The sequence below is a fragment of the Hibiscus syriacus genome, unplaced genomic scaffold, assembly GCF_006381635.1.
Source record: "Hibiscus syriacus cultivar Baekdansim isolate YM2019G1 unplaced genomic scaffold, ASM638163v2 tig00000340_pilon, whole genome shotgun sequence".
NCBI lineage: Eukaryota > Viridiplantae > Streptophyta > Magnoliopsida > Malvales > Malvaceae > Hibiscus > Hibiscus syriacus.
Genome location: NW_024061783.1, coordinates 3,745,389 through 3,889,567, shown reverse-complemented (window position 1 = coordinate 3,889,567; position 144,179 = coordinate 3,745,389). Strand labels below are relative to the sequence as shown.

Here is a 144,179-nt window from a genome sequence, read left to right as displayed (position 1 = left end):
TATAGAGAAAGCCAAATGCAATCACATTGAGCCAAAAATCAAGTCAACTTTCTCCAATATTCTTTTTGCTTTCAAAGAACACTTTTGTACTTATTTATTTCATTTGTTTAGTTTTCTTCTTTGTTCTTGAATTATGCAAACATATTCTTAGTGAGGTTTTCTAAGCTTTCTGTTTGTAATTTCTTTTTAGGAGAGTTGTACACTTGAAACATGGGATATAAGTCTAAGTGTGTTGTAGGTTATACCTTGTCCTAAAAGTTTTGAACAAATTATTGAATTTGTTGAAATCCTAGTGTGGAAGCTAAGGTAGTGAATGTAGACTTCATTGAAGAAGTTGAACCACTTTAAAATTATTCGTGTCAAATTTTCATTCTCTTGAAAAAAGCTTCCATCAATGTTTTAATTGTCAATTCACCATTCTCGACTATTTCATTGATTCGACTGACTCAATAAAATGATATCTTTAACTTTTTTTTATCTTATTGTAATGTCAATTCTTTTAGTAAATATCTATAATTTTTAATCACTATCAAACTTTTTAAGTACACAATTTTCAACAAATAATAAAAATTTAAACATACATTTAAAATTACTATATAATAAGTATCTAAAATTTCTAATGGTTTATCAAAGTTTCTAAGTAATTTTTCGAGTACTTTTTATGTTTTTCAAATGGTTGAAAGTATTCATTAATCGTACATTTTCTTGTTGTACGTTAACATTTTGAAAACGAGTGTGAAAGTCGGATTCGATCAACTCCAACTCCGGCAGCGGGCGGCGGCGAAAATGAAGCCTCGTGGTCCGCTACTAAACCATAGTAGTAGAATTTGAGCTGTTGCATCAGTTTTCAGTTCTCATACCCATGTATCCGCTCCACCATGAATTTCCCCTCCAAAATTAGAAACACTACATGCAAACATAACAATTCATGGAGCTTGAATCGGTAAAAGAAAAACCAAATCCTTTTCTCATTTTCTCCTATTTCTTTCATCATTCCACTTTGGTACTTCCCAAAAACTGATAGTTTAAAATGACGGTGGTTGATATACTTTTCCGAATCGACGAAATCTGCAAGAAATACGAAAAGTACGATCCCGAGAACCATCGCGAAGCCAGTGCCTCTTCCGATGATGCCTTTTCTCGCCTCTACGCTACCGTCGACGCCGATATCGATAGGACTATCGAGGTTCGTTTCCTTTTTCCTAATCTCTTCTATTGTTTTCTTTTCAAACGGTGATTTGTTTTAAAGAAAGAACATGCTATTGAAATGAAACATGCAGAAAGCTGAGAAGGTTTCTACGGAGAAGAGTAGAGCAACGGCGGTGGCATTGAACGCTGAGGTTCGTCGGACAAAGGCTAAATTGATGGAAGAAGTCCCTAAGCTTCAAAAATTGGCTAAAAAGAAGGTATAATTCTATTTATTTTTTCAGCCTTTTGAGTAATCAAAATCATTGGATTTCTCTGTTGCAATTCAAATTCAATGATATGAATCAGCTAGTGGGTCATGCTGCTCCCGTGAAAAAAATTCTTGGATTACTAGTAAAAGAAAGCTTAGGCATTGGATTTGCCAATGTTAAATAATGTTAAGCATTGTCTTGAATTCCTGACTGATTATGGTAACTCAAGTCTACATAAGGTTGACAATGGACTTCTATTGAATATGCTATTGGTTTCTAATTATAGGTCAAGGGACTTTCCAAAGAGGAGCTAGAAACTCGCTTCGAACTGGTACTAGCGATTATTGAACGGATTAAAGCCATTCCAGATGGATCTACACCTTCTATGAACCAGATCGGTGGATGGGGGACTTCATCATTGAACCAAAATATCAAATTTGACTCGTCAGGTAATTTAGGGTAATGCTTATCCCTCAAGTTAAAGTTACCTTAAGTGCATTCTAAAATTGATCTTTGGTTACTTTCCATTATCGGACTTTCAGAGGAGTGTTTCTCTAGTGATTTTTATGAACAATCGGAAGAATCGGACCAATTTAGAAACGAATATGAAATGAGGAAAATGAAACAGGCATGTAAGATTGTTGTTATTTCATCTTTAATATCCACTCTGCAATCCAGAGTAGTCTCTGATATCTTTATGCATTAACATGAATGCAGGATGAAGGACTTGATGCGATATCAGAAGGTTTGAATGCACTGAAAAATATAGCTCTTGACATGAATGAGGTTTGTTAGTATGTGTATAGTTTTTGGTTTGGTCATGATATTTAGGAGCAAGAATAGATTAAATCATTTATTTTTCGATATGTTCAGGAATTAGACAGACAAGTTCCTCTGATGGATGAGATAGATACAAAGGTGAGAGATTTTGTTTTAATTTCCATGTCTCATTAGTTTAGCCTTAGAATCAGTTAATCAAACATCATGGAGAGGATTCATAAAATGTATCACTTAATGTTAATATGGTTATTTTACAGGTTGACCAGACGGCATTGGAGCTTCGAAAGAATAATGTCAGACTGAAGCAAGCCATTACCGAGGTAATCATACAAATGATTGTTTCATCTGTCAAATTCCTCCCATCTAAATTTCCAGGATAAATTAGACATTCTTTTTTGGCAGATAAGATCCAGTCGGAATTTCTGCATTGACATTATTCTGCTGTGTATAATTCTGGGTATTGCTTTCTATTTATACGAGTAAGCTCCCTTTTGTACCCTCTTTCCTTTATGATATTATATCACTGCATGTATATATATATATGTGTGTGTGTGTGTGTGTGTGTGATTCATTTCTTTTAGTTTGCAATGCCTTTGATTCAATTTTGTAACGAGGTCTTTCATTGTTGCAGTGCACTGAAATGATTAGAGGCTTTCAACGGCTACTCTGATCACGACGGTCTATGGTACAAAATTCTTCCATTACTTGAAGGGTTTCCATTTATGTCCATTTACCTTGCAATCTGAATCGTTTTACTGTAACAGGACATGATATTTTGTTCTGAAATAAAATGTCTTTGCTTTGTAGTATTGCTTGGTATACCAATAAAATATCTATATCCATTCAGCTTGTGGAGCTTCAAGTTTAATTTGTTGAGCAGTAAAACATAGTTAAAAGAAATGGATTTGCAATAAGTGTCGAAAGAATCATGCAGTTCAGGCTGATTGGAACTAGAGAGTTTCGATGCTGAAACGATTTAGGATTTTATGTTATAGGGTGCGACTTTTGTTTCACATACCTACTTTTCCGATTTTAAGATAAATGGGGAAATTAACCAGTTTAGGGCCATGGTTCCCATCTTCACCCATGCACGCTTGAAGTCTTGAACCATCCTCACTCAAAAGCTCCACGCCCTTCTCCTTAGCCTTCTGATACGCCGACCAAGATCTCAGGTAACTAAAATACTCCTCCAAACTCATGGTTCTCTCATTCACGAACTCAAATGGTCCGGTGTTTGCCGTTCCATCAACGGCCTCGAACGGAAAATCGATCGATTTATACTTATCGTCCACCATATTCCGTGGCGAGTCCCAGTACGAGTTCTCGTAAAATGATTCAAGGAGCTTGTCCATGGACTCGTTGACTTGTGGGGTGGTGTAGCACCATGCAGCGATGACCCCATGAGGTTTCTTGAGTATCCATTTCACCTGTTGGTAAAACACAGGGAGGTCGAACCAGTGCATGGCTTGAGCCACGGTCACCAAATCCACACTCGATTCTGCTCCCACTTTTTGCTCGAGCTCCGAATACGACATCGTTGGAGAGGTTTCCTGGTATCGGATGTTGGGGAGTTTCGGTGCGAATTCGAGCTGTTTGGGGCTCATATCAGTCGCTATGACATTCTTGTATATCTCGGCCAATGATCGAGCGGCCTGGCCGGTGCCGGTGCCGACATCCCAGGCAAGATCGTGGTCGGGAGTCTTGGAGGCAATGAACTGGAATAGTTGTGGTGGGTAGCTTGGGCGACCTTGTGCATACTGCTTTGCCTGGTAGCTTGGTGGAGCTCCTGCATATTGCTTGATGAACGAATTTGCCATCGTTTTTCGTTTTCCTTATCTCTTTGCTTTGGTTTGATGAATGAGGAGTGACCACTTGTCTGTTTTCTTAGTTATTTATAGGTTCAGAAAAGCAGAAGCAAATGGTACGGTGGGTTAATTCATTGAACCATAAGAAAGAATATTGTGTACCCCATCTACCCAAAACCAAAAGGCACATCTAGTGAAGCTTCAGCTGCCCATTGCCAAGTTTGACCCGTTTAACACCCTTTTTCAGAGTCTAAACCATTTGTTAAGAGTTCAATAATATATTTAAAACTTATGTAGTGTGGAGTGTTTTTTTCTTTTAAGTTTTAAATTCGATTATTTACGTATATAAGGTTATTTTTTAAAAAATTTAAAAATTATAAACATATATCATATTATAAATATTAATTATTAAAAAAAATTTATTTAAATATAGTGCCACGTGGAATGAAATGGTACGGATCATTACCAACCTTGTCAAATCTTACATATTTAATTAATTTTTTAGAATATTAGGTACGTTTGGTTTTAAAAAAATATAGGTTATTTTGGTTTTATTTTTACAGAAAATAGAAAATGTTCAAGAAAAATTGTAAAATTAGAAAATAAAAAAAAAAGTAAGTGAAAATATGAAAACATAAAAAAGTTAATTTTAGTATTTTTATTAAAATTGTTTTGAAAATTCAAACAATAAGGAAACATTATATCTAGATTTTTAACTTAACTTACCCATATTTAAATCATTATAATATTAATTTTTTTGATTTAATAGTATCTGAAACCCTCAAACTTTTGAAAAAAAATCAATATGGTCCCTAAACTTTTTTACACTCAATGTAATCCTTAAATTAATTTTTTAATAATTTAATTCTATAATATTTTTATATTTATTTTATTGAATATCTTAATAATTGTTTATATTTTATATTTTTAATTTAAATAAAATTTTCTTTTTTTTAAATTGATAAGTTTTCAAACTTTCTAAAATAATCAATTAAGTTCATCTACCAAATCATCTTCTATCGAGTATTATCAAAACAATATCATAAACTTTCACAACAGTATTGTAGATTGCCATGTAAGTTTATGAAATGTCATATAAACGTTGTGACAATCAATATTTGATTTGATTGTTCAAAAGGTTAGATTATTTTTTTCTAAGTTTAACGGCCACAATTGGTGCAAAAGAACAGTTCAGGGATTACACTAATTATTTTTCCCAGAAGTTTGAGGGTCTTAAACATATTTTTTTTATGTTAATGACACTTTTGTGTGCTATTACTTATAACAATACTTTTGTGTATTTTTAAAACTTAATTAATGTCTAATATTCATTAACATTATATTCTTATTATAAACTAAAATAAAGTTTGTGTTATGAAATTTCTTACCAACTTTATTGTTTTATATTTGTATAACTCATATATTAAATTTGTGTAATGATTGATAATCATTATAATATAATTTAATTATTTAATAACTATTCTTTTTATTTCTATTTTAAAAAAATTAGATATCAAATATAGTTTTAATATTTTAGTTTTGATTTCAAGTTTTTATTTATATTAACCAAACATGATTTTTAATTTTCAAAAAATTAAAAATAAAAACTATTTTCTAAAAATAGAAACAAAAAATAAAAATATAAAATATTTTCTAAAACCAAACGAACGCTTAATGTCCTACTAAAATACTACTCCATAAAAGAAAAAATAGTGGAGATAAAATGAACGTAGACATCTAAATATAATACGGAAGAATAAGTATTGTGTCATCACTTACGTCAGCCAAAGTAATTCTCAATTTCATAACAAACATGGCTGGTATAGGAATTTTGTAACTCGAGGTTTGATTCTCATTAGCTGAAATGTTTTATTGAGATTTTTACTTGTCTAAGATACGGTGAATATTTGATCGAGTTAAAATAAAAAATTTCAAGTTAATCGAATTAATGAGTCATATTTTATGATTTGAATTTTTTTGGACTTGATTTTTTGAGGTTTTATTTAAAATTAATTACAATTCTTTTATAATATTAGTATATAGTTTTAATTTAAATGACTTTCGCTTATCACATAAGATATATTTTCTTCATATTCTTTTTCAACGTGTAATTAAGATTTGTAATGTTATTTAATAAATCAAATAACATCTCAAATTATAAAATGTATTTATAATGTTATTTTTAAATAAGATAATTTTGAGAAAAAATATTGATGAGAGTATAAAGGAATCAAATGAATTGTTGGACGAAAAGTCAAACAATTGATCAAAATATGACTAAATTAAAAAAAATAATACAATTGTTACTAATAATAGGAACTGAAGTTACATAGGTATTCTATAGTGTCATTAGAGCATGTGATTTATTTTTTGTCGAAAATGGGCTTATTACGAAAGAGTAATTAAAGAAATCATGCAAAGTTAAAAGACTAAATTGAAAAATAAGAATTTTGGATTTAAAAAAGAGGAATTGAAGATGCATACATATTCTAAAATAATTTAGAAGTACATGTTTTAAATTTGGTAAAAAATATACTTAAAATGAAGGAGGAATTGAAGATTAACTAAATGGTAAACTGTCAAATTCAATTTTTTGGGTTTTCAAATTGGTAAATTCGAATCGAAGTCAAAACCAAAATTAAAATCCAATTTGACTCGAATAGCTCAACACAAATAACTCGAAATTAAAGAAAATCAGTTTGTTCAAGTCGAAAAGAGTTTTGCCCATCCCTAATTTAAGATTAAAATAAAATATTTTAAACTTTAGTGATTAATATAAAATGAAATTATAATTTGGAGAACTCTTAAATAATTAACTCTTTTTAACAACTTATATTAGAATTAAAAATAAGTAACTAAAATATTCCTTTTTTTCTTTAGGTAATTAAACTAATTTTCGGTCAAATTAGGAATTTAAACTATTTATTTAATTATTTTGAGTCCTGATATTTTTTCTGTTAGAAAATATTTTTAACCAATAAGATATTGACACGTAATATAAAATTAGGTACTTATTCCGACAAAAAATTTTAAGGGCTTAAAACAGAAAAATATAGTTTAGAGACTTGTTTTGACAAAAAAAATAATTAAGATACTTAAAATGGTTACATATAATAATTTAAGTATCTAATAACCACAAAATTATTTAGATACTAACGTAGTTTAAGTATTATTTTTAATTTAATCCTTAGAATTGTGCAAAAGTTATAATGATAGAGATGGATTATATATAAGATTTGAAGTTGAATAGGTCAAACTTGGCAAGCCCAAGTTACCGCTTCACCAGTTGTTCCGTGTTTTCTTTTTCTACGGTCCTTCCTTCTTCCCTTGGAGATCAAGTACAGTCCAAACATATATAAGAAAAGAGAGGATCGGTCCCTCATCATTTATCAATAGAAAGAGTAAACAACAATGGCAAATTGTTCATCAAGCAGGCAAAGCAATATGCACAAGCTCGCCCAAGCTACCCACCGCAATTATTCCAGTTCATTGCCTCCAAGACTCCCCACCATGATCTCGTCTGGGACGTCGGCACCGGCAGCGGTCAGGCCGCCCGATCTTTGGCCGAGATTTACAGGTCCGTCATCGCAACAGATACGAGCTCCAAACAGCTCGAATTCGCAACGAAACTCCCCAACATCCGATACCATGACACCTCTCCGACGATGTCGTATTCGGAGCTCGAGCAAAAAGTGGGTGCTGAATCGAGTGTGGATTTAGTGACGGTGGCTCAAGCCTTGCACTGGTTCGACCTCCCGGTGTTTTACCAACAGGTGAAATGGGTACTCAAGAAACCACATGGGATCATCGCCGCGTGGTGCTACACCACACCTGAAGTCGACGAGTCCGTCGACAAGGTTTTGAAAGGGTTTTACGAGAACCCGTACTGGGATCCGCAGCGGAAGCTGGTGGATGATAAGTACAAATCGATTGATTTTCCGTTTGAGGGCGTGGATGGGGATGGTAACACGGGACCGTTTGAGTTGGGGAATGAGAGGACGATGGGGTTGGAGGAGTATTTATTTACTTGAGATCGTGGTCGGCGTACCAGAAGGCCAAGGAGGAGGGGGTGGAGCTTTTGAGCGAGGATGTGGTTGAGGACTTCAAGCGTGCTTGGGGTGACGATGGTGGACCTAAACTGGTTAATTTTCCTGTTTATCTTAGAATCGGAAAAGCGGGTCTGTGAAGCAAAACTATTGGATTCCAAAGAAACGGGGATAAATAGCCAAAGTCCAATTATTATTTGCTGATGAAAATAATATATGAAATAAAACTAAGTCGAATTTTCATGAAACTTTTAAAATAAATTTTATTGGTAAAATTATAGTTTGTGGGACAATAACAACTTACAATAACTAACCATAAAAATAGTCAAATCATTTAGTTAATTCAATTGAATGTCAAAAATCTATATGATTAATTAATTTCTTTTTAAAGGCATTAAATTAGGAATCATAATTTAATTTAAAATCAATAATTTTAATCCGATCTAATTTGATAGAATTTTTTTAGTTAAGTTTGAGTTCAAGTTATAAATAGAATGAGATCATGTCGGATTTAGGTGAAAGGTTAAAATTTTCGACACGACTTAAGGGTAATAAGATAATTTTATGTTTGAGTTTGGATGAAGGGTATATAAATTTTTGAATTGAATTGCATTAAGATGAAGAGTTAAAATAGGAAATAATCTTCTGCGCCCATGGAATCTTTGTATCCACTTTGAGGGATTCGAAAACAAACCCCTTCCCATCCCAGAACCCAAGCGACATCGAATCGTCATCTTCTTAAAAAAAATTACAATTTTTGCATACCCATTATTTTTAAGATAAGAAAATTAAAATTTTGGATCCTCATTCTTAAATTTTTGGATCCGTCACAGATCGAAAGCCGTGAACTTTTGATTCTGTGTTTGTTTTGAATTGTTCCTTGTTGATGTTAAAGGATTCAACGGAGGAAATCTCAATGCATTTCCATGGTTATAGTACAAATTTTTTCATTCATACAGACACTGCAACTCTATTCAAAGGCTAAATATGGAGGAGAAGAAGATAACGCTAGTTAAGGGTCACCTCAGTAAAACTTAACGGGAAGAAATGAGAGGATCTTATTGAAAAATAATTGAATGTTCTATAATTGTATTGTAAGTTTTAAAAGTTGAATGATCAAAATGTAAACACCTAAAATTTGAGGACTATTTATATACTTTACTCTAAATATAATCATCCTAACTAGGGATGGCAATGGGTCGGGTCAGATCGGGTTTTTGGGTCACCCGACCCGAGAAGAAAGGGTCCTCCACTCGTGACCCGACCCGAATATATGACTTAGAAACCCGACCCGACCCGAAATAATTAAAAAATATTTTTTTATTCAATAAAAACAGTGATTTAATTGAAAAAAAAATTATATATAGATGGGTAATATAGTAATTATCCCTAAATATATATGTAAAATCATATATATTTTTCGGGTCGGGTCGGGTCGGGTTTTTTTTCACCCTAAACTCAACCCAAACAGTGCATTTAAAAAAAACCAGACCCGACCTCAAAATTTTTTAAAAAAATCCGACCTGATCGGGTCGGAACCATCGGGTTCGGGTTGAATTGCCTTCCCTAATCCTAACAGCCCATTATCATTGTAGGCTGGGATTGTTTTAAAGTGAAAACTAACGGCCCAGTTATTATTGCAGGCTGAGATTTGGAAAAGTTTTCCATGAAATATAGAGTTACTGGGTTTAGGACAAAAGACCCATTACTTTTTGTATATCTGAATAATTCGAAATTGAGATTTTATTGATTTATATTTGATTCGATTATCTAATTTTTAATCAGATATTTAAAATTTTTTGAATCAGATAATTGAATATTTAAATCGTATCATCATATTATCGAATTAGATTATTCGGATACGGGGAAATCTCACGTGCGACAGTATAATATACGGCTAAAGAAAGACGATATTGGAAATGTTATTATTTTTTTAACATTTCCGGTAAAAAATAACTTAAAACATTATTTTTTCTACCGAAAATGTTATTATTGGGCTTTTACCGAAAATGTTTAACATATCCGGTAAAGCGTTACCTAAAACATTATTTTTTTTTCTACCGAAAAATGTTAATATTTGACATTTTATTACCGGAAATGTTGAAAAAAAATTAATGTTTTAGGTAAAAAAAACTAATGTTTTAGATAATTTTTTATTGAAAATGTTAAAAAATAATAATATAACTATATATTAAAGTTATATTACGGTAAAACTAATCAGATAAGATATTTTTTTTATACCCTACATCTGATAATCTCTTTGGAGGGTCTCCTCTCCATTTGCCCTTCGTGTTTTGTCTTCGTCGACTCACTTCTCACGGGCCCCAACCTTGTCTCTCTAAAAAATTTTCACCTTTTTATTTATTTATATTTTCTTGTAGTCTAATCTATTATTTTGAATCTGATTCTGGAAAGAGGAGGGTTATTCCCTTAGTCTAATTTATTTTATTCGTAAACGTTAAGATTTAATTTTTAATCTTATTTAAAAAATTAATGTCTTATCTTATTAAATTAATTTATTATCGATATTTAATTATTTATATTTTAAATCCAATAAGAAAACCTCGCAGCTGATCATTGTCGCTACACTTGTAACATAATCATTTTTCTCTGAAACATCAATCTTCAATCAGAATGCTTTGGCTGTAAAGGCAACTTACTTTTCATTCAATAATTCCCTCTCCAGATCAATTTGATTCCATCATTGTCAAACTTTTTCTTCCATATTTAAGTTAATACCTAAATTATAAGATATCAGTAATATATTTATTCATTTTTTATTAATTTAATACTAATGTAAAATTAACTTAAATAAAAATATTTGTCTAAATTATACTCAAAATAAGTTTTCGTTGTTTAAAGAACTTGTTAAAAATAGGTGTCTAATGTTTTTTCGTTATACTTTCAGTTGTCTACCGTTAAAAATCGTTAAGTGACAAATATCATGTTTATATTTTTTGAAAAATAAAATATTATTTTAAAAAATCTTTTTTAAATATGACGTGATACATTTCATTTAACAGTGTTTTTTTTTGCTCTGCAAAATAAAGTTTTTTATTAAAAAAAACTTGAGTCAAGAGTCTCGTTAAAAATCTCCCTAAACTTAAGTGGAGGAAAAAAGTACTCTTGACTAGGAGCAAAATACAACTCCAAACGATACAAACGAAACAAAACACAAAACACACGAAGATACCCCTTCAAATTTGAAGCCCATAGACCAAAGACAAGGATGAGAACATTTCAACGCTACAACAAACAATAGCCTTGTGCAACAGCAGCACCTTCAATGACACTCTAAAAAACTTAATGCAAACATCATCTCTAGAACCAACACAGACAAACCGAGCAGAAAAAAACAAAGCTAACATCATCTAGATGAAGCAACAAAATACAGTTGCTTGACTCAACTAAAAACACTCCATACCATACCTCAAAATTTTGATTGGTTATCGACATAACCGACAATGACAAGGCCAACATAACAAGCAGAGCAACTAACGAAGACTCCATCAACTGTAGAGGTCGTCCAGATCGATTAGCACCATCACAACACTTCCCCCTCTAGATACGAAAAAATCAGCACCGTAAGCATGCACAACATTAACCAACATCAGAAATAATCCGAAAGTAATCGGTTCTACGCACCCCATCAAGTGCAATGCAATGTGCCACTCCATTTCGATCACAAGGCACATAACAACATTGAACTACTTTGAGCAACCAAACAACCAATCAAATTGAAGGAAGAACAATTGGATACTCTTCGGGGAATACCACTTTGACCAACAACTCCTATCACAGCAAAAAGGTTGTTCATCTCCCTCACAAAAGCTAAACAACCAGCAATAGACGAAAAAGAATGGCCGAGACAACCAGCACTAGCAAGACATTAGACCATTTTCCTTATGATTCCGACCAATCATGATTACTGATAAAGAAAAATCCACCCAAAATTGACAAAAGTCAGAGTCAACTAAAATCTCATCTTCACACTCATACGACAACAACATTTCAACTCTAAACTCCTACAAAAATAAGAAACAAACAAAAGACATTGCTCCCTCCTAAAAACGTCTAACAAACCTATAGAGAATTATCATCACAACACTACTAACTGCCATCGGACCCTAACACGATTCAGTGCAACTTAATTCATTTCTAACAATGTTAATTCCTTCACCACCTCCTGCTCCTCGCAAGATATTTGGTTACCAAGGCTTTTACCCAACTCCAAAGTTTTCTCGACTTCTTTATATGCAACCAACCATCTACCTTTAAAATCTGAATCAGATAATGACATTCTTGATAAATATGAGGACTCCAAATCTTTTATCTTCAATTTGAGCTTCTTAAACGCTTGATCTCTTTTCTTCTACTTGGAACCGATATAACTTGATTTTGTAGTTTCAGAAGATATCCATACCTTTTTGATTTTTTGTTTTTTCTCAAATGCTCAATTTTTGGAAAGAAATTGTCCAAATCATCAGTCACAAAATCTTCCTGACCCTTTATGTCCTTAAGAGTCCTCCGCAAATGATACAGGTCTACCTTAGTTGCAGAGAAACAGAATCGCTACCCATATTGAAACCATCATCTCTATTCAAGGTACTACTCTCGATATTCTTGTCAGCATCTCGATTAATTTCAACATGCTCCTCAAGTGAAGCTTTAACCTTCCCTATTAACCTTTAACTCTGTTAGCATCAACTTCAAAAAGGACATCAGTCCGAGAAGGATCATGAACCGCCATAATATCTCCTCCACCACTCAATCTGATTCATTCAGAAGGCTTGATTTCTCGTGTAATTGCTTCTGAATTCATTCCAAAGCAACACACAGTTAATTCAGTATCCTTCCTCTTCAGTTCTCTCAAACTTAGCCGAAGACTCGCCAGAATATCCTCTTCCGTTGAACTCATATGGAATCTCCTTATGATCATTCGAACCTCCCTTCAATTTTTGTTTGATTCCCATTGAGTCGATATTCCAACATCATCCGAAATGCGATCTCCAATACTCGAACCAAGTGAATATTGTTTCCAATTTTTATCTCCCTGTTTCATCGATCATATTATCTTGGTTTGTAGTTATCAGAATGTTATATTCTCACAATGGAATGGTCTGCATTCTCACCTAAGATTCAAAATTTCCCCATAACGCCACCCTTTTAAGGGTAATGTGATTCCAACATTACAATGGGACACCCGAGACCTAAATCCAGGTCGCCCTCTCTGAATCATCTTAAAAGCTTAATAGAAATGATTTACCTCCAATACGTTGGACTTTGATGCTCTTCAATCCCCATTTATGTAAACGAAAACTAATCTCCCTCACGCTACAAACCGTTGACATCTTGCCTACCAGTCATCTTTTCAATTTCATCAAGACCTCATTCTCTACAAAAGCCTTTTATTCATTTCACTGAACTCACCTCATTTCTACCCAATCTTCCCTCTTCTTTATTTTTAGCCTAAAAATTACTAATTTGTTCCTGCTCTTGGTTCAAGTTCCTTAGAAAGGCCTCCTTAGATGATTCAGCTTGAATGAAACCCCCGCATCTCCTTGTCTCCATATCAGCGTTTCTATGACCTCCCACTCTTGATAGTCCTCTAGACTTTTCAAAATGAACCGATAATTTGAAACCATTTAGAACAAAACCATTTAGCTTCTCCTTATCACGTTCTGCATCTACCTTGCTTCCAAACCTAACAAATCCAAATCGCTTACCTTTTCTACTTAGCTTATTTACAATGAACGCACCAACGATATTCCCATATCGAGCGAATAAGAACCATAGACCCTTCCAATGAAATGCCCTTGGGATATTTTCCACAAACAACGAAACTACCTGAGTTACTGATGAACGATATCTTCTTTATTTTATGGAAATTTTCCCAACACATAAACACAAACAGGTGAAGTGCAACTAAAAACAACCTTATAAACATAAAACTTTACTCAAGTCAAACATCAAACACAACAAGTGCATGAAACCAGAGAAACGAATCGTAATGACTTAGCTTGAAAATGAAACATCACCACTTGTTGGGGTTGCTCCATCAGACGGAATTTTCACCACTTGTTTATAGCTTGGATTTTCATTTTACAGAGATGGACGAAAGTGTCACTTAGGGGAAAGGGTTTTTTTTCCCGAGTTCATACTTTATTAACTTTTGCTAAACATTTCCTATGTTTCCGAGGGAACTTCCTTTCCCTAGGCCAAAGAAGTTAATTATGTTATTTTTAACTCAATGGCTATTAAGTATATTTGGAGAAGGCTTACAACTTAGTATGTATTTTAACATTTTTTTAACTGTAAGCATTAAAAAGTGTTGAACAGAAAACATTATACACCTATTTAATGAAAATTCTTTGGACATCAAAAGTAATTTTAAGTATAATTTAGACATTATTTTTATTTAAACCTTTAAAATTATATGAGTTTAAATCCTTTAAAAAAAGATATGTATTTTTAATTTATAATAAAAAATGATTATTCAATTATTAATGTAGGTTATCCAAGTAACACAAATATAATGTCACATTTTAGGTAGTTTATATAAAAAAATTGCACATTTTTCTGATAACATAACCATCAAATGCATGCTCTTTTTTCATGTTTTATTTCTTCAGCTTAAATTTTCATATGACTAACTCTAAATACACATTCTTTCCAAGCTCAAATTGTGTGGATTGAGGAAGCTCCTCTTGAAGTTGAAGCAGTGGTTGCTCGTGACAGGTGGTGGGTAGATCCTCCTGATTAGGCTCGACTTTGAGCTCTAACACTTGTCGGAGTACATATTCAGGCTCCTTTTCGACTGTGTTTTGTTTTCATCTGCATGCATGATTACCTTGGCTTATTATGTTAGGAGCTCATAACCCTTTTATATAATTGATTTAAGAATAATTATTGTCTACTTATAACTCTGCCCTCATCGAATTATAAATATAACTTTAATAATATCTACACTTTTATTTCCATGACATTCTAATACCTTATGACTTTATAACATAATTGGTCACTTAATTATTCATATTTACGATAACAATATACATTATAATATGTGCTCATATTTATGGATTTTAATCTAACAATCTCCCACTTGGGCAACATATGTATAACCTTATGAGCTCAAAGCTTATTATCATACAATAGGTATTCTATAACAATTTTGTCCATCAATTATATCCATATAGTATCAAAATGACCTTTGTCATATCAATCATGACTAGACCCATCAATGGTCACGTATACAAACACAGTCAAATGGTATAGATCAATCATGGAGCCTAGCATGGAAATTACATGCAATGTGAATCATACATGTCTATTTCCAACTGATCATTTTTAATATTAGTGAGATCAAATTTTACCAAAACCAGAGTGTGGATAAACTAAAACAAATTTTATTTCTGCAGAAAATAACCTTAAAATAAATATCATTAAACTGAAGTAACTAAAATTGTGTTTAAAACAACAAGCATTAAATACAAACTCCCACTAAAATTGAATATCCTTAAATGATATTACACCACATGAGTCGTATGCTCATGAAAGACTTGGGTGACAATTCCTTAGTAAGCGCTCAATTATGAGTTTGTACAAATATGCTCTATAAACACATAATCACTTTAAATTTTTTTAAAAACTAGATACACAATGCCTATGTGCTTAAAACTTAAGGTGTTTCTGTTATATATGGAATAAAGGATTGCAACTTAGTTGTCATAAAATAACTCAAGTGGTCTCATCAATCCATAGTTAGCAGTTCATGTGAAAAAAATTCACATCCATATTCCAAAAACGGAGTTCATAAACATGATGATCTTATTAGTAGACCTTCGATATGCGAGCATGAATATTTTTTGTTAAATGTATCGTATGCATCAATTGGTTGCTATCCAATGATTCATACCCAAATTGTTTAAATATCTGCTTAATTTCATAAAATCATACGTTGTATCTGAATATGTATAAACCTGAGAATACATTAAATACTTATTTATTTTGAAGTAAAAGGAACATTTTTGCATTTCCTTAGTTCCAAAATCATCTTAGGGCACTGATCAAGACTATTTTTTTCTTTAGAAATAAGGGATATTATTCGGTTTATTGCCACTGAACTTATAATATACAATTTATCAACCAAATCCATCTCAAAGCCAAACGAGATAATCACTTGGTGGAATTTTTTATACAATTAATGGAGTCATACTTAAACTTATAAATGGATTTTCTTAATTTGCATATCATTAATTTTGTTTATCAGACACAATTTTCTAATTGCACCATATAATATTTCATCAATGTTACCATTGAGAAACACAATTTTGAAATCCAACTTAGTGACTCAAAATCAAATATGAGCAAGTATCATGATTATCTTAAAAGAGTCTTTTAATGAAATCAAAGAGAAAGTCTACAAATTAATGCCTACTTTATGAGTATATCCTTTGTATGCAAACATCCATTATACTTTTCACATTACCATTTACATTCATCTTGATTACAATATTCATTATAACCAATCAGCTTTGCACCTTCAGGTAATGGGATAATTTCTCTAACTTATTATCTTGTATAGAACTTGCTCTTCTCATGACATTAATCCATTATAAGAGTCAATTTTATGACATGAAGAAAGTTGTTTAGATCATCTTTCATCATTCTATTCTCATCCTTATTTCTTGTAGAAACATAATAATATAAAATATATTTTTCTCATCTTTTGGATCTTCCTAATGACACTTTTTCTTTGAGGTTGTTGAGTTTGTTCTTTTACCTATAATTGCTTTGGTTAAAACGATGCCTATTACTGCAAACTACCATGAAAAATATAAAAGAATGATGACGCCAATTACTTATACATATGGGTATGCTACTTTTTTCAATTTGATTTCTTAATCATTTCATTTTATTTTTTCTAGTTCACACTAACTAGTACATATGCTTAAGTTATGAACTCTTACCTCAAAGGTTTGAGTTTATGCTTCAAGAGTTGCGAGGAAAAAATGAGCAATGATACAATTACATCAGAGCCATCAATAAAGAAATGTGGAGAAAATACAATGGTTGATATCGATATGGTCATATGACAACCAACTTGATTGAGGCTATCAATTCAATCTTAAAGGGGGCAGCGCATCATTTACTTGTAATTTAAAATTAAAATTTTTACTTGTAATTGCTTTGGTTAAAACGAGATATTGTTTGGGTAAACTTTTCGCCAACTCGGGAGATAAACTTTAGTTGGATGTAAAATGGTCTTTTTATCACCCAAGATTAGTAGTAGATCTACAGAAAAAATTCGCAACATCAAATGGAATGTTGGTAACAAATTTTCCTAGCACCCATGAATTTTCATGTGATAGAAATGCTTCGACCTCTTCAAGGGAATGAATCTAACTCTTTTAGAGTTAATCTACAAGAAAGATTATGTGATTATGGCTTTTTTACAAGCTCTAAAGTATCCATGCTCCCTGTTGCAACCGTCTTTCGGTTGGGCCCCAGAATGGGCTTCGACTTAGGAAAATGGATTAGGAGTCGCCACCGATCATTTATAGAAAATTGTAAGTTAAATTAAAAGATAAAATGACGATCCAAATTACTCACCTCTAAGGTTTGGAAAATGAACCCTTAAATAATCAAGAAAAGTGTTAGGAAAAAAAAACGATGAGATAAATTGAAAATAAAGAAAAAATAAAGAATAGATAAAAAAATACTAACAAATATGGACGAAAAGTAAACAACACAGTTGATATGGAGATTATGAAAATAAAAGGAATATATATAAAAAAATAGAGACAATGGAATAAGATAAATAAATAATAAATAGGAAAAATGAATCAATGAATAAAGAAATAAAAATAAAATAATAAACAAAACGAAGAGAAAAAAGGTAAAAAAGGAAATACATACTATTATCTTGTAAACTAAAAAATATATAAAGAAAAAATATTAAGAAATAACGTAAATATATATATATATATATAATATAACATAAATAAAATAAGTAAATAATAAAATAATAATGATACATGTATATACATAACACAAAAGGAAATAAATAAAATAATATACATGAGTAATACAAATATATACTATAATGTAATATTAAATAAAATAAGAAGAAAATTGAAATTCAATCTAAAAATGGACTAGAATGTAAAAATAGAAAATCGAATGACAAATTTGGAGCACTTTGAGGATGAATTGGATTTCAGGGTGGAATTAAATCCTTTATAAATGAGGGACCAAGAGTGAGATTACCCTTTTTTCACACCCATTCCGAAAATCAAAGTATTTTCTCAAGAAAAGAAGCCTCGGGGGCATGATCTATAAAAATAGATCCCGAAAAATGCCCCTGTTCATCGGCAAAAAATCGTTTTCTTTGGTGTTTTTCGAATACAAAATGTAATGAGACACAAGCATGCAAGCGTAAACTCGAAAAAGGTACTATATTTACCTTGTATTTCTCTTCGAAAACTTACAGGAAAAAAACTCTGATTTCGCTCTAAGATTGGTCGTAATTTCTACTTGTATTTCGTATCTCATTCGTGTGTTATAATGATATGGATTACATGTATTTATAATGGAAAAAGCATACTATTTTTAGAATCCTATACAAAATAGACTTCTAACGCTATTTGGTTGTTATGAAAATTGGCTGCAGGAGGAGTCTTCGGGGATGAGACATGTGGCGCTGGAAAATTAGTGTCTACAGCTGCCCCTCTTTGTCCTTTTTTGTGGAACAGAAAATGTAACACCCCCAACCCGTACCCGACCCGGATACGAGTCAGAGATACTACATTGACTTTAAAATACAACTCTTGACAAATAATAGCAAAATATTTGAACTTATATTAAGAAAATACAATAATATACATATTGTAATATAAGTTTATCAAAATGTTCAGAGCATACACAACTTAACCCTTTAATTACATGCCAACTGCCATTTACATAACAAAATGACCTACTGATTAAGTTGCTTCTGATCTGGTGGTTGCAGGAGTAATGCTGTCAAGCTGCTTCACCTGTCTCGTCTATTTTCTCGGATCTACGTGGAAACACTCACACGCTAAGTCATCGACTTAGTGAGGCAATAATAATAACAAGGCAATGTAATGAAAATGTCATGATCATATGAGATGTAAACATGTACTTAATCAATGTAGTATACATCATCAATATCCATACCTGTAAGCGTATGACTGTAACATTCATGAATCTGTATTAATAAGTTTATTGGCCCATGATAGCATATTGAGAACCTAGGTATCTGAGTAATGTGAGGTTGTGCACTATGTGTCACCACAGCTCGTATAATTGCACCGAAGTGCCGCGTAGAATTGCACCGTGTGCCATATAATGATGTCCATAAAGACCACATATAATTACTTAAGAATCATATACATATACTAGGGATCAAGTATGTGTCTTTCCAAGACTTCACACATGTTCCACAGAATATATATATATCCCGAAGGACCGCGTAGAATTGCACCGTAGTGCCATATAATGATGTCCATAAGGACCACATAGAATTCCTTAAGAATCATATACATATACTAAGGATAAGTATGTCTTTCAAGACCTCACATGTTCCAAAGAATATACTATGTCCCGAAGGACCGCGTAGACCCTCTACCCTTGGCATGCCAACTATACCTAGTTCTCATCTACATAACATGGGCTTTTACATTTCAGTAGTATATATCCGTAGACATGTAATTCTACTTTTCACATAGCTCATAACTTTTCCCACATATTCATGTCATATAATGCATTTTATATGAACTCATGTCATGTCTCATAATACAGAATACGCTCATGTACCAAGATATAAAATCTAGACTTATCACAAGTCTAGAATGAAGTATATTTCTATAATCTTGCTATGCATATGCACTCACCTATACTTCTTGCCTTTTCCTCGGTCGATTCTACTTGTAGATTGTTCCCGAACTCGTGTAGGCCGGTATCTACATAAACATAATTTTCAAGATGATCATCAATGTCTATGTCTGAATTTAAGCTTTAATAGCTTCCTTTTAAGAAATAATAGCTTAGTCTTTCTTCTTTTCTTCTTTTTTTTTCATGGGGAATCGGTCCCCCCCTGGGGGTATCGATTCCCCTCCAGCATTCTGGAAATTCATATTCGTTGAGGGGGTATCGGTTCCCCTTGAATGGGTACCGATTCCCCTAACCCGAAAATCCTATTTTGAGCTCGAAAATCCTTTCCTTTCAGCTCAAATATACATATTTCACTCCCTTTAATACTCTTAGCTCTCATACACTTACTTAAACTAATTATTATCCATTCCATACCTCTAAAGCTAAAGAAACTAATCATCCATATAGAATTGAAGAATCTTACTCAAATTCCAACTTGTTCTAATTTCAATTCTATTACCTCATACTTCTTAATTAACTTATTGACAAGTCAAAATCTTATTCAAACTTCAAAAACTCATCCATATCAAAATTCCATCTAAAAACTCATTTCCCAAATCTATCTCTAAAACACTTATCTTGTTGTTTTAATGTCATATAAGCTTTCCTTTAGCTTATATAACATCCAAACTTTCATTTCCAATCTTAAAAATCAAAGAAACTACCAAGGTTCAGATTCTTACCTTTACTTGCAAGCTCCACGTTTGGAGAAGGAAAAGAAGAAGATAAGAAAGGAGGAAGAAGAAATGAGAGAATTCTGGAAACCTAATGCTCCACGTGGGTTCATATATCCCATAACATTTTTTTAATTATAATTTTCTTCCTTACAAATGACCATTTGGTCCTTACATCCATTTCATATTTACTAACCATTCTTTTAAACTATATAATTATTCTACTTCAATCACCAAATGTTGAAACTTTGCAAATTAATCACTAACCCGGCATGGAGGATGTACAAATCTCTCCTCTTAAGAAAATTCGTCCTCGAATTTTCATTGCACGAACAAATGAGGGTATGATGTCGCATATCTTCTTCACGTTCCCATGTTGCTCTTCTACTTTGTGATTTCTCCACAACACTTTGACCAAAGGATAGTCTTGTTCCTCAATTGCTTAACTTCATGTGCTAAAATTTGAATCGGTTCTTCCTCATAAGTCATATCCGGTTGTACCTCGATCTCTTCTGGATTTACGATATGGGAGGGATCAGATCTATATCTTCGAAGCATTGAAACATGAAAGACATCATGTATCTTTTCCATTTCAGGTGGTAAAGCTAGCTGATATGATACAGGTCCTACTCTCTTTACAATCTCATATGGTCCAATAAACCGAGGACTCAATTTCCTTTCGACCAAATCTCAACACCTTCTTCCATGGAGACACTTTTAAAAACACTTTATCTCCAACTTGAAATTCAATTTCTTTCCTTTTAAGATCAGAATATGACTTTTGCCGATCAGAGGCCACTTTGAGGTTATGCTGAATTTCTCGAACTTTCTGTTCTACATCTTGAATTAAATCCGGACCAAGAACACTTCGGTCTTTGAGTTCATACCAATTTAATGGAGTACGACATTTCTTCCATAAATGCTTCATATGGGGCCATTTATACTAGACTGATAACTATTGTTGTAAGCGAACTCTGCCAGCGGTAAATACTTTTCTCATGATCCTTTAAATTCCATTACGCATGCTCTCAACATATCTTCCAATATCTGAATAGTTCTCTCTGATTGCTCATCAGTATGAGGATGAAAAGCCGTACTAAAGTTTAAACGAGTTCTCAACGCTCCATGTAAAGATTTCCAGAATCTAGAAGTAAATCGAGGGTCTCGATCAGAGATTATGGAAACAGGTACTCCATGTAATCTAATAACTTCTCTAATATACAGCTCTGCATACTTTTCCATAGAGAAATCCGTTCTCACCGGAAGGAAATGCGCTGACTTAGTTAATCGATCAACAATTACCCAGATTGATTCTCTTTTGTTCGGGGTCAAGGGTAACCCCGAAACAAAATCCATCGTAACATTTTCCCATTTCCATTGCGAAATGAAAAGCGGTTGCAATAATCCTGATGGAACTTGATGCTCGGCTTTGACTTGTTGACATATCAAACACTTAGACACAAATTCTGTGATGCTTCGCTTAATCCCTGACCACCAAAATCGATCCTTCAAATCCATATACATCTTGGTTCCACCTGGGTGCATCGTTAACGGACTGCAATGAGCCTCTGATAAAATTTCTTTCTTCAAGTCGTCATTGTCGGGTATTACAATTCTTCCTTTACAATATAGATTTCCATCTGACTTAATCTCAAAGTTTTTAATCTCTTTGTTCTTTACTTGATCAATCTTTTCAAACACATCATCTTTACTTTGCAATTCTCCTATCCGCTCCAACCATACTGGTTTAAGGGTTAATTCTGCACAAAGACCACGTCTCCCGTTAAAGATAATCTTGCATCCATAGCTCGTAAAGCTGCAACGTCTTTCTACTCAGAGCATCTGCTACACATTAGCCTTTCCGGGATGATAGTCAATTATCACATCATAATCCTTTAAAAACTCTACCCATCTACGTGCCTCAAATTCAATTCTTTTTGAGTCATCAGGTACTTCAGACTCTTATGATCCGTATATAGTAACAACGCTCCCCATAAAGATAATGACGCCAATCCTGAGAGCGAATACTACAGCAGCCATTTCTAAATCATGAGTGGGGTAATTCCTTTCATGTGGTTTCAACTGTCTCGACGCATACGCTACCACCTTTCCTTCTTGCATTAATACACACCCCAACCCGTTATGGGATGCGTCACTGTATACTACAAAATTCTTGCCAGATTCTGGTTGAACCAATATCGGAGTTTCCGTCAGAATTCTCTTTAAAGCTTCGAAGCTTTCTTGACATTCAGAAGTCCAAACAAATGGTACATTCTTTCTCATTAGCTTTGTTAGAGGCAGCACAATCATCGAAAAATTCTTAACGAATCTCGATAAACCGGCAAGTCAAAGAAAACTCCGAACTTCAGACATTCTTAGGAACTTCCCAATCCATTATAGCTTTAACCTTCTGAGGGTCTACTCTAATCCCAACTGCGAGATCACATGCCCAAGAAATTACTTCCTTAAACCAGAACTCACATTTGGACAATTTCGCATAGAGATTTTTATTCCTGAGAATTTGCAACACTAGCCTCAAATGTGTGCTGTGCTTCATGGGATTTCGAGTACACCAGCATGTCATCAATAAAGACAACAACAAACTGGTCCAGATAGGGCTGAAAAATCCTGTTCATGAGATCCATGAAAGCAGCAGGTGCATTCGTTACTCCGAATGGCATTACGATGAATTCATAATGACCATATCTCATTCGGAAAGCTGTCTTCGAAATATCTTTCTCCTGGATCTTCAATTGATGATAACCCGAACGTAGATCGATCTTCGAAAATACCGAAGCTCCTTTTAGTTGGTCAAACAAGTCATCAATGCGCGGAAGGGGATACTTGTTTCTTAATGGTCACCTTATTAAGCTGTCGATAATCAACAGAGACGTATTGATCCATCCTTCTTTTTAACAAATAACACCGGAGCTCCCCAAGGTGACACACTTGGTCGAATAAATCCTTTTTCTAACAAATTTCGCAATTGATTCTTTAACTCTTGCAATTCTTTTGGAGCCATTCTATAAGGTGCCATTGCAATTGGAGCAGTTCCTGGCATTACTTCAATTTGAAATTCTACCTCTCTATCCGGAGGTAATCCTGGCAATTCAGCAGGAAAAACATCAGGGAACTCTCGAACTATTGGAATCTCCTCTAACCTTTTCTCTTGAACTCTTGAATCAATCACATTTGCAAGAAAACCCTGACATCCTTGTAGCAATAATTTCTTGGAAGACATCACTGATATTACATTTGCTAAAGGATTACACATTTCACTGATCACATTAACTTCTATTCCTTCTGGACTCTTCAGGGTTACCTTTTTCAGTCTACAGTCGACATTCCCATAATAATGAAACAACCAATCCATTCCCAGAATCACTTCAAACTCGTCAAAGGGTAATTCCATCAGATTAGCAGGGAATTCAATTCCCTGAACCTTTATGGGACACCCTTACAGACTTTGTCCACCTGAGTACTATGCCTAACGGATTAGTTACTATCATCACATTACTCGTAGCTTCTATAGGAATCTCAACTCCTTTACTAACTTACTTGTAATATAAGAATAATTAGAACCGGATCAATCAGCACCAATACTATTTTATCATACAACTGAAAAGTACCTGCTATAACATCAGGGTCATCACGGTCTTCACTTGTCTTTAGATTGTATACTCGAGCAGTGGATCGAACTTCAGGTTGAGCAGAGAATTCAGACGGGTTCCTTCCTCTGCCTCTTCCTCGTCCTCTTTGTGAGGAAGAACCAACTCTTTCAGATGGCGCAGGCTCACCAACAATCAAGGGACAATCCCGGATAAAATGTCCGGCATCTCCGCATCGAAAACAAGTCCCAGCAGCCATACGACAAGCCCCATAATGATTTTCCCACAGTGCGACATTGTCTCCCTTGACTCGGAGTAGATCTCCCAGCACCAGATTCCACTGACTGCGTCTGTCTAGGTCTTGCCTGACTTGCTCCCCTAGCAGACGATGTAACTGATTCTGATCTAGTTTGCGATCGAAATCCCGAGTCTCTTCCCCTTTTTGTTGGTACTGAGCTAGAAGAAGTAGTCGTCCTCTTTGATGTCTGAACTCTTGAGTCCCCAAATCGTTCATTCTGAGCCCTTTCAAGAGCTTTTGCACGATTGATCACCTCTTGGAATGAGGACAAGTTTAATACTATCAACATTTCTTTAAGTCTAGGGCGCAAGCCCTCCACGAACCATTCACAAGCATCTTTTTCAGTAGGCACAAGCTCTGCTGCAAACCTGCTCAGCTTATTAAACTCACATTCGTACTCATATAGAGCGGCTCTCTGCTTCAAATTCATAAACTCCTGCTTCATTTGTCGGACAAACTGATCTCCAATATACTTGTTTTTAAATTCTTCTAAAAATAAAGACCAAGTCAACTGGTCGGTTGACATCCTCATGGTGACGTTCGTCCACCATATCCTCGCCTGACCCCTCAATAAAGATACAGCTCCATCTAATTTCTCCACTTCGGAACAGTGGAGACCATCTAACATGATTTTCAAATCATTCAACCAAAGATCCGCTGACACTGGACCTTCCTCAGCTTCTCCCTTAAATTCGGGAGCTCCTAAACCTCTCAACTCTTTTGCTATATTAATTCTTTGAGTTAGTGGAGCAGGAGGTTGAAGACGCGTCAGAATAACGTCTAACGTTCTGAAGAACGTATCTTGATCTTGCACAGGCACTCCTTGAGATGCCTGTTCTTCACCTTGCCTGGCCAGGGCAGGTGAATACTGCTTTCAGCATGCCTATCTTCTCGCTTCACTTCGGGAGCTATTATGTCCGGACATCTAATAAGAATAAACACATTGTTCTATTAGCAAAACAACATACTCATACTATACCAGATCAGAAGTTCTCACTATTTGTTGGCATGTATTTCATTTAAAGACTCTATAGACTCTGGTTTATGCCTAGAATCGGCTAAACCATAGCTCTGATACCATTAAATGTAACACCCCCAACCCGTACCCGACCCGGATACGAGTCAGAGATACTACATTGACTTTAAAATACAACTCTTGACAAATAATAGAAAAATATTTGAACTTATATTAAGAAAATACAATAATATACATATTGTAATATAAGTTTATCAAAATGTTCAGAGCATACACAACTTAACCCTTTAATTACATGCCAACTGCCATTTACATAACAAAATGACCTACTGATTAAGTTGCTTCTTATCTGGTGGTTGCAGGAGTAATGCTGTCAAGCTGCTTCACCTGTCTCGTCTATTTTCTCGGATCCTACGTGTGAAACACTCACACGCTAAGTCATCGACTTAGTGAGGCAATAATAATAACAAGGCAATGTAATGAAAATGTCATGATCATATGAGATGTAAACATGTACTTAATCAATGTAGTATACATCATCAATATCCATACCTGTAAGCGTATGACTGTAACATTCATGAATCTGTATTAATAAGTTTATTGGCCCATGATAGCATATTGAGAACCTAAGGTATCTGAGTAATGTGAGGTTGTGCACTATGCTGTCACCACAGCTCGTATAATTGTACCGAAGTGCCGCGTAGAATTGCACCGTAGTGCCATATAATGATGTCCATAAGGACCACATATAATTCCTTAAGAATCATATACATATACTAGGGATCAAGTATGTGTCTTCCAAGACTTCATACATGTTCCGCAGAATATATATATCCCGAAGGACCGCGTAGAATTGCACCGTAGTGCCATAATGATGTCCATAAGGACCACATAGAATTCCTTAAGAATCATATACATATACTAAGGATCAAGTATGGTCTTTCAAGACCTCACACATGTTCCAAAGAATATACATATGTCCCGAAGGACCGCGTAGACCCTCTAACCTTGGCATGCCAACTATACCTATAGTTCTCATCTACATAACATGGGCTTTTACATTTCACGTAGTATATATCGCGTAGACTGTTTCTTACCTTTTCACATAGCTCATAACTTTTCCCACATATTCATGTCATTAATGCATTTTATATGAACTATGTCATGTCTCATAATACAGAATATGCTCATGTACCAAGATATAAAATCTAGACTTATCACAAGTCTAGAATGAAGTATATTCTAATCATGCTATGCATATGCACTCACATATACTTCTTTGCCTTTTCCTCGGTCGATTCTACTTGAGATTATTCCCGAACTCGTGAGGCTCGGTATCTACATAAACATAATTTTCAAGATGATCATCAGATGTCTATGTCTTGAATTTAAGCTTAATAGCTTCCTAATTTAAGAAATTAATAGCTTAGTCTTTCTTCTTTTCTTCTTTTTTTTCATGGGGGAATCGGTCCCCCTGGGGTATCGATTCCCCTCCAGCATTCTGGAAATTCATATTCGTTGAGGGGGTATCGGTTCCCCTTGAATGGGTACCGATTCCCCTAACCCGAAAATCCTATTTTGAGCTCGAAAATCCTTTCCTTTCAGCTCAAATATACATATTTCACTCCCTTTAATACTCTTAGCTCTCATACACTTACTTAAACTAATTATTATCCATTCCATACCTCTAAAGCTAAAGAAACTAATCATCCATATAGAATTGAAGAATCTTACTCAAATTCCAACTTGTTCTAATTTCAATTCTATTACCTCATACTTATTAATTAACTTATTGACAAGTCAAAAATCTTATTCAAACTTCAAAAACTCATCCATATCAAAATTCCATCTAAAAACTCATTTCCCAAATCTATCTCTAAAACACTTATCTTGTTGTTTTAATGTCATATAAGCTTTCCTTTAGCTTATATAACATCCAAACTTTCATTTCCAATCTTAAAAATCAAAGAAACTACCAAGGTTCAGATTCTTACCTTTACTTGCAAGCTCAACGTTTGGAGAAGGAAAAGGAGATAAGAAAGAAGGGAAGAAGAATGAGAGAATTCTGGAAACCTAATGCTCCACGTGGGTTCTAATATATCCCATAACATTTTTTTAATTATAATTTTCTTCCTTACAAATGACCATTTGGTCCTTACATCCATTTCATATTTACTAACCATTCTTTTTAAACTATATAATTATTCTATTTCAATCACCAAATGTTGAAACTTTGCAAATTAATCACTAACCCGGCATGGAGGATGTTACAAAAAATAGGGAAAAGATAAAAGACACAAATTTTCGTTCATATCGAATATCCTCTATCGCAGAGTTGAAATCCGATATTTGATTGGTTTGCCAAATTGAACTGAAATATGGAATGACTCCCTCATCGTGAGGTCGAGTTCAACAGGAAGCTTCTGAGCACGATATCCTTCGTCGGGAAGTTGAAATCGAACTCAAAGCTTTTGGCGAGTGGCCTTTGAATCGTCTTCTGGATCAAGATACTTTTTCGTGAAGGTGAAACTTGTCCTGAAGACTTCGGTGTTGCTGCGTTACATATGACTCCTTCGTCGTGAAGTTGAGCCTTGGATTTGGATATCATTCGTCGTGAAACTGAAATCCAATGTAAGTTGCGTTGTTTCGAGGCCAATATCCTTCGCTGTGAAGTTGAAATTGACTCTGAAACTGAAAAGTGTGTTGACAGACACTCCTTCTTTGAGTTGGATATCCTTCGTCGTGAAGTTGAAATCCAATCTATAGATGGATGTTGCTTGTGTGCACGATTCCCTTTGTTGTGAAGTTGGAACCATTGGTGACCCCTTCGTCGTAAAGTTGAGTCTGGAATTGGATACCCTTCGTCGTGAAGTTAAAATCCAATTAGGTTGTATTGTTCCGAGTCCAATATCCTCCACCGTGAAGTTGAAATTGGTTCTGGAACTGGGAAATTGTTTGTTGACAACCAGCCGTCCCTTCGTTGTGAAGTTGAACTTGTGTTGTCTCGAGTCCAATATCCTTCGCCGTGAAGTTGAAATTGGTTATGAAATTGGGAAATTGTTTGTTGACAACCAGCCGTCCCTTCGTTGTAAAGTTGAACTTGTGTTATCTCAAGTCCAATGCCCTTTTGAAAATGGGAAATTGTTTGTTGAGAACCAGCGTCCCTTCGTTGTGAAGTGAACTTGTGTTGTCTTGAGTCCAATATCCTTCGCTGTGAAGTTGAAATTGGCTCTGAAATTGGGAAGTTATTTGTTGACAACCAGTCGTCCTTCGTTGTGAAGTTGAACTTGTGTTGTCTCGGGTGGCGCGATATCCTCCGTGGAGTTGAAATCATGGATGTGTGGGAACGATATCCTCCGTCGTGGAGTTGAAATCGTGAATGAACCCTTCGTCTTGAAGTTGAGCCTTGACTTGAATATCCTTCTTCGTGAAGTTGAAATCCAAGTATTATGAAGTTTGGCTTCGAGCTAGATATCCTCCGTCGCGAAGTTGAAATCTACTCTCGAGTTGATTGTGTAGCTTTGAGCTCAATATCCTTCGCTGCGAAGTTGAAATTGACTCTAGCTAAAACCTGAAAAAGTTATGCATATATGTGATGAGATGGATGCAATGCTCTTAGGTATGCCTAAAATGCATATGCAACATATGTTATTTCTGGGCTCAGGAGATAAATCTCGATCTCCAGTTGCTTTTCTGGAATCTTAGTTCTAGAATCTTCAAGTTCTGATCACTGATCTCGAATTCTTCAAATGTTCAAATCTAAGTGCACATTCTATTTTTTGATTTGAGAAATGCTTTCGACCATCCCAAGTATATGCCTGAGCTGAGTGTAACGGTTCAGATGATGCTTCAAGAGAAATTGTCTCGAAAGAGATAGAATTCGTTTAAAGGGAAACGATCTCAAGAGATATTGTTTCATGAGAACGGTCTCAAGGGAGACAAAATTTTGTTTTAATAAAAAATGTCTCAAGAGACAAAACTTAGTTCCAAAAGAAATTGTCTCACGAGGAGATGAAATTTTTTCCAAGGAAAACATATTCAAAGATTTTTTTCAAGGGAAACTGTCTCAAGAGACAAAATTCATTTTCAAGGGAAATGTTTTCAATGTTTATGTTTCAAAGGTTTTTGGTGTTTCAAGAGAAACAATTTCAAAGGTTTTTTCCAAGTGAAACTATCTCAAGAGAGACAAAGTTTGTTTCAAGGGAAACTGTCTTAAGAGACAATGGTGAGCACGATTCCCTCGTTGTGAAGTTGAAAACGCGGGTGGCCTCTTCGCCGTGAAATTGAGCCAGGAATTGAATATCATTCGTCGTAAAGTTGAAATCCAACTTGAAAATGCGAACTAGATCGGTTCTGAATAGCTCTCGAACTCGTCTGAAGTTGATTCTAAGATCTGTCGATCTTTCAATATATCAAATTAGTGTGTAGCTCCTTGCTACTGAGTTAAGCAACCACTATCGATTTTTACAAACTTTTTGAATCAGGTATCTTTCGCATTGAAGTTGAAACTTGACTCTAAAGCTGCAAAAATTATGTATGCTAAAATGATAAATGCGATGCTCTCAAGTATGTCTAAGATGCATGCAACATGAATTAATGTCATTTATCTCTTGGATAGAGCCTCATTTTTGCCTGCTTGTTCCTGCATGTGTAGAAAATGCCTTCAGAAGGTCTGATAATTCGCATTAGGATGTTGAATCCCCAAAGATGCCCCAATATCCAAAATACCCCAATATTTGATGTTGAAATCTTCAAAGATGCCCCAAATGTTCCTTTTCTTGCTTCAGCATTGATTCTGAACACGAGCTTTGTGTCTAAGAGTCACATGTCATTTACCAAGATCCACTCTAGAGAGACTGTCTTGTTTGAAAAAAAAAATTCTTTGTCTTTTATTTTCAAAGTTATGAAAATATCAATTAAAAGAGTTTCGAAAAATGTTTAACCAAAAGTTCTGAAAATATTGCCACTTTCACGGTTTTACAATTGAGACGAATCATAAAACTAGAGTTCATCGGATATCAAAGAATTAATTACAATGTTAATCATTCAATAAACTATAGCTATTTGACAAGTGTCAAGATCAAAGCTATCTTTGGGAAATGGTTAAGTAAGGAACGGATAAAAAAGTCTCAGATTATCGTGTTTTGTCAAAGGTTTGGCATTTTATGCTCAAAGGATTGATGGGGTAGCTTGCATGTTTCTCTGCTGGAAGTGTTCTCTGACTCCCAACCTTCGTTGTCACCCGGATTGTGTGATGCCTTATCAAGGAATTTGTGTGATTGCATCAGTTGTACAATTTTTATATTCGAGCCGCCTTTTCAGGTTTTCAACTCGAACCCTCCTTTGGTTTCAAGACGTTATTCAGGATTTACATCTTGAACCCCCCTTTGTCATTTTTCTCTACCATGCATTAATTACATTATTTTTTTGTAAATTAATCCTGATGGGCGGGATGAAATCTGAAGATAGTCTCTTCTGTTTAGAAATTCATGTATGATTAGAAGGGACTTTTAAGGCACGTAATGTAGGCCATGGCTCATGGTTGGAAAGAAAATGATAAATAGGCCCAAATAAGTGTTTCAGGGTATTGAACAAGGATCAATTCATTCTGATGCCCTCGATCTTATCTTGCTCAAAATGTCTCTTTCTCCTGATGCTTTATGATCTTCGAGTGAAGTGATTCAGTGATTCAAGAATAATTGTGCTTGATCAATCTCATAGTTTGAAGCTTGATGTGTCATTTGTCTTTAGGGAATCTTTGCATGTGCTTTTTGTCCCTTTTCCTTTTGATTTTGCTTCTTTTCTTTTTGTTCTTGTTTTTTCTTTTTTGTTCTTGATTGAATCTTTGCACTTGGTATTTGGCCCACCTTTTGGTATTTCCTTTGGATTGATGTCTTCACTCATGTGAGCAGATTTCTTCTACCTTGCCCCCCAGTGTGGAGAGTGATCCTTGGTTAGGGTTGAATCAGAAGAAAAATACTATAGGCTCAAAAGAGGATACAAGGGATATATTTTTTTCTCCTGTTGTGAAGGGATAAAGAAAGAAAGCCGTCATCATTCATGGAAGTCCTCACAGAAGAGGTATCCCAGGGGGATAGATTTTCAGGATTAATTTATTTACATGAAACAATATAATTAATGCATGATAGAATTATTTCGGATGAATTCTTCTTCTTTTTCCCCCCAGATGTCTTAATTCAAGCTCCCTGCGAGATGCCCAAGTTATGTCCTAGAAGAATGCTCATGTTCAAGTGAACAACTAGATGTTGTGGGCTTTAATGGTGTAAAAATGTCATTTTAAGTCTAAAAAGACAATGGTGTGATCTTATTGACTCAAAGAAAGGTATGGGTGTATAAAAAAGATAAAGGTAATGTTCAAGAATTTCAAAGGGATGTAATGTCAAAATTTGGTCTTTTAGCAATGACCATGAGTATTTTGGGTAAAAAATCAAGGTATTTTATTTTGGGTTTGAGACAGGATAAGAAAGGTAACCTTGCCATATGTCAAAAATCTATATTCTTGAAGAATTAAAAGAATCCTTAATTCATTTTAATATTCGAAGAACTAAATATTAGAATTGTTCAATTGCTCCACCTTAAAAGTAGCATAAATTCAACCTTTAAAAGATTAAGCAAACGATGAAAGATTAGAGACGTGTTTAAACAAAACAATCCTCTAAGTGTAAATGGTCTATGCCATGCCCACTTCTTCGGCCGTTTATGCCCCTGAATCATCAGGTTTGGATCTTGCGCTTCAGCGCCTTATAGTTCTCAGAGGAATGTTTGGGGCTTCTTATGTGGTAACAGCTAACAGCTTCAACATCGTAGTCCTAGGATATGGGGATTTTTTTCTTAGATCATCTGGCTTTGTCCTACCATCACTGACCAGGCTCTTTAATGTTACAATCTTGCTTCCATGTGGTTAAATCCACTTCATCGAGTCCTTCATAACTTAATTTCATGTTTGTGAAAATGTTTAAAATGTAGATGAATAAGCAAAAAGGTAAAATGCAAAATGCAAGAATGCTGAAATGTTCGAGGCATTGATCCAGAACAGCTTCTAGGTTGACAAGTCTTCTGTCTTCATCTGCCACTGGTTGTATGCCATGGACCATTCCAGCTTCCCTTGCCAGGCCGGTAGATGACGAGCTGCCTTCTGTACTGATCCAGGAAGTCTCGGATGACTGCGTCTCTGGCCTTCACCATTTGTTGTGCTTGCTCCCAACGGAAAAAGCCACTGTAAACCTCGTCGAAGAGTACTATCTGAAGCTCGCTCACTTTCTTCTTGAACCTATCTACAATAGCTTCTAACTCACTATTGTTTTTCCATCTCTCTCATGTGTTTCCCAGATCAGCCATCTGGATTCTCAAGCATTGGTTTTGATGCTGACTGTCTGCTAAGTGCCTCTGGGCAGTTTTCATCTCCTTCCAAGCTCTATCATCAGGCCCTCGAACTTTTTTCAGGCTATGAGCTTCGTCTTTCCAGTATTCAGAAGCCACTTTCAATTTTTCAACTTGAGTTATCCTTGACTTATTGATACCCATTTCTCAAGTCTTCGAGCTCAAAAGAGACTTTTTCCTGTTCTTTTTCAAGTTTGTCTGCTCGATCTTTCTGAGAGTCGACATCTAGCTTCCACTGATAGCGCTCAGCTTCAAGCTCATTTACCCTCGCTTCAGCTCGTTATTCACAGCTTCAAAATTCTGTCTTGGCTATCTCAAGTTCAAAAAGACGGGCCTGAGATGTTCTTCCAGGGTTCGGGTGTCTCATAGTCTGGCACTGGGATATTGTCATTTTTTCTCAATCTTCGCCACTCTACATAGTCCGGAGTAAGCATGTTTCTGGCAGCTACAAAATCCATCCGGAATACTTTCTTCCCATGAATTGACTGCTTCCTTGATCATCTTCTTATAGTTGTCACCGTACTCAAAACTCTGATCTGGCTAGTCCGCATGTTGTGGGAAAAACGACGTGCCCCTTACTGTCTAAGTGCTAACAACGGAGTATACCCAACTGCACCACAAAGTCCAAGTAAGGTCATAGTTTCGGAGTCCCCACATCGAAAAAGAACGTCACTGAGGAACAACCAGGAGGCTCTCCAGGTAATATCCTGATCTTGGAGATGAGTGAAGACTTTCATTCACTTCTCTTTTGAAGCACCTTCATGCCATTTCATGGTGATGAACTCTCCAAAGGGGATATGTAGTGCTAAATCGGCGGTAGGCAACCCCGTTAGTCTTCCAAAAGTGGTTGTGTATCCAGACTTGAAGGAATTGAACACACCCAATGAATCTTCCTCCACCAGCTCTTCTGTAATGATTAAGAGAACGGAAGGTTTCGGCTAAGATCGCAGGTGCTAGGTTTACTCGCTTTGGAAGTTGCTCAAATAGTTCCACTACAGCATCATCAATGTATCCCAAAGTCTTCGGGAATATAATCAGACCATACAGACCCAGTGCAAACAGGTCTATTGCCTTCCACTCATCGGGATGGTCCTTCATCAGTTGCTTGATATGAAGCCAGACAATTCCTTCCCCACTACCTTTACATCGAGCTCGGTCTGTTACCCATATTTCGTCAACCTCGGCTAGTGCAATCTTGAAAGACTGACTTTTGATGTGTTTGATATAAGCTCGCTCCAGTATGATATTTTCACAGTGCAACAGTGTAGTGTACTCTTCAATGGTGGGTGCCATTTCCTCCTGATTAAAAGTAAAGCAACTGTATCCCTGGTTCCAGAACTGAACCAAGGCTCTGATCAAAGGCTCATCAGTCTTGATATGAAGCAACAATGCAATGTCACCGTACCGTTGGTTGAACTTCTGTTTCTGATCATTCTTCCAACTGCCCCAGATGTCCGAAGCTCTTGCACGTCGTTCTGCTTTAGGCTAATAGAGGCGTAGCTAACCAGTTCTGACACATAGCTTCCTTGAAGATTGTCTCCCTTTTCTTTCTGAGTCTTCTCGGACCATAGTCGTACCTCGGGGTTTTTTAATCTCTTGTATTACAACGCCTTTACCCATTAATTCAAATTATTATGTGTAATAAATATCTTTTAGGGATCAATGGCCTCTTGTTATGATGCAAATGCTTTAAAAACAAACACAAAGGCAAACAGTTAGTAAAATAAAAATAAATAAATGGCAAGAAAAAAATATAAGAGAAAAAAAAACATGGTTAGGAAAGAAATGTCTTAGGTTTTGGAATGTGGTTTTGGGGTAGGTTCTATTTCTTTAAATTCTCCCGGTTTAGGTTCTAAAAAATGGTACTCGAGTTCTCCTTGCTGGTGCCCCCTTGGGTTTACCAGACCCTTAGTCCTAACCCATCATAGGCTTGTGTACTAAGTTAAACTCGAGAGGACACATTCCCTTATGTCTATACGGAGAATAAATTCACACGAAGACATAAGGTATATGAATCCCGAAGGCTACTTGCTTAGCATATGCGGTGAATAAATTCACACGAATGCGTCGCTTTCATCCCCACTTAAAATGGGTTCGAAGCTCGAGTTTAGAGCCTTGAATGAAAAAGTTTGGAAAGCTGAAATCACTAGAAAACGATCAGTTCAACTATTTACTCGAAAAAATATAATCAAAGGTAAGTAATAAGGATCAAAATGTTACCTTAAAATTTAAACTTACCCTTTTCGTTAAAAGACAACTGGAAATTACCTTAGCCTGCTTACTTACCTGTCCCCAGTGGAGTCACCAAGCTGTCGCAACCGTCTTTTGGTTGGGCTCCGGAATTAGGCTTCGACTTAGGAAATGGATTAGGAGTCGCCACCGATCATTTATTTTAAAGAAAATGGGTTGATCTGACACCCTATTTCTTACATGATCTGCGTCTTACCAAAGATGTGTCGGATTCAAGAGTCGGTTACAGTCAAGGAAGGGTTAGCACCCTTGAACTGCCCTTTCGGTACTAACGTAATTTCCAGTTGTCTTTGATTAAGAAATTGTAAGTTAAATTAAAAGATAAAATGACGATCCAAATTACTCACCTCTAAGGTTTGGAAAACGAACCCTTAAATAATCAAGAAAAGTGTTAGAAAAACAAAAACATAGATAAATTGAAAATAAAGAAAATGAAATAAAGAAGAGATAAACAAAAATATAATAATAATAACAAATATGGACAAAGTAAACAACACAGTTGAAATGGAGATATGAAAATAAAAAGAATATAAAAAATAAAGACAATGGAATAAGATAAATAAATAAATAAAATGGGAAAAATGAACAATGAATCATGAATAAAGAAAATAAAATAAAATAAAATAAAAAAACGAAACGAAACGAAGGGAAAAAAGGTAAAAAAAATGAAATACATAAATATTAGCTTGTAAACTAAAAAATATAAAGAAAAAAATATTAAGAATAACGTAATATATATATATATATACATATAAATAAAATAAGTAAATAATAAAATAATAATGATACATGCATATACATAACAACAAAAGGAAAAATATAATAATATTAGGAGTAATATCAATATATACTATAATGTAATATTAATCAAATAAGAAGAAAATTGAAATTCAAATCTAAAAATGGACTAGAATGTAAAATAGAAATCGAATGACAAATTTTGGAGCATTTTGAGGATGAATTGGGATTCAGGGTGGAAATTAAATCCTTTATAAACGAGGGGACCAAGAGTGAGATACCCCTTTTTTCACACCCATTCCGAAAATCAAAGTATTTTCTCAAGAAAAGAAGCCTCGGGGGGCTAGATCTATAAAATAGATCCCGAAAATACCCATGTTCATCGGCAAAAAATCGTTTTCTTTGGTGTTTTCGAATACAAAATGTAACGAGACACAGCATGCAAGCGTAAACTCGAAAACTATATTTACCTTGTATTTCTCTTCGAAAACTTGCAGGAAAAAAAACTCTGATTTCGCTCTAAGAATGCTCGTAATTTCTACTTGTATTTCGTATCTCCATTCGTGTGTTACAAATGATATGGATTACATGTATTTATAATGGAAACATACTTTTTTAGAATCCTATACAAATAGACTTCTAACGCTCTTTGGTTGCTGTGAAAATTGGTTGCATGAGGAGTCTTCGGGGAAGAGACATGTGGCGCTGGAAAATTAGTGTCTACACTCCCATGTCAGTAGCAGCTTGCTCATATTCCCATTGGACTATAAAGTTATGTTGATCCTGTATACCAACTTTCGCAAGTATTCAAGATATATGAATTTGAGTTCCCCTATAAATAATGAAAAAGACTCAAATGAGATTCAGGTTTGGCTTACAATTATACCAGATCCGTTGTGATTAAAGAGTTAGGTTGTCCAAAATCCACTCAAATTTATTGTGATATGGATATTCGAAAGACGTCAAAGATCCTAAAAGATGTGGGCATTGTAGAAACCTAGGTCACAATAGGAAAGATGTCAATCTCTTTTATCATTACTTAACTGTTGACCATTACTATGTAATTGTATTTTCTAATATTTCAATTTATGTTTTACTTTCTTGTACTTTTTTATCTATTTTATGTATTTTATTTTATATTTTATCATATAATATTATTAATGATTATTATATATATAACGTCTACGATTATAGGTTTACAATTTAAAGTCTAGGGTTACTTTTTAGTTTTAGGGTTTAATATTTGTATTTTTCTAATTTTCTCTAACCTTAAACCACTTAACCTTAAAAAATCCTAAATCACTCATCCAGACCTTAACCCAAAATCGAGGTGGTTTTTTTAAAGGCTCTCCCAATGAAACGCTTCTTCCATGTGTTTGCCACATCATCAAATCCCCTGGAAAGCACACTCTAGGGGCTGCGTCTTATAGCCTCCTCAACGAGTGCGTTTCTTGAAACACGCCTTTTTCTATTCTGTCAGAAAGGGTGCTACTTTGATACATTCAAGAAAACGTGTTAAATTGATTTTTTTTAATTTTTTGGATGATTTTTGAATAAAATTACCGAAATTCTAGGACTCGGTTACGATCCTTCACTTATTTTGGCCCAAACTTATAGCTAACAGTTGGCTTTCTTGTCTAATATCACTAAAAAAGGCAATTTTTGGTAAGAACAGCTAAAACTCCATGCATGAGGGTATATGTTGAATTGGAATGCTTTGTATGCTAAATGTTCATAGTATGCAGATGCCCATTAACAGCGAAAAGGGAAATATAAGCCCTTGAACTAACAATTACACATGTTAAGAAAATATAAACCCTTAAATATTAACCTAGTTGAAAAGAAACAAAGGGTTATAAAAGAAAGGACAAAGAAAAATATCGAAAATGGAAGTGGACAATCACAAAAAGAAAAGAAGAGGAGAAAGAAAGAGAAAGTTTTTTTTTCTTTTAATTATAGTCAAAGGATGCCAACATGACAAAGGGTATCAAACTAGACTTTTGTCACCTGGGCAATAGACGTCAACGACAAGCTGACTATTATATAATAAATCGATAGTGTTATTGATGAAAATGTAACTTTTTAAATTTTATTGGTGAAAATAAAAACTAATCCAAACAATAACGAATATTAGTTTAGTTACTCTTTTATTAATTCCCAGCTCTTTTTTCCTCTCTAATCTAACCCTTTGCGTACAAATCAGTGACCTCGGTGATAGAAGAATTGTTGCTATTCTTCAGGTTCGAGTTAAGTACCAGAATGTCACAGGTGTGGTTTGTTATCTCAAATGATTGAGAGTTATATTTAAATATACCGTATAATATATGTTAAGAATCTATTTTAGTTATTAATAAGATAAATACACTTACAAATACAATTTTTTGAAATTTAAAATGATCAACACTCGTTTTTTAACGATCTTTAAGATGAACGACACTACTTTTAAACCCTTGCTCATTTGTATGTGGTATTGGAGTGTTATTTTTATATAATATGAAATAAAAAAAGGTGGTCCATGTGACTCTATGGCCGACTTGGAAAGAGAAGACGTGTAGGATAAGGTGGGAGAAAGGGATGGCCATGGAGCAAGAAATATTCTCCCCACTAGCTTTCTTTTTGGAGTTTCTTCTGGGTTTTCTTTTAACCCAAATTTCTGAACTAGCTCATATACCAAACCCCCAAGAAACATCGAGTTCAATATCAATCTTTCATAAATAAAAAAACAATAAAAGAGAATTGGGTTGTGTTTATATCTAGTAAACCCTGTTATTTTCTTGTAGTATTATCGTCAGTTTCAAAAGTATAATAGTAGTTTTTCCCAAATCTGCTTCAGCTTGTGTAGTTTTGGTTTTACTTCGTTCACCTACTTTCGGTATTATTTGCAGTTTTTCCAGTGGTTTATCAGTTCATCAAATCGAAAACAAAATGATGTCTCAAGAACCAAATCAAAACCCTAACCCTACTGTCAATCCCACGAAGAGGAAAAGAAATTTGCCAGGGACACCAGGCTAGTCTGTTTATCAGCTTTAATTTTGTTTGAGACTGTTTTTTTATATGGGTTTTAATTCTTTTTTATGATCAGATCCAGATGCTGAAGTTATGCTTTATCTCCAAAGTCTGATGGCAACCAACAGATCCTGTGTGAAATCTGCAACAAGGGTTTCAGAGGGACCAGAACCTACAACTGCATAGGAGAGGTCACAATCTGCCATGGACTCAAGCAAAGAACCAACAAAGAAGTTAGGAAGAAGTTTACATCTGCCCTGAGAAGACGTGCGTTCACCATGATCCGTCGAGGGCACTCGGTGACCTCACTGGTATAAAGAAGCACTTTAGCCGTAAACATGGCGAAAAGAAATGGAAGTGCGAGAAATGTTCCAAGAAGTATGCAGTTCAGTCGGATTGGAAAGCTCATAGTAAGATTTGTGGAACTCGAGAGTATCGATGTGACTGTGGAACCCTCTTTTCCAGGTAATATACATACACAAACACAACATTGGGTTGCAAATAAGGACCGATAGCAAGTTACTTGAGTTCACTTTGGTCTGGTAAATACTATATCCGAATATACTCAATTCAAGTTCTAACTTGACTCGAGTTTGTAGCGAGACGAAGTGAGTTACTTGATACACAAACAACACACTAAGGTTTTCATGTACTTAATGTTGTTCGAATTTGAGTTCGAGATTCAATCGGTCTAAGTTTGAGAATATTTCGAGTTTAAGTTTTTTGGAGTTGAGTTGAACTTCAATTTCTTATTTTGAGTTTGTGTGTTTTGAACCTTTTAGTCAAGTCAAGCTCATTAATACTCTATCTAAACTGTCTCATCTATAGTCTTAATGCACGCGTGTGTGTATGCTATTGCTATGGTATGATTATTTTGTTGAAGAATTAAAAGTGCCCATTTCTTGTCATTGCAGGAAGGATAGTTTCATTACTCACAGAGCTTTCTGCGATGCATTAGCTGAAGAAAGTGCAAGATTTAGAAACGATTTGATTAACATTGCAGACCGAATCCCAACTCATTAAACCAATCGGTACTATTCAAAGCAATGCTAATGTTTTCTTAGCACCAAAATCTACAAGCTTACCCCGAAATGGTCTCACCAATGAACGTTTTTGGTTCATTATCGCAAGCACAATGGCTCAGCCAGTACCCACCACCACAAGCATCATTACAACGAGGACCCAAGAAGAAAACACAAGGGAGATTTGTCGGAATCTACAACATCTTTATATTCGAATAATACTCAGAAATGTCTCAGACAAAACAATATTCACATGTCAGCCACTGCACTCCTGCAAAAAGCAGCTCAAATGGGATCTACGAGAAGCAACCCTTCAATCAATAACAGTGAGTTATTTTGGGTTAATGAGTTTCGATGATTCGAACCCTAATGATGACCACAACAAGAATGGAGGCTATTACAAGTTGTTTAACCCAAATGAGTTTGGTGAGTTCAACTCGAGCTGCATTGGGAGAGTTGAACTCGAGCTCGAGGTGATGATGAATGCAAATGAAGTGAAGCGAGCTTAACCAGGGACTTCCTCGGTGTGGGAAGTGAATCGAGTAGACCATCGATGCTCCGACGAGAGCTTGGTGAGTTTGCTTCAATGGGCTCCCTTCAGCCATGGGTTGAATCATTACAATGGTAGTCTACAGGTGGTTAATGGAGCTGCATGTGCTGGCTTAATGAAGGGAAAATGAAGCAACAGTGAGTCAACTGGACTCGGAGTCTTGCGAATGGGACACTCGACCGCGTGGTGGAAGGGAGTGAAGAGAAAGAGACAATGCAGTGTTCGGGCCCTCCATGCAACGTAGAGTTTTCAGTTTTCACTTTTAAAAAATTACATAATTTTCATATTTATTTTGTTGAAAGTCTTTTAGAATTCTGGCTTTTTATTTGCACTGTGTTTCCCCCCCCCCTGTAACCCTATTTTCATTTCTCTCCTAACATCAGAATTTTATATACATTATCAGTTTAACGTGTATAATTATTTTAGATTTATGATTCTTTTAGGTAAATCTAATTTTATATGAAAAGAAATAAGCAATAGTGGCTTACTCCTTTTGACTCAGTCTCATTAATTTTTTTTTTATTTTAAAATTATCTAATTCAAAATATTCTATTAAAATAAAAAAGATAATAACAATTATATTTTATTTTTTTTATCTTTCTTTTACAAATATCAAAAATAAAACTGTAAATCTATCGATCATTTTTTTTGGAAGATAAATTTATCATTTCTCTTATTTATATGATCAATTTTATCTCCTAAAATTACATGTTTTGTCGACATAGCCACAATTAATAACGGATGATATTTATTTTATAATTAAAATAATTTTCTTATTATACATCTTAAACTTCACAATATCTACGTTTTGTTTTTCTATAAACATCTTATATTAATTACCTATTATATTTTGTATTGTTTGATAAAGATTTTTCTTTACAAATTAAAACTTTCATATTGTAAAATAAAATTTTTTGAAAGTTAATGGAAAAAGGTTTTGTATTCTATGTTTATTTAATTAAATTCCAGTCCCTCGACACAATCGTAGTACCAAAGTTAAAAAAAAATAAGATGTTACTTGAGAAGAAGTAAAAACAAATGACTTTATAATATCGTTATAAAGCTCCCAAAATCTTCTGTGTATTCATCGCTTTGTCACATTCCTAGAAAGAGAATAATCAACTCTTCCTTAAAAACACAAATAATAAATTTTTAAGAGTAATGTACATAAATGATCCCGACTATAGGGTGATATTTATTAGTTATTAACTATTAAAAGTTATAAAATAGTTCTCTGAATATAGAGTGTTGTTTTGTTGAATCTCTTTACCATTAAAGTTACAAAATGGGTCATTTGATTATTCGTATGTTTCAAACTCGTCTTTCTTTTGTTAAAAAAATGATGGCAGTCTAGGCTAAATGTTAACCTACTGAATGTGATATAATAAATTCGATCCCGGAATCTCAAACGACTATCATATCTCAGTCATCATGTTAACGTTCAACTCAAACAATGTCCATTTATTAACATAAAAGAACGAGTTCGGAATATATGAATAGTCGGATGACCATTATTTGTAACTTTTAATAATTGGAGGACTTATTAAAATAATCCTATAATCGAGATCATTTCCTATTCTTAAATAGAAAAGTTAATGATGATTAGATATTATAGAGATGACATTTAAATACATAATTGTTTTACTTGATTATGAGTTAGAAGAGCCCAAGATGTCACCCTGGGCCTCTGTTGTTTATGTGGTAGTTGGTTTGAATTTGAAGGGTTTTTATCCTCTATATTTGAAATGTTTGAATATAAAATATTATTAAAAAACAGTATGCATATTGGATATTTTGAATGTTTGAGTATAAATATGTAATTTTATGATTTTATTGGTAATCTTTTGTTAAAATAGAAGTTGATATAAATATAAATTTCCATATATATATATTTATTGATTGAGTATATACTTCATCTAATGATTTATTGTTTATTTGATTTTCAATAATAGCTTATTGTTCTCTACTAAATAATAATAATAATAATAATAATAATAATAATAATAATGGAAAAAACTTAATTAAACTGAATTTTGAATGGGCCAAATACCAGAGAAAACGTATATAGGGATGGGCAGGATCTCGAAAATTTTACATCCTTAATCCAATCCGATTCAATCCGAAAAATATATACGTAACCCGACTCGAATTTGATCTGATATTTTGAGATAAAATTCGAATTCGATTCGACCTGGCCCGAAATAATAAAATATTATTTTTATTCAATAAAAATAATTATTTTATGAAAAATATATAGAGGGTTTATTGTAATTATTCTTAAATATATAAGGTAAAATTATATTTTTTGGCGGGTGAGGTCCGGTTTTTTCACCCTAAATTCTAATCCGACCAGATCGAACATCACCTTTAAAAAAATCCGACCCGAACAAAAATTAAAAAAAAAAACTTAACCCGATCGAGTCGAATCTAGTCAGATCAAAACCCGTCAGATTCAGGTCTCATGTTCATCTCTAACATATATATTGATGTGCAATGATGCAAAATCTTTATAAGCAAGTTAAACAAAGTGCCACAAAATTCACAATTACATGAAATATACAGAAAAAAAATTACAATGAGAATTTCAAGACCAAATTAACAACACAGACAAATAATAAATAACACATATCAAAATTCAATTTTATAATGATAATAATTGAAGAGGGAAAAAAAAGTAAAAACATTCACCACCTTTGAATCAAACCACCCCATCAAAATCAATGTCTTCGTTTCCCCATGTTCATGGTCACAAATAAAATGCACCGACTACAACAGTAACACCAAACAAGACTACGTTTGTACGGCGGCCGCTTTGGTTATCAGCCGGAGTTTCGTCGGGCTATCGGCGACAACGGAAGCCTTCTTCTTCTTCGACTTCACCGGCGCCGGCAGGAGCTGGAGGCCTAGGAGCAAATATTTGCATAGCTGAAGTGATCGATTTGATAAACGGCAAGCTGACCGTCGGTGTAAATCGTGCCGGAAACACTAGTGTTTGTCAATCCACTTGTGATGTTCACCGAGTTCCCCGACGTCGTAATATTGAGAGGGAACTTGCCATCGCCACTGTCACCGGCTTGGGTTCTCAATGGATTACTAATAGTTTGGAACTGATTCGAGATGAGGTACGTTGGGACGTGGAATTGCACCAGCTCGACTTTCTGCTCGTCGGAGAGCGAATTCAACGTGCCGGATTTAAGACTCGAGAACGCGTTGTCCGTCGGTGCGAACATGGTCATCCATTGTTGGAGTTGTTGAGCTGACCGAATAGCTGATCCGCTACTTGTGTGGATTTTAGAAGACGGATTAAGAGGTGAATTGGCCAGCTTTTCGAGGATTTTGGTGACGTTCGTTGGACCAGGAGGTGCCGGAGCTGCCGCCACCGGAGTTTTTCGATGTTGCCGGTGCTGCTGCTGGACCTTGGGCTAGGGTTGTTGAACAATGCAGGACTAAGGATGAGAAAAGAGAGATGGTGAAGACATATTGTTGCTTCATGGTGTGTTATTTTGGGCAACTCAAACAATGAAAAATGCACTGGAAGAAGTGGTCCTTCAACCAAATGTGTAGGATGATTCAATTGGAAGGGAGAGGGGGTTTTATTGAGGATACAAGAGGATCAAGTTAGGTCATTTACATATATGAATTCATTAGATTTTAAATTTTGTTTTTAGTTGGGTTTCTCAAAATATCAATGTTATATTAATCAGATGTATCAATCAATTTAAGCAGGAATAGAAATAGTAGTTTCTGTAACATAAAATTTTACGTTCCCTTATGCTTATTAAGTTTTCTTTAATACTTATTGGTAATTAAAAGATGGTATTTGTTCATAATTTTTTTAACATATTGTTAAAGCACACACCCTATAAATACAACAATTTGAATCTAGAACTTGTAAGGAGAACAATCCTATCGAACTGTAAATATATTTATTTATTTTATGAATAACTTGGATATAATACGTTGAAAGATATAATTGAAATAATATGAATGCAAGTATGCAACGGAATCTTAATTAAAGTAGGTTAAAGTTCGAAATAAAAGGTTGATTCAAGTGATAAGCAACTTGATATCAGTTAAGTAAGGTTTTGAGTATGAGCCTTTGGGTATGCAGAAAATCTCTGCTGGGAGACTCACACACTAAAATCAGGTGTATGACGCGGGTTGATCTGGATTAATCAAAGTGAACCGTAAAATCGGGAGGATAAATTTTTTTATGAGTTGTTTGGGGAAACTATATGCTTGGAAAAACAGGAAAAACAGAGGAGAGAATGGAGTGGATGGGTAGCCAAATAAACATGAATCATGATGGGCAGTGCCTTAGAAAACAAGTTTCCAATTGGGTAAACTGGGCGATTGGGCCCTCCTTTTACAGCTAATTGCCCGTTGTGGGGCCTTGATTTGCCCATCGCCAGTTCGATTCAAGCCGATGATCCCTCCTGCATTAGTATTTCGCTGGCCTTTCCTTTTCCCATACCCCTTTTCTTACGTTCATTTATTTTGTTGGCAAAAACATTTATTTTCCCCATGTTCATAACGGTAAGTTAAGGTTAGAATTTTTTCTCTAATTTTAAAATATATATAGTTTATGAGATAGTAGTAGGGATAAATTTTATCTTGATTTTGATGTATTTTAATTCGATTCGATTTAATAAAAAGATTATTTGTTTTAAAAATTGTAGATAGGTTAAGTTTTCTATTATTATTATTATTATTATTTTATTTTAAAGGATAGATCAAGTTAAGTTCGAGTTAAGTTAAAAAATTGATCCTTCATAATATTAATAATCTTTTATATTTAAAGATAATTACAATAATATTTTTTTATATATTTTTTCAATTATGTCCTTAATTTACATAGTGAAAATAATATATATTATAAGTCATGTCAATTGAGTATGAGTTTTGACTAAAAAATTGAGTGGAATTTCATATCCGATGAAGCCCTCTTAAATCTAGGTCGAATCGAATACATATAGAGGGAGTTTAATATTCGGGTTAAATTCAAGTAGGACCTAATCTGACCCGACCCATAACCATACTTAGATAGTACATCATTTTTATAAAAGATTAAAATTTATATTAAATGATATCTTATCTGTTTAGATGTTACGAATAAACTGTGTGTTATAATGATGGTTCAAATATTTAGAATCAAATTGAATTTAAGAGTAACAAAATCTTGGATGATTTATCGATATACTCGAAAAAACGATTTCGAAATTACTATCATAGCATATTAATGTGGCTTTTGAAGTTGCTGTTTCTCAATTCAAGCCATTGGAGTTGCAGGGTTGCTTAGACAATTAGGATCGTAGACCATTGATGCTGGCTTGGACAAAAATCACATACAATGATATACAAAAATGTTGTTGGTTGAGTTCAGTATACGCAGTTTGCAGTAGCATCTATTTTGTTGTAAGAATCGACAATTTTTTAGAAGCTTTGTTCAGATGCTCTATCTTTTCACAGCATTGGAAAGCTAATTTAAGTTCAAGGTAACATTCTTCTAGTTTTCGCTCTTGGGATGAAAGTACCTGTTAAGTCCCTCTATTGTAGGGTTTATGCCAGTTTAATCCTTGTGCTTAAATGGATCAGTTTAATCCCTCTATTATAGATACGGATCAGTTCAACCACTGATGGGGCCCGGGATCTTGCGAAGATAAACAGGGTACTACTGTATTGCTTTACTTTTTTGCTGGGAAATTGAGTTGCAAGTTGGCAGTGAAAACTGCAGTTTCATCTTATGCTTGATAAACAAGCTGTCTTCCAACTCCCACCACTAAGGCTCTGTGTCAATCATTTTTCTTACGAGAGATGAATTATTGGCATTTAGATCTAAATTTTAAACTTACTAAATGAACCCATCACATTAGTTCATGCATTAACCGAGTTAACCTCCCGAGTTCAAAACCTTTAATTTTCCTTTGTCTGTCCCACCCCACCGCTAGCGTACTTCCAACGATGAATTTTGTTAAAAATTTACACAAAATAATAATAGTAATAATATTATGATACAACATAAAATAAGATAACACATAAAAGATAAATTTAATATGGTTTATTTTTTTACTTTTATAGATGAGATAAATATTATAACGTAGAAATCAAACAGATACAGATACTGATATCTCATGTATGTTGAAATAAATATCTATACTAAAATCTAGAGTATCATAAATCACTTTCTTAATACCCAAAAATGTAGATATTTCCAAGATATATTTCTAACACAAAATTTTTGTTAGTGACCAAAATGAATAAATTAAAAGTCTGGTGGCTAAAATATAAATTTGAAAAAAATTCTAGGACTAAATGATTTTTAGAAAAGTAGGTATATTATTCATAAATAAATAATTTACCCTAAGAATGACACTTTTGTGTTACTCGAATATTTGGTACAAAATTTATATTAAAGTTTGAGAAAACTCGAATAACAATTTCAAATCGAAATCTGGGATATTTTTTAGATGATAAAGAAATGGTAATATTTAATTTTCATGCTTTAAAATGATAAGATTTAATATGGACATTTGGATTTAAATTGGTTTCTCATGTTAAATTTAAACCGCTGGATGAAAAATGATAAGATTGTAATTTTGGGATTTTATAAGGGAAAAAGATAACTACTAACTCCATCTACTAATCCTAGCTCTTGGATGAAGATCTTGACATATGACATAATAGTGAACATTGAATTTTAAGGGTGAAATGATGATTTTGTAAAAATATAAATTTTAAATTCATTTTATTAAATAAGATGACAAATGATATAACGGTCATCATTGGATAATAGAAATTTTAAATTTAGAAATTTGAGTTTATAAGATCAAATTCAAATCCTACCATCGTCACTTTTGATAGTCAATCTATAAATTCCTATGTAAATCTCAATTGGGTCTTAGATATGTCCTGACCCTAGACTAAGAGAACCACCTCTGACCTAAACTCTTTTGTGCCAAAAAAATAAAAAATTTAAATTCATTATGGACGTAGAAATCATACAAGATACAAAATATATGAGATACAATATTTATACCAAAATTTAGAGTATCATAAATCACTTTCCTAATACCCTAATTACAGATACTCCAATAAGATTATATATAATTACAGATACTCCAATAAAATTATATAGCTTCAAAACTAATTTGCTCTATTATTCGGAAAGGCCAAAATGTATTCTTTATTTATATAGTTAAATATTTGATCATCAAAAATTATAATATTGCATAAAAAGTTTAATTAAAAACGAAATCGTCAATTATTTTTTTAGTTAATAAATTACAACTAATTCAACTTAATTTATAATTAAAATTTGAGTCAATACCTAACAAAAGTTTGTTATGTTATTCAAATTTGGGAGTCAATTTTGAACATATATGTATTTAACATGAGATAAGATCCAATTACACAGTGTAAAATTCTTTTAGTCTTGCACGATTTAGATGAATGAAAATAGACTAATAGTTGGGAATGAGAAGGTATTCATCGTAGAAAAATAAAGAATTAATCTCAATAATATATTTTCACTCATATGATAATTCTAAATCGATGCAACATTTAAAAATTACACTTTGTAAATGCATCCTGGCTCTTTATTATAGTAATCTTTTTCCTTTCAAGTAGATAAGTAATTTAGTTCTCAAGTCTACTTTGACTCAGTTTCTTGAGTATGAGTTGATATTTTTTCAGATATAAAAATAAAATTATTATTTAAGTTATGACTAAAATTTATTTGTTGAAATATGCAAACTAATTAAACTTATTTCAATAAAAGTTGTGTATATCTGTTCAAAATAAATGATAATATCATGGGCAAAAGCTTAGCCCTTATTAACATTACAATTTCAATCACAAAGGAAACAAAATACACATACATTACATGTATGCCTTTTTTTATTATTTTAATCAGTGCTTATCCTTATATTGAAGCTGAACCGGCTTGTCCTTTAAACCTGCAAGCATTGCAGAGAGGAGAATATAGCGATGATGTCACGTATTTGTCTTCCCCACCCATCATCGGCATCGGCACGCCTCGTTTCACGGTGCTAACTAGTCCGGCCGATAAGTCTTTCCAAACTCCTTCCACTAGAGGGCTCAGTTGGGTGAACTTGAACTGTGTCTCCAAATGTGCAAAGGCATCATCAGCGGGCAACTGGTAATTGTGAACCTTGTTCTCATGTTCACCTATGGCTCTAACTCTTACGTTCAACTCCGCCAGCCCCGCAACCGTGACTTTAACGCCGTTGGTTTCATCTGTCCTTTCGACTATCACTTCCCTTTCTTCGGTATTAGTCCTCCATTCGGCATCTCCTTCGGTCGGTAGGTTTACGTCCTCGCCGTCCCATCGTACGATGAGAGCATCGAAGCTGTCATCCCATTTAGACACCCTCTCCGCCGCAAGGACTAGATTGTGCTTGTCGAACATGATGGCGAGGGCTTGCACCCACGTATAGTCTCGTGTTCGTCCTTCCGGTCGAGTTCCGATGAAATGCGCATTGATTTGGAGGTTATCGTCCGATACAATGGCGAAGTTTCCTCCCTTGGTCCATGGAAGTAGAACATAACCCCATCACCACCAACAAACCTCGGATCATAACATAGAGACCCGTATCCATTACAGTTCGGCTTTCTCCCTGTCAAAGAACTTCGATTCATCATCATACATACATTAACATACATACATATGTTGGAAATAAAACGCTCACACAAACAACTTTTATTGAAACTCAAACAAATATTACAAGAGTACTCTCACTCGAAAACAAGAACTACAACTCACTCTTATAAGACTTGCTTCTTCACTCACTTAGAAGCTCTTAATTTTTCTTTATGCTTAAAACTAAAATGGGAAGGGGTATTTATACTACTCAAGAACAATCCTACACCACACAAATAAACTAATTTAAACCATTACAAATTCAACAAATATCTAACTCTCACCTAACTAAATTGATGTAAGCAATGACATCATTAATTAAATGATGTAAGCAATGACATCTTAATTAAATGATGTAAGTAATGACATCAATTTAGTTTGGGTTTGGGTTTAGGCTCCCATAATGGATCAAGTTTATGATCCAACACCCTCCCTTAAACTTGATCTCGTGACCCCTAGTAGGTTCCTTAATCTTAAGAAGTCTTCGCTGGTCAGTGGCTTGGTAAAAATATCAGCAACTTGATCTTGTGACTTCACATATTCAACTTCCACATCTTTTCTTGCAACACTCCCTTATATAGTGGTAGCGAATATCAATGTGCTTGCTTCGATCATGGAATACTGGATTCTTCGCTAAGGCAATGGCTGACTTGTTGTCGACACAAACCTTGGTAGGCTCTTCTTGTATCAAACAATCTCCTTCAATAGATTTCTAAGCCAAATTGCATGACAAACACATGAGGTAGCGCAACATATTCCGCTTCACAAGTGGATAATGTGACAATCGGTTGTTTCTTTGACATCCATGTGAATGCAATATCTCCCATGAAAATACGAATCCAGTAGTGCTCCTTCGATTATCTATGTCTCCACCCCAATCACTGTCGCTATATCCAACAAGCTTGTAATCATTAGAAACTGAATAGAACAAGCCAAAGTCAATTGTACCTTTCAGATAGCGAAGAATTCTCTTTGCGGCTTTAAAATGGGTGGTTGTTGGGGATTCCATATAGCGACTAACCAATCCAACTGCGTGAAGAATATCGGGTCTCGTGCAAGTTAGATAGCGTAGACTTCCTACCAAACTTTTGAAGAATGTTGGATCTACACTTTCGCCTTCTTCATGTTTGGTCATCTTGATCCCGTATTCTGCCGGTGTGCTTATTGGCTTACAGTTCTCCATCTTGAACTTCTTCAGTATCTCCTTTGCATAGCTTTCCTGTGAAATGAAAATTCCATCATTTTGTTGCTTAACTTCAATGCCAAGGTAGTACGCCATGAGCCCCATGTCTGTCATCTCGAATTCTTTCATCATCACATCCTTGAATTCATTAAACATGTTGGGTTGCTTCCAGTGAAGATCAAATCGTCCACGTAGAGGCACACGATCAAATATCTTCATCTTTGATCTTGATATATAGAGCATGCTCGTAGGGACATTTGTTGAAGCATTCTCTTGGAAGTACTTGTCGATTCGGCTATTCCATGCCCTTGGTGCTTGTTTTAGCCGTAAAGAGCCTTCTTCAACTTCAACACCTGTCTTCATGCCCTTTGACTTCATAGCCTGATGGTTGCTGAATGTAAAGTTCCTCTTCAAGAACTCCATTTAGGAAGGCAGACTTTACATCCATCTGTTGTATCTTCCACTTGTTTTGAGCTGCCAAAGAAATGATTAGTCTGATAGTCTCCAATCGAGCAACAGGAGCAAATACCTCATCATAGTCAATTCCAGCCTTTTGACTATAGCCTTTAGCAACTAGCCTCGCCTTGTGCCTTTCAATCTCTTTGGCGTTTGCTTTGTTTTGTACACCCATTTGACACCTATCGCCTTATGTCCCTTGGGAAGTGAGGTAAGTTCCCATGTGTCATTCTTCTCGATGGCCTTGATTTCTTCGTCCATCGCATCTCTCCATTTTTTCTTGTACCGCTTCTTGAAAGCTCACTGGTTCACAATCGGCAAACAGACAAAATAATGTAAGATTATCTTGTCGTTCAGTTACCTCATAGAGATCTCTAAGGCTTCTTGTTCGTTGCACAACTCTTTCACTTTGACTCCCACTTGACGATGATGAAGGTGATGAGTCTCCTTGAGTGGTTGATGTTGGTGAAGTGGGTGGAGTTGCAAGCTCTTGTTGAGATTCATCTAGTTGCTCCCTCATTGTCTGCTCATCTTCTTCAAACTGAGGAAAGAAATTGAAGTCATCTGTATGGGAGTTAAAATCCCATTCTCCTTCTTCGTTGAAGACCACATCTCGACTAATCACAAACTTCTTATTGTCTGGATTGTAACTTGTAGCCCTTCGAATTAGCATCATATCCGATGAAGATAAACTCTCGCTTTTATCATCAAGCTTCGTTCTTCTCTCGTCTGGTACGTGAACATGGGCTATACTTCCAAAGGTTCTCAAGTGGGAAATGCCAGGCTTTCTTCCACTCCATGCCTCTTGCGGTGTCTTTCCCCATACACTTCTTGTTGGAGATCGATTTGACAAGTAGACTGCACACGATACTGCTTCCGCCCAAAATTCTTTGGGTAGTTTCTTGCTTTGAGCATGCTTCGTGCCATGTCTAGGATTGTTCTATCTTTCTTTCTGCCACACCATTTTGCTGGGGGGATCTAGGAACTGTCATTGGTCGACGAATTCCATTTGCTTCACAGAACTCTTGAAACTCCCTGGAAGTAAATTCCACCTCGATCGGATCTCATGGCTTTGATCTTTCTACCGCTTTCTCTCTCCACTGCTGCTTTGAACTTCTTGAATACTTCAAAAACTTCTGACTTCTGTTTCAAGAAATATACCCAGGTTTTTCTTGAAAAATCATCAATGAAGAGAAGAAAATAGTTATTGTTACCGAGAGAACTTGGCTTGATCGGTCCACACACATCGGTATGGATGAGCTCAAGTGGCTTCTTAGCTCTTGTCTCTGACTCCTTTGGAAAGCTTTTCCTGAATTGTTTCCCGACTAGACACCCTTCACAGAGTTGGTCAGGTTGGTTGATGTGAGGTAGTTTCACCATCTCCTTCTTAGATAATAGCTCTAGACCTCCAAAATTGAGATGCCCAAATCGAAGATGCCAAAGCCATGATGCATCTTTGTAGCAAGCTTTCAGGCACTTTGCAACATCATTTGTATATTGATCAAGAACATTCTATTCTTTGACATCGGCACTTTAGCAATGAAGTTATCTTATATCTTTTATAGAAAGATTATAATTATTCATATGAATATCATAACCTTTCTCTACCAGTTGCCCTAAACTTAAAATGTTACTTTTCATATTGGGCACATAGTAGACATTTGAAATAAATTGATGTCTCCCATCTTTCAAACGGATAAGAATGTTACCTCTCCCTTTCACTGCTATTGTGGAATCATCTCCAAATGAAACATTTCCACTTACTGACTCGTCTAGCTCCACAAACATGTCTTTCCTTCCACACATGTGATTGCTTGCACCACTGTCAGATACCAGGATTTTGCTTGGCCACCATCAGTTTCCTTCGTGCTAGAAGAAGAGTTTCTTTGCCATCTGTCTTTTCCTCCACGTAATTGGCCTTCTCCTCAATTTTGTTGTTGGGAGCTCTACATTCTGAAGCATAATGCCCAAATTTTTGACAATTATAACATCGAATTTGAGATTTGTCATACTTTGAGTTTGGATAATTCTTCCACGGCCTCGTGTTGAGCTTTCTCCTTTCTCATAGTTGTTGTTGGAATTGTTATTGTTGTAATTCCAGCCTCGTCCACGACCTCGACTTCCACCTCGTCCATGGCCTCTACCTCTGCCTTGGCCACGTTGGTTTCTATCATTGCGTTGGCTCTCATGCATATCCTTGAGTTGCAGCTTGAGGAGTTGTTCAGTAAACTCATGCTTCTTTTTATGCTTCTCTTCGTATGCTTGCAATGATCCTTGGAGCTGTTCGATCTTCATTTCTTCCAAGTCTTTAGTTTCTTCAATCGTCACGACGATGTGCTCAAATTTGGGATCCAACGAACGGAGTATCTTCTCTATTATCCTCACATCGTCTAACTTTTCACCATTTCTTTTAATTGATTAGAAACAGCTACTACTCTTGAGAAATAATCTGAAATAGACTCAGATGCTTTCATGTTTAAGGATTCGAATTCACCTCTTAATGTTTGGAGACGAACCTTCTTCACTTGCTCGGATCCTTTGTAAGAGGTTTGCAGCTTCTCCCACGCTTCCTTGCTAGAGCTTGCACTTGAAATCTTTTCAAAACCATCATCATCTAATGCTTGATAGATGAGGTAGAGAGCCTTCTTGTCTCTCTTTCTTGAATCCTTCAAAGTTGTCTTTTGATCTGGTGTAAGAGTAGCAAAAAACATCATCCGCAGGCTCATTATAGCCTTTCTCTATGATATCCCACACATCTTGTGATCCAAGAAGTGCCTTCATTTGATACTCCAATTGTCGTAGTTGTTGTTGTTGAGTGTCGGAACTTGGAATGGTGCCATACCATTTGCCATATCTCTCAATATAATGAGATTTTGTAAAATCCGATTGCACGGATGAATCCGGAACGATGAAAAAAAAAAAAACTTTGGAGGGACTTGGACACCTCGGTCAAGGGCTCCAACTCGGCTGAATCGGCTCAACTCGGTGAGTCAACTCGATTTTCTGGCAGCAGTCTTCCGGCGGTGCGTGGCGGTGCGTCAGAACTCAGATTGAGAAAATTCTGGCGGCGGCGTATTCCTCTCGTCGAGACCTTCGATCTTTCCAACTCGCTCTGATGCCACTTTGTTGGAAATAAAACGCTCACACAAACAACTTTTATTGAAACTCAAACAAATATTACAAGAGTACTCTCACTCGAAAACAAGAACTACAACTCACTCTTATAAGACTTTGCTTCTTCACTCACTTAGAAGCTCTTAATTTTTCTTTATGCTTAAAACTAAAATGGGAAGGGGTATTTATACTACTCAAGAACAATCCTACACCCACACAAATAAACTAATTTAAACCATTACAAATTCAACAAATATCTAACTCTCACCTAACTAAATTGATGTAAGCAATGACATCATTAATTAAATGATGTAAGCAATGACATCTTTAATTAAATGATGTAAGTAATGACATCAATTTAGTTTGGGTTTGGGTTTAGGCTCCCATAATGGATCAAGTTTATGATCCAACAACATATATGTGCACATATATACTTACATTTGCAAGTGACATCGCATTTGCTGCTGCAATCAAAGAAGCATCCTTTGACCTTCTTGTTCTTCTTGGGCTTCCTTTGAGGGCATTGTTTGGGACATGTGAGTACCTTTCCATTACAGGCTCCTCTCGCTTGGCAATAAACTCGTTCTCGTCCGCTACTGCTTGGTGCCAAAACATCGTAATGCGTCGAAGCAGCATCGTACGGTGCCTTCTTCTTGCTGTTGCCTTGCGCATTGGTAGCTTCCATGGAAATGAAAAAATAGGGCAAGGGCTGCCAAGAGGAAAGACCATCTTCTTTCCATGTCTGTGTGTGTTTTTATAAGCAAGGATTTGGGTTTTTTCTTCTCCTTGTACTGATCTTCAAATGTTTTTTCAGTTTGGAGAAGAAATGGGTTGAGGCATGGTGTTAGGGAAGCTCTATATAAAGGCCAGTTGGGCGGCCATTTTGCCTGCAAATACGGCTAAAGCCATGTGGAATTTCTTCTTTCCATAACAAAGAGAGTTGGGAAATAGTTCTTCTTCTCATTTATATTTTTGTTACTTAGAATTACGATATAAGTGTTGAACATGGGTTTTGGGGTGATTTAATATGGACATGTTGGATTATATTTTTTAATATTTAGAGAATAGTTGGAGCATTTTATATTTATATTTATATATGCATTGAAAATAATATTATATGAATCACAGATTAATCTCATAAGAAGAATGAACATTAATTATTTATAGAGTCCTAATTTTATAAAAAGGTTTCGCGAAATAAAAATAATATTTAAGGTAAAATATATTTTTTTGATTAACCTAAGGGTGATTGTAAGATAGGATTAGGGATGGGCATGGGACCTGAACCCGACGGGTTCCGACCCGACCCGATCGTGTCGGGTTTTTAAAAAATTTGAGTTCGGGTCAAGTCGGGTCGGATTCGAGTTTATGATGAAAAATACATGACCCGACTCAAAAAATATAATTTTACCTTATATATTTAGAAATAATTACAATAATACCCCTCTATATATTATTTTTTTCAATTAAATCAAAGTTTTTATTGAATAAAAAATAATATTTTATCATTATTTCGGGTCAGATCGGATTGGGTTCGAACTTTATATCAAAAAGTCGGGTCAGGTGGAGGGTATATATTTTTCGGGTCGGGTCAGGTCGGGTGAAGGATGTAAAATTTTCGAGTCTAGTCATATTGGCTGAAACTTGACCCATACCCATCCCTAGATAGGATATATTCAAAATACTCTCAATCCATTTGATAATGAGAGCTCAGATATCCTTGATATATAATGTGCTCAAATCCAATACCTCAAAGAATAATAATCATTCATTTAGCTTAATTTTTTCTAAAATAAAATAGTTTCAAAATTTATATGTACTTTTTTATATTATTTATTTAAATACATGAATTTTAAAAATAAATAGAAGAAATATTAAGATTTCACCTAGAAAACCTTAAATGAAAAAAAATCACATATAAAGGAGATAAATTTTATTAATGTTGGAAAAAAAATTCAAGTTTATACATATATTTTATAAAATAACTATTTTATTATAAATGAAACTTATATAATAAAAAAAAAAATCTGCTTTTAATCAACTTTATAGTTCTATACGCATTCAAATTATGCGACAATTTCTATACCATAAATCTCAAATTTTCTCCATTTTAATGTTTTAAAAATAAATTATACTATAAAATTTTAAGTCAGATTAATATGAAATTCAAGTCACAACTCTATTATTCGATAATTTTATACTCAATAATAAGATAATGAGACGATTAATTCTATTAAATTGATATATACGATTCGAATAAAAACACAATATCAAATACGGTTTATTTTTTTCATATTTAAAATTTATGATCATTTCTCCTAATAATAAAAGATTTAAACTTATTTTTTTTAAATATAATATATCTTATTACCACAACCAATACAATAGTGAAGGTTAGAAATAATAAATTATGATATTAATAAACTTAGCTTGAGATTGGAGACGCAGACTTTGGGATGCAAAATAGTAATAACTTTGATTCTTCAAGCTCAAGCACTAACTGACATCAACGCTTTATCATGTGACCCAAGCCTCCGATAACGGCGCCATCGATCCCATCCCATAGTTTCGTAGAATAAATAAATAAAGTTTTTCCGGTGCGCATTGACCGCACTCATGACAGACAGATAAATTTATATTAGATGGATGAATTTTTAAAATTTTAAAAATGTATTATTTTTTAAAATTTGAGGGACGAACGTAGATTTTCAACAAAAATATATATAGAAAAAAATTTAAAATATATATTAATTTTAAATTTTTAGAGGAGTGATTGACCCATCCGCCGCCTCGATCATCTCTACCCACACAGCTAGACCGCCCACACCCTTTTAATATTACTACTTGAATACTCTTCTCTTCTTCCTCTTCCGGTAAACCCTGAATAGTCTTCTCTTGAAACTCCAGAAACTTAAACTTTCAGTAATGACAAGTTGCATTAACTAAGTTCTAGAGAGAATAGTTCAAGTCAACTCCATTAAACAAACGACAAATTCATGGGGCGCCAGCTTAGATTGCATGGCTTGTTGTAAAAGAGAATGTCACAACAAGTGGGGACATTTCATTTTAAATTAAAAAAATTAATGTGTGATATAAATTACTTCTGAAAATATGAGAAACCATAAGTACATGTACAATGTACATCTATTAGTTACCCGATGTGTTTTTGTTATATTCAAATTTACATCCTTAAACAGAAAGAAGAAAAACATGTTACATACCATACATTAATAGATATTTTTATGTCACGATATGATCTAATGAAATTATATTATATTTTAAAATATATAGTTTGACACGTTAATTCGAACTCACGTCCTTAGGACCTTAAGTACAGAATATTACATTTCTATACGGATATGGGCGCCCCTTTTTAGAGATATGGGCGCTGGCCTGCATCATGGCAATCTCCTATCCTTTTTCTTTAATGAATCGTTGAAAGATATGCGAAGATGATCAAAGAATGAAAAAATATGGACTGTTATTTGAATTTCGTTTAGTAAAATTTAAAAGTTTATGATACGATCTGTTTGATATATAATTTTTTTAAAAATTGAGAGTTTAGGGTTTTAATGATTTTAACAATCCTCTTATAACCTATGTTCAATGTAGTAGGGTTTTAATGATTTATTATTAAGAAATATTCGTAGTACGTGAAAAATAATAGAGTGGGCAATTTTCATATGGCCCTTATTCTTTTACAATATCAGAAGTATAAAATGTAAAAACATGCAAAACATGATAATTGAAACAAATTGGTTCACCGCAGACAACAAGTTTAGTCTTCGTGTTGATCATTAGCAGCATGAAGATGAAGAAAATGAAGCCCAAATCAGATAGTGGCAAGTGATCCAGATGGCCTCTTGAACGTGCAAGCATTGCAGAAAGTCGAGAACAGATATGGGGTTTGGTACTTATCTTCCCCGCCCATCATCGGCATCGGCACTCCTCTCTTCACCGGGCTAACGTACCCTGGGCGGTACGTTTTTCCCAACACTCCTTCAACTTCGTCGCTCAAGTTTTCGAATTTGAACTGCGTTTCCAAGTGAGCAAACGCATCGTCTTCTGGTATTTTATACTTGTGAACCCTGTTTTCTTCTTTCCCGATTGGTCTCACCCTTATGTGCATCTCCACCAATCCGGATATCTTGACTTGGATGCTGTTTTTGTCGTCGGTTCTTTCGACCAATGCGTCGCCGTTGTTCCATTCTGCTTCTCCGTCATACGGGACATTGACGGTCTCGCCGTCGAACTGGACGGTGATAGCGTCGACGTCGTCGTCCCAGTGCGAGACTCTATTTGCTGAAATGACGAGAGTGTGGGTGTCGAACATGACGGCCAAGGCTTGCACCCATGTGAAATCACGAGTCCTTCCTAGTGGTCGGGTGCCGATGAAATGAGCATTGATTTGAAGCTTATCGTCTGAGACAATGGCGAAGTTCCCATCTTTTGCTCCATGGAAGTAGAACATAACTCCATCACCACCAACGAAACGAGGGTCGTAGCAAAGAGAACCGTAGCCATCACATTTTGGTTTCCTCCCTGAAAACGTACATAATTAAAATGAGAATTTTAGAATCAGTCCAAGCTAGTTTATTAAGTATAGGCTCCAAATAAGATGGAATAGATCACGAAAAATTGACTTAGTTAAAGTTTGATTAATATTTAAATTGAATGGATTTGAGGTTGAACTTGAACTCAACTGAAATTCTTAATGATACGAAAAAACTCGAAAAAATAGTAAAGTAAACATTTATTTTTTTAAAATTAAATTATTAATAATATGAATATTTATATTTATTTTTTTTAAATATAATATAAGTATTTCATGTAATTAAGGTTCAGGTTCGAATTTGAGTTCGAGCTTGAACCGAACTCGAGTTTGAGCTTCAATCAAGCTAAGTCTCGGAATATTTCGAATTAAAATTTTTTCAAGCTCGAATCAAGCTTCAATTTTTTATTTCGAGTTCGACTCGAACATGATAATTTTAATCTCGTGAGCTTTCGAGTTGAGTCAAGCTCAGTTTTAAACTTTTCAAACGAAGTTGTGTTCAGTAATTCTCGAACTCGACTCGACTCATTTATAACCTTAGTTAGGTATATTTAAAATTAGGGTTTAGGATTTAGGGTTTAGAATTTAGAGGGATTATGCTTACACTTGCAAGTGGCTTCACATTTGCTGCCACAGTTAATATGACAAGCCTTTTGCTTCTTGTTATTCTTAGGTTTCCTTTGAGGGCATTCAGATGGGCAAACAAGTGTCTTCTTGTAACAAGCACTTTTCCCTTTGCAGTAGGCTCGTTCTTGCCCATACTTCGACGGTGACAAGTTGTCATAATTTTCATCATCGCCTTTCTTCTTCTTTTTGCCATTGCCATTGTCATTTCCGTTGCGCTTCCCCTTAGAATTACCAGACTCAACGTCGCTGTTGCCGTTCCCCTTATCAGCACCGTGCACAATGGCGGCTTCAGTGCATAGCAATAAGATGAAAACCGACAATATAGTATGTGTCTTCATCTTATTGTCGATTTGACACACTTGTTAAATGTTTTCTTCTGTGTTTTTTTTGGAGTGGTAAGAGATGATGAAAAATGTTGCCGAAAATGAAACTATTTATAAGGGTTTTGTCAGCATGAACCAGACCCTGGACTTTGGAGTTACGATTCCTTGCTTTGATCTTACACAAATTGTATCAAGATAAGGTTTTTAGAGGAATAAACTAGCAATTATATGCTTTGATTTCAGGGGGATTTTGTGGTCTAAATATGATTTTAGTCCCTTTACAACGTTAAACTTTAAGATTTGAGACACATGCTATGATTTTTACATGTATCATGACAGCAATTAAGCACATATATAAATACTACGTCACTAACATGCATTTATTGTAAGTTAACCAACAGTTTTCATTCCACATGTGTCATTTTGATAAAAAAACTAAAACTTTAGAGTTTAATATGCTCTAAAAAATAATAGTAATCAAAATGAATATTCAAATAAATGTTAGGGACTAATTTTAGCATTATATCGATAAAAATATGTCAACACTTTAGGGACTAGATTATTGAATTATGTAAAGTAGAAGAATTAAAATATTAAATTTCAACACAGTAGAGGGATTAAAAAATTGAATTGGACCTTTAATATATTTTTGGCCAAATAGCTGTCAAATATTTCTTTGAAACTAAGCGTATATAGTTTCACTTTACTTGAGTTCAATGCAAAGTCGTAAGTTCATGAATGTTCAATTAATCAGCTATAAGTTAGGGTTTTGCTTTAGTTGTTCGAAAAGTGTTCTCTCCATTGTTTACGTTTTTCTAAATTATATTTGGATAAATAAATTTCTCTATTTATTTAAATTAACTTTATTTTTAATATATATATATTTCAGTTTTTCATATTATTTTTTTAATAAAAATAGACATTTCTAATTATCTATTATATCTGTTCAAAAAATTAACAGTAAAGAACTTACCCTTAACAATAAATTTTATTTAGTTTTAAGTCCAACAATAATTTCTTCAATTATATTATGGATTATTTAGTTTCGATTAATTATATTATTGATTTCAGATTTTAAGCAAAACATCTTTTAGGAAACGAATCTCCAACCTTTAATGATAACGTCCTTTTGAAAAACAGAAGCAAAATAAAATAAATAATAAAGTCGTTGTCACTCCTACACTTTTGGACATTGCTTTATCCCCTTAGAAAATTTGGATATAAATTTAAAAATACAAATATTTAATTACAATAAACTTTTAAAGGGTAAAGTACATAAAATGGTCCCGATTATAAGATTTTGTTTTTGTTGAGTCCCTCAACTATTAAGACAAAATTGTCACTCAACTATTTATATGTTTCAAATTCATCATTTTCTTTTAAAAAATTGATGATCGTCTAATCTAAATGTTAATTTGTTGACTAAGATATGATATAATATGATTTTAGAACCGTCTGAGTTGTATTTTATGGATCGAGTCTCCGTTTCTATTATGTCCTCGAGCAATGCTTGAAATATTATTTCGTCGAGCCAATGCTTGAAAGCAACGTTGTGCCTGTATACATTATGAAAATATGATTTTATTATATTATAGTGAACAAGTTAATGTCTAGCTCAAACGGTGGTCAAATTTTTTAACAAAAATGATAAGTTTGAAATATATAAATAGTAGGATGACTATTTTATAACTTTTAATAGTCAAATGACTTAATAAAATGATACCCTATAATCAGGGACCATTTGCGTACTTTACCCTTAAAATAATTTAATAAAATTTAATATTTTTACTTATAGTTTCCTCCCGTTATAAAAAATTAAAATTTAAACCATTGTATCATCGATGTAAACACTTTTGTTCAATCAAACCAAAATCTTAATTAATATCGACCCCAAATTTAAACCCAACATATTTAAAATTTTATATCTAAATTCAAACTCGGATTTAATCTGGCCTCAATCTCAAGTAGGGATGAACGTATTTTTTATGTTAGGGGGTAAACTTTTAAAAACAGAGAAAGGGACGAACTAATAAAATTCTAGAGAAACAAAAACATATTTTCAATAGAAAATACATTAAAAATTTAAAATATATAATAATTTTAAATTTTCAGGCGGATGATTATCCCCACCCAACTTAATTTGTTCCATCCATACTCTCAAGCCCAATTTACCACCTAGGCAAACATTTTTCCTTTCCCACAAATCTTCCAATGTCCATCTTCCCCTCTATCCCTAAAAATCAAACTCATCGAATCACCTGTTATCCTTAAAAGTTGATCATTATTTTCGTCAAAGTATTAGTGGCACGTCCCAATTTTCATTCGATTCAAATTTGTTTTTATTTAATTAATTTTTGGACCAAATTATAAATTTCTAAAGTTTTAAGACAATTTTCAAATTCCCCTGAAAGTTCAAGCATTTATCCCCGAATTTAACCATTTCAAGTCAACAAAGGAAAAAATATATTTAGTGGGTTTAGAACTTGTGACTTCTAGAAGAATCACCTTAAGCCTTAGCCATTTAGGCTAGGTTACTATTTAAGATTTTTATTATAAAATTATCACTTTATTAACTAGCATACTCATTTTAATTCAAAAACCAATTTCATATCAAATATTAGGCTAAATCCCTAACCACAAAATTCCCAAATTGAGAGCTTTAATCGTCGCTATTTCCCTTTCCGTTCAATCACCATCTGAACGTCGTGATTGTCACCGAACCTACTGATGTGATCGCCATTATTCGACGAACAAAACCCGACCGACCATGCTTCGTGAAACTCTGTTGTTTCCTATGGAGATCTCCACGAAAGCTTCATCGAAAATTTAAAACCCCGACGCCATCTTTGCTATTTTCAGCCATTCCCGTTGGTCGTGCCATGCACCGCATCAGCTGAAGTGACTGTCGTCCAACCCCTCAATTAATTTGTAATGGATCATCATCGTTGGCTAGCAAAAGTTGTTCGAAGTTTCGTGAAACCCAAATCGTCGGGGCATTATTTTATGTGATTTTCGAATGAATCGACAGTCGGTTAGCCTCACTGCCACCATCATCGAGCTCCCCTATCTGTTTCGACCAAAACCCAACCGGGTTCGTCTCTCCACCATCGCTGGTTCACTGACTGTTGCTTTGGTAAGCCTTCGATTCTTTTCCGATCATTTTATCTTGTTTCGGCTTAATATCTAATATGTTATTTGTTGATTTTGGTGTTTGGTACCTCTTGGAGTGATTGATCATCGTCCCCGCCACCATCGCCCGTCAAACGCGCCGCCACGTGTCATCATTGCATGTGGACATTTTTCTACCGGGACTTTAGGTTGACTAAGTCAGCACCCAAGCCAACTCACCCGAGTCAGTCGAGTCAACTTAGACTGAGTCAACCTACTGACCTTTGACCCAGACCGTTGACCAGACCCATTGACTTTGACTTTGATTGTTTTAATTGTTGACTTTAACCAAAAAATTAACTTTTTCGAAAGTCACATTTTATGTTTTTTGACGTTATAAGCCTGAATTTCCAGTCTGTTTAGCCAAATTTAAATTCGGTAAGTTGTTTTTCAGTATTTTAATTTCTAATTCGAATAGTTTTCTCGATTAAGTTTTGTTTCTGAAGTAAATTCTTTTGCTATGTATCCAAGATATTATGAGACATGGAAATCAAGTGTGAGAGTGATCGATTGGGGTTCAATTAGTCAACTGACTTGACACGAAAAATTGAGGTAATGCTTTCCAGAACTTGTTGATAATTGGTAACTGCATCGATGGAATGATTGGTCATTTAGGTATAATTAATTATTTCTAGAATCGAACAAAATTATGGTAAAAAGACAACAAATTGTATAAGACTCAGATGACTCTCATAAGAAACTAGAAGACCGATCAAAAATAATTATAAGTTAAGTGATTCATTAATAAATGAATTGACCTCAAAATCTGTAAATTTTGATTAATTTCTTTAAAGATTAAATATCGAGAATACTTGGATAAGAAATTACAAAAATAGCCTTATGGAGTAAAATTACGAGAATGCCCTCGTACTACAAAAAGACCAATATTGTCCTTGAAAGTGAAAAATAACCATGAAATGACATACTTGACCAAATTACCAGAAAAAAGTACATATATTTGGATTGAACAGAATTACCTAAATGTTCTCGAGCTGTAAAATAACTAAAATAACCTCCAATATTCAAAGGACCAAAATACTCGTGAACCTTAAAAAGATCGAAATACCTTGAACTTTAAATGACCAAGTAACATCGAGTATGAAAATGACCCAAATATCCTTATGAGCTAGAAATAAATGAATGTTATTGGATAATTCTGGAAACACCGAGAAAACCTAAGTATTATATATCCCCTAAAGGTTGTGGAGTACGACTCAAGTACGTTGGTCATCTTGGAGATTGTTGCAATACATAAATAAAATAAATACCATCTGAATACGTACAATCCGTTCAATGATGGTTCTAAAGATGATCAGTTCGACTAGTGTTATCAATATTAAAGTGTGAATATTCTTGAAGAGCATCGATTTGAGTGGTTGACGGGTATCGATGTGCTGGGATTTGTTCAGTTCGAGTTAACCCGATATCCTAATAAAACGACATGAATCTTGAATATCATAAATCATCGTTTCACCCTTATTGGATTAAGTTACTAAGAATCCACTAGAAATCAAAGTGTCTGAAATACCCCTGATGACCTAAATAATGGAATAGCTCTGGTTATATCTGAAGTCTTAGCTCATTATGATATAAAGGTTCCTAAATACCTTTCCGATACACCTGAAATCCTAAATGGTTCTGAAGCATCAAACTCTGAATGTCTGATTAGATATGTTAGTAATTAAACCTTTTTAATAGGGACATCAATCATAAAATCCGATCAATTTTGCGTAAGTTCATATTTTCTATTCCTGATAATTTTCAAGTGTATTCAAAAAATATTTGGATCCTCTAGTGTATTATCTATCGACAAAAAATGTTTTCTCTGATTTATATAAAATACGATTTCTAATATTTGGTTTCTGATTTCTGACACGAGGTACAATTAGCTCCTGATTTATGAAATTATTGTATGTTATCTGATCTGTTTTATTGGGGTAATGTCTGGGTAAGTTTCTAGAGACTCTGAGGTTCAACTAGCTGGTAAATCCTTTCTGTTCTGATCATTCATATTGGACTACTAGATCCTAGGGGTATAGGGTAAGTCCTTATGGATGCATGTTCTGGGGTTCTGCATTTGGTGTACGGTTGGAGAAAAACTTTGTATTTTAAATAAAAACCCAACTTCTGATTTTTGTCTTATGATCTTTATGAAATTGTTTTATTGTGGTATTAATTGGGTAAGATTCTAGAGTCCTTGAGGTTCAACTAGCTGGTAAATCATTTATGTTCTGATCATTTATTGGACTCCTAGATCCTAGGGGTCTAAGGTAATTCCTTATGGATAATGTCATGGGAAATTTCACATGGAGTATTCAGATGGAGGGTACTAAAGTGGTTTTAAAAACCTGTTTTACTGAAATAAATTACTATTGTTTATAAACTATGATTTCATTTTATTCTAGTTTTGAGGGAACACACTAGACGTCTGTTTCAATCTCTGAACCTGGTCTTCTGAATGTTTTCTCTGAGCTATAAGCTACTTGTCTGTTACCTGAAGAAATATCAGATGAACCTCAACTCATCACGAAAACCTGTAGATGCTTGGATCAATGAGAAAATTTTTATGCTTGTCATTTATCTGCATGTCCTTCAGCATCACCTGATAGTTATGTATTATTGATCTCCCTAAAGCTCACTCTTTTACTCACCATTACAGGTTAAAATAATCGATCCATTACAACTATTGACTTCAGTAATGGGATTTCATTTAGATTTTCTTGCAGAGTACGATACAAGTGTAATTAGGGTCATGTAGGTCACATTTGATCTTTATACTGAGTTTGGAACTTGTATGATTTTAATTCTATTTGTAATATATGAATAGTTTTCTAAACTTGTATTTTATTTATAAATTATTTGCAGAGTACAATTGTTGATCGCTCCGGTGGCCTTAATGTGACACCTCAGATCGGATCGGGTCACCCGTATCGATTTGAGGATGTTACAATTAAGGCTCTCGCCTTTTTAAACTTCATTCATTCGTTAAAAAATAGAATGTTAACACGTACAATAAGGCCATTAACTTTAAAACCTAAAAAAAATATCAAAACTATATCTTCATTTTGAGCAATTCACAATGTTTATAGACTCTATTTATACCTAAACTATCAGATTTAGTACTGACCATTAAAAATTTAACATGTTTTGTACCTAAATTATCAGTTTTGAAGACTTCCTAAATTTCCCCTTTACCTCCTCTCTATTCAGACATGTCTTCTCTAAATGGGAGAATGTTCTATATTTAAATATCTCATCGGAAACTAGGACACATCCACACCAATCGAAACCCTTATTCCCTTGTCAAGAACATCCTCCATACACTAAGGAACCTTAAAATCCGCTTGCATGGAGGGGCTTGGTAAGACACTACAGGAGTATTTCGTTGAACCTGCTAAACAAGATCTTGTTGTTGCTCCACTGGTTGGTGTTGGGGAGATGGGTAATGTGGTTGGGGAGAAATTTTGTTTCGGTGATGAATATTCTCTATTTGTTCCAGTAAGAGCCCATAAACAGAGCAGTAAGGGGACGATTCCTAAAAATCGAAGTCGGGTGAGTTTTGAGTCTAAAAATAAGTTTGCTTCATTAGGACTTATTGATCAAGAGAATAAGATTGTAGAGGTTAGAAAGCCTAGTGTATATGCACTTGGTGTTGCTACTTTGCTTGATGAAATGAAAACAAAGAAAAATAAACATATAGATAAGGGGAAAAAGGAGTTGGGGGAGTGATGGTTGGTAGTTCTTCATCTATCTCATGATTTGTTGTTTTTGGAATGTAAAGGGTTTTAATGCCCCTTCAAACCAGGAAACTATATTGAGAAGAATTCCTACGTTGCGTGTTGATGTTCTCTTCTTGCTAGAGATTAAAGTTAAGGAAGATAAGATGCAATGGGGGATTGTTGGTAAGCGTTTTGATGATTGGGTGATTTCTTGTAATTACTCTTGTGTCATGAATAGTCATATTTGGGTATTGTGGAAAAAGGATTTGTCTTTTAGTGTTGGAATGGTTACAGATCAGGTTATATCGGTTTATGGTAGTTTCAAAGGTGTCAGTTTGTGTATCTCTACTGTATATAAGAGCAATTATGGGGTGGTTCGTAGGCAGCTTTGGCGGGACCTTCAAGTTGTTGCTAGGGGTCTTGGTTCTACTTGGTTGCTTGGTGAGGACTTTAATGTCCCCATTTGTCCTAATGATTGTTCTAATGATATTAGGGGATTTAATCTCATTGCTGACATGAGAGATTTAAAAGAATGTTTAGTTGATTTGGAGTTGCTTGACCATCCGTTTATTGGCCCGACCTTCACTTGGTCTAACCATCATGTTGTTTGCCCTATTACGAGGAAATTAGACTGTGTGTTGATGAATATTGGTTGGGCAGTTTCTTTACCATTGTCACATATAGAGTTTCTTGCTCCAGGAGATTCTAACCACTACCCGGCAGTGGTTTGGTTGGATAAGAACTTGCCCTCAAACAAGCTTAAGCCATTCAAGTTCTCTAATTGTTGAACCTCACATCCTAGCTTTTTGAGGAGTGTTGAAGATTCTTGGAAGATCCCGGCCATGGGAATGAGGCGTATGGAGTTGTGTTTTTCTAAGCTTAAACATTTGAAAGTACTGCTAAAGGATTTGAATAAATCACATTTTATGGATATTTTGAAGAGAGTTAAAGTTAAAATAGCTAAGCTGGAGATGCAACGACTTGGAAATCTTGATGTTGTGGATTCAGTGGGGTTTGAGTGTGAAAAGAAACTTAGGGAAGAGTTGATTGAGTTGAAAAAGATGAATGTGTGTTTTATAGGCAGTGGGCTAAGATACGATGGTTGCAAAGTGAGGACTCATGCACTAAAGTGTTTCATTCGATGGTTGATGTTAATAAGAAAAGGAGCATGATTCAATCCTTAGTAAATTGTAAGGGGATCGTCTTGAGACCTTTGAGGAGATTTCTTATGAGGCAGTGTCTTTCTTCACTAACTTGATTGGCAAGGTTGATGACAAGGTGCATGGTTGTAACGTGGATTTGCTTAAGAGTTTGTTGCATTATTTACCCTCAACTGAAGCTTTGGATTTGTTAGTTCGTCCTATGACTGATAAGGAGATTAAACAAGCTATTTTCAAGTAAGATATGATAAAGCTCTGACGCCTGACGAATACACTTCGTATTTTTTAAGGTTGCTTGGGTTATTATTGGTTTTGATTATATTGCGACATTGAGATGGTTCTTTGATCATTCTTTGTTTCTTCTGGAATTTAATTCTACGACCTTAGTTTTGCTTCCCAAGACTTCGAATGCTTGCTGAATGCAGGAATTTTAACTTATCTCCTTGAAACACCCATCTCCCGGATACCTTCCCCGTATACGAGATACAAATGTCACATCACTTTCAAAACATTTACTCATTTGAAAACCCGTAAAAATTTTATTTCTTTTTTTATAAAAATTTTAATTTACTTATAATAAAACATGCATTAAACTTAAATAAACAACAAAAAGAGATGTTCAACATTTCATCGTTTTACAACAGTTTAATTCAAATGCTTTTCAGAGCATTTTTACGAAACCTATTAAATGCCAACTAAAATACATAAAAAGTAGACATGTATGTCATACTATTACTGACGATACGACTCTGGCTTTGATGTCCGAGGCTCTCCTTACTCAGCTTGTATTAAATCTATGCGTGAAATAAACACACATTAAGTATTACTTAGTGAGGTAAAAACTAATCATACAATGAAATCATTATATCATAATTTATTATCGATCAATTACCAATTCATTATTTTCCAGTGATTATCATTTCTTTGTAATGCACTCGTAGTGCCAAAACGGTTATTCATCAACATATGATGAATTACGTACTTTGCACACTTAGTGCCGAAATGGTTACTATCAACATATGATGAATTCCGTGATTTACACGCATAGTGTCGAAACGGTTATTCATCAACATATGATGAATTTCGTGATTTGCACACATAGTGCCGAAATGGTTATTCATCAATAAATGATGAATTTCGTACTTTGCACACTTAGTGCCGAAACGGATATTCATCAACATATGATGAATTACGTGATTTGCACACATAGTGCCTATTTGGTAATCACCACACACATATTAATCAATCATACATATATGATTAGTATAACTTATAGTTACACAATTAAATGCACTCACGTGGTTTTCCTTGCTACCGTATCCAAAATGCAAAGCTGATTACTCAGGTACTTTGTCTTTGCCCTTTGTTTTGCTTGTCTCGGGAGCTTAATTTCGATCTACTCAAACATCCATTAAAAACAAGTACAATGTCAATTGTTAGTATATTTCCTAATAATTATACTTAAACAATACTCAAAAGTACATATTATTAACTTTCTATAACAATCTCAGCCTATTTTTAACATTTTTAGCTCAATAGTATCGATACCCCCACTATGGTATCGATACTCTTATATGGTATTGATACCATTTTTGCATTCTGTTAACAATGGTATCGATACCTTCCTTACAGTATCGATACTCCACTCTTGGTATCGATACTACTCAGTTGTTCTTCCCATTTTAAGCTTATAATATCGGTACGGTTCTATCAATACTAATATTCGTGCCCAAATTTTCCAGTTTTCAACCCGATTATTACCTAAATGTGGTCAAATTTCGTTATATTTACATCCAACAATACTATTAAACTATTCTCTACCTATTTATACCGATTTTCTTTCATTTAACTTCTAAAAACATCTAAAATATTCCATGAACATTCAAATATAAGAATCACTCCACTTTTTCTAACATGTTCTTAATCATATCCAATGCTTATAATCTCTCATTTACCTCTTTGACAAGTCAAATCTACCAGTAAACATCAATAAACACTAATATACTAACATATCATTTCAAAACCCATTTTCTAAAATCTCCAATATTTCCTCCATCTCATAGTTTTAATATCATTTAATCCTTCCTTAAGCTTCTATACCACTTAAGGTTGCAAAAAAACCCATAATCAAAAGGAAAAAGTGATTAATTGAAGTTTACCTTTAGAGCTATGGAGGAGGCTTAACCACGTGAAAAAGAAGAAAAAAGGAATTAACTTTTGGTATCTACTTTCCTCTTTTCCCCTAACTTTAATACCTTACTAATAATGAATTTTAAATTTATTTTCCTTTAAAGGACCAAAATGCCCTCTTAATCATCCATTGTTACAATTTAGTCTAGGCCACTAATCCAAATCATTCTCATCTTTTATCATTTAATCAAATAAATCCTCAAAATTTTAAATCCTTTCAATAAAGTCCCTAATTCGATATTTGGGGCATTACACTCTTGTTGTTCGGTAGTTTATAAGACGATAATAAGGTTTTGGTTGATCGCTTGGCGTATTTGTTTTTGGATATGATTTTGCCAGTCACTTTTGTAAAGGGTAAAAGCATAAAGAATATTGCTCAGGAGTTGGTGGCAGGATATGCGCGTAAATCTCTGTCGCCTAGATGCGCTTTGAAGGTAGATCTACATAAGGCTTTTGATAGCATATATTGGGAGTTCATCTAGACTGTCCTTGAAGCTGTGAAATTACCAGTGGTGTTCTGCGAGTGGATTAGAATTTGCTTTACTACGCCTCATTATTCAATTACGTTCAATGGAAACCTGAAGCTATGAGATTACTAGTGGTATTCTGAGAGTGGATCAGAATTTGCTTAACTACTCCTCATTATTCAATTACGTTCAATGGCAACCTTGTGGGTTATTTTAAGGGAGTGAGGGGGTACGTCAAGGAGATTTGTTTTCCTCGTACCTCTTTATTCTTGCAATGAATGTTTTGTCTAGCATGTTGGACATGGCTGCAGCGAGTGGGGTTTTTAAGTATCATCCAAAGTCTAAGAGAATAGGTTTGACGCATCTTTGTTTCGCAGATGACATTCTTATCTTTGTAAATAGGTCATTGACTTCATTGCGGGTGTTCATAGTGTTTTAAGTTCTTTCTATGATATTTCAGGGTTGAGATTAAATCTTTCAAAGTGTGGCTTTATTTGACTAGGGTCCATGAGGAGAAATTAGAGACAATGAGGAGCTACTCGAGGTTCAGGCTAGGTATCCCCCTATTTGATATTTAGGGGTGCCACTGGTTACAAGGAAGTTGTCCGAGCAGGATTGTTAAGCACTGAATTGGTAACATTAAAAACATTTGGATAGGTGGGCGGGGAAAAAGTTAAGCTTTGTTGGTAGATTGCAATTGGTCAAATCGGTTTTATTTGGTATGGTTAATTTTTGGTGCAGGCAACTCATTCTTCCAAAAGGTGTGGTGAAGAGGATTGATTAGCTTTGCCTTTGATTTTTCTGGAAAGGAAATGATGTTTCAGCTAGGGGGCAAAAATGGCTTGGCAGCAGGTATGTATGCCTAAGTCAGAGGGTAATCTAGGCCTTAAAAACATTAGGTACTGAAACAAAAGTTGTATTCTACGGTTGATGAGAAGCATCCTTGCTGATGAGGGATCGTTTTAGGTTGCGTAGGTAAAAGCTTACATGATTTAATTGGCCGACTTTTGGACCATAAATATTAAGGGACATGCTAGTTGGAGCGTCCGAAAGTTATTTTCGTTGAGTGAGGCTGGCCCATTGAGGGACTTGATGGCTAAAAGGCGGGTTACAATGAAGGAGATTTGGTGTGAGTATAGGGGCAAGGGCTTGAACTTCCCTGGCATAAGACCATTTTGTTTTCTTTACACGTACCTAAACATGTTGCAGTAGCATGGATGGCTATCCTTAACAGATTGACAACCAAAGATTGGTTGCTAAGGATAGGGTTGTCGATGGATGACAAATGTGTTCTCTATGATACGAGCATTAAGACAAGGTGCCACATATTTTTTGAGTGCAAGTTTTCTGATTGGATTTGGGAAGAAATACTTGGGTTGTGCAAGTGTAGGCATCTGCTCTCCTCGTGGGATGTCGAACTTTCTTGGGTGGTGAGTTCCCTTAAAGGTCGATCGCATCGGTCTACTATCCCAAAGATGTCTTAGAGTGCAACGATTTACTTTGTTTGGGAAGAACGTAATCGAAGGATTTTCAGGGGTTGATTAGGGCAGTCTTGATGTGTTCAATTTGGTGAAGGCCACTATTCAGTTCCAGATTTTTAACAGGAAGGTGAACAGAGTAGGATATGTGAATAACAATCTTTGTATAGCTTGGTAGCTTTTTGATCGAATATCATTGTTTTTTTATACTTTGGTTTTATTGTAACAACTTGCTACTTCTCTTTGGATATATAAATGTGATTTATCAAAAAAAAAATAGTTTTGGTCTGTTTTAGTATTTGAACTTTCAATTTTTCCAAAAGCATATCTAAAGTTTAGTTTTTATTTCATTTTAATACTTTTGTTCAAAATTTAACATTATTTTTTTAAATTGAAAGTTTATGTATTAAAATGGGCCAGAACTAATAGTTTAGACACTAAACGCGTTGAATTTTTAACGGTAGGTACTAAAATAAAAAAAAATTAAATGTTAGGCATAGTTTTGAAAAATTAAAAATTTAAGTACTAAAACGGACCAAAACTGATAATTTGTGTATTAAATGCGTAGATTACCCAAAATTTTTATCATTAACGATAACCACCAGTATGATAAAATGTAGAAATAGGGATGGTAAAAAAACCAGAACCCGACGAGTCCTGACCCGACCTATAGGGGTGGAGTTTTTTTGTTGAAATTTTAGGGTTTGGGATAGGCGAGGTGAGTTATATGATAAATAATTTTGAGATAGTCAGGGACGTCCAAAAAAACCGGTTTAAATTATTAATTTTCTTTATATTTATATAATATATTTAAGATTTTAAGGATTTTATTTTTATATTATTAAAATAAATTCTTTAATTATTAAAAATATAAAAATATATAATATATTATTTTAATAATTTAAAATATAATAATATATTATAAATATATTATTATATAATATATTATTTTAAAATATTAATATATTCGAGTCAAGTCGAAATGAGTGTTTTAATCTAAAAATCGGGATGAAGTCAAAGCAGAAGAAATATCAAAATTTATCCGGACAGAACATAATCAGATTTAAGTAATACAATTTTGGATCGGGATCAGGATAGCCAAAAACTCGGCCCGCCTCGCCCAGTGTTGATACTAGAAATGAAACTTTTAAAAAAAGTTACTTAACATTTATGGATAGAAGTCACGTCGGGTTTGTCTCGCGTTTATACTTTAGACCCGCAGGCAACCAGATTTGTATATAATTTAAAATATTAAGAATATAAATTTAGCAAATAGTTATTTAAACGAATAAAAATATATTTGATTGACCAAGTAAATAACTACTATGGGTGTTTATCGAGCGAGTCGATCGCGAGTTGAGTAGTGCTCGACTTGTGCTCATTAAAAAAATTTGCTGCTTGACTCCAATCATTGCTCGTTAAAAAATTTATTGCTCAACTCGACTCGTTGTTCGTTAAGATCACTAAAAATTTTATCTTATTTTTAAACTAAAAATAAATTATGCTAACACTATATGAGGATATTTAGGTTGGTTTTTTTTATTAAATAATATTATTAATTAATAATATTTTTTATTTATTAAAAATAATAGATTAGTTAACTTATTATTTTTTATTATTTATTAATAAATTAATAATTATTATTTAGATTTATTTTTTGAATGAAATAATTTGAAGTAATTACTAAAAATATATTTTAAAAAATTAACGAGCTGCTCTCGAACTTATCGAGTCGAGTCAGACTTTGCTCGACTCAACTCATTAAGGTCTCGAGTCGAGTTCGAGTTGAGAGTTCAACTACTCATGAATTGCTCAACTCGTTAAGTACCCCTAATAACTACTAACCAAGCAAATAGTTATTTAAAATATATTTGAATATATATATTGTCCGATTTCCCGTTTGATTCTCATTTAAAACAAGGGTAAAATATAGTAATTGACACTAAACTTTCTAAACTTTCATTTAGGTCCCCAACTTTTAAAACTTGCAATACAGTCCCCAACATTTAGTTTGTTTTCAATATGGTCCCCCAACAGTTACGTCGGGACCATATTGCAAACGAACTAAATGTTGGGGGACCATATTAAAAATAGACTAAATGTTAGGGGATTGTATTACAAGTCTTAAAAGTTAGAGGACCTAAATGAAAGCTTTAAAAAATTCAGTGACCGTTACTATACTTTACCCTTATATCAATTAGGATAGAATATAATGATAAGACTTTATATATACTCTTAAAGAGAGAATTTTAAACTTTAATGATAATACTATTAAGAATCATAACCACTAATCATAAAACTTATACAATAAAATATTAAATGGGAACTCATGTACTGGTTCAAACCAGTATTATAATGAACCATTGTCCCCACCAACATGTTATCATCTTTATCACTTGATGGAACATGTAGAGATTAATTAGTATATATATATATATATATATATATATGAAATGACCATCCAGTTCAGTTGGTAGAGTACAAGGTTTTTAATCTTGAGAATCGTAGGATCGAGTCCTATAGAGACATTTCATAATTCGGAGGTCTCCTACGGAAGTGTTGGGGACAGCTACTATCTTACCTCCCCTTACCCCATTACATATGGGAACAAGGGACAACCAAACCAAATATATATATATATGCGCGCGCGCAGGTACAACATCCAAAGCACAAGACAATTAGCAACACAAGAGAAGACAGTCAAAGATGTCTAAGGTTAGGAAGAGAGCTGTTCTGGTGGGATGCAACTACCCAAACACAAGGCTCAGGTTGCAAGGATGCATCAATGATGTGTCAAGCATGGAAGAGTTGATCGTGAACGAATTTGGCTTTAATCAAGACAATGTTAAGTACTTGGTTGATGAACCAGGCACGTCGCCTGAGGGTTTGCCTACTCGTGCAAACATTATGGCTGCACTCGAGGAGATGGTGGATGCTTCTGCATCAGGTTATATACTGTTTTTTCACTTCAGTAGACATGGAACAACCTTTTTATCCTTGAAACCTGGCGAATCCTACCAGGAAGAAGAAGCAATTGTTCCTTGTGATTTAAATCTCATCACCAGTAGGTTTCTTTCGTATGACGTGTTTCCTTTTGTTGTTTATATATCTGTATCTAATCATGGTTGTGCAGACATGGACTTGAGGCGCTTGATTCAAAAGCTACAACCAGGAACAAGCTTCACAATCCTATCAGATTCATGCCACAGTGGCGGACTGATTGACAAAGACAAAGAACAAATTGGACCTACTAGAATGAAGGGTATACCACTTCCAGTTTACTACAAGTCTAGGGGCATTTCTATTGGATCCATAATGGATTACCTGCATTCGGTTACGGATGCATCCAAACTGGAACAAATGTTGCGATAGGTGTTGCAAAGGCCGTAAGCACCGGGGCAAATATTGGCTCTGGTTTCTCAACAATCTTTAACAAAGAAGTGAGCATCACATTCCGACCGGAGCATGAGCAAAGGGCGGTGATGAAGTCGAGGTCACTGACGGAGGATGAGGGTCTTCTTTTGAGTGGATGCCAAGCCAATGAGACTCGGCAGATTTGGAGGGGAGCCCGCTTACCGAAGGAAAAGCTCATGGGGCGTTTACCTATGCAGTGGTGAAGCTACTGAATCAGAACAAAGGGTTACCCAACAAACAGCCATTATTTTGGGCCATGACATATACTATATAAAATAATACTATAGGTAGGTAGCTTGTGATAATAAAAAAATGCTTTAATAAATTTCAAGTCCAATTTTCTCAAGTTGCTATGTATATTAAATAAAGGGTAAAGTATAGTAATGGTCACTGAACTTTTAAAGCTTTCATTTAGGTCCTCCAACTTTTAAAACTTGCAATACAGTCCTCCAACATTTAGTCTGTTTTCAATATGATCCCCCAACATTTAGTCCGCTTGTAATATGGACCCCGACGTAACTGTTAGGGGACCATATTGCAAATGTACTAAATGTTGGGGACTGTATTGAAAATTTTAAAAGTTGGGGACCTAAATGAAAGCTTTAGAAAGTTCAGTGACCATTACTATACTTTACCCTTAAAACAATTCTGATCTAATGAAAACAGCATAACATTCAACGCAGACAACTACAACGAAGGATAAAAAGAAAAACTATGGAATATTTTACTTGACAAAACAAATTTAAATGAAATCAGCGAGATTAAACCTCGATAGCTACGTATTTGGAAAAGCTTCAAACGATCCAAAATTCTTAAAGATGAAGGGAAAAAAACATTGCTTTTACTAGCTGTGAAAGATATTTGTTTGTATGTTAATTGGATCCACTATAATGATGGGATGGTTGCTTTGTATATGAAAGGAGGATGTTGTTGATATAATCGGGAAAGCCTTCTTTAATTGTTTACAAACAAAATACGAGTTCCAAGGCAGAATAAGAAAGCTTTCTTATTCCATAATACTTCAAGTAGGAGTTTTGGAGAAATTGAAGGGGATACCCATTGTTAATAGCTTGGATCTTACCTGCTTCGCTGCTTCTGTATTCCTTTCCTCGGCTTGTATGTTCCTTCTCTCCAGACTTTCACTTGGCAGCACCATGGGATTGGGAGATAATCAGGCACCCACATATATTTATATGCTATATATATAAAGAAAAAAGAGAGCGGAAGAAGATGTATACCTGTTGTTCTTGTGGTTGATAATTCCTTTTTGTAGTTACTGATATATGCATACATACACAGGAATAAGCTTAGATAAGAAATTAGAAAAACTCTTTAAAGGTATGAGGAATAGGCTTGACATCATAGGGTTGGAGACAATATGTTATTCATTGTAACGAGCGTGTGCGTTGTTAATGGTTAATTGTTTTAATAGATAGTACTACATTTTAGTCGTCCTAGACTACTAATAAAATAAATAAATAATTACAATATTACATTTTTTATGGTTAAATATCACGATAATATGGATTTTTTTACTGTTATGTCAAGGATTTCTATAATGATAAGATTATTTTAGTATAATATTTTCTATAATATCTATACAAGAGCGAATCCTAATTAACATACATATAAGAACGTATATACAAGTAATTAGTAAATATGCAGACAAACTCAAAAGATAGCTTTAAAATTTTGATGACTAAAATGCAACCATTCTATATGTTTAGTGACTATTGCGTAGTTTACTTTTACTTTTTAAGAGCCAATATTTTCAATTTTAAAATTTAGAGGGATCTGAGAAGTATATTTACCATTTTCTTGATATTAAAAAATGGGTGAAACAAAGAAACGATTTCCTATATTTGCCCTTGCCGCACGGAACAAGGCAGTTTGTGTAGCTAGTTTAATCTCTGCAAATCGACACTTAACCCTCGCTTCTCTCAGAGCTCCAAAGTTTCCTACCCGTCTTAGACCATTAATCATGGCTTCAGGTCTCTTCTTTTCTCTCTGATTTGCTTATATTCTAATTTCTCTAATGTTTACCTATATATTGCTTGCGCTGTCAGAGCTTGATAAAATCGATTTTTTTTTTTTTGAAATTGAGCAGATGCGGATATGGAGGATTATGGATTTGAATACTCCGATGAGGAGCCCGAGGAACAAGACGTTGATATTGAGAATCAATATTACAATTCCAAAGGTTTTGTTTTACTTTTGTTTTTCTTTGTTAATCTGTATTATTCTCTAATCTTAATTTTGATATGGCTTGGACTATGCTTTCTTTAAGCTACACCAAAAACTTATAATATGTAGCTACACCTTTCCAATATGTTTGTGGAGTGCTGTTAGGGTTTACTCCTGTCTAAGTGGGAAACTATTTAGTTTTGATTTTTGTGTAGTGGCTGAATAATAATCTAAACTTGTTAGGCTCATTATGAGTTTATCCTAGTCTTATCTTTCGTAAAGTCCTCTTGATTAATCAATAATTAATGTATCATATGATAGTTGGTTCTTGAATATCAACTTCTGCACCATAGAGAAGCAGTGGAGGTGAGCTTGAGGGTTCAATTCTGTCCGGATAAATGCTTAAAAACCTTGTTTGTTGGTTGACAATCTTATTGGTTTCGTACTTGTTACTAATAGTTTGTTTTCTTTTGTCATAACAGGTTTGGTGGAAACAGACCCTGAAGGAGCTCTTGCTGGTTTTGCTGAAGTGGTTGCCATGGAACCCGAGAAGGCCGAGTGGTGTGTTATCCAGAAATTATATTTTGATCTTTTACCTTTTGGTATATTATGGTTATTATCTAGCCGTCCTATAATTTCTGTCAACTAATGTTTTTATTTTTATTTTTTGCTTTCTTGTGCCAAGTGTTTTTATGATTTAGCACATGATAGGCACATTATTAGGACATATTTTGTCTGTTGCCTCTTATGGATGGTCTCCTATCTCCAAGTCTAGCGAATAATTCCTTTATATAAATAGAGTTTTTGGCTTCTTGCAACCTCTACTGCTTGGGGTATTTGTTTTATCTATCCATTAAAAACAATTATCTCATTCACCAAAAAGTATGTATTGCGCCTGAGCCTTATTTGTCAATAAATAGTGTACTTGTACTTTCTATTCCAGGGGATTCAAAGCTCTAAAGCAAACTGTAAAGCTCTATTACCGGTTAGGGAAGTATAAAGAAATGATGGATGCTTACAGGGAGATGCTAACGTACATCAAATCAGCAGTGACACGAAATTACAGCGAGAAATGTATAAATAATATTATGGATTTTGTTTCTGGGTCAGCTAGTCAAAATTTTGGGCTCCTGCAGGAATTCTATCAAACCACTCTGAAGGCCCTTGAAGAGGCAAAGAACGAGGTTAGGAATTATCAAATGTACAATACAATGATCGCTTCATCATTTGCTTGAAGATGTGATATATTGCACTCTGTTTTGCAGAGACTTTGGTTTAAGACGAATCTTAAGCTTTGCAAGATCTGGTTCGATATGGGCGAGTATGGGCGAATGAGCAAGGTATGTTTTCGAACCTTAGAGTTTCAGTTTGATTTGTGCAGGGTACAGAATGTTAGAAAATAATCGGCTAATGTGTTGCACTATCAGATTTTGAAGGAACTTCATAAATCCTGTCAAAAGGAAGATGGGACAGATGATCAAAAGAAGGGAAGTCAGCTTCTTGAAGTATATGCAATTGAAATTCAAATGTATACTGAGACAAAGAACAACAAAAAGCTCAAGGTGGTTCAACTTCCTTTTTAAGACAAGATGTATACAGACATACAGTGGTCTATTGAACAATCTACAATTGGCCAAGCAGTTGTTACTATTCTTTGAGGGATTGAGGTCTAAGGTCTCACCCTCTAGATTTTCTCCATATATACCAAGAAAGTGAAAATTTCACATTATGCATCTTAAATCCAGATGGTAAGATAAAAAGCTATTTATTGTCGAAAAAGGAACGATTCTATAATTCTATTACACAATTCTGGTATGAATTACAAGTGGCTACAATCAGTTAAGTTAGATGCTTGGCAGTTTTGGACCGGAGAAGCAGTCATGTTTCCCTTGTAAACATCTACTGTTGGACGACAGTTGATATTTTTTTATCATTTATCTCCCGTACAAGTGATATACACGGTAGAATATGTACCCAATTTGCTGTTTACCTAATATAAAGTTTGTTTCCCTTGGAATTCGAGTGAAGCCATGTTAAACTAAGATACATCTGTAGAACCTTGGGCATTAAAGTCTACACCTGTGTATTGCTTTTGCTATCTTTAGAACTCTAGCAACTTTCGAACTTAGAGTATTTTCACTTGTAGTCTGAAATACTTGAATCCTGGTCCAGATATTGTTCACATTAGCATTACGCACTCAGTTAATACTGAAATCCAGAAGGTTTCACTGTTGTTTAACCTCAATTGCATGTGGAGTTCACTAACTTTCTTCGTTTTATATTATATGGTTGCTGAAATACCAGCATTGGTCCTTTCTGATAATTGTTTTACAAAGTTATGTGGTATATGTATGGGTCTTGTCTTATGTGGTGGTTTAGCTTTGTCTGAGATATTGGTTTAAATGCAGCAACTCTACCAGAAAGCACTTGCTGTTAAGTCTGCAATACCACATCCAAGGATCATGGGAATAATTCGTGAATGTGGTGGCAAGATGCATATGGCTGAGCGTCAATGGGCTGAGGCAGCCACAGACTTCTTTGAAGCTTTCAAGAACTATGATGAAGCTGGAAATCAGAGACGTATACAATGCCTAAAGTATGGTTATATTTTCTTTCTTTTTTCTTTGATGTAGTTTTTCACATTTTCGGTTTGATGCATTCTTCTATCTCTTTCATTGGTATTATAATATTCAACATGAGAGTTGGATCTCTTTATCTGCGATTCTTTATCAGCCTTCTGATTTAACCCTATTACAGCACTAGGGTGACTACCCATAAGAATTGTATAAAATGGAAAGCATTGATCTTAACATGTTTAAAGGGATACTGTGAGGCAAAATGTTATTTTATCAAAAATGGCATAAGTAATAAGTAATTGCCATAGTAGGACCATGAAAAGGTTGAGGGGAGATTGTAAGGAATGGTCAACATGCAGGAATATGGACAAAAAATAAAGAGAAAGTGAGGATAGGCTTGATAAGAACTGGGTAAAACTATACTAGACTACAAATATAAGGCAAGGTTGTAGCAGGAAGAGAGATATTTCAAATATATTATTATTATTCAATAAAGAAGCCCTTGTATACCTTCTATTAATACCTCTTGGTCCTGTCTTTCACGAAATAGATAAAGTTTCAAATATATTTTCTCATCTCGTGGTTTCGCTTCCAGATACCTTGTTCTGGCTAACATGCTGATGGAATCTGAAGTTAATCCTTTCGATGGTCAGGAGGCAAAGCCGTAAGTTCTTTTTAATATCGCTACATTCTAACTATAGCCTCTCTGTTTCTGTGTCTTTCTCTCTCTGCCCTCACTGCAATTACTGCAGGTACAAAAATGACCCTGAGATTTTGGCTATGACAAACCTTATAGCGGCCTATCAACGAAATGAGATAATAGAGTTTGAAAAAATCCTTAAGGTTTGTGCAATGCTTTCGAATGTTCTGATATATATTGCTGTTTACATCTGTTTGCTTTCCTCTTTGTTAAGTCAGGATCATCATCATCATCATGATCATCTGTTCACTTTAACAGAGTAACAGAAGGACAATCATGGATGATCCATTCATCCGAAATTATATTGAAGATCTCTTGAAGAATGTCAGAACTCAGGTGCTACTTAAGCTTATAAAACCATATACTAGAATCCGGATCCCTTTCATATCAAAGGTGAAAGATACATTTTTTCCTTTCTAATCAGTTACTTTTGGCGTTCCATTTTATGGTTCCATTAGTTTTACAGCTATATTTCTTGCTTGAACTCTGTTTTTCTTCTCCTTGTAATAAACTCCATATATGTTTTTTCTCTCTCAAAAATATATATCTGTTAAACTCCTGCATGAACTTTCAACATTCAGGAACTCAATGTGCCAGAAAAAGATGTAGAGCAGTTGTTGGTTTCCTTGATCTTGGATAATCGTATCGATGGGCATATTGATCAAGTGAACCGGTTGTTAGAGCGTGGTAACAGGTCAGCCTACTTATTATTCACTACCATACGAAGTTGAGTTAAAGTTTAACCAATATCAAAGTGATTCGACTCTTACTTGCATTTCCTTGCTGGTGCAGGTCGAAGGGTATGAAGAAGTACACAGCCATTGATAAATGGAACACGCAGCTCAGGTCCTTATCTCAAACCGTCACCAACAGGGTTTGTTGAGTATGCAAACATGCTATAGATGATATTGTCCCTTTTGGCTAAGGTACTCCTCTACCTTTCTGAAGCTACAAAAACATGCTTTGCTTTCTAATCATAGGTAATTTTAGACATCGAGATCCGTAAAATTATGTTTTGTTGTGGTTAGCCAAAGTTGTATTCTTGTTCTATGAAAAAAACACATATTTGCCTGTTTGCAATAATTTTGATTCCGAGTTTGAGACTGTCATGTGAAGTGATATTGTGTAGATCTGACATGGAAAATGATTGGAGCGTGGTATGAATATTTAATCGTACTAAAATTTATATAAGTATATATATATTTTTTTAAATTTATATAAGTATACTTAAAAAATATTTGTAAACAATGGCTACATGAATTACTATTTTTGTACTGTAGATTGTCATATTAGTAATGTAACGCTTAATGGTGATTTATGTCAATCAAATGTTACCATTGATGCTACTTATGATGTTCCAGGTTAAATTGATGCAGTTAAAAAGAAAAAAATAATTGTTAACTTGAGACGAATGAGTGTGTAAAAATATCCCTTAATAACATGAATAAGCTTATATAATTTTTGATCGTATTGAAAAACCTTTTGAGAGTGTAAAATTATCCCCTAATAACATGAATTACTATTTATTTTACCTTTTATTCAAATATTAATATCTATCTGATATATTTTTTATATTACTAAATATTCAAATTTATTAAATTACTTTTTAAAATATAAAATAATATTTAAGAGTAAAGTATATAAATAGTCTCTCAATTATAGGATGTTTTGTTGAGTCTCGATTATTAAAAGTTACGAAATATATTTTTGACTATAGGTTATTACTTTGTTAAGTATTTTGATTTATTAAAAATTATAAAATGATCATTGAATTATTCATATGTTTCAAACTTGTTTTTTTTTTGTTAAAATATTAATGACAGCCCAAGTTAGATATTAACATGTTGATTGTGATTTGATAAATTTGATCCTAATTTTTTTTAAATGATTATTATATTTTAGTCAACAAGTTAATGTTAAGTTTAAACTGTTATAAATTTGTAACTTTTAACGGTAAGGAATTCAATAATGAATGATCGTTTTGTAATTTTTTATAATTGAAAACTCAACAAAATAATATTATAAATAATTTATGGTAGAGATCGTCTCCAAAACAGTAATATACAATAGATTTACCTAATAATTAAATATGTAATAGATATTGACCATCACCAAATACTCTTCGAATTTGTTAAACATAACATTTGAAAATGTTAAATAATATTGGTTATCAAAATAAAGTATTTTTTTTAAAAATATGGTTTACATTTTGTTTTTCTTCCGAGAAAAACCGTATTCATTCAAATATAACGGTGGAGTTGTAGAAGCAAAGAATGAAGTCCAAACCTTAATAATGAAATAATAATATTATTTTTAAAATATTAGACTAATTTATTTAATATTATTAAAATATTATATCTATAATTTTATAAATAAATATTAAGATTATTATATTTTATTAAAATAAAAGTATTATAAATTATATTTATTATTTATTAAAATAATAATATTACTAAAATGTTAAAAAAATATATAATATTAAAATAAAAAATATTATATTATATTTAAAAATATATATTTTAAATATTCTATAATTCTATAATATTATTTCTATAAAATTGATAAATAATATTAATTTTATTAATAATTTATTATATATAATTAAAATAAACGCATAATATTATGTATTATTGCAATATAATTATAAAAATATAATACTGGTTTGGTTTGGTAGCTTTTACTACTGTTCGGATAAATAAATAATATTTATCCAAAATAATATTATAATATTATATTATTAAAAATATCAATAAATATAATTAAATATTTAATATTTTTATTAAAATTATACTAAATTAATACATTAATATTAAATATATAAAAGTAATAATGTTGTGAATATTTATGCGAAGAGTTCGTAAAATTGTTTACGAAAAATAAGACCCAAATGTTTAGATTAATAGCTTAAAAATCAGACCCAAATCTTAATTATTAAGATTGTTTGATTCATACGTTAGACCGTAGCTTAAAAATAAGGAATTAAGGATATTAATTATTTTTACTAACAACCAGTCGGTTTAGTGGGATGAGACACTAGGTCCCTTAAGCAATATCATGGGTTCGAATCATGGCGTTTGCGAATGAAGTAAACTGGGTTGGAAGGGTCGCCCTCGCTTCTGCAGTACCCGATTTAAATTAATCGATCAATAGATTGGATACTAGTGATTAATTAAAAAAATATTAGTTTTTAATAGGTTTGCCGAGAGAATTTCTTTTTGCTGGATTTGTCTATTAGTCAATTAAAAATGGCTGACGTGTATCAAAATTAAAATGAATAAATTGCGTGAATCACGTCAAACTTTTTATTATTATTTATTTTTGCTTATATTTGATATTATTAAATGAAAATTGTGGCATTATGTATGAAAGGTGAAGTTGGGCAAAGACAATAATAGAAATCAATCATAAAAGCAATAAAGAAAAGTGGTGTTGTCTGTCGCTCTGTCTGGAAATCTATAGTGTGGAAAATGGAAACTTCTTTTGTTCTTCTTTGTTCGAGGGTTCCTTTCTTTATGCACAAATGTAATCAGGGATCTTTTTACTATGTTTATTTATATATTCTAAATACTCTCAATCATTCCACTGCAGTTGTTGATGTTCAAACCCGTCATTCTATTGACGTAAATTGGTATAATGATTCTCTCAATTGAATTGAATGTCACATATTTGTCAACGTAGGCTTCCTTGACTGAAAATTCATCATACCGAATGTGTTTTTACATATAAATAATTTAATTATTGATTTATTAGATTAACAAGAAATGAAAACTAAATATGTAATTATATAAAATTTATCTTTCAAGTCAAGTCTTTCGTAAAATATTGACATGTAAGTTGTTTGACATTTATAGTTAAGTGGTTTGATTAATAAAATTAAAAGATCAGTGATCAAATTAAAATTTATATAATAAATGGTCACGAATGTAATTTACCCTAAGATTTAACGGCTGGACTAACTTTCAAGTTTTTGTAAATAAATGGTATAAGATAACCAAATAATTTTATTATTTCAAGTACATTATTTTTTATCACTATTTAATTATACTTGCAGTCGTGCAGTTGGCGATACATATAACAAATATGGTTCCATACTTCGTAGGGCCGTTATGGAATTTTGTTTAAATTTCGTGCCTTTACGTACATACAATATCAGAACTTTGACTGTTGATTGATGTTTTGGCCTCAGCTCAGCTCAGGCTCAAAAAAAAAAAAACTTAAAATTACTTTCTTTTTTCTTCTGGGAAAATCCATTTGTTTATTTCAATTTGCTTCTTGTTGGGTATTCTATACAAAGTTGGTAGGAAAAATCTGTTTTGTAATTTCTATATAAGGTGGGTTGTTTCATGATATTTTTGGCTGTTTTGATTGGCTGTAATATACCCTTTTCCCCCTCCTTTTTTCTGCATTTTACATTTGTTTTGATTTTTTTCACTGGAATTTACTTTCCATTTTGCCACCATTTTTAAAAGTTTTTTATTTCACTGTTACAGTCCTGAGCTTTCAAAAACCTTGTAGAAGAAAGTTGGGGTTACGTAGGAGAAATGAATCAACCTAAAATCAAGCGTCGTGTGGGTAAATACGAGGTGGGAAGAACTATTGGGGAAGGCACATTTGCGAAGGTGAAGTTTGCTAGAAATTCCGAGACTGGGGAACCAGTGGCACTTAAAATTCTTGATAAAGAGAAGGTTCTCAAGCACAAAATGGCTGAACAGGTCTTTTTTCCCTGTTTCAAATCCTTTCTTTTTTCTTTTTTGCTTTATGATCTGAGAATGATGCTCAAAACCTATGTTATTCGGATTAGGTGCGAGTTCGGTTTGATTTTTCATAGTTTTTCGTGTGTTTGAAGGATCATTGGATGTTTGAAATGAGTATAGGTTCCTTTACATGGTTTTCTGTGTGATTGTTTTGTAGATCAAGCGGGAAATAGCTACAATGAAGCTGATAAAGCATCCGAATGTTGTTCGTTTACATGAGGTTTCTCTGTATTGCGACTTATATGTACATTTGTGCACTGGATTGAGTAGTATGCATCCGGTCTACGATGCCGGCATCCGATTAGGATGTACGAGCTGCTTGAAAATCGGTTTTAATAACTGACAACGAGCTTCGGATAATTTCTCAATATCTTGTGCATTCTTTCTTGTTCAGGTAATGGGAAGCAAGACAAAGATATTCATTGTATTGGAGTTCGTTACCGGAGGAGAGCTGTTTGATAAAATTGTGAGTTGTTGAAGTCTTGGATTGATCTTGTTGTAATTTAGGAAGTTATGACTGCATACATGTAAGGTCTTCATTCGGGGACATGGATTGATCTCTTTAACCGTTTCTTAAATGAAGGTAAATCATGGTCGGATGATTGAAAATGAAGCCCGGAGATACTTTCAGCAACTCATCAATGCTGTTGATTATTGCCATAGCAGGGGTGTCTACCATAGGGACCTCAAGGTACCTTAAACTGCTACCCTTGAAGGATGAAATGTTCGTACATACATGTGTATACATGCAAGTTATGCTTTCGATCGGGAAATGGAGTTAAATTTATAATCTTAATCTTGCTGCAGCCTGAAAATTTGCTTTTGGATGCATACTGTAATCTCAAAGTTTCTGATTTCGGATTGAGTGCGGTGTCTCAGCAAGTCAGGGTAAATATAACAACACTTTTCTTCCACATTGTGGATAATTATGAAGTTTTTGATATCTGAAAGCTCAAGCTTTCTTGTATCTTCTGTATATGTGTAATTCCATCTATGTTTGCCTTTGATGACGTTTAGAACATTAAGAAATGTTTCTTATTCGAAGTTGAATTTTGTAGGATGATGGTCTCTTCCACACTCCCTGCGGAACACCAAATTACGTCGCACCTGAGGTTCGGAACCTTGTTTTCATTCAAGCATTTGTAACCCTTCAAAACCTCTGTTTTTTAATGGTTCACTTTTGTTTTCCTTCCTCTGTAGGTCCTTAACGATAGAGGTTATGATGGTGCTATGGCAGATCTCTGGTCATGTGGAGTCATACTCTTTGTCTTGCTCGCCGGGTACTTGCCGTTCGATGATTCTAATCTTATGAACCTATATAAGAAGGTTAGTCATTTCGTGTATGTTAAGTTACCGAATGTTAACCATTGCATGCTTTTAACTCTCGTTTTACAAATCTGCAGATTTCGGCAGCCGAATTCACTTGCCCCCCTTGGCTATCTTTCAGTGCAATGAAATTGATAACTCGAATCTTGGATCCGAACCCCATGACTGTAAGTCAACCTCGAAATGTAGATGATGCTTCAATTATGTTTAAGTGTTCACTGTTTAATCTTTGAGTTGCATAATTAATGTTAATGCATAACATCACTCTTTCTCGTGTTTCAGCGCATTACCATTCCGGAAATTTTGCAGGATGAATGGTTTAAGAAAGGTTATAAACCTCCCAAATTCGAGGAGAAAGACGGTGCCAACTTCGATGACGTCGAAGCTGTTTTTAAGGATTCCGAAGTAAGTGGACATTGTCTTTCCAAACGAATAACTGATGTATCGATACCGGACATGTGCTGTTATAGTTGGTGCTTATTTGCCTCTGTTTTCCGTAATAACTTATCATTTCGGTTCTGTAACAGGTGCACCATGTGATGGAAAAGAGAGAAGAAGAACAACCAATAACTATGAATGCTTTCGAGCTAATTTCTATGTCGAAAGGGTTAAACCTCGGGAATCTGTTCGATGCAGAACAGGTTTGCATTTATCATCAGCAGAAGGGATATGTGTGATTGTCCATAGCCATATCAAACAGTTTCTGATATTATTAGGCTATTAATACTTATAACTATTTGATATATGTGCCGATTGTCCGGAGAATGAGCCGAAACCGAATTGGCTGATATGGACTGTTAGTATTTATATTTTCTGCAGGGATTCAAGAGGGAAACGAGGTTTACGTCTAAATGTCCGGCTGATGAGATCATCCATAAGATTGAGGCCGCCGCAAAGCCTCTCGGCTTCGATGTCCACAAGAAAAACTACAAGGTAATAGAATCTTAAAAATGTTATAAAGGTAATTACTGAAATCTCTATACTGAATTTACTTAGTTTCTTACAATTTAACATCAGATGAGACTCGAGAACTCAAAGGCCGGAAGGAAAGGAAACCTTAATGTGGCGACGGAGGTAATGTACACCGAAATTTTCGATCCATTCTTGGCTTATATTTTGCAGTCATCGAACTTCTTATCATGTGAATCAGATATTTCAAATGGCACCTTCTTTACATATGGTCGAGTTGCGGAAATCAAAGGGGGACACACTCGAATTTCATAAGGTACCACTCGATTCTCTCGGTCGTCGCGTTCCCGGGTTAATACTGTGTTTTTCTGAGTTTGATGAACCAATGTAATGGCTTATAGAATAGCTAAGATGACCTATGGAATTCACTTGAGATAAAATCTATCATTTTACGATCAAGGATTGCACTTTTACCTACATATACTCTAATCTGCTTCCTCATGTTATCTGGACTTCGAGGTGAGCATCCATCTCGAAGATGTGTACAAGTCCGACACACACACACACATATATATATATATATAAACGAATTCTCGTATCCATGCCTGAATACATGTCTGGTGATCTTCAAGTCTCTTTAATCAATATAGTGACAGTTGATGTCTATTTTAAAGTTTCTCCTTCATTACACATATTCCATTTAAAACATTCATTTGATTTTGTTCTTCTGCAGTTCTATAAAAACCTTTCAGCATGTCTTGAAGACGTTGTCTGGAAAACTGAGGAGGACATGGAAGAAAGAAAATAAAACAAACCCAACTGTAATGACTTTGATCTTTTTGTTCATGCTTTTTGTTGTGCCCATTGTTTCCCAACTGTAACACAGCCATGTATCTTCCAATTGTGTTCTTTGATATTAGAGTTGGAAAGCTTGGGTAGGTGTGTACAATTCGATTTTAATCGAATCAGTTTATAAAATCGAATTAATTGGTTAATCGATCAGCCACCAAAATAGTTTTGGTTAGAGACTGATGAATGATTTTTGAATTTTTTTTGTCTATCGGTTAATTTCTAATAAATTTAAACTAATTTGAATAAATATTTTGGTGCAAGGATACCAAAATTTCTAATAAATTTACTGTTTTTCCCTAAATTACCGGATAAAAATGTTAGAAAACATTTCTAATGGCAGAAAAACTGATGCATGAAACAGTACAACGAAGTAACCCAAAAACAGTACAAGAATTTTTATTCAAAATGATTAGAGATTAAACTGAAAAAAAAAGGACTCACCATGCAAGCCTGCCAACTTCCTCAACAAGTCTACAACCAGCAATGGAACCACCTTTTATAATTTGTTGGAAAATATATGATGGATAAGCAAGACAGGGATACGAGTACCGTGCCATCATCCGAAATCAGTACATTGGTGCAAAACAGCTGCACGAAACCAGTGCATTGGTGCAAAACAGCCAAAAAAAAACTTCATTAACATGCTCAAACTACACCGGAAAGAGACCAAGTGTGCCACGAAGTATTGTGATCTTCATATGTCTGAAAACATCCGGATTTGAATGAAGAATTATGAAGTTTCAAGAATCCGGTACATAGTGATTTCTTGTTGTTTGAAGTATCGTCGATCTTCTTCGTCCACTAGCACAAGATTCAAATAGTATTTCACACTGAATTTGTTATTGATGTTACGATATGTTGGCGTCAGTTCATATGGACTTAAGAACAGTCTGATTGGAATTGATTCTCCTGCCAAAGCATTCGTAACAGCTCAAGTTAGATACACCTAGTGACCTTATATATAACTAGATAATAAAGCTGACCAAACCAAAATCCATCATAATGTTATAATGGCTTAGACAAGAGCTCATTAATTACGGACCTTATATCAGTCTAGTAATATTTTGAGGAGAAACATGAATAAGTATAACAATCAACTTCTTGATTCCATAAAGAACTTATAATCAAAACCTTAGTCTAAATGATAGTATTCCAACTGAAGGCGCGATCTTGACCAACAATTGTAGCATGTACCGTACAATACTTGGCCAGTATCGCTGCCCTATGTTACTTGGTTTTGGGAGCGACAGCTACGAGTATGTGTCTGACGTGATGTATATTCAATTGTTCCCAAGTCTATTCATTAATTTGGAAGGTACTTAGAGAGTACGTTCACATACTGAGGTTCAAATACGAGCGTACATGGAAACTTCAAGAAAAATAAAGTCGTAGCAACATATTCATCAATACTAACATCAAGGCATATACCAACACTAGGGAGGTATTCTATAAAAGCATGATTGTTAAAGTGCTGCGGGATAAAGAATACCTAAGATATCTGCCTAGAATTCTAAATCTGTGACATTAAAACATGAAGTTAGGAAATATGGCATGGGATAGAGAAGTTTGCTAAGGTACCTCTGACAGGGGCACCATCCATCAACTCGAATTTAGCAAGGGTCTCTGTCTCAACATATGTATTTGGTCCTGATCCAGTTGACTCTCGGCGCCTAATCTCAAGCTCCATATTTTTTAGTTTAATTCTAACAAGAAGAAAATATATCTTGCCAATAATGACATCCTTCAAATGATACCTGAATATAGTAGAAATCCAAACAAAAATACATCAATACACTTCCAACTTGGTGTAAAATAACTGGCATGGGATTATACACGAACTCCCATCGAAAATTGCATGTTGAGTGACATACTTGCTTTTACTGTATTCAAATTCAATGTGTAGACAATCCTCAATCCCAACTTCCATCTAGATGAACAATCAATAGAAATAAATAAAGTCAATTTGAGATTCCAAAACATCAATCTTATATAGAGTAGCTACATGTCATATCAACAATTAAATCACCAAGGAAACAATTGAAGTAACACTTTCAAGGTCACTCCAACAGCTTTAAAAAAAATAACTGACATATCAAGGAAACTTTGGGAATATCAGGCACTAGTATGAGACATCTTATAGCACCATGGAATTTGTAAAGGGACTAAATAATAATCTCTTTATGGTACGTTTGAGATGATGATTTTAAAATTTTGGATTTGGATTTCATTTTCTATAAAAATTGTAAGAAAGAAGTGCATATGTTATGAATAAATTAGTTTTCAATATAACAAAGAGTTAAAAAAAAAAACATGAATCCGTGCAATTCATAAGTTCCTTTATCTTCCGTTTGGAAACTTGAATTTCAAAATTTGGGTTTGGGTTTCATTTACATAAAAAAAAGCACATAAATTAGAGTACTTATTCTTTCATCCACTCACTTAGGAGGAATAAGTTAAATCTAAGTCGTGCCGAAGATTTGGTTTACACCCATTACAATCTCCATCTTTTATCAAAGAATTCTAGTTACTATGAGCTTTAATGAATATTTATGACTTTTTATGTCTTTTAAAATTTTAAATTTTATTTTATATTTAGCGTACCCTTGCCGTACCCATACCCTATAATTTTAGAAATTGTCATTTCTTGTCCCCATCCCTGTATCAGTGCAACATAGATTTTAATTTCAATCCAAGTTACCTAAACCAAATAAGTATCGGGAAATAAAAGAATATTTCCTTACCTTAATACTGTTATTGATTGATGGAGGTGGAGTATAATTGCGAACCTAATGCAGAAAATATTCAGAGAAAAAAGAAAGAGTATGAATAACAAATTTCAATCTGTCATGCTATGAGCTTAATCCAGGTAATTTAACTGAACAAGCAAACAAATACAAGATAGGAAAATGATAAAACTGATAAAAAGAAAATCCTTACACCTTGATGGTGGTGCATTAAGAAGATGAAATGACAAAGAAAACAACAATTGAGATCTCAGTATCCTTAGTGAACACCATATGGGTAAAAAATGTTATACCAAACAGCTAATCCTTTTCCAAAGGTCCTCGGGTCCAAGAATGAACACAAAAAAATATAACTTAATTAGCTTCATCACTTAAAGTTTTAATTTGATAAATTCTAAATTCATATCCTTGACAGCAATCTGATTAATCTATTCATATCCAATTAATCACATGCAAGGCATTCTGTTTTCAAAATTCATATCCTTGTTAACTTTCTGATTAATCTATTTACCTTCGACTAATCATATGTGAGGGAAAGGATGCTTAACAATTCTAATATATACTATTCAAGTCAGCAAAGTGTTTCTTTTGAGAAAGATTATCAAAGAGAATTCTGTGCAAATAACTTACAATCATTGATAGGATTAATTTCTTCAGAAAAATGATAACATGTCTGAGAAACCGAACTTATAGGACTCAAAGGATATGTACTATATAGTAAGAGATCAAGAGTCAAGGACAACCACTTCACAATTTGATTCCTTATTCTTTCCAAATCCAAGGATAATGTGAATTATACTTTTTCATATCTACTCTTAGTTGATTAGTTAAGACGAGTGAAGAGGGGTTCCAACAACAAGAGGTTACTTCCTAACAACCAATGTGTCACCTCATAATGATGACAGCAACACAATGGTAAGGTGGTTCCATCCTGACCAGGAGAAACAACCTCTTTTCGAAACCACGAGTCTGTGTATCTATGAATCTCCCTAGACCTAGTAATCTCAGGCTAGATGTTGAGCCACCTTAAGATCATTTAGAAAATATAAACACCCTCATTCTCTCTTCAAAAACTCATCCGCACCTTATACACTCCTTTTATATAGCAAAGTATTCTTATTAGAAACAGGTGATAGATAACATCATTCTCATGTAATCTGAGTCAAATCATAAATATTCAGAAGTTAAAAGGTGATAGATAAAAGAAGACAACATCACAATAAAGTAATAGTAATCCAAGTTGCATTTCAAGTAGAATAGAATAATGATTCCACCAAGTGCTTTTACAGAATACATTACCACAAAATCCTGGTACTCCACGATGTTCCTGACATAGTTTCTACTGACTGTCACTTTGAGTACATACCTATGCATTTGCAATAATATTTATATCAGTTTCGATTTTATATCCTTATTATAAAGGATCCTTGATCACTACATCATTGCAAACATTCAGTAATGATAATATTTCAACTTAATATGAATCAGGAACAACAAATTGAATTTCAAAAAGAAAGCTAGACACTAGTGAAAGCACATGTAAAAAGTTTAAATAACCAAACATATGCTTATGTCCTTCACACTCTGGCATGGCAGGGATACCACCAATAAGCTCTGTAACTTTGCAAAGAGCACATTGCTCACAAAGAGTAACTTCTAGAGGCATGAAAATTTATCACAAGAGTCAACTAATAAATTAAATGAATAACCTACCTAAGCCTAACATTCACTCCGTTATAAGACTCATGTGGCATCTCCACTGTGGAAAATTCAAACGGGTATGTTTTTCTTTCATATAATTCACCAGGAACATCAAGTTCACGTACTGCAAAAAAAGGTCAAAATCAGGTAAAACTTAGAAGCAAGTTAACATATACTATGAGATATTTAATGTCCCTTGCGATGCCACCCCAAACAGGCAAGGAAAAAGGAGAGATGGGGGAGGGATAAATTGCGTCGAAAATTAATAGTATAACTTGTAAGGATCCATAAAACTGTTAATTAAACTAAAGACTTCTTAAGCCTTTTTCTCTTATGGTCAAATACACTCACCAAGTGAGGTGAAATCATAGAAGTTGCCTCTATCAAAATACAGTTCTGCAAAGGAGAAAAAATGCCCTGGTCAAGGTATAGCGGCATCATATATAAGGAGATGACCTTTTCAAAATTACATATTATTTATTAATTTTGAAATAAATAACCACTACAGACAAATTTAAGTAGACAACAGAACCAACTATAGGAAAGGTAAAAACAACATAATAGTAAGTAGAACTAAAGATTGCCTGAGCTAATTTTTATATATACATATATATTAGCTTCTTAGGCTAATTTATATATAATATTTAAAGATTAAAGAGTCAAGTAATAGCAACTAATATGCATATCCCTAGCTAGCAGTCAAATGGAAGACCCAAAGTGAAAAGAATGAAGCAATGAAGCCCACCTATCTGACCAAGGAGCTCGATTTTAACACCATTATGTTCAACCTTCTTCCCATGTATTGGTTCTATAACTACCTGAAGTATCAGCAATTAGAAAAATAATGGATACAGTTTTGACTGCAAATAAATAATAGAACAGTTTGGATATAACAAGCAGATGCCTCAATCATAAGTCCTGAGATGGAAACATGAAAAACACTACCTCTCCTACAATATTTTCCTGGTTCTGGAAGAGTGCAGCCATAACTGTTTTCCCATTTTCCTTTTTTAGCGGTACCTACAAAAGAACATTGATCTAAGAGTATATTTGAAGACAAAATACGAAACAAACGTGCAGGAAAAAAATCTAATATGTCATTTAGAATTCAAGAGCACAACTGTTGAACAAAATTTGATTCAAAAAGAGAAAAACGGGAGGGAAGATAAGTAAACGAGTTCAAAATCAGATGCAGCAAAAATTACACACTTTATGTAAACTTTTGCCTTAACAAAAAGTGAAACAAATATGTAATGAAAAGTTACTTAAATCTCAACTTTATCATTAACTTCCTGGAAAGTATAAAGGAAAATCATGATGCACTCTGCATTGCATCTAAAAGCAAACTTTTCCTATTGACCTAAAACGTCAGAAGCGAGATATACCTGCCTGCGGTTTCTTCCATCAGCGAATGATATGAAAATATTACACGGCGGCTTGAAAGCTCCAACTAGGTAATTCTGCAAGAAAACAAATACATAAACAAGCTTTTCACTTAACGATCATTGAGAAAGTAAAAAGAAAGAAAGAAGCAATTTCCTAAGAAATTGATAGTTTAATACCATTACGCTTTAGTGAGTCCTGAATCAAGACTTTTGCCCAGCATTAAGGACCTAGAAGTAGTAACATAAATCATTGGAAATTTGAAATCCATTTACAAAATGTTTTAAAAATTTAGACAGAAAAAGAAATGGACAAAAATTAAAGTTCTAATCAGATTCAAAATTTGACCATTTTCTTACCTTCCCTGGGGAAGCCTTAGGACCGAAATCAGATCATAAAAATGAGGAAAGTGTGGGGGGGAAATACCTTAGTTAGGGATCTAAGAGAAGAGGAAGGGTTGACTGTTGAATGGAGAACAGATCAGCGGTAACAACAATTTTGATTGTGTGTAAATAGCGTTTTTTTCTTCGATTCTGCTAGCTACCAGCCAGTTTCCTTTTGGGTTTTGGATTATTTTGATAGTTTAACTTCTGTATTACCAAATAAAAGGGGGGATCTTGCTTGCTTTTATCCATCCCACTTTCTCATTCTAGCATTTGATAGAATCATTCGATTAATAAAAAATTGGCCGTCTAGTTAAGTTGATAGGCTCTTAACCTCGGTCGAAAGATCGAATTTCACTATGAGGAATTCGTAACAGAGGTCTCTATGATAGTTGTTCTTAATTTTATGTTGAGAATAACTTATTATCTTATCTCCTCTAATCTCATTATATATAAAAATAAGGTCAATTAATTTTTATTAGATTAAGACAAACTAATTGCTCGATTAAAAAATAAGGGAAAACTAGCTGCCCAAAAGACCTAAAACAATGTCATTTTGTTTAAAAAAATTCTTTATAATGTTGTGCTGGAGAGGAATTGAACTCCAAGCCATTAAAAACTGTAGTTAAAGTTTAACCACTGAATAACAAGCATTTTCTTTTATATTCTTATTTAAAATATAAGCATGCCATATATTTGAGCACATATTCACGTCACTTTAATTACATAAAAAGCAATGAACAATTTGTTTTAGGGTAATTGGAGACAACTTAACTATAATTCATTTTTTATTTTGACCATCATTTTTTGAATTTTTTATGAATAAGGTCATTCAACTATTTAAATGTATTCAATCATATCACTTATCGTTAACAATTAACGGATGTGCTGACGTGACTGTTAGTAAAATTGATATAATTACATATTTGGCCACTCTTACTAATATATTTTATCAATTTGGTCCTAATTTTAATAAATTAAAATAAAACTAATCTTCCAATCGAATGGTACCATGTGTCACCATTCATATTTTTATTTTTATTATTGAAAGTATCGATATTTTTTAAATATAATATCTAATATGAACTTAAGGTATTAATTTGAAAAATAAAAATATGAATTTAAGAATAAAATATATATAAAATAATATATATTTTTTAATATTAAGATGTGAATTTAAGTTAAAGATATACATTAAGTTATAAGATATATGTTGAACTATGTTTTGATATAACAATTTATGGCAAAATATTTTTGGACTTGAATTGAATTTATTAAAAGTTTTCAAAAATAATTCAAAGTCCATTTTACTTGGAATTGAACACAAAATACTTTTCTGAATAAGAAGTAATGATATTGTTCTTACAGTATCGATACCTCATGAAAAATACCGATACTTTTCATATGGTACTGATACCTTAGGTAAGGGAAATATCGATACTCACTAGGTAGTATTCGATACTACCAGCATTGCTCAAATTCCTTAATGCAAAAATGGTATCGATACCTAAAGGGGTATCGATACTACTTTACATAGTAGTATTGAAACCATAGACTTAGTATTGATATCGTCATGCCCAACGACTAATAAAGACTAGTTTTATTTAAAAATAACAAAGGTATTACCGATACTCCCTATAGGAGTATCGATGCTCGCTGTACTGGGCAGTTTTATTTTGCAGAGAAAAACATCTCCAACGGCTCCAAATCACTCCCAACGGCTAGAAATGACCATAACTTCATTCCAACATATAAATACAAGTTCAAGACACTTGAAGAAGGGTTAGAACACCTATTCAAGCATTAAAACACAAGATAATAACTTTTCACTCTTTATTCCTATTTTCTTGTAAATATTTTGTTCTTGTGAGAAAAATTCTTGTAAACACCCTGCCTTTTAGAGGTTTTATTTGTTTACATTTCTTTTCCTTGTAAAGGGGTTTTGGCTCTAGACGTGCCTTTGAAAAGCTAGGGAGTCTTGTAAAGGTTATCTCTTTGTCATTGAAAAAGAAAGAACAAATTAATGAATTTGTTGGAAAATCCTTAGTGAGGAGCTAAGGTAGTGGAGGTAGACTTAGTTGAGAAGTCAAACCACTATAAATCGTTGTGCCAATTTTTCTATCTTTTATTCTCCTTACTCCCTAATCAAATTGTTGCCAATTCACCCCCTTGTGCAATTTTCAGTTTATCAAATTGAGCTTCAAAATTCCTAACAATAAATATTACACGTAGTCCTTTTTGAACAAAATAAATGGCTTGGCTTAGTGGTTGAGCCTTCTTCTTCACTTCCAGGAATCTTTGGTTTGAATCATATGTCCCCTCTTTCTGGTTCTTTAATTTTCTTTCCACAAGAGGGTGACATGTGTCACACGACGTCATCCGATTGGAAGATTAATTTTATTTTAGTTTATTAAAATTAGGATCAAATTGATATAATATATAAGTAAGAGTGGTCAAATATGTAATTATATCAATTTTACTAACTACAACGTCACATTAATTGTTAACGACAAGTGGTCTGATTGAATACATTTAAATAGTTGGGTGACTCGATTGACAAAAATTCAAAAAATGGTAGTTAAAATGAAAAAAGGTTATAGTTAGATGGTCTCTGGTATAATTTACTCTTTCTTTTATGTTAATATCATTTTCTCAGTAGCGAAGCAAGAACAAGGGATTCCTATAAATGGGTATGCATCGATGCACTGATACTCCCAATTGTTTTTAATTAATTGTTTTCACACTTAAACGGCTATATTGACTCCACTAATCATCCCCAACGTTCAGAAGTGATTCAAGGTGTATTTAAGCAAGCTTAGAATCCATTGATCAAGAACAAGAAACATCAAGCAACTAGAATCAAGAGAGAATCAAAGAGAAAGCATCAAACCTCAAGTTTGAGCATTTCAAGCCTATTTTTCATTCAATATTGATTTTGCTTTCAAGAACACTTATTGTGCTCAATTGTATTCATTCTTGAGTGTTCTTTCCTTTGTTCTAGAATTGTGCAAACAATCTACCTTGTGAGGATTTCCTTGTAAGTTTGCAAATTTGTATTGTTCTCTTTGGGAGAGAGTGTTTTCAAGAATTTGGGGTATAATTCCTGAGGGATTGTAAGGTTACTCTTTGTCCTCAAAAGAAAGACAAATTAGTGAATTTGTGGAAAATCCTTAGTGTGGATAACTAAGGTAGTAGACGTAGACTTTGGTTGAGAAAGTCGAACCACTCTAAATCGCTGTACAATTTCTTTTAATTTTCTGCAAAAGCTTCCACCAAAATTTTTATTACCAATTTACCCCCCTCTTGGCCGATTCCGTCAATCGATTAACTCAACAATTGGTATCAGAGCCTAACTCATTTTAAGGTTTAATCGCCTCTTGAGTCGATTCAGGAAGAGTTATATCGATAATCAAAGTCATCAATGGCCTCTACTTCAAACTTCGACTTCGGTCTCGATTCGATGCCCGCCAACAAGCCTCATTTCTTCAATAGGGCTAATTATACCTATTGGAAAAATAGGATGATGTACTTCATTCAAACAAGTGACATGAGAACATGGAATGTCGTAGAAGAAGGATACTTCAAGCCTCTCACTCATCCAAGATTATGGAGTGAATGAGAGACAAAAATATTCCAGCTCAACTCTAAAGCCATCCATATCATATTTTTTGCTCTTGGACCAGATGAATACGGAAGAGTTTCATCTTGCACAACCGCCAAAGAAATATGGGACAAACTTCAAGTCACTCATGAAGGTACCGATGAGGTAAAGAAATCTAAAATTAGTATTCTAACACATAGCTATGAAAATTTCAGGATGAAACCAAATGAAGATATCAAAGCTATGACGGATAGATTCTCAACGATTGTCAATGGTCTCAAATCATATGGAGAGATCATTTCAAATGAAAAGCTTGTGAGGAAGTTAGTCTACTCCCTCCCAAAATCGTGGTAATCAAAGAAGACGACAATCATCGAGTCTAAGGATCTAAAATCCTCAACTCTTGAAGAGCTAATCGGTTCACTCCTCACTCATGAAATGATGCTTGAAGATGAGGTGGACCTTGATAAGATTGAAGAGACACCAAAAGAGAAGGAAAAGAAGAAAAACATTGGAGTTGCTCTCAAATCCACAAAAAATGAGAGTGATTCGGATGAAGATGACGATGACGAGGAAATGGCATTGTTTGCCAAAAGGTTCAAAAAAATGATGAGACCTTACCGAGGAAGAAAATTCAAACGAAATGAAGGCCTCAAAATGAACCAAAAGAGAAGGACTCGATCATTTGCTATAAATGCAAAAAGCCAGGGCATGTCAAATATGATTGCCCACAACTGAAGAGAAATAGTCAATCAAAGAATAAGCACAAGGCTCATGTGGCTACATGGAGCGATGAAGAAGGTTCCGATGAAGAGGAACAAGAAGTAGCAAACTTGTGTTTGATGACATTCGGGAAAGATTCTAAGGTAACCTCTAACTCATCTGATTTTGATGATTTATCCTATAATGAGTTATTAGAGGAATATAATGGGTTAGCTACGGATTATGAGAAATTGTTTTTAAAATATAAAAATGATATTTCAAAATTGAAAAATGAAAATAAACTCATATCCAAAACCAACAACGATCTTGAAAGTAAAATCAAAGATTTGCAAATCAAACTAGAAGAGTTTGAAAAGAAAATTTTGGATTTGTAAAATTTACTTTCAAAGGTCAATGATGATCATCAAAAGAAAATTGATGATCTTAAAACTTCTTTTGATAAAGTTGGAACAAAACATTTTGAAAATGGAAAAAATCCAAAATCCAACTTTGTTAGAAAAAGTTTTAAAAACTACAATCATAGAGGTCCCCAAAGAACCTCTAATGGAAAAATCGTTAGAAGTATATGGGTTCCTAAAGATCTCATTACTACTAAAGATAAGGATATCCTACACAAATGGATACCTAAGGGGACTAGGATTTTGGAAACTAATGAATATGGACCCAAAAGATTTTGGGTACCAAAAAATTAGAAATTAATCTATGTTTGTAGGAAAATGAGCATTGCTACAAGGCACGGAAAAAAATCCAAACTCATGGTACCTTGATAGTGGATGCTCAAGACACATGACTGGAGACAAAAACCGGTTCAGTGAGTTTAACGCCAAAAATGGAGGAGAAGTGACTTTTGGTGATGATTCAAAAGGTCACATTGAAGGTATTGGTACTATTGGTAATAGCTCTTCCATACAAATTAAGAATATTTTATATGTGAATGGATTAAAGCATAATCTATTGAGTATTAGTCAATTTTGTGATAAGGGATTCAATGTCATGTTTGATATTAATGGTTGTAAAGTCATTGACATTGCATCTAATCAGATTATGCTTGTTGGTCATAGAATAGGAAACATATACATGGTGCATTTAGATTCTATTGATATGACTAATTTGTGCCTAGTTGCTAAGGATGAACATGATAGTTGGTTATGGAATAGGAGACTAGGACATGCTAGTATGAGTGTTTTGCAACGGCTAATTCAAGGTGATTTAGTTCGAGGGTTGCCTAAGCTTAAATTTGATAATGATAAAATCTGTGATGCTTGTGCTAAAGGAAAGCAAAAACGAGTTTCTTTTAAATCCATTAATGATGTATCAACTAGTAGAGTATTACAATTGATCCATATAGATCTTTTTGGGAAAACTAGGACTACTAGCTTGGGTGGAAAACAATATGCATTTGTCTTGGTAAATGACTATTCTAGATATACTCGGGTTCTATTCTTAAGTACTAAAGATGAAGCATTAGAAAATTTCATCACATTTTCAAAACTAATCCAAAACGAAAAAGGTTACTCTATCACTAGTGTTAGAAGTGATCATGACACTGAATTTGAAAATCTTGGATTTAATGAGTTTTGTAATTCTAATGGTATTAGTCATAATTTTTCAGCACCTAGAACCCCTCAACAAAATGGAGTTGTTGAGAGGAAAAATCGAACTTTAGAAGAAATGGCTAGAACCATGCTTTGTGAAAATAATTTGCCAAAATATTTTTGGGCGGAAGCCACAAATACCGCTTGTTATATTGTAAATCGAGTAATGATTAGGCCAATTTTAAAGAAAACTCCATATGAAATTTTCAAAAATAAAAAGTCTAACATTAGCTATTTTCATCCTTTTGGATGTAAATGTTTTGTTTTAAATAACAGTAAAGAAAACCTTGGCAAATTTGATGCTAAAAGTGATGAAGGAATTTTTCTGGGTTATTCCTTAAATTCTAAAGCTTATCGAGTATTTAATAAAAGAACTTTAGTTGTAGAAGAGTCTATACATGTTTTCGATGATAATTCCCTTCCGAGGAAGGATTCTTGTGTGAATGATGATGTAGGTATTATAAATACAAATGAAGTTAGACATTACGTTGAAGAACCATCATCAAAGGAAGAAACAAAAGATGAGGTAACTCATGATTCTCTTGAGAATCCAACCATTGAAGAAAGAGAAGTATCTTATCCAAGAGAGTACAACTTTGTCAAGGATGGTGAGATTATAGGTGATCCATCCAAAGGGGTAACAACTCGATCTTCTCTTAAAAATATTTGTAATTATGTTGCATTTATTTCATGCATAGATCCTAAGAATATTAAAGAAGCATTAAAAGATGAACATTGAATTATGGCTATGCAAGAAGAATTAAATCAATTTGAGAGAAGTAAAGTATGGACATTAGTTGAAAGGCCTAGTAATAAATCTACTGTAGGTACTAGATAGGTATTTAGGAATAAGCTTGATGAGAGTGTTAATATAGTGAGAAACAAGGCTAGACTTAGGGTATACTCAAGAAGAGGGCATAGACTATGATGAAACATACGCTCCCGTAGCTAGGATGGAAGCAATTAGAATGTTATTAGCATTTGCATGTTTTCATGAATTTAAATTATATTAAATGGATGTTAAAAGTGCATTTTTAAATGGTTTTATAAAAGAAGAAGTGTATGTGGAACAACCCCCAGGTTTTGAAGATTCAAAATTTCTGAATCATGTTCTTAAATTGACAAAAGCACTTTATGGTTTAAAATAAGCTCCAAGAGCTTGGTATGAAAGATTGTCAAACTTTTTAATTGAAAAAGGTTTTTCAAAAGGGAAGGTTGACACTACATTGTTTTTAAAGCATAAAGGTAAATATTTATTAGTAGTTCAAATTTATGTTGATGATATAATATTTGGTTCTACTAATGATGCTCTTTACCAAGAATTTTCTAAGCTAATGCAAAGTGAGTTTGAGATGAGCATGATGGGGGAGCTCTCATTTTTCTTGGGACTCCAAATCAAGCAAAGAAAAGATGGCATCTTCATCAATCAAGCTCAATACGTCAAAGATATGCTCAAGAAGTTTGGACTAGAAAATGGCAAACCTCATGACACTCCAATGAGCTCTTCAACAAAGCTTGACTTAGATGAAGGAGGTAAATGTGTAGATGTTAAATTATATAGGTCAATGATTGGATCTCTACTTTAACTAATCGCAAGTAGACCAGACATTATGTTTAGTGTTTGCTTATGTGCTAGATTTCAATCATGCCCTAAGGAATCACATTTACTAGCTGTTAAGAGAATCTTTAGATACCTTAAGGACACTCCTAGTTTAGGACTTTGGTATCCTAGAGACTCTAGCTTTAGCTTGCATACTTTTTCTGATGCGGATTATGGAGGATGCAAATTAGATAGGAAAAGCACCTCCGGTACTTGTCAATTCCTTGTAAATATGCTGATTTCTTGGTTCTCAAAGAAACAAAATTGTGTTGCATTATCTACCACTGAAGCTGAATACATTTCAGCTGGTAGTTGTTATGCACAAGTTTTATGGATGAAACAACAACTTTTTGATTATGACATTGAAGTAGGTACCATTCCTATCAAGTGTGAAAATACTAGTGCTATTTGTCTCACTAAAAATCCCATCCAACACTCTAGAACTTAGAACATTGAAATAAGACATCACTTCATTAGAGACCATGTCACTAAGGAAGATGTAGTTCTAGAATTTTGTTGATACTTTGCACCAATTAGCGGATATCTTTCCAAAACCTTTAGACAAGGAAAGATTTTGGACACTTAGGAGAGAATTAGGTTTGACCAACCTATCTTCACTTAGTGTTTAAAATAATTGTAGCACTTTTAAGACTAAATGAAAAATGCTTAATTTTTTATTGCATTCATTACTATTAGTTAGGGGGAGTTTATGATTCTTGATGAAAATTTATTTTATGTTCAAAAGTTGTTTAAGGATTAATTTGATTGATTGAACATGATTAATTTTCAATATATGAGTTACCAATACCACTAGAGCCAATTAATTTAGCATTTTGAGTATTTTAAAATGGATTTTTGTCATTTTTGTGCTTAGTGCATCGATGGATCCATTTGAATGTGCATCGATTCATCATGTTGATGCACCGATGCACGCCTTGAATGTGCATCGACGCACATGGTCATGCATCGATGCATCCGTCGGGTTTTGGGTTAAAATGCCTCATTTTCTTCATTTTCTCAAAACCTAAAATCTATTCTCTCCAAACCGTTCGTCCCTCTCACTCTAAAATCTCCATTCTTGCTCAAAATCAACGATTTTTCGTCGGAATCTTCAAGCTTTTCAACTTGCAAACCTGCTTCAATCATTAAATCGTGCAAAACAACTCCTCATCCCTCTCAATCCTAATTTTCAAGGTATTTTTCTAAAAACCTCTATTTTACAAATTTTTGATTTTAGAACTAGTTTTGATTAGTTCTATGATGAACATTATATCGGGCATTGATTGTTTGTTGGTTCTAAACAAGATTTTACTAACAATTTCGTCATAAACAAACAATTTTCAAGATTTTTCTTTGAATTTCGAAATTAAAAAAAAATCAAAAATTAGTAATATTTTTTATTTAATTATGTTGTTTTCATGAAAACTATATTATGATATTATTAAAAAGTTTTCACAACATGCCCATTAGGATATGATTTAGAGAACCTTGAATTATTGAGGACTCATTTGAGTTTTGGGATTGATTATGCATACATGTGTTTCAAATTACAGGTGACATTCCTTATTCTGATTTCTTTTAATCATGTCAAATCCTAAACGACCCAGGTCATCTTCGAGTCGATCAAACCAAAACCGTCCTCCCGTTCCTCAACCTCCTAATCTCGTTCTTCCTCCACCTTCATCTCTATTAGGGTCTTGTTTTAACATGCCTGAGCGTCGTAGAGACGAATTGTACTCTAGGTACAGAAACTCTTTCCAAACTTATAGAATCCGTGAAGAGCGTATTCCTTCACTTCAAGCTATGGTTGACATTGATTTCGAATACCTTCCGACTCTTAAAGCTTGGAAGTTTGATAAATTGTTTAAACTTAAACCTATCGTCTATCAACAATTGGTCTGCATTTTCTATTCCAATGCGGTGTGTATTCAAAATGAAAATCAATGTGGAACTATAGCCATTAGATCCTATCTTTTAGGCCAATATATTAATATTGACCCCGAGACTATAGCTTTCCGATTTGGGTTAGATGATAATGGTGTATATAATGAAAGTGAAAATATGGAATATCCCTATGTTCCAAACTCAAGTGTTAGTACTCTACGATCTCATCACGATCGTTTTCTCCATTTGATGATCTTTTGGTGGTTTAGACCATCCGGAGGTAGGTACTCCACACTTCGTGCTAGGGATTTATGGTGGATGTATTGTCTTAAAAATAAAATCAAAATAAATCTGCCCCACATTATATTTAGTCAACTAGTGGACATCATAAACATTGTTCCTTCAAAACATGTTGAAACATTGATTTATGGATTTCTTCTTAGTAACCTCTTTATCAAACTTGTTCTAGACGTTTCTCTTGACAATCCTATCCCACTTCAAAATCAAATCAATCTCACATCCTTGAAGAAAGGTGATTGGAAACAAGACGAGGTTACCGGTCAATGGGTTTTTAGACCCGGAAAGTAAACTCTTGGAGCTAGTTCCTCACGAGCTGCTCCTAGCTCCTCTCGTGCTCCTCCTCCTGCAGCTCCGGCTGATGACGATGATCCTGAATTTTAAAAACTTATGCAAGACATCGATGATCATGTACCTGATGACGAGCCTGCACCGGAACCAGCTCCACAAGAAGAACAAATGTCTCCGTATTTTCATTCGCTTTTGGAGATATTTGATTTACGGCATGCGTCCATGGATTCGCGCTTCACAATCATTGAGTCCCAGCTCTTTACCTTGGGAGCTCGACAACAAGATATGAATGATCGTTTGGATGCACTCTCGCTTGAGATGAGAGCTCGTTATCCTCCTCCTCCTCCCGATCCTTCAATGGATGAATAGACTTATCTTTCATTGTTTTTGGGTTGAACTTGCATTGTTAAAACATTTTGGATTAACTTTCTTTGATCGTTGGATGATTGTTTGATATTTTATATATATATTTTGGTTTATTACAACATATGCATCATTTATTTTTTAGTTGCAAGATGACCAATTTACCATTTCACATTTTTATTATGAATATTGATTATGAAACTAATGGCTAACTCTCATTTGATTATGATCTTAGCAGCTTAAGCTATATATATATATATATATATATATATATATATATATATATATATATATATATATATATATAATCAATTGGCTATGTTTTTCAAAACCTTGTTCAAATCGTTTTTAAGTCTTTTTGATTTAACAAAAAGGGGGAGAATTGTTAAGTGTGTCAAAATGTTTTCAAAGGGGGAAGTGTTATAGTAAGGGGGAGTAATTTTTCTAAATTGAAATTGATTTCAAATTTTTAGAAAATCTTAAAATAACACAAATGTTTTGTTATATCAAAAAGGGGGAGATTATTGAAAACATTTTTGTATTTCGATATAACAAATTAGTTTAAATAAATTTTAAGATTTTACAAATGATTTTCTAAATATATTCGATTCAATTAATCGAATATAAAATTATTAATCCAAGTCTTTTAAGATCAATTTCAAACCTTACTAAATGTGTAAAATTATTTTGAACCAAAAATCAAGCCTAAAGTCAATTTTTCAGAGTGATGCACCGATGCACCAATCCATGCACCGATGCACCAATCCATGCATCGATGCACCATGAATTAAATTGAACATCGAATGCATTTCATGCATCGATGCACATACCATGCACTGATGCACTGAGGATTTTATGAAAACATCGAATGCATTTGATACATCGATGCACCAGCCATGCATCGATGCACTCTGACTATTTTGAAACATCGAATGCACTTGATGCATCGATGCACTCTTAGTGTACCGATGCACTAAGGGTCCAACGGTCAAAATATTTGAATTTTACACTGATGCATCGATGCACCATGGATATGCATCGATGCACTGACGCTCCCAATTGTTTTTAATTAATTGTTTTCATACTTAAACGGCTATATTGACTCCACTAATCATCCCCAACATTCAGAAGTGATTCAAGGTGTATTTAAGCAAGTTTAGAAGCCATTGATCAAGAACAAGAAACATCAAGCAACTAGAATCAAGAGAGAATCAAAGAGAAAGCATCAAACCTCAAGTTTGAGCATTTCAAGCCTATTTTTCATTCAATATTCATTTTTCTTTCAAGAACACTTATTGTGCTCAATTGTATTCATTCTTGAGTGTTCTTTTCTTTGTTCTAGAATTGTGCAAACAATCCACCTTGTGAGGATTTCCTTGTAAGTTTGCAAATTTGTATTATTCTCTTTGAGAGAGATTGTTCTCAAGAATTTGGGGTATAATTCTTGAGGGATTGTAAGGTTACTCTTTGTCCTCAAAAGAAAGACAAATTAGTGAATTTGTGGAAAATCATTAGTGTGGATAGCTAAGGTAGTGGACGTAGACTTTGGTTGAGAAAGTCGAACCACTCTAAATCGTTGTGCAATTTCTTTCAATTTTCTGCAAAAGCTTACACCAAAATTTTTATTGCCAATTTACCCCCCTCTTGGCCTATTCCGTCAATCGATTAACTCAATAATTTTGATACTAATCTTACCGAGAAAGACTACTAGTGATGGATGATGATTGACAGTTAGTGGTGGTTGTAAAATTGCAATGTCGAAAAGTGAATTTTTTAAAAGTTTAGTGGAAAAATCAATATACCCTTAAAAGTTCAATGCTTAAAATAATATCGTTTTGGACAACAATAATTGAGACAAAATGACATTGTTTTATCCACATCATCATAGTGACAAAAAGATTCTTACAAGTCATTGTGCCTTTAAAATTTAATAACCCAATGACATAGTTGAAATCAAATTCAAAGTTTAATGCTATAATTGACGGGATTGAAAGTTTAGTGATATAAACAATACATCGCCTAAAGTTAAGTGATATATTGTGTAGTTTACCCAAAATTATGAGTTAATTGCATTACATGTCCTCAAAGTATGACTTATTTAAAATTGGTTCTTAAACTTTTAAACGCTCAAATTTCACCCCTAAATTATGAATATCATTTTAAATTAGTCCTTAAAATTTAAACATTTCAATTCATCCCCAAACTACAACCTACATTCTAAATTAATCCTAAAACTTTTTGAACATTTTAATTTCTTCCCAAACTATATGTATATACTAATCACATCCCTTGTTAATAAAATCATTAGGCCAAATTAATGAAATTATATTATTATATGATTGAAAAAAAAATTTAGGTTAAAATATGGTTGAAACTAATTACATATTTGGATGAACTTGGGATGAAATTGGAATATTCAAAATTTTGGGGACTAATTTAGAAAGAGAGTCATAGTTTAGGGATAAAATTAGAATTTCAAAAGTTTAAGGACTTGAGTCAAAGTTTAAGGATGAAATTAGAATATTAAAAGGATAAGGACCAGTGTAAAATGAGGGCTCTAGATTGGGGACATATATGCAGTTAACTCAAAAATTAATTAAATGACTTTTTTTTTCGCAGGGTTTGCTGATGTTATGGCTTTCTAGTCTTCCTGGATCTCTAGCCTCTAGAAACGAGTAATGGAACACTTTACATGGCTCTACTGTTAATAATAGTTGGCTTAGCGAGAGAAGAAGCTTCTCTACCATCAATTTTAGACTAGCAGTTTGAAGACGATAAAATTGCGTCGATGAGAGGGGAACGGAAAAACAACGGAGGAGAGAGCACGATCAAATTGTTTGGGGTCGTGCTAATATATGGTCCTATGGTGCTGGCTTTCTCGCAAAGTTCACATACTGGATGCTTTTATCTAGCAATCTCGGATGGAAGCAAAGAATCAAGGATTCATTTATCGCGGTGGCTGTGGGTTACGCGGTTTTCATCTGCAGCAGATGCTGTTACGAACTCGAACGTCCAGCCAGACGACCGGCTGCTGCTCGATTCAAGGAGGCGACGAGGCTCGTCAAATTGGTCCCTCTTTGACTTTTATTCATCCCTTATAGTTTAGTGGAAGTAGCCGGATCCACCCCTTTCATCTTTCAGAGTGATAGATTGAGAACCGGCATTAATCCCAGGATTTCTCGACATTTATCAAATGAGATTCCCCTGACTTCGCTCTACGTGTTGGAGAAATTCACAAGCTTTTTAGTATCATGTCGTCTAAGTTTCTAGTCGACAAGGTTTGGAGAAATGAACACGAGCAATATCGTGCTAGATTCGCGAGAATGGGAGTCGGGTTGTTGTTCGCTTCCGGTTCGTCGCTAAGTTCTTGGTTAGTGGAGACCCGGAGATTGAAGTTAATCGGGAAGGAAGAGGATCCCATGACAATCCTATGGCTAGCTCCTCAATATGCCTTGTTAGGGATCGCCAACGGGCTAATTGAGAAGGGGCTGACTGATTTCTTCTATGACCGAGTACCGGTTTCCATGTAAAATCCCTCTGAGTTTCTATTCAATAATGGCGTGATGTGCATCGGGTATAGTTAGTGCAGTTGCCACCTTCCTTGCACGAGGCTGGATCGCCGACGAAATTGACGACCGTCGTTTCGACAAGTACTTGAAGATGCTAGCCTTTTTTAACATTGCCGTTGTGCCTGTTTACCTCTTTTTCTCATTTACGTTCGATTGGAGCATACCGGAGAAGGTTGACGGGAGAGAGAGTGAGACAGAGGATGTTGACGGGCGAGAGATTGAAATTAAAGGGTGAAATATATTTTTGGTCACTCAAATTTTCCAATATTTCTATTTTAGCAACTCAACTTTAATTTTCGTAATTTTCACTCGTTAGGATCACTCAACCAATTCTAACACCAATATAAAAAATACTATATTATGGGGCTTTTATTTAAGAAACTTTCCTAAAATTATAATATTATTCTTTTCTATAGTTGGAAGCCTTCTCTTTTGTGTATGATCATCATTTACAATATAAATGGTACAAAAACATTCAATTTCCCCCTCTTTCTTCTTTTTAGTTTGATTATCCTTGAAATTAATAAAATTATAAATTAAAATTTTGATCTTATCTTGATTTGATATGCAATCTTTATCTTCTAATCAACATGAAATTAGGAGATTAGTTTTCTCTTAACCTTCCTACGGTTTGAATTTAAAAGAAAATATTGTGTTGTTGATCACTCAAAAAGATCCCAAAAATATGGATTTGAGAGAAAAATTTATGGTTTATTTTAAATAAATTTATGACAAAAGAATTAACAATATTAAAGACTCAATGATTGAATGACTAAAATAAGTAAAAGTTAGAAAGTTAACAATAAATTTGAAAGTTTTAAAATGTAATGATCAAAGAAGAAACATCAACAAAGTTAGGAGCGGCAAAAGTGTAGTTTAACCAAAATTTAAAAGCAATGGAAATTCTAAAAGGAGAGAGGTGGAGGTGGCGTGAGCTGGGCTGACTCAGTGAGTGAGCCTCTTTTCGCTCCTATTTTCCCTCTCCTTTTGCCACTGCACTTCCCTTCCTTCTTTAGGTTTCCCACTCCTTTTCATTCCCTTTTTTAAGAGAGAGAGAGAAATTCAGAGATTTTTCGCCCGATTAAAATCAGCTCTTTCTCTCTCTGAACTACATTTCTACACTCTCTTCTATAAATTCCAAACAAAATGTGGCTTTCTGGAGTTGATTTATTCATGCTTTCCTTTTCCCGATTCTGAGTTTTTCAATTAACAATTTACCTTTTTTATCCTTTTCTTTCGCTTTTGGTTCCGGAAATCCGTGATATAGATATTTAGGGTTCTGATTGAGCTCTGCAAACTCCTCTGATCTTCAACGCATTCAGGTAAGAACAGCTTCTTATTTTGAACTTCGGTGCTTGTATGTTGATTGATTTGATGCTCAGTTGTTAGATTGTTCTGCTCAAAAAATTATGGAATGTAAACAAAATTTTGAGCTTACTTGTAGAAATGATTCCGGAAATGCAATTCGTACAAAATAGGAAAAAAATCATCTAGGAAGGACAATGAAAAATGTGATTTTCGGAACATGTGAAATCATCATATTATTAATGTTTACAATTTATATTAGATTATTTGTCAAAATTGATTGATAAAAATAGTATAGCTGAAAGCATTTTACTTTAATGGAGTAGGTTTTAATATTACTATGGTTCACATCGGTTAATGCAAAGAACGAACAGAAAGTAAGGCATGGGGAAAAATCGAAAAAAAATGGAAATTTAATTCGTACTGTAATGTTTTTGGTTTTCACTGAATTCAATTTGGGAAATTTTGAACGTATTCGATTTGGTTTTCACTTCAGTTCAGAGTTAAAACTGCAATTGTTTGAGTCGGTTTCTAATTTTTGTTTCGTAATATAAAACAAGTATTCTATTTCTAAGATTTCATAAAAATAAAAATATTATAAAACGATATTATTTTTAGAATTTAGAAGAATGCCATTTATTAACTGTAATTTCTGTCGAAAACCAAATCGAACCATAACAATCCCTGATAGAAAAACAATAATCTTCTATTAAATAGATGCATTTTAGTATCATCCTAGTATTATGTTTCTGGTGCTGAATAAATCTTTAAGATTTGGTTTTTGTAATATGGAAATGGAGGCAACGGAGCAATGCTGAATGGTCACTCTGATTTATCATTAGTTGAAGAAGTTGGTAGGAGAGGCAACATGAGAGAAAGCTGTCATTTGAAGAAAGGACCTTGGACTCAAGCGGAAGATGCAATTCTGGTCAAGTATGTAAAGAAGCATGGTGAGGGGAATTGGAATGCTGTCCAGAAACACTCTGGACTTTCCAGATGTGGGAAAAGCTGTCGCCTGCGTTGGGCGAACCACCTAAGACCAGATTTGAAGAAGGGCATGTTTACTCCAGCTGAAGAGCGCCGTATAGTTGAGCTACATGCTAAGTTGGGAAACAAATGGGCACAAATGGCTGCAGAGGTTGGTATTTCTTTTGACATATTAAATTCAATAACTTATTAATTTTAACTTTCAAAGTTGGTTTTGTAGAATGCAGCATTTGCACTAATTAACAAATACATGCACGTGCATGCTCTTATATTAATTTTATATTGGGAGATGATCATTCTTTCTCATGAAGCTAATTGATGTTTGTGAATAGTAAGTTTTTGTGATGTGCAAATGATTTGGTTACTGTGTTAATTCATGTTCCTCACTCCGTCCTGATATGCGGAGACTCAACATTTATGTCTTTCACAATGATTAACTTGCTTCCATGGAGTTCCTATGCATGTGATTATTTGATCCATGGTTTACCACCCATACAAAATGATTTTGTTGATACATGAAACTTTCTCAAGGACTCCTGCCCGTATGTTCTGATATATACATTTTAGCTGACTGAATATCCTGCTCCTTGGCACGGTCAACCAAGGATTGCCAATTCTGATGAATCATACTTCTTTTTCCCTTGTTACAAAAGAAGAAAAAAATCTTTCTTGTCAAGAAAATTTAAAACTAGAGAAATAATAAAATAATGTTAAGGACAATATATGAACCACACCCCCAAATAGAAAGAGAGAAAGAGAAAGGAAGAAGCACCAACATGTTATGCTTCAGCTCATGATACTAAATGTAATGAAAAAATATGGCAACGTATTATATCTCAAAGATTCTATTTTTGCATTATATTTCAGAAGACGTATAAAATAGATTCATATTTATGTAAATCTGCGTCCGTGTATCCAGTCAATATCTTATTTCTTTTTTTAATATATTTTTTTGCACTCGAATTACAAGCAAGTTTTAGGTTTTATTCAATCATCTTTTTGTGGCATGATAAGCAAGCCCTTTTCACATGCGTGTTCTGTGTATTGCCATGGATGCTCAGCAATACATCATGAAATTCTAGTCACTTATAGTAAATTTTCCCTGAAACAAAATCCTCTCATGTGCTATTTTCTTATCGTTTGATTCAATTTTATAATCATTCCATCCCTTTATTTTCTCTAGTTGCCAGGACGAACTGATAATGAGATAAAGAACTTCTGGAATACAAGAATTAAGAGACTGCAACGTGCTGGCTTGCCTATTTACCCTCCTGATGTGTGCTTGCAAGTAAATTTCAGTCAAGAAGAAAGTCATAATGTGGCTTCAATGCCAAACCAGGACTCCTTTAGTTCCAATCTCTTGCAATCGGATGCTTTTGAGATTCCGCATGTGGAATTCGAGAATCTAGAATTCAACCAACAATATTTTTCCTGTTCACCTGAGCTTCTCAACATTCCTCCAAATACTATTGGTTCATCCCATGATTATGGCCATATGTTCCCAATGGCATGCTCTCCTAAGCATCTTCAGGAAAGTGTCAGCAATTTTATCTCAATGCCCAACCAATTGACTGATTTTGTTTGCCAGGAAAATTATGATGATCCCTGCAAAGCATCTTCGCCATATGATTCTGATTTCAGTACAAATGACCAGTCATCATTTGGTATACCTCCTGGCACTGATGCCCTTATAAGGAGTAATTTCTCTCCTTCTGAGCCCTTGTCTGGGCCTATGAACGTGGAGCTCCCTTCATACCAATATTCAGATTATCAACAAGATAGTTGGGTTAATCCTTCGGTCTCGCTACCTTTGGTTGAGTCTGTCGATTCTCTGATCCTATCCCCTCCGATGAAGCGAGCTAAGTCGGATATTTTTACACCACAAAACAGTGGTCTCCTGGAAGAAATAGTTTACGAGTCACAGAAACTTAAAAGCTCAAAGGATGATTATAGCCATCATTCTTCTACTTTGATGCTTGATGATGTAGCCAATTTTCCCCAAAAGGGTTGTGAATTAGAATCTGAAGCATGCTGTGACTCGAATTCTCCAGCTCATTCTGCTGCATCGGCTTTCAGCGAGCACACTCCAGGTAGTGGAAGCTCATTAGATGAACCACAATTTGTTGAGAGCATTCTGGGTGAGATATCTTTTGCAACCAATGAATTTTGTGGCATGCATTAATAATATTTTGTATCAGTACAATTAATCATAACTCCTGCAGGATGCAACAACAAGAACGAAACTTCGAATCGGATGGCTATTTCTGGACTAGAGTTTCTCAGATCTGGTCAGTTTGGTCATGACATTGGGTGCGTGAGGGATAAACCCGTCGTGACAGATGTTATAGCGGCTCTTTTGGGTGAAGATACTTCCAGTGACTACTAGCAAATTCAATCGAGGTTCTTGCATTTTTCATCAACCTTCTGAAAGTCATAGGAATTGCTATTATAATGTGTTCCCTTGTTGGTGGAAGTTATAAGATTTTCCAACTGATAAGTTTTTCTATGGAACTATTGTCATTTAACTTTTGCTACCCTTCACATTTGAAGCATTTGAACAAACAGATTGTGTGAGTTTGGTTTTCAAATGTTGAGATCATTATGTTTAACGACCAAATTGATTGCAAAGATTCATGTTGATGGTGCATGTCATTTCATATATCAGCGACTCTAGGGCTCCCCAACTAGACAGTGACGATTAAACCAAAACAGTGTTGGATCCATTAAAACTTCGATTTTCTTAATTATTAGTTAATTGCACTATATGTCCTCAAGCTATGACTCATTTTAAATTAGTCTCTAAACTTTTGAACATTATAGTTTTATCCCTAAACTATAAGTCATTCTAAATTGTGTCCCAAACTTTTGAGCATTCTAAATCTAATTCTCAAACTATGACTCATTTTATATTGATCCCTAAACCTTTTAATGATTTTGGGACCGTTATTGGAACATTCAAATGTTTGTGAACAAATTATATTACATTTTTTATTCCCGGTTAGTTAATTTGATTTTCAAGATTTTAGCATCGTCCGATTCAACTGGCTCAATTTCTTACTTGTTTTGGTAAAGCTCATTTGTTCTATTTTCAATCAAACCCATATTTTGGATGGTCTGGTTGGTCCAAATTTTTTCCATTCTAAAAATCTAAAACTGAACAAGTCTAACCGATCGAATGCTCGTTACCAAGCCTAAGTTAGGCACACCATTCAAATTGATTTAGAGTTTGAAAAGTGATCTCTTAACAGCAAATGTAATGTTAAACGGTATGCGCACCATGACAAAATGGGTGTTCCTCAACCTTCACAGTAATTGTCAGTGACGACGTCTATGTGATGCCTAGAAAAAAAAATTACAATGCAACGGACAACAGAAAGTTCAAGGTCTTTTGAATCCATCATTTCATCCCTCCTGATCTTAGAAAGACCAGGCACTCACTCCCATCTTTTAAACCAGAAGGTCCATAACATCGGGAACTTTACAAAGATCAAAATACATATGATAACAGAACAATTCTGTCTATATAATATCATTAATCAGCATCCATTTCTTCCAATGCAGTCCTAGCTGCAGCCTTGGCTTCCTCGAAAAGGTCATCGGGAACCTGAAATTTTGTGAAAGTGTCATCAAATGGACAGCACATAAAATGAAAACCGATCAAGGACTAGCGAAAAATTATTTCTGAAATAACAACTAGATTCTTCTGAAGATAAACGAAGTTAATTGATCCATGGCTCTTCAAATATGGGTTCTAACCAACTATTTTTAGATGATAAATTCCATAGATCACTAGCAACGAAATTTCAGAATCCATCACATGAAACAAACATGGAGAAAATAAAATTATCAATGAGATATATAAGTGGATAAGATCATGACACTGACATTATTTATTACCTTCAGTATATTAAGTGAATAGCCTTTCTACGAAAGAGAAAAAAAGGTGGCAAGGAGAAAAAAATTTCATTAGAATCGAAAGCCTAACTGCCTAAGAGAAAAGATGAAGCTAGCACCAATGAAGTAAAAAAAAAAAAAAGATTGAGAACATCTGGCACGGTTTTGGACATGTGAGACAGGTTTACAAATGCTCATGTAAGATGTTATCAAATGGGAAGACGGCCATGTGAAAGTATATGCTCCAAGGAACAACTAACCCAAAAATTGTTTGTTTTCTGGGTTCTGAGTGCAGAATTTCAGGAATGAGAATCCTATGACATATTGGGATCTCTTAATAGAACAATCCAAAAGTTAAATAAGGAGGCTTTTACATAAGGAATACATTTCCCCCAATTTTTGCAAAATTCAAAACACACATTGAATCATAAGAAACTAAATAAAACACAGCATAATTCAATTCATAAAGCCATCTGCATGTAATTGCTGTTAGTTTTTCAAGCTGGCAAAAAGGGAGAAAGTGAAGTGATGTATATCCATAATGGGTGCTGGGAATTACCTTCTGATGTTGTTGCTTTGACTCATCACATACCCAACTCATCTCCAGTTCAAAGGCTTTGTCCTTTGCTTCATCATGTACTTTGTAGATTCTGCTCAATGATAAATGATGAAATCTTATACATGCATTCTCAGAGAAGGGGAGATGATATCATGCATATGCATTATATGTGTGCACAAATACGATTATGACAATTTGCTTGACAGCGTGTGGTTTGTTTCTTAAGTCATGGTAGTCCACAGCATAATTCAATTCATAAAGCCATCTGCATGTAATTGCTGTTAGTTTTTCAAGCTGGCAAAAAGGGAGAAAGTGAAGTGATGTATATCCATAATGGGTGCTGGGAATTACCTTCTGATGTTGTTGCTTTGACTCATCACATACCCAACTCATCTCCAGTTCAAAGGCTTTGTCCTTTGCTTCATCATGTACTTTGTAGATTCTGCTCAATGATAAATGATGAAATCTTATACATGCATTCTCAGAGAAGGGGAGATGATATCATGCATATGCATTATATGTGTGCACAAATACGATTATGACAATTTGCTTGACAGCGTGTGGTTTGTTTCTTAAGTCATGGTAGTCGATTATTTCACAGTTGACTATTCAACCTATATTCTGATAAATATCAAGCACCAGGCTTGTCATTGTGCTAAACCAGACATTACAGCTAAAAATGAGTAAAATAACAGGAAAAAAATATGAGCAAGTTCCCTAGATTTCCACTAAATGCAAGAAAAAAAAGAAGGAAACATTAACTTTCATAGAAGAAGACATAAGCAATTATCTTGAAAGGCATGGAAGGAATTAAAATAGAAAAACTCACATTTTGGCTACTGCAATAACCCCTTCCCTGCACGTCATTTCTGACAGTTTCAACTTTTCAATTTCCCTGTCCATATACAGAATGCAGTTGTAACCTTATAATTGTTTAGTACTAGTATTAATGAGATGAATGTACAAAAGAAAGAGATAAACCATGGATAACTAAGGTTACATCTTCTTTATATATTTGAAAGGACATAGTCATTAATTTACGGGATAGAGGAATGATTTAACCAGCCAACCAAACCAGTTTAGTGCCAAGGGAGTGTTTCACTTTTCATAAATCCACATCAATTTTTCATCATCGTCTCTTTTAGTTTCTCTTTTTATCAAATACAAGTTTGGAAACAAGGAAACTCATATAGATCAATTACAAAAACTTTGTATGATGAGAGGGAGGCAGAAATGTTTTGGAGATCATGTTTCAAAGAAAATAAATAAAGTCCCATGTCCAACAAAGGCTTTTCAATGGGGTGTAAAACATCTGGCAAAAAAAGAACATAAAAAACAGGAAAGATATCCATTAGCTTCAAATACATGAAGGGAAAAAAATGTTCGAAAATTCATTGCTCCAATAATTTCATCTAATTAGCTAGCACGAGTAAATGAATTCCTTCCTTCAAGTTTCACAGGATAAAAAATTAGTTTTATAACTTACGTTTTCGCAGCTTGTTTTCCCTTCCCAATTGCAGCACCAAAGTATCGCTACATTAATTACAACACGAGATGCAACAAACAAGGAGTCGTAAGTCAAGAACAAGCAGCAAATAGAAATAATACTAATGAACCAGGTATCAACAAACAAAGAAAAACGTGAAGCTCTAATCGAGAGAAATGAACTGACATTGGAGATGCCAGATGGTTCAACCATATATAATTGGGGACCATCTCTATCATAACCGCCGAGAATTATCCCACAGCCAAAAGGCCTGAGCCACCAGTAAAGGGTGCATAAATGCACATAACTCGCAACACGTTCAGCAAGTTCTTTGACAGGAATGGGTTCACCGTATACACTTCACAACCACCAACAAATGAAGAACCCTTAATTAGATAAAAAGTAAAAACATAACAGGTATATTTAAATATGAACTGTGGAAATTTATTTCAAATGGAAAACAAAAGAAAAAACCTTTGGTAATTAGTAGCTTCAGATTTAGCACGGGCCACAATTTGCCTACCGTCAGCCGCTAATCCAGCCACCGCCTGAATTAGAATATAGAATACCAGTGAAAGAGAAGTTAGAACCCAAAACATTAGCTTTGAAAATGGGGTAAAAATTTCATCGAAACAAAGTTGAAGCTGAGGAAAAAGGGGGAAGAAATAGTGAATACCATGCCGGAATGGCGATGAACGGAGTGGATTCTTCGATTAGATCCGGGTAACATCATCTTTGATGCTATCAACTTTTCAACTCCCTAAAATAATACCACCCACTTTAGTCTACACGCATATAGTTGCTGCTGTTCTTTCTTCTTTTTCGATTCAAAATAAGCAATCAAGGAAAAAGGAAAAGTAAAGCATTACCATTACGATCCCATCTTTGCATTTTATTCCAATCACAGTTCTACAACAAGAAAAATACTTTTAAACAAAATTAGGTTTCCGACACCCTAAAACTACATATGAGAAAAAGAAAAGCGTACCCGCTGTTATCGACTGCTTTGGCGGCGTATTCGATCTGGAAAACGCGGCCATCGGGAGAGAAAGTGGTGACGGAGAGATCGTAACCAGTTCCTATGCTGCTCATATTGCTTCTTCTTCTTCTTCTTCCACTCCTACTACTTTGGCTATTTTACTTTAGATTTGATTGATATAAATATTTTTCAGCTTTTCTTTGTTCTCAAGATTTCATTGCTATGGACATAAGGTGTGTTTGAGTGAGAAATGGAATTTTCATATTTGGTTGGTCGAGAATGTAATTCTCGGTAATCTTATATTATTAATATTAATTTTTTTTAGATATATTCATTACCTTTATTTTTTAGGTATTATTAGATTACCGGTGTTTTGAACTAAAATACTCTTAAAAATTTCTTTCAAAAATATCTTTATTTTGTTATTAAATAATACAAATTCTATGAAATTTAAATTACAAATTTCTCTTTAAACTATTTTATATTTACAAAAAAAATTATAATTAAAATTTTATATGAAGTTCAAAGATGAAAATAAAATTGTATCCTTTCATTAAACTTTTTTATATTTTAAATTTTGTAAAAAAAATTATATAAATTTTATTAATTTAAATTTTTTAAAGAAAATATATAAATATTTTCTAACTTATTAAAAAATAAATATATAATAAGGACAATTTGGTCAAATATACATTTCAATAATCTTTTATTCCTTTAACCAAACATGGTAATCTTATATTCCTGCTAAACCAACCAAACACAAAATATAACATTCTCAGTAATCCTATTCTCTAGTAATCTTACATTTCGTGAACCAAACACAACCTAAGTGATCCACTCAATCTCTCTCGCATGGGCAAAATTAGTCCAATACCATATCGGGCTAATTATTTAACTTAATATGACATAAAAAATTATCTAGGGATCTAATATATTTGTTACGGTTATTTGAATCTCGTCATGTTGACGTGATAAATTTTAATAAAATATATTTTTTATTTAAATTTTTTATCTCGATGTGATAAATTTTAATCAATATTATATTTTATTGAAACTCGTCACGATGACATGACGAGTTTAAATAAAAAGTATTATCTAGATAAACTTGTCATGTGAACGTGACGAATATTTCTTACATTGTACCGTCTGTCGATTCCGAATTAATTTTGAAAATGATATAATATGTTAATTTTTTTATTTGTCTTACTTGTTGGGTCAATTTTATCCTCGCAGATGCCTTTGACACAAGGCCCTAAATGAAGTAAATTGTTGGCTTCGGTTGGGCTCCAAATTTTAAAATACTTGAAAATTGTATTAATTAATACTTTTTTTAATAATATTATTAATATTTTATATAAATAGTGTAGGCTAATTATAAGATATGATTTATTTAAAATTTTCTTAATCAATTGATAAATGACACACACCCAAATTGTCCACACTAACAATCCATCCTTCGCCCCCAAAGGGAGATTTTAGTAAATAACCAAATATAACACTTGGGCTAAGAGTCAAGTTAGTAATTTTTCTTACATCTCCCCCTCCCGAAGCCCAGGTTCACACATTCCATATATATTATATGGAGTTAGATAAAATTTCTTGTGATTCAGTAATCAGAATAGAAATTCAAGTCCATCATTATTAGATCGATTCGTATGATTCGAAGGGGCATGGATGAAATCCCCATGAATCTGACACTCCTTACACTTACGCACAAACTCTATGTTTTCCTTCTCCCCTTCTCCATAATAAGCCAGCCAATAGTACCCTAACCTACGAAGTTATCTTAACTAGCGAATGTCCATTAATGTGACCACCGTATGCTCTTGCATGGATTTAATGAATGGTTTGTTGAGCCGTGAAAAGAGGATTCCTCACTTCTTTATCTCATTCAAAACATGAGACTTTCATCTCACATGGCTCCTAAGTAATAAAAGTAAAGAAGAACTTATCTTCTTTCTTTTTTTTGATTACCTTCCTCGCATATGTATAAGATCGAACCCATTCGATTTCTAAAACGGATTACTAATCCTTAACTTTTCGAGGAATCCTTCATCAGTGGTTGTGAATGACTGATTTTTCTCAATCTTTTCGACCTTAGTTCTGTAGGAGCAAGTAAGAAAGATTGAGAAATAAAACCATCTGATTTGATTATCTTAAGACACACAATATCTAAAAACTTTCCCTTTCTTTTTTCTATTGAAAAAGAAAATGTGGATTCTCAGTGAAAAAAAGTCAAAATTCAGGACAAATAAATTGGAACCATTAACTATTAATTATTGACTGGAAATTTATGGACGATTCTTCTTCACTTGTCTTTTTCTAATGGTATAAGAAAAAAAACTGGATACATAACTAATCAGTATTGTTTTTTTTCAATAAAAAAACCTTTCTGAATTTCAATTATATTATAATATAACAGCAATTATGCGTCTATGTAAACCCCAGAGCATAAGTTGTTACACAGTTATAGTTATCTAATGAGGTATTTTATCTATCTAGATATGATGTCCATAGGGAATCGATGGAATAAAAAGAAAATAGAAATTAGCTTTCGGAGAGATGGCTGAGTGGTTGATAGCTCCGGTCTTGAAAACCGGTATAGTTCAAAACAAAGAACTATCGAGGGTTCGAATCCCTCTCTCTCTCCTTTTGCTTGATCAATAGATTTCTTTCTTTATATCTTTTCCTGGCTTCTTAATCTTAATTAAGAATCTTAATTTTAATAAAAGGTAATGACTAACATTTCCTTTTAGGTAAAAAAACACCTCAAGCCCATGTACCTTAAAAAAATCCAATGTGATCCTTGTACTATTTTCTCTCACTCAATGTGACCCTCTAACTCAGAAAACAAACTCAATAAGGCTCTTTGACCAATGTTTTTCGTCGTTGACCATTACAGTGCTGACATAGCAGTCCACGATGTTGATGTGACAATCCACTATGACTGATGGGGTGGCAGATGACATGAAAGATAGACACAAATGATTTTTTTAGTTTTGTTCGAGGGTCAAATTGATTTTTAAAGAACTTCAAGGACTTATTTAATTTGTAAAAAAATTATGAATATAAAATTATTTAAATATTCAAAAAATTAAATATAAAAAAACTAAAACTAAAAATCAAGTTATTAAAAAAATTGAATATCCTTTTGCCAAAATACTAAAATTATTATAAAAATTTTAAAAAAATTTGAATATGTATCCTAAGTTATAAGATAATAACTTATAAATTAAAAAAAATTTAAAAAATATTTATAAAATGATAACGTATATCATAGATTACAAGTATATGTTATGTATAATATATCTTTTTAAAAATATTTTTAATTTTTTTATAATTTATAAGTCATAATTTTATAACCTATGATATATATTCAAATTATTTTAAAATTTTTATAATAATTTTAGTATTTTTAATATGAATATTCAATTTTTTAATTTTTTTTAATTTTCATTATTTTTATACTTAATTTGTTTAAATATTTGAATAATTTTATACTCATAATTTAAATATTTTTTATTTTTAAAACAAATTAAATAAACCCTTGAACTTTAAAAAAATTCAATTTGACCTTTGAACAAAATTAAAAAACAATTTAGTACATATGTCATGTCATCGTCCACATCATTAAGCACAAATGATTGTCACGTTAGCATTGTGGACCATCACATCAACACCCTAACGATTAATGACAGAAAACATTGCTCAAGTGACCACACATTAAAAAAATACTAAGCTATGTTGATATTTTTTTCAACGTATAAATCTTTGGGACATCTTTTAACCTTCCCTTTATCACTAAGGTATCAATGGATTTCATAATATTATTAAGGGTAAAGTATACAAATGGTCGTTAAATTTTTTAAATGCTTGCATTTAGATCCCAACTTTTAAAATTGCAATACAATCATCAAACATTTAGTTCGTTTGTAATATGGTCCCCGACGTAATGATCGTTTCATTGTCGTTAGGGTAAATTATATAAATCGTCATTGAACTTTTCAGGTGATTGCATTTAGGTCCCCAACTTTTAAAACTTACAACATAAACATCAATTACATTCTAAACCTCAAATTCTAAAATATTTCAATTATATTCTAAACCTCAAATTCCAAAAGACTTTAATTACATGCCCAACCCCAAATTCATAATACATTCTCAAAATCTATCACAACAAACTGAACTTGAAGCAGTAACCGTAAACCCTCAAAGCATAACCTTAAATCCTAAATTTCCCCACCAATTAACCCAACATAATCAACAACATTTAGTTCATTTTGGGTCCATAACAATAAGTGATTATGTTGGGTTTAGGATTTAAAAGTTAGATTTAACCAACTATAAGTGAAAAATACTTAATTCAATTTGAAACAAATTATTTTTCGACTTGAATTGATTCAAAATTTTTTATACAAATTGACTTTGAGTTGTAATTTCATAAACTCAACTTAAAAAAAATTCAAGTTAAAATTGATTTATAAATAGAACTCGAATATCTTAAAATTTTTAGTAATTAGTGGATTAATTTTTAAGTTTGAGTCAAGTCTCTTAACTCTGTATGATATATGTATATCACATATGGAAAAAATATGAAGAAATATATGTATTGTATATGGTTAAAAAACTATTTAAATTAGAATAAAATAATATTATAGTATTATAAACATTTATAATTAAATTTAGGGTAAAGTATAGTAATGGTCACTGAACTTTTCTAAAGCTTTTATTTAGGTCCCCCAACTTTTAAAACTTATAATACAGTCCACAACATTTAGTCCGTTTGCAATATGGTCCCCGAAATAACAGACCGTTTGACGCCGTTACACTGCCGTTAGTACGTTTGCAATATGGTCACTGAACTTTTTTGCATTTAGGTCCCCTAACTTTTAAAACTTGCAACACAATCCTTAATTTTATTCTAAACCCCAAATTCATTTTCGATCTCGAATTTCCTTTTTCGATTCTCTCTTCTTATTTCCAGCGTAACTTTTCAGTCGGGGATGCATGAAAATTCTAATATAACTTTGAATTATGTGGAGGAGTTGACTTGAAAAATGGTCCATTGAGAGAAGACCCGACCAATGGACTATCGGGAACATCAACGATTTAAGGTGTAATGTTAAATAAATGTCATCTCAGGTGAAGCATAAATGTTCGATGAAATGCTTGTGAGAAAAAAATAGGGTTAGAAATGCATAGTTGACAAATATTACTAAGATGAACTAAGTATCATTGTTGAAAGTCACCAATAAAGCTGGAATTATTTTGTATAAATGACATATAATAATTTATTTGTTTAATCATTGTAGTTAAATATTTTCCAACAGATGATCAAATATAATGAAATCCCAAACATCGCATTCACCTCTCAGTCTCTTTCCAACTCGAAAGGCATCATGACATGGTCAAGTAGCTGCTCCAAATATACTACCCTGTCATGATGCCTTTCGAGTTGTGTGCATGCATAATTTTCTTCTAAAGTTATAATTCAATGCAATTCAACTGTAAAATTTCAAAAACATGTAAAAAAATCCAATTCGTTCACTATATATCAGTCCCATGATCAACATGAACTTATTAAAAAGAATACGAGCTCACATGACGCCGAAAACCACAGATCGGATAAATACAATTCCCAATAAACTAGTACCATCAGTCTTTCGAATTGAGCCTTTCGATTTCACTATGTCGATACTCATAACCAATTCCCTAATTTAAAAAAAACCAAAAAAGAAGATAAAAAAATTTAGCATAGAACCCTATTTCACTTCTATTCTGATAGACTGAATATCTTTCATAAGAAATACTAAAAGTTTTGATTAAGAAGAAAGAAAGAAAAATGTATGGTTTTGGTTCGAAACTAACACTGAATATCTAGATCATTGACATGCAGTTCCATAAACATAAAAATTTCAACAAAAAACACACAATGCGAGCTGAAAATGGAAAAGTGAGAAAGAGGAAAAGCTTACTTCCAGATAGCCCAAAAGAGAAAATAAATACCTTCTTGCAAGGGAGAGGCTAAGAAATAAACGCAACCGGTGTTGCGTTCTAGCAATCCTCCATTTTTTTTGTAAATAAAAAGCTGAAAGACAGAGCACTGCTTGGGTTTACAATTTTATATGGCGGAAAGTTGAAAACAAAAACCAAACGAGAGTGCATGTGAGCGAAAGAGACTGAGAGGTGAATGCGTTGTTTGGAATTTCATTATATTTGATCATCTGTTAGAAAATCTTTAACCACAAGGATTAAATGAAGAAATTATTATGTCATTTATACAAAATAATTCCAGCTTTGTTGGTGATTTCAACGATGATACTTAGTTCATCTTAATAGTATTTGTCAACTCTGCATTTCTAACCCTATTTTTTTCTAACAAGCATTTCATCGAACATCTATGCTTCACCAGAGATGACATGTATATAACATTATACCTTAAATCGTTGATGGTCCCGATAGTCATTTGATCGGGTCTTCTCTCAATAGACCCTTATTCAAGTCAACACCTCCATATAATTCAAAGTTATATTAGAATTTTCCATGCATCCCCGACTGAAAAGTTACGCTGAAAATGAATAGAGAGAAGCGAAAAAGGAAATTTGAGATCGAAAATGAATTTGGGGGTTTAGAATAAAATTAAGGATTGTGTTGTAAGTTTTAAAAGTTGGGGGGACCTAAATGCAAGCGCCTGAAAAGTTCATTAACCATATTGCAAACGTACTAACGACAGAGTAACGGTGTCAAACGGTCTGTTATTTCGGGGACCATATTACAAACAGACTAAATATTGGGGGACCATATTGCAAACGGACTAAATGTTGGGGGATTGTATTACAAGTTTTAAAAGTTGGGGGACCTAAATGAAAGCTTTAGAAAAGCTCAGTGACCATTACTATACTTTACCCTTAAATTTAAACAGAAACTCAAAATTAAATTAAATTCGACTTGATTTAAATTTTATAAACTCAAATCGAAAAAATTTTGAGTCAACTATTTTATAAACTGAACTGAATTAGAATCAAATAATATTATAATATGATAAATATTTATAATTAAATTTAAACAGAAACTTGAAAATTCAATTCAATTCGACTTGATTTAAATTTTATAAACTCAAATCGAAAAAATTTCGAGTCAACTATTTTATAAACTGAATTGAGTATTTAGGTCCAATATAACCCTAAACCCAACATATTTATTTATTGTTCACTTATAGTTGGTTAAATTTTATGGAAACAATTATGTTTTGAGGGTTTAGGGTTGTTACTTTAAGTTTAGTTTGTTATGACAAATTTTGAGAATGGATTATGAATTTGAGGTTGGGCATGTAATTGAAGTATTTTGGAATTTGAGGTTTTGAATATAATTGAAGTATTTTTGTTTTTAGGGTTATAATGTAATCAATGATTGTGTTGTAAGTTTTAAAAGTTGGGGGACCTTAATGCAAACGCCTAAAAAATTCAATGACCATTTATATAATTTACCCTAACGACAATGAAATGACCGTTACGTCGGGGACTATATTGCAAATGAACTAAATGTTTGGTGATTGTATTGCAAGTTTTAAAACTTAGGGGACCTAAATGCAAATATTTAAAAAGTTCAGTGACCATTTGTATACTTTATCCTATTATTAATACTTAAAAATCAATTAAGTTGAAGTTTAGTACAAATTTAATAGTATAGATATTCATATAAATATCAACAGTAACTTTGGCTCAAATAATATTATTTTGATTGATAAAGTTTCGTTTTTATTCTCGTATATTTTTCGATAATGAGTTTTATAGTCATTAGAACACGTATTTTCGTTCTTTTGGAGTTTTTTATTCAATTTAGGATGATTTTATCTAATTCAAAATTTGATCCGATCGAATATATATATATACATATTAAATTTATTTGATAAAATAAGTATTTAAGTGAAAAATAATATAAATATATCTTATTACATCTATTCATAAATATATAAGTTATAATTATATTATTTTTATAGTCGAATCGAGTACTTTTCAGTCTATTTTCGAATCAAATTTGATCTTTACTTATCTTTTATAAACCCGACCAAAATCTATTTATTTTTAAAGAATCCAATCTAACAAGATCGGATCAAAACCGGCCAGGTTCGAGTTGCGTCTCATAGTCTAGAGTCTTCTAAAGGTTGAGGTAGGGAGGTCATTTTCGTAATTCAACGAAACCCTAAATCATCATAAACCCTAACTCTTTCCACACACACACATATATATATATATTTCAAATTCATTCCCTGTCAGCCTATTCCATCGCATAAAGCAGCTCGTTTCCTTAACCTTTTCTCTCAGAACAAACATGGCAAAGCGTTTGATTCCTTCATTTAATCGCATTTTGGTTGAGAAAATAATCCCTCCTTCCAAAACCAACTCTGGAATCTTGCTCCCTGAGAAGACTCCCAAGGTTCTTAATTCAACCTTTCAATTCACTGACCTTGGGTTCTTGTTATTTTGTCCTAATTTTTATCGTTTTTGTATTTTTGCAGTTAAACTCTGGTAAAGTGGTAGCAGTTGGACCAGGAGCACGAGATAGAGATGGGAAGCATATTCCAGTTAATCTGAAGGAAGGGGATACAGTCCTTTTGCCTGAATATGGAGGCACTGAAGTCAAGCTTGGTGAAAAAGAGTTAGTCCATCTTTTATTTAGCCCTTCTCAAACTTCGTTAACTGTTCTTTTTTCTGTTGTTGTTTGTGAATATATAAGAATTGTTTGAAGCGTTAAATGGTTTACTCCCTTTGACAGGAAATGGGTTCAACCCATTCCCAGTTATTATTGCTATTTGAATCAGTAACGCATATTATATTTTGTATGGTGTTTCTATGAAATGATTTCTTTTTCTTGTGAACAACTTAAGGTGAAAAATTAAGTTAGCTTAGCCTAAAATACATAGAGATGGTAGTAATTCCTCTAGTAGATTTACCTCATTTGTCATTACCATGGAAATATATGTGTATATATTAAAGGGTGTACTATCTTGTTTAAGGTTATTGTGCCTCTAGGATGGTGAAGTTAGATCTTTCCTACGATTTTCCAGCACCACCACCAATTGAAAAACTCTGGAACCAGGTTCGTTAAACAGGTTACCAAGGTCATTAGGCAATCATGACCCTCGGCATGTGTTTGGTATCATGCCTGGTTTTTATCTTACTTTACTACTAATTGTTTTGACAATTAGTCATCGATATTGTGGATTATGGCCTGCAGTCAAAACTTTGATTCCTCAATCGTTTAAAATATCATGAGTTGGAAATCTAGATATAGTAGGGTGAGTGAGACCAAACCGGAGTCTTTACCTGCTGTTGATAGATGATAAAAGTAATTATATTTATCTATGCTTTGTATCGCAATTTGCCTTTATTTGACTGAAGCTTTGCATGCCGTTGGTGTTACCAACTAGGTTTCTGCTAACATGATAACATTTTATGAACTGTGGTGTATGTATTCTTCATTTTTGTGACATTTTTGAACATGTGTACGACTTATGCCTAAAAAATTTAGGGAAAAGTTAGACGGGTTTCTTTTTCGGTTTTAACTTTATTTTATTCTCAACCAATTGTTTCAGGTACCACCTATATAGAGATGATGATATCTTGGGAACCCTTCACGACTGATTTGCAGCTTGGGACCGGAGAATTGGATTCTCTAATTCAAATATGTTTACCTTTAGGAGACTACTATTTTACAGTATGCTTAAGACTTTATTTGTTTGGAGGCGTTTTGGATGGGAAAAAGGAAATGTTGCTTGCGATCTTCCATCAATAATCTCTTCTTACATTTCGGCGTATGCCGCCTTAAGTTATTCATTGGAATTTTCATGTGAACACAATTGAAAGCTCTATAGTTGCACAAAAAGCATGATGAGTAAGCTTATATGGCATAAATGCCTCAAATTTAACAATGAGTTACCAAAAAATTATGGGCAAATGCCTAAAGCTCTTCATCAATTTGAATGAGCATATACAACCGAGTTTGAAATCAAAAGTCTATACTTCAACTTGCTTAATCTTTTGAAAGTAGGTTACATTGAGAATGGCTGTAAACTAGGACGAAACTCATTTAACAATGAACAACAAGAATGGTTTTGATGACAAACTTCTGCCAAAACAGATTCTTCAACCTCGTTAATAAGATTCCAACAGACAGAAATACCCTAACAATATAAAACATGTACTCGCCATGGAGCTTTTCAGCAGTTTCATGAGTTGAGGATCTTCTGAGCAGCTTCAAAACTCAGCCCCTCATACACCTGCAAATGATTAAAGTTTTGCGATATCACCCGATCAAATGTCGGAATTGGAAACTAATGCTAAAGATATTTAATGGTTATGTTGGGATAACTAAAATAGACGTACAAGTTTCATGTGAACGTGTTGAAAAGCCTTGCAAAATTTTTCTGCCTCTGCTGCACCAACCTAGAGCAGTTAACAAGTAGCAATTAATCTGTCAGTCATGATTAAATTCTTCCGAACACATTGTTATTAAGCATAGGAACTGTATCACAGTAACACAAAAATTTATGATGACAACAGTGATTTACAATCAGCAGCTCAACAAAAATATCCCACAAGATCTTCAAAACCTAAAGAACATGTGATAACATTAGGAATTACAGGCAAGAGCCATTTAATTTGCAAAGGCTCTTTTATGGTTGATTTGGCATGAAATTGCAACACAAATAACTGTTGGCTAATACAAAGAAAAGGTTTGATTCAAATTTCCTTTTCCCCCTGTTAATATCTATCCGAGAAAGACATTGCAGAACACCAGCAGCTGTGGGTCGGACTTTCATTCATACAGCTCCAGGTTCGATCTATATGACCTCCAGGCACTACATATATACACCTAATCTGTAGAGGCATGCAGTAGGACTTTAATTCATATTGCTCCAGGTTCGATCTATATGACCTCCAGGCACTACATATGTACACCTCTTCTGTAGAGGCAGATAGTAACCTAAACTTTTAGTCTGTAAGGGGGAAGCCCTATCTCTCTAGCAACGGGTGGCGCTATTATGCATCAACGGTTATTCAAAATGAGAGAATTATTCCCAAAAAGAGCACATAGAGATCAAAAACCTAATTATCACTATGCATTTTGAACTAGGGATGGGCATGGGTCAGGTTTTGGCCTACCCGACCCGAAAAGTTAACATCATTCACCCGACCTGACCCGAAAAATATATACCCTCCATCCGACCCAATTTTTTGAGATAAAATACCAACCCGATCCAATCCGACCCAAAATAATAAAAATATTTTTTTATTCAATAAAAATAGTGATTTAATCGAAAAAAAATATATATAGGGGGTATTATTGTATTTATTCCTAAATATATAAGGTAAAATTAAATATTTTTTCGTGTCGGGTCGGGTTGAGTATTTTTCACCCTAAATACGAATCCGACCCAACCCGAACATCACCTTTAAAAAACTTGATCCGAACCGAACCCGATTTTTAAAAAAAACCCCGACTCAATCGGATCATTGGGTCGGAACCCGTCGGGTTCAGGTCCCATGCCCATCCCTATTTTGAACAGTAGAGCAATAAAGGTTCTCTCATATCAAAAGCTCTCTAAAAAACAATATAAAGCATCAAAGTCAATGAAATTAGTCATAACATCTAAATGATTTTTGCTAAGCATTACTACTTAGTGATTTCAGTGGAAGAAAATAAAAATGATTCTGCCTCATCAGATCCACAGTAAATCATTCAAGTTACCACTTACCAGTTTAATTTCATATATTTATATTCCGGTACTAAGTGATTTCATCAGCGCCTCAGAAACTTCTACATCATAAACAATTTAGACACTGAAAATTTTATTTAACTGGAGTCTTTATACTTTAGGCATACCTTCTTCTCAGCTGTCAACTTCAGCTTCTGCCAGAATTTACCTGTCAAAATAATAATAGTTAAGTGATACATTATTTCCCAAACTGTGACATACAAATTGATCGATTGATGACAGATCAAAACTCTTATCCATACAGTTTCACAGAGACGCTTTATTGTAAAGACTGTGTAACAACTTACCATGCAGATCAGTTCCTTGATTCTCTGTTTCTTTTCTTTCACCATCATGCCATGCATCTTGCCAGTCCTTAATCTGTTTAGCAAATGAAAAACATGACAAGCTAGCATATTACAGATACAATTCAACGGGATATTACAAAAATTGATCGACTATAGAAGAGGGAGGAAGTGGATCAATTAGTTTTAGTAAATACCACCTCATTTGATGCTGAACAAGAAGCTGCTTGTCTCGATGAAGCTGACTCAGCCTGAAATTTTTAGAGATAATTGCAAACAAGAACGACATTAGAAACTTCGTATCAGAATGAACGCAGTCATTAGTGTCAACATTATTGCATGAATCAACTGTTCATAATTATCAAAACCAGCTACTAGATCCTTACACTAGAAAACCGCCACAAGTGAAACATTTTACGAATGCAACTAAAACCAAGCATCAATATCAGACCTTTTCCTATTCAGTAGTGAGGACATTAAACATTTAAAAAGGTTAAAAAAGCATCACTTTACCAACTTTGAGCAATGATATCAACTCTTTGGCTTTGTTTGCCTTGGTTTGAAGGATGCAAAAATAATTAATCAAATGATTAAGATCCACAACCACATTACTACTTAGTAGCTTAACCATTAGATTTAAAAAAATTTCCCATCTTCAATCCTCCATACCAAGCAGCACCTAAAATCGTAAGTCCCGCAAAAAACCCATAAGCATCTATTACAATACTCTGCAGGGGCATGAACACACAGAGAGACAAAAATAGCTTTACAATAAGCCCAATACTGATGATGAAACCAAAACAAAAAGTCACAATCAACAAATAACACTGATTTAAACATACAATAAGCTTAATATTATTATAGCACTGAAACACAGCGAGGATCTTTCTGAATGTTTTACAACGCGAAACTAACGAAACTCACAATCCTTAAGCTTATTATCATTTCCCGGCGGAAAGGGGAAAAAAAGCCAAATTGAAGCAAAATAACGATGTCAGAGCCATAGATAAACTAACAACAAAGGATTTATTATAGAATAAAATTAAAAAAGAGGGGTTTTGTTATTTACATGATAATCACGAGATCGAACAACAGGGAAGAGATCGAGAAGGCGCCGAAATTCTTGTTCATCCATGTCTCCCAGCTGTTTGAGAAAAATCCTTGGGCTTTTGTATCTCGTTTTGACTCAAAGGTAAATTACAAGTACGATTCTGGCTCTTTTATGGCCAAATTGTCCCGGGAATAATAATAAGGGAAGACAGATTTCAAACACTTTTTCGGGAAGTTATGCTGTAGGGCGGCTAAAAAATGTTGGGTAAAATATGTGATCATAAAATTTAAATCGGTTATGTTATATTATGTAATTAGAAATATCATCAAGTTTAATAACATATTAGGTAACGCTTATATAATGTAATAGGTATCGTTTATATAATAAAATAGGAATTTAACCAGAAATATTATTAAGTACAATAACATATTAGGTAACATTTATATAATATAATAGGTAGCGTTTATATTGACATGTTTTTCAACTAAACCGGTTTATTTATACCGGTAACATTACAAATTTACCTATTACATTATAATTATCAGTTTCGATATTTTAGGGATCGATACAATTTTAAATGTATCAAAACTTTATGTGTGTACCTCGTTGGGAATTCATGATGGAAAAAAGTATCGACATATATTTAAAAAGTGTCGATACATAATGTTGACCTATTCTCTCATAGAACCGGTATATTTATATCGATCACATTGTAAATTTACCTATTATATTATAATTATCGGTTTCGATGTTTTTGGGATCGATACTTCTAATAAATGTATCGACACTTTATGTGTGCATCTCGTTTGGGCATTCATTCTGTATAATAAGCGTCAACACAAATTCCACAAGTGTCGATACAATATGTTTACCTGTTTTGTAATTAACCAGTATATTTATACCGATTACATTGTTAATTTACCTATTACATTATAATTATTGGTTTCGATGTTGTTGGGGTCGATACTTTTAGAAAATGTATCGACACATTTTTTACCTATTATCTCATTAAACCGATATATTTTACTTATTATTTTATAATAATTGGCTTCGATGTTTTTAGGATCCATACTTACAATAAATTTGTCGACACACTTTTTTTTGGAAACTTTATGTTTGGGAACCATACTGGATAAAATGTTGGAAACAAATCTTTGTGTTTATTAATTTTGTAATTAAAAATGTCTAATTTTACCACCTACATTGTAAATTTACCTATTACTTTAAAGTTATTAAATTTTGTGGTTATTGTACATACCTAAATATGCCCTACGAATTTAATGTTGTACATACCCTTCAACTACCACTACCAATACCACATCATATTGAAAGCACAACTGAAACATGTTGTTCAATGAACCTTTACTTACATCTCTATCAACTCCTGTTGGGACCACTGAACTTGCACAACAATTTTTTTGTCATGGATCATACTGATGCAGACAATGTTAAGCTAACCGAGGAATTCCATGAAGTACATAATGTTGATGAATCTGACAGATTGGTTGGTCATCTATTCTCTTCACGTGATCAAGCTTGGTACTTTTACAAGGGATTCGCATGGGAACATGGGTTTAGTGCACGTCGGGGAACAACACGGCTTGACGTGGAAGGGAATGTGAAGACACAAGAATTTTGTTGTTCCAAAGAAGGGTTTTGAGTATCAAAAGTCAATATTGTTGATCGTCAACGTGCTCATACGCCAGTCACAAGGACAGGGTGCAAGGCTAGAGTCATACTTACAACAACAAATACAAACGATCACTAGGTTATAAGTAAGTCTTATCAGAAACATAATCATGCATTGTGTACACCTGCTATGACACCATTTATGCATTCTAATAGAGCTGTAAGTAAGGCTGCTATTGATGAGGCAACAACATTGAAAGAGGTTGGTGTTGGCACGTCACAAGTAATGAACTATTTAACGCAGCAAGCATGGGCTATCATAATGTTGGATTTATACATAAAGAGCTCTATAATGCACTTTAAAGAGGTAAAGCAAAGGAAATTGTCGATGGGGATGTGAATGCGCTTGTTGCTTACTTTGATTATAAGAAACATGATGATCTCGGGTTTTTTATGACATACTCGATAGACGAATCAGGGGCATTACATAATCTTATCTAGTCGGATTCTACATCGAGATCAGATTATACATGCTTCGTGATGTAATTGCATTCGACACAACGTACAAAGATAATTTGTATAGTCGGCCAATTATGCCTATTGTCGGTGTCAATCATCACCATAACACAATTGTGTTTGCTACTGCCATAATCGTTGATGAGACGTCCCAATATTACAAGTGGGTGCTACAAAATTTTTTAAAAGCCATGATGAATAAATCGCCTAATTTAGTTGTCACCGATGGGGATAGGGAAATACAGAGGGTTATCAAATTTGTTATCCCTTATGCTAAGCACAAATTGTGTTCTTGGCATATTTCTCGCAATTGTGTGCAAATCTTATCATTTAGCATATTCTCTTCAGCAGTATAGGCATAATTGCAAAGTTGAATCTACGTTTATTTTTCATGCAGAGAAAAAGCTACCGCTATTGGTAAATCTTTAAGTGCCATATTTCTTGTGCTCTGCCTCGAGGATATAGGGTACTGCATGCATCTAACTAATTGGTCCCGAAACGTGAACGTATATCATTACAACTATCCTTATATAAAATTAAGAACAATTCTTCAACAACTTAATACAACTATTATACGTAATGTTCAATCATGCACTCCTTACGTTGGAGGGCTCTAAACCCTAAACCCTAAAAAAGAGCGTACCTTACCAATTCTTAGCTTACCAAGGGGTTTTATTGGCTATACAGTCAACATGATTATGAACTTCCTTTATCCTTTCTCATTCAATCAGACTGTAGAGGTTTGAATCAATTAAAATTGATTAAATACTTTAATCCAATTACTATTTCAAGAACAATTACATGAATACATTGATACTTACTGGTCGCTTTCGATTTTCTTTAATATTGATACTCTGGGGCTCCATTTGAAGGTCATCATCTTTGCGAACAAAGATTGAACTTTCAACCTATAACCATTCAAAAATAGCAAACTTTAAAACCTAACCCCTCTTTCTGAAGACTAATATTCTAAAAACTTAGGGTTTCAATAACATACATATCGAACACATTGGGAAAGAAAGTGTTCAATCTGGAAATCAATCAAAAACTAATTTGAATACCATAATATCGATAAATTTACATGAAGAACTGATCGTAACTGTTATTAACGCTGGTATTCGTCGGAGTGGAAGAGTTCTATTCTGCCTTTAGGGTTTGTTGATTTCAGGTTTGTATAACGTTACATATAAGTAATGAAGGGAAAAAACACGCGTAATTTAAAAAAGTATCGACACAACTTTAAAACGTATCGATAAATTATGTAGACCTATTTTCTAATTAACCGATATATTTCTACCGGTTACATTGGAAATTTACCTATTACATGATATTTATCGGTTTCGATGTTTATGTGATCGATAGTTTTTATAAATGTATCGATACTTTTTATAAATGTATCAACACTTTATTCGTACACCCCGTTGGGCATTCTTTCTGGTCAAAACGTATCAACACAAATTTAAAAAGTGTCGATACATTATATAGACCTCACATAAAACCAGTATATTTATACCGGTTACATTGAAAAATTACCTATTACATTACAATTATCTTATTTGATGTTTTTGGGATCGATACATTTTATAAATGTATCGACACTTTATTCATGCACCTCGTTGGGCATTCATTATGATCAAAACGTATCGACACAAATTTAAAAAGTGTCGATACATTATGTAGACCTATTTTCTAATTAATCGGTATATTTCTACCGGTTACATTGTAAAGTTACCTATTACATTATAATTATCGGTTTCGATGTTTTTGGGATCGATACAATTTTAAATGTATCGACACTTTATTCGTACACCCCATTGGGCATTCTTTCTGGTCAAAACGTATCGACACAAATTTAAAAAGTGTTAATACATTATGTAGACCTATTCTCAAATAAAACCGGTATATTTATACCAGTTACATTGAAAAATTACCTATTACATTATAATTATCTTATTCGATATTTTTTGGATCGATACTTTTAATAAATGTATCGACAATTTATTCGTGTACCTCGGTTGGGCATTCATTCTGGAGATTACTGAAACAATTCTTTAATAATTTGTTTCGATACATTTGCACGTAGTTATAAAATACATTAATAACTAGTATTGATATTTCAACAATCCTCATATGTCTCGGTATACAGAGAAGCAAATATGGATATAAAAGCCCAACCAATGTAAATGGATAAAAGTTCTCCGATATAATGAAAATAGTTGTAAATATGGATATAAAAGCCCGACCAATCAACCAACAACGATTCAGAGATCAAATGTCATTATATATTCGGAGCAATCAACCTAAATGAAATACGAGGGAAATCCTGACCATCATAATTTTGAGTAACAAGCAGGAAGACTGGAAAGGCGAAGAATGCCTTCCGAATACTATCCATTTCATCCAGCTCACGAAGATAAGATAACCGTAAATCGAAACCATCTGAGAGAACATAGCTAATGTAGAAGCAGTTGCATATTTAAAATCTTGAAGGCGATCCATTTGGTTCTCAAACATTTAAAGCATCGAAAATATTTCAGACTTATGATTTGGGTGTTACACGGGGTAATGCAACAAAATGCATCAAAAAATTCTCGAGAATTAAACGCTAGATCTTTTAATAATAATGTTTAATAATGGAAGATACACACGTAAAGCGTAAACCCCGGTACAATTAACAATGTAAACGGATAAAAGTTATCCGGTATAATGAAAATAGTCGTAAATGACAAGTTCAAACGCTTGTAATATACGCCTATTATCATTGCACCAGTAGAATTTTACCGTTTATATTGTTAATTTAGCAAAGTATCGATAGTTTATACATGTGTACCATTCAATTATTTTTGTTATTATTACAAGTTGTAAGCCTCAATTATCTGTATTTTTATTTGCCATTTGTTGCATTTCCCGTATACCACCCAGATCATACGTTCGAACCGTTTCTGACTCTTTAACTGTTTGAGAACCAAATGCATCACCATTGAGATTTTAAATATGCAGCTGCTTCTACATCAAGTATGTTTGGCTAAGACGGTTTCGATTTAGGGTTAACCTACCTCAGTGAGCTGGCTGAAATGGATAGTATCCGGAAGGTATTCTTCGGATAACCAATCTTCCTTCTTGTTAATAAAAAATTACGATGGTCGGGATCCCTCGCATTTAAAGTTGGAAAAAAACAATGGAAATTAGGATTAATCAATGATAACATGCATATTGTCTAAGTTAATAAGTTTTGGAAAAGGTAATTTGTTACCTTAGAAATGAAATTTAAAACACTCCCGATGCTTCCATTGAGTAAGTCGTTGTTTGGATAGAACAAAGGCTTAGGCTAATATTTATAGTGGAGCCGAAATTTATATTGAAATTCAAACTCAAATTGAAATTTAAATTCAAACTCCAATTACATATGAAATGAACTTGAAATGCATTGTTAAATTGAACATGGAAATTGTATAATTGATTCATATTGTTCAAGTAACATGCGTTATGAACCATCAAGCGGGTAAAAGACAATATTGATTCAGTTCAAAGCTGAGTTGTGACTTGATGGGGTAGTCACACTTGTCATAATATTTACCATATAAATAACATGTTATACTATGGAATATTAAAATACACAGTTACTGTGTTATATGTTATAGTATTTTTGAATCGAATGAAAATATACACACAATATAATCAAACAAAAACATGCATACACAACAAATGTGTACATAACAATGTTCAAATAATGTACCCACAACGAAATTAATCCGATGAAAAAGGGTTATTTCTAACGAAGTCTGGAACATTAGGCGCCTTCAACAAATTTTCCAAATACTCTCGTATGTTACCGCCTTTTTCTGAGGACATATATAAATAATTTCAATTATCAAACTAATGAGGTGGAATTTTACTAACAAGAAACTAAACTCGCATAAGAAAGAATAAATTTGTGTCATACCTAGAGCATTGTCGTCCGAATGGGAAGCAACATCGAAGGGATGTGGACATATGTAATTGTATTTCTGTATAAACACATAAATTGTTAATCAATCAATGTATGAACACCTCTTTAACTAGAAAAACATATTGCATAAATGCAACTTACCGAATTATAAATCATTTTTTACGCTGAATCATCGACCAACAGTGTATTTAGGTCGTTAAAATCAAGAAACACGTTCCAAACATCATTGAGATCTTTTTAGTATGTAACATTATCGTCTTCTTTGCACTTTGGTTGATCATGTTCACAAACAGTCGAGCATAAATATGTAGGAATCTTAGACAAATAAAAGTTAGCAAAGTGTAATGACATTCATCTTACCCAAATGAATAGAAAATGGTCAGACAACAAATGTAGTTTATCAAGTACATGGTTGATGTTATCCACCAATAATCGCTGTCTCGAATCGTTGAATGTTTTCCCCCAGTAGGCCAAATAAACCAAGTGAGCATTTTGTGAAACATTCTCGACTCTACATCTAGGTAAATTGGTCTAGCAACCCGTTGTATTGTAGTAACTAAATTATTTTCATATGAATCCCCTTTATTCTATACACCTATACCCTCCGCAATAGTATCAAGATATATATATATATATCATTCCCCATGACATGAGTATTAATTCCTATTATATTACTCTTATTAGGCTCACGCTGGAAGGAAACATTGTTGTAGAATACTCCAACTAGGTTGGGGTAATATTTTGGTTCTACACCAAGGAATTCAAGTCAACCCCAAGATGTAAATGTGGATTTAAAACTAAAACCATATTTATCATCGAACAAGAAACTAAGGTCAATGACACGTTCAGGATTAATCTTCCTTACTTTGAAACTCCTCTTCCATCTATCTTTCTCCTCATCGGATCTAAAGTTCAGAGTTTCGAACGACCTGATTTGATCAAAAAAAGTGATTGATTGAAAAGGAGGTTGTCGTTGAGAAGAGCTTGGTTGAGAAGAGCATTAAGAAATATCGCGCATCTGACGCTGACGTTTTGGAGCCATTTTGGGTGTGGATGCTGTTACATTGGAACACAAACACATTAACGAAAAAACACAAACACATTAAGGAAAATACACAAACAAATTAAAGAGAAAAAAAGAGTCCAATCTGGAAATCAATCAAACCCTAATTTATGGCAAAACATCAATAATTTTACCTGAATATCTTATCGTAACTGTTATGAGAACGTTGGTATTCGTCGGAGTTGAAGAGTTCTCTTTTGCCTTTAGGTTTAGGGTTTTTCAATCTGGAGGTTGTATCGATTATAATCTATAAATAATGAAGGGAAAACAAAAACGCAAAATTTAAAAAGTATCGACACAAATTTAAAAAGTGTCGATACATTATGTAGACCTATTCTCTCTTAAAACCGATATATTTATACCGGTTACATTGAAAAATGACCTATTACATTATAATTATGGGTTTCGATGTTTTTGGGATTGATACTTTTTATAAATGTATCGACACTTTATGCGTGCACTTAGTTTGGGCATTCATTCAGGACAAAAAGTATCGACACAAATTTAAAAAATGTCGATACATTATGTACACATATTCTCTCTTAAAACCGGTATATTTATATTGTTTAAATTGAAAAATACATATTACATTATAATTATGGGTTTCGATGTTTTTGGGATTGATACATTTTATAAATGTATCAACACTTTATGCGTGCACCTAGTTTGGGCATTCATTCTGGACAAGGAGTATCGAAACAAATATAAAAAGTGTCGATACATTATGTAGACCAATTCTCTCTTAAAACCGGTATATTTATACTGATTACATTAAAAAATTACCTATTACATTATAATTATGGCTTTCAATGTTTTTGGGATCAATACTTTTTGTAAATGTATCGACACTTTATGCGTGCACTTAGTTTGGGCATTCATTCTGGAAAAAAAGTATCGACACAAATTCCACAAGTGTCGCTACATTATGTAGACCTATTCTCTCATAATACCGGTATATTTATACCGATATATTTATATCGGTTACATTGAAAAATTACCTATTACATTATAATTATGGGTTTCGATGTTTTTAAGATTGATACTTTTTATAAATGTATCTACACTTTATGTGTGCATCCCTTTTGGGTATTTATTCTGGACAAAAAATATCGACACAAATTCCACAACTGTCGATACATTATGTAATTCTCTCATAAAACCGGTATATTTATACCGGTTACATTGAAAAATTACCTATTACATTATAATTATGGGTTTCGATTTTTTTGGGATAGATACTTTTTTATAAATGTATCGACACTTTATGCGTGCACCCATTTTGGGCATTCATTCTGGAAAAAAGTATCGACACAAATTTCACAAGTGTCGATACATTATGTAGACCTATTCTCTCATAAAACCGGTATATTTATACCGGTTACATTGAAAAATTACCTATTACATTATAATTATGAGTTTCGATGTTTTTGGATCAATACTTTTTATAACTGTAGAGACACATATGTTTACATATTCTCTCATTAAACCGATATATTTTACCTATTACTTCATAAGAATTGGCTTCGATATTTTTAGGATAGACACTTATAATAAATGTATCAACACACTTTTTTGGAAACTTTACCTTTGGGAACCATACTGGACAAAATGTTGGAAAAAAATCTTTGTGTTTATTAATTTTTTCATTAAAAAAGTCTATTTTTACCACCTACATTGTAAATTTACCTATTACTTTAAAGTTATTGAATTTTGTAGTTATTGTACATACCTAAATATGGAATGGTCATTTAGTCCCGCACATGATGACAGTTATGTTAGTGACATTTGGAATAATACAGAAAACGATCTCCATATATCGTAATTATCAACATGACTCTTACTGTGTATAAGAAACATGTACAACAACCTATTGCTAAATTTTCTCATCTCATACATAATTACATTCACATACAAAATTATAAATCGTATACAAAATTATAAATCTTATACAAAATTAACCCTACATTTACATCATCGCTTCATTTTGTTATTCTTGTGTGTCATGACAACTTTTGTCATCTCATCTCTTAGTTTATTTTGATTGTGGCTTACGAGATCGTTTAATATTCACATACGATCCTAATCTCCAACAAACTATATTCAAATTGTCAGTACGTTAAGTATTGTAAACCATAGCATTCAATCTACGACTTTTAACAATTTAACCGCAAACTAATTTTAATTCCACTTACAAAATCACCAGTTGCCCTTGTAGAACCGATCGATTCCATCCGCATTATCACATAAATGTCGTAATCATATCTGTTACAAAATTTGAATACCACACATGTCAATCATGAAACCTTCATAAATTAAAATTTCTATTTATGATAACATCTCATACCCATTCAATTTCTCATTCATTTTATGCTTCACAAATTCAAAATTTTTCAAGGGGACCTTTCCTAGAGAGCACATGCATCTACCCAATTGCGTTTCTTATTATAACTATATAATATTTTCATCTGCATTAAAAAATATGAAGTTATGATCCAAACAAATGATGCATTATAATTTACATTATTTCCTTTTATACATACCAATCTCTTAGCATCATTCACTCTCTGTTTAGCTGTGTCAGATGTAAACAGACTATCATATACCGTTGTAACACGTTCTACCATATCCAACACCAACAGATACCAATGTGAATTATGGTAGTTTATTGTGATCATGATCTGCAACAATTTTCACACCTAATTTGATAAAATTCAACATTATATATATGAAAACATCATTTGCAATTCGTATGGTGTCTTACCTTCTCACAGTCGGTGAATTTCACATAGTTATCCAATATAAGACCCCAAAAGCTCACAATACCCTGAACAGTTACTTTGTTGTTGCTCTCCAATGCCTGTTGCTGTAATTACACGACAATCATTATTAATTTACCGTCTATAACACTACTTTCAACATTTATTAATTTAACTCACCGCTAAGTGGTATAGAAGGTAGCCAATCCTCCGAAGTGACGTTTTCGCATCGTAGCATACTGTCCAGTCGAGCAAATCAATAACCTAACAAAATTAATTACACAATAAGAACATATTCAATAGGTTTTAACATTTTGTACTTTCTACTTACCACACCGCCAACCCATTCCGCAGGTTTGAACGTTGCAACGTTGGATACACTAGCGTATTGATTTCCCATTGAGATTACAGAAAGACTGCATGAATAATTAGGATTAATATCTTGTCATGAAATATTTAAATATCACTCACAAAGCAATATATTTCACTTACTCCGATTCTAACCCACTATTCCATAAATAATCACACATTGCAGCTTCGTGCTGATCAATTGCGCTTGGAATATCCGATTTTTCAACCTACAGTTTTGCATACAAATTTTTGTCACAACAACATGATAAAAATCAAATTAGGTTTTCTTTTATTCAACTTACCTTATGCTTCTTATTCTGGGGTGCAGGACATTCCGAATCCAAATCTGTATCTATAACACTCTCCGGTGTATAGATCACATCGACATCCTTCCTCCTCATTTCCTCCATCTTTTCTTCTTCCTCCATATTTTCTTCTTCATATTTATTCAGTTCATCGCATTTTTTCTCTACATAGCTCTTCATCTCTTTTATTTCACCATTCAATTTTTCCCCTTCATCCAAGTTTTTCTCAACTACCCCCTTCACCCCCGTAAGTTTACTCCTTAATTCCACAACCTCCTTGACGACTCCATCAATTTTTTCACTCGTCACCATCTTAAGTTCACCCCTCAACACCTCAACTTCTTTCACCACTTCACCCCTCAACACCTCAACTTCTTTCACCACTCCATCTTTTTTTCCTTCAACTTCCCCCTTATACCTCTCAAGTGTCTCTTCGACTTTTGATTGTATTTGCATGATATCAAAAAGGAATTTTTTGATATCAGCCAATTCAGACATCAAAATGTCAAATTTACTCTGTTTTCCCTCACCGTCATCCCCCTGACCGTCATACCTCAATACAACCATCTCTTCTTCCTTCTTCTCTGCCTCATCTACCTCATTGCCAATAATCTCAAAATTAAATTACAATATTAAAACATTGATTATATTCTTAATATTATTTAATTTCAGTTATTACCCTTTCTTGCTTCCTCGGTCTATCCAACTTCAACTTCGCCATCACTCTAACCACCTATTCCTTCCCCCATACACGGATGCGTGCCACTCCGGTTCTTTCATAAGCCGATACTACCTCACAGCCCGACCAAAAATCAAACAGTACAACCTGCATTTATAATAAAAGTTATCATTTTATACAATAACTATACTATCATTTTATATAAAAAATAAAAATGTTCTTTAACTTATTTACCTCTAAGATTGCTATGCACCCTTTGAGGTATCTTTGGTTGCCCTTTTTAAAGGTGATTATTGATTCAATCAATTTCAAATGGACATATTCAGCCCAATTGAATTCACCCTTCAAGCCTTCATCATAAATGAGCTTCATATAGTCCTTGTTCGTTGACGTATCACCCGTTGGATAAAGAAAGATCCCGACAAGGTACAATAGAACTCAGGCCTTCAGCTCATCCCCCCCGTAAGATCCACTTTTGATTTTCTCTTCAAGTTCAGCATATGTCACCTTATGCTTCAAACTATATTTGGAGGCAAATGCTTTCCAGTTCTTACTCTTAGAGACTTCTACAACACTTTTGCCTTCATTTCCTACCCCCAAGACGGCTGCAGCACATGGGATCCCCAGAGGAAATGAATAATCACCATATTTAGAAATACATTATTCGACATCAAATTGATCCATCAAGGATCGACACAATTCCCTTCGAATAGGTCTATCCTTTACTCCTACCAACGATCCAAACCCCATTTCTTCCAGCATATTCAACTGATCCTTCTCCTTAAAGTGTTTAATTAATGAATTTACCCTTTTAATGATACACCTTATCGACACTTCCTACATTTTTTAACAATATATAATGTTATTGTTCTTATATATTTTGTATCAGTGTATTTACAAGTTTAATGAATACATTCTTTTCATGTGCTTTCCTCCATTCTTTGTATTCTTCACTATCCTTCTTTGACTGTGCGATTTAAGGTTCCTTCTCAGCATTGCTCATCGAATTCCATTTCTCCAACACATCATTTCTCACCTAATATTAAGCATAAATGTTTCTTAATCAATACATTAACGCTAAATAATACTCAATGTCAATTTCAATTTACATACCGAACCGATGTGTTTGCTAGCTTCCTTCATCCTTTGGCATTCGATCATACTGTCAACATTTAAAATTTGTAATCAATTTAAAGTTCTTAAATACTTTAATTCAATTACCATTTCAACAATAATAACAAAAAAACATTGATACTTACTAGAAGTACATATATCCACCCTTTGGTTGCTTTCGAATCTCGGCCTCAATTTCAAAGTCATCTTCGCCACCAACAATTCAAAAATCCTTTGACTTCATTTTTCCTTCATATATCAGTTTACGCAAATCAAATCAAATACTAGTTACATACACTTTATTCAATATACAAATATTGATAACTACTCTTGTAGTAAAACGATTCCTTCAAAAGAATTTGAATGGCCACTAAAACAAGTGTCTGCACATTTATACAACATATAATATCATTTTCTACCTATAATATTATAAACAAGTATCCATATTTATTTTCTACCTATAATATTATATAATCAATCCCAGATCCTTCTTGGCTTCGATTCGAAATCCTCAAAACAAACCCAAAAACCCTAATCCCTATTTTCTTCAAACAAATATGAACACTCAATACTCCAAGTATCGGTACATTTATACAACCTATAATATCATTTTCTACCTATAATATTTAATAAAAGTGTCGATATTTGTATTTTACCTAGAATATCACTTTCTACCTGTAATCGGTCTCAAATGCTTCTTTACTCCAAAACCCCAAACAACACATAAAACCCTATTTTTGATTACTGTTATAATAAAAAACTAAGGTTTCGACAACATACTTTTCGATTCGACTACAACAACAAACAACAAACTTCACTTTAGAAACGCCTTCTGAAATGCAGCAACAATTACGCTTCGATTTCAAAAGCTCGTCCGTTCTATCTATTTTTCAGAGGACATTTAGCTATGCCCTTTATATTTTCACCGGATATGTTATTTATATTTAATCGATACAACTACCCAAGTGTCGTTACTTTTATGTCAGGTGTCGATACTTTCAATAGGATAATTACCTATTTCTTTGAATGTATCGATAATTTAT

At 33.7% G+C, this 144,179-nt stretch overlaps 13 protein-coding genes and 3 pseudogenes across 16 annotated transcripts; 9 read left to right on the top strand and 7 right to left on the bottom strand.

Moving 5' to 3' along the window:
* The first annotated feature begins 755 nt into the window (after positions 1–755).
* Positions 756–2,660, top strand: LOC120199153 (syntaxin-72-like). The gene is made up of 8 exons (XM_039200340.1): positions 756–1,186; positions 1,281–1,406; positions 1,684–1,846; positions 1,940–2,025; positions 2,115–2,183; positions 2,271–2,315; positions 2,435–2,497; positions 2,580–2,660. The coding sequence occupies exons 1-8, from the start codon at positions 1,031–1,033 to the stop codon at positions 2,658–2,660; spliced, it is 789 nt and encodes a 262-aa protein (XP_039056271.1). The 5' UTR covers positions 756–1,030.
* Positions 2,661–3,135: 475 nt separating this feature from the next.
* On the bottom strand, positions 3,136–3,994 carry LOC120199141 (putative methyltransferase DDB_G0268948). Its single transcript, XM_039200333.1, is given in 3 exon segments — positions 3,136–3,261; positions 3,264–3,286; positions 3,288–3,994. Coding segments are annotated over 3 exon segments (804 nt in total). The 3' UTR covers positions 3,136–3,187.
* A 1,801-nt stretch (positions 3,995–5,795) lies between these two features.
* Positions 5,796–8,276, top strand: LOC120199131 (putative methyltransferase DDB_G0268948). Its single transcript, XM_039200327.1, is given in 3 exon segments — positions 5,796–5,802; positions 7,343–8,002; positions 8,005–8,276. Coding segments are annotated over 3 exon segments (831 nt in total). The 3' UTR covers positions 8,169–8,276.
* A 30,314-nt stretch (positions 8,277–38,590) lies between these two features.
* On the top strand, positions 38,591–40,859 carry LOC120203233 (annotated as a pseudogene).
* Positions 40,860–43,105: 2,246 nt separating this feature from the next.
* LOC120203221 lies at positions 43,106–44,124 on the bottom strand (annotated as a pseudogene).
* A 4,303-nt stretch (positions 44,125–48,427) lies between these two features.
* On the bottom strand, positions 48,428–54,603 carry LOC120199121 (annotated as a pseudogene).
* Positions 54,604–57,599: 2,996 nt separating this feature from the next.
* Positions 57,600–59,435, bottom strand: LOC120199113. Its single transcript, XM_039200312.1, has 2 exons — positions 59,075–59,435; positions 57,600–58,460 (listed from the first exon to the last, which is right to left on the bottom strand). The coding sequence occupies exons 1-2, from the start codon at positions 59,433–59,435 to the stop codon at positions 57,751–57,753; spliced, it is 1,071 nt and encodes a 356-aa protein (XP_039056243.1). The 3' UTR covers positions 57,600–57,750.
* Positions 59,436–74,273: 14,838 nt separating this feature from the next.
* On the top strand, positions 74,274–74,974 carry LOC120199102 (metacaspase-9-like). The gene is made up of 2 exons (XM_039200303.1): positions 74,274–74,666; positions 74,736–74,974. Exons 1-2 carry the CDS (start codon positions 74,309–74,311, stop codon positions 74,972–74,974), a joined length of 597 nt encoding a protein of 198 aa, XP_039056234.1. The 5' UTR covers positions 74,274–74,308.
* A 1,894-nt stretch (positions 74,975–76,868) lies between these two features.
* Positions 76,869–81,642, top strand: LOC120203209 (COP9 signalosome complex subunit 2). The gene is made up of 12 exons (XM_039203551.1): positions 76,869–77,007; positions 77,124–77,216; positions 77,683–77,761; positions 78,144–78,384; positions 78,466–78,540; positions 78,628–78,762; positions 79,609–79,796; positions 80,372–80,440; positions 80,529–80,619; positions 80,735–80,869; positions 81,058–81,170; positions 81,269–81,642. Exons 1-12 carry the CDS (start codon positions 76,998–77,000, stop codon positions 81,357–81,359), a joined length of 1,320 nt encoding a protein of 439 aa, XP_039059482.1. The 5' UTR covers positions 76,869–76,997; the 3' UTR covers positions 81,360–81,642.
* Positions 81,643–84,956: 3,314 nt separating this feature from the next.
* On the top strand, positions 84,957–88,347 carry LOC120203167 (CBL-interacting serine/threonine-protein kinase 3). 3 transcript variants are annotated; one of them, XM_039203518.1, is made up of 14 exons: positions 84,965–85,188; positions 85,388–85,450; positions 85,625–85,696; positions 85,814–85,921; positions 86,038–86,118; positions 86,289–86,342; positions 86,431–86,556; positions 86,634–86,723; positions 86,839–87,003; positions 87,084–87,197; positions 87,376–87,489; positions 87,574–87,630; positions 87,707–87,781; positions 88,199–88,347. In XM_039203518.1, the coding sequence occupies exons 1-14, from the start codon at positions 85,018–85,020 to the stop codon at positions 88,271–88,273; spliced, it is 1,365 nt and encodes a 454-aa protein (XP_039059449.1). In that variant the 5' UTR covers positions 84,965–85,017; the 3' UTR covers positions 88,274–88,347. The 3 variants fall into 3 exon arrangements, with proteins under 3 accessions (XP_039059460.1, XP_039059449.1, XP_039059454.1); XM_039203523.1 differs by having other exon boundaries at positions 84,971–85,188; positions 86,839–86,961; XM_039203529.1 differs by lacking the exons at positions 87,084–87,197; positions 87,376–87,489; positions 87,574–87,630; positions 87,707–87,781; positions 88,199–88,347 and having other exon boundaries at positions 84,957–85,188; positions 86,963–86,972.
* A 485-nt stretch (positions 88,348–88,832) lies between these two features.
* Positions 88,833–94,631, bottom strand: LOC120203191 (vacuolar protein sorting-associated protein 26A-like). Its single transcript, XM_039203537.1, has 12 exons — positions 94,572–94,631; positions 94,325–94,375; positions 94,148–94,222; positions 93,708–93,782; positions 93,508–93,580; positions 93,114–93,158; positions 92,775–92,886; positions 92,361–92,427; positions 91,059–91,103; positions 90,189–90,244; positions 89,896–90,071; positions 88,833–89,226 (listed from the first exon to the last, which is right to left on the bottom strand). Exons 2-12 carry the CDS (start codon positions 94,325–94,327, stop codon positions 89,048–89,050), a joined length of 906 nt encoding a protein of 301 aa, XP_039059468.1. The 5' UTR covers positions 94,328–94,375; positions 94,572–94,631; the 3' UTR covers positions 88,833–89,047.
* Positions 94,632–108,133: 13,502 nt separating this feature from the next.
* LOC120191565 (protein NRT1/ PTR FAMILY 5.8-like) lies at positions 108,134–108,686 on the top strand. Its single transcript, XM_039194523.1, has 2 exons — positions 108,134–108,408; positions 108,467–108,686. Exons 1-2 carry the CDS (start codon positions 108,134–108,136, stop codon positions 108,684–108,686), a joined length of 495 nt encoding a protein of 164 aa, XP_039050454.1.
* A 679-nt stretch (positions 108,687–109,365) lies between these two features.
* On the top strand, positions 109,366–113,194 carry LOC120203159 (transcription factor GAMYB-like). Its single transcript, XM_039203508.1, has 4 exons — positions 109,366–109,773; positions 110,555–110,894; positions 111,927–112,881; positions 112,966–113,194. The coding sequence occupies exons 2-4, from the start codon at positions 110,568–110,570 to the stop codon at positions 113,127–113,129; spliced, it is 1,446 nt and encodes a 481-aa protein (XP_039059439.1). The 5' UTR covers positions 109,366–109,773; positions 110,555–110,567; the 3' UTR covers positions 113,130–113,194.
* Positions 113,195–114,025: 831 nt separating this feature from the next.
* LOC120203150 (proteasome subunit alpha type-3-like) lies at positions 114,026–117,837 on the bottom strand. The gene is made up of 9 exons (XM_039203498.1): positions 117,671–117,837; positions 117,552–117,591; positions 117,359–117,442; positions 117,157–117,230; positions 116,869–117,040; positions 116,683–116,729; positions 116,026–116,091; positions 115,548–115,638; positions 114,026–114,347 (listed from the first exon to the last, which is right to left on the bottom strand). Exons 1-9 carry the CDS (start codon positions 117,772–117,774, stop codon positions 114,276–114,278), a joined length of 750 nt encoding a protein of 249 aa, XP_039059429.1. The 5' UTR covers positions 117,775–117,837; the 3' UTR covers positions 114,026–114,275.
* An 8,092-nt stretch (positions 117,838–125,929) lies between these two features.
* On the top strand, positions 125,930–127,512 carry LOC120197235 (10 kDa chaperonin, mitochondrial-like). The gene is made up of 3 exons (XM_039198859.1): positions 125,930–126,097; positions 126,180–126,319; positions 127,257–127,512. The coding sequence occupies exons 1-3, from the start codon at positions 125,993–125,995 to the stop codon at positions 127,303–127,305; spliced, it is 294 nt and encodes a 97-aa protein (XP_039054790.1). The 5' UTR covers positions 125,930–125,992; the 3' UTR covers positions 127,306–127,512.
* A 150-nt stretch (positions 127,513–127,662) lies between these two features.
* On the bottom strand, positions 127,663–130,947 carry LOC120197066. Of its 2 annotated transcripts, none has more exons than XM_039198721.1 (6): positions 130,794–130,947; positions 129,922–129,975; positions 129,728–129,800; positions 129,548–129,588; positions 128,047–128,106; positions 127,663–127,940 (listed from the first exon to the last, which is right to left on the bottom strand). In XM_039198721.1, the coding sequence occupies exons 1-6, from the start codon at positions 130,857–130,859 to the stop codon at positions 127,890–127,892; spliced, it is 345 nt and encodes a 114-aa protein (XP_039054652.1). In that variant the 5' UTR covers positions 130,860–130,947; the 3' UTR covers positions 127,663–127,889. The 2 variants fall into 2 exon arrangements, with proteins under 2 accessions (XP_039054652.1, XP_039054702.1); XM_039198771.1 differs by having other exon boundaries at positions 129,925–129,975.
* Positions 130,948–144,179: the final 13,232 nt, after the last annotated feature.

What these genes read in the sequence shown, in the direction of transcription:
- LOC120197066 (XM_039198721.1), bottom strand. Translation starts at nt 130,859, where the DNA reads ATGGATGAACAAGAATTTCGGCGCCTTCTCGATCTCTTCCCTGTTGTT. An exon ending in TTCGATCTCGTGATTATCAT is followed by an intron (nt 129,976 to 130,793) that starts GTAAATAACAAA and finishes TAAAAATTTCAG; the next exon opens with GCTGAGTCAGCTTCATCGAG. An exon ending in TCAAGGAACTGATCTGCATG is followed by an intron (nt 129,589 to 129,727) that starts GTAAGTTGTTAC and finishes TTATTTTGACAG; the next exon opens with GTAAATTCTGGCAGAAGCTG.
- LOC120199102 (XM_039200303.1), top strand. Translation starts at nt 74,309, where the DNA reads ATGTCTAAGGTTAGGAAGAGAGCTGTTCTGGTGGGATGCAACTACCCA. An exon ending in TGATTTAAATCTCATCACCA is followed by an intron (nt 74,667 to 74,735) that starts GTAGGTTTCTTT and finishes ATGGTTGTGCAG; the next exon opens with ACATGGACTTGAGGCGCTTG.
- LOC120199113 (XM_039200312.1), bottom strand. Translation starts at nt 59,435, where the DNA reads ATGAAGACACATACTATATTGTCGGTTTTCATCTTATTGCTATGCACT. An exon ending in ATGTGAAGCCACTTGCAAGT is followed by an intron (nt 58,461 to 59,074) that starts GTAAGCATAATC and finishes GTACGTTTTCAG; the next exon opens with GGAGGAAACCAAAATGTGAT.
- LOC120191565 (XM_039194523.1), top strand. Translation starts at nt 108,134, where the DNA reads ATGTCGTCTAAGTTTCTAGTCGACAAGGTTTGGAGAAATGAACACGAG. An exon ending in GACCGAGTACCGGTTTCCAT is followed by an intron (nt 108,409 to 108,466) that starts GTAAAATCCCTC and finishes GGGTATAGTTAG; the next exon opens with TGCAGTTGCCACCTTCCTTG.
- LOC120203150 (XM_039203498.1), bottom strand. Translation starts at nt 117,774, where the DNA reads ATGAGCAGCATAGGAACTGGTTACGATCTCTCCGTCACCACTTTCTCT. An exon ending in TTCATCGCCATTCCGGCATG is followed by an intron (nt 117,231 to 117,358) that starts GTATTCACTATT and finishes ATTCTAATTCAG; the next exon opens with GCGGTGGCTGGATTAGCGGC. An exon ending in GTTATTGCAGTAGCCAAAAT is followed by an intron (nt 115,639 to 116,025) that starts GTGAGTTTTTCT and finishes ATCATTGAGCAG; the next exon opens with AATCTACAAAGTACATGATG.
- LOC120197235 (XM_039198859.1), top strand. Translation starts at nt 125,993, where the DNA reads ATGGCAAAGCGTTTGATTCCTTCATTTAATCGCATTTTGGTTGAGAAA. An exon ending in TCCCTGAGAAGACTCCCAAG is followed by an intron (nt 126,098 to 126,179) that starts GTTCTTAATTCA and finishes GTATTTTTGCAG; the next exon opens with TTAAACTCTGGTAAAGTGGT. An exon ending in GTCAAGCTTGGTGAAAAAGA is followed by an intron (nt 126,320 to 127,256) that starts GTTAGTCCATCT and finishes CAATTGTTTCAG; the next exon opens with GTACCACCTATATAGAGATG.
- LOC120203159 (XM_039203508.1), top strand. Translation starts at nt 110,568, where the DNA reads ATGCTGAATGGTCACTCTGATTTATCATTAGTTGAAGAAGTTGGTAGG. An exon ending in GGGCACAAATGGCTGCAGAG is followed by an intron (nt 110,895 to 111,926) that starts GTTGGTATTTCT and finishes TATTTTCTCTAG; the next exon opens with TTGCCAGGACGAACTGATAA. An exon ending in ATTTGTTGAGAGCATTCTGG is followed by an intron (nt 112,882 to 112,965) that starts GTGAGATATCTT and finishes TAACTCCTGCAG; the next exon opens with GATGCAACAACAAGAACGAA.
- LOC120203191 (XM_039203537.1), bottom strand. An exon ending in AGGAAAATATTGTAGGAGAG is followed by an intron (nt 93,581 to 93,707) that starts GTAGTGTTTTTC and finishes CTGATACTTCAG; the next exon opens with GTAGTTATAGAACCAATACA. An exon ending in TTTGAATACAGTAAAAGCAA is followed by an intron (nt 90,072 to 90,188) that starts GTATGTCACTCA and finishes TACTATATTCAG; the next exon opens with GTATCATTTGAAGGATGTCA.
- LOC120203167 (XM_039203518.1), top strand. Translation starts at nt 85,018, where the DNA reads ATGAATCAACCTAAAATCAAGCGTCGTGTGGGTAAATACGAGGTGGGA. An exon ending in TCTACCATAGGGACCTCAAG is followed by an intron (nt 85,922 to 86,037) that starts GTACCTTAAACT and finishes ATCTTGCTGCAG; the next exon opens with CCTGAAAATTTGCTTTTGGA. An exon ending in TCCACAAGAAAAACTACAAG is followed by an intron (nt 87,490 to 87,573) that starts GTAATAGAATCT and finishes ATTTAACATCAG; the next exon opens with ATGAGACTCGAGAACTCAAA.
- LOC120199153 (XM_039200340.1), top strand. Translation starts at nt 1,031, where the DNA reads ATGACGGTGGTTGATATACTTTTCCGAATCGACGAAATCTGCAAGAAA. An exon ending in ATATCGATAGGACTATCGAG is followed by an intron (nt 1,187 to 1,280) that starts GTTCGTTTCCTT and finishes TGAAACATGCAG; the next exon opens with AAAGCTGAGAAGGTTTCTAC. An exon ending in TAGCTCTTGACATGAATGAG is followed by an intron (nt 2,184 to 2,270) that starts GTTTGTTAGTAT and finishes CGATATGTTCAG; the next exon opens with GAATTAGACAGACAAGTTCC.
- LOC120203209 (XM_039203551.1), top strand. An exon ending in TTGAAGAGGCAAAGAACGAG is followed by an intron (nt 78,385 to 78,465) that starts GTTAGGAATTAT and finishes TCTGTTTTGCAG; the next exon opens with AGACTTTGGTTTAAGACGAA. An exon ending in AGACGTATACAATGCCTAAA is followed by an intron (nt 79,797 to 80,371) that starts GTATGGTTATAT and finishes TTTCGCTTCCAG; the next exon opens with ATACCTTGTTCTGGCTAACA.